We start from the raw sequence: 106,092 nt of genomic DNA on the forward strand, positions 1-106,092 counted from the left end.
GACTAGCTACTAAGGCAATAACCATAGATTGATATCTTAGATATGTGATGATTAAAACTGTTTGAGAGACATACTTTTTGGGTAATTTAATCTTTTTATTAATAAGGTCAACAGGTTATTAATAAAAGGATGGTTATTTGACAGTCTCTCTTAGACCAAAGACAATCATGGCTGCAGGCTCATAGTTTATGTACCCTTTAGAGGAGTAGGTGGTAGGAGAGGGGCTAAGAGTGACCCCTGACAGAGAACTTCTTTCTTTACTCAGAGGTCCAAAGTTTTGGGCTATCTAGACAAAAGGATCTCCACCCAGGCTTGAGTGGAACACAATGGGTTTTCCCACCTTACATTAAATTCCTTGTAAGGTTGGGTGGGGTCTGACCAAGATCAAGGAGAGTTAATGTAATCTCATTATCAGTAATATCCATCAAGAGACATTAAAATCAGGGCTTTGAAAGAAGGGCTCTGAATCTCCCCAAGATATTAGCTATTAACAATCATTTCTCTCAGATAGCTGAGATGACTATATTTGAGCAATAAATTTAAGAGACTAAATTATTATAGATTATTTTCCCTACAGGGAACATTTTTTAAAAGTTATAATGACAAAAAATCTCATTTATGTAGAAACTTTTTTATGAATCAAAATATATTTTAGGAACATTTTAAAAAAATAATTTATACTCTGTAATAAATTCTCAGGGTCAGAGAATTACAAGTTTTTATAGCTACAATGAACCAAATCATCTAGATGAGGAAAATTAATTACAGAGAAGTTAAGTGATTTGTCCAATATCATAAAGAACTAAGGTTGGGGGTGATGCAATTTAGGGGTGCTAGGAACCCCAAAATGCAAGGATATAGGGTGGGTCTGCCTTGAAAGAATTCAACCACTCAAGCTTTCTTTCAGTCCAAATAGCACATTTATTATGACACTGGTTGGGTGGGCAAGATTCTTAGTGAATCTGTGGGATTTGTGACACCAGTACAAGTAGGCCAGATTCTAAGAATCTGCACAACTTAATTGGGTGTAAGATTGATACTTTTATACAGAAAAATATGGGAAGATCTAGATGGGATTAAGGGGTGGCAAGTAGCCTGGGGTGGTCCAGAGGTAACAGAGTAAGGGGCCTGGATGGGATTAAGGAGTGTCAAGTAAGCTAATTAAGTAATCTAGGTGGGCTGGAGTGGGCCAGATGCCTTGGGTAGAGGCACCATTGATCTGGGCTAATGAAATGTATGGGAAAATTCAGTGACTAGGTTGCTTTCAAAGACATAGTCTTTTCCTTTAGGGTTTCAGGTCCCATACCCCACCATTTGGGGTAAGGGATTCACCTTCTTAGCTTCTGAAACTGCTTCCTGCTGGCAAGGGCCATAGAGCTGTCCCTGCCTCAAGGGGTTCCTGGAGAGAAGGTTGACTGGAACCAAGCATATGCTGTGTACAGAGGATGATGGGTGGACATGGGCTGGTACCCATTGTTTGCTACCAACTCTAGGTGAATGGCCCATAGTCTGGAAAACAAAAATCTGACAAGTAAGTCTGACAAGCAAGTTCAATATGTAGGGCCCAAATATAGGGAGAATTAAAAGTGATGTCAGAATGGGGAAAACAAAGAAAGCAAGAGCCCCATTAGAATCATTTACTTTTGACATACAGGTTTATCTGATCTTGTTACTTTCTCCAAAGTTTCTGCTCTAATTCCAGTTCCTTGAGGAGGATCAGATGCTATTGGGAAGTAACAACACTTCTGTAGGTAGAAGTTTTCCACACCTGGGTTCAACAGTTACATAAATGAATTTGCCAAAGACTGATTTTTATTCCAATTATATTAACAAAACACTTGGGAGGATACTTAAGTATTGACTAGACCAAATATCCAGTTTTCTGTAGGTTATCTCCCTCTAAGAAAATTGATTGCCCTGAAATTCTCTTCCCCAAACCAAACTGAAGATGTTTCTAATTTAATTTCAGTAATTTATAGCAATACCCTATTACTAAGTTCTTTAGGATATAGAAAGGAATATAATTTTAGGCTGAATAGCTCAGATCTTAAACACACACATTTTATTATCCCATCCTTAGTCTATGGATCCTCCTCTAAATCTTGGTATTTTCAAGACCCTCCAGTCCACAACTGACAAACTGATAATCTTACAATTTAACTCACAAATTTTACATGAGATGATAAAGTGAGATGCTGATTTTTCACTAAAGTTACTAGAAAATTTTTAATTGCTATAACTAATAATTTTTTTTCACCTTTCTGGATCTCTCTAAAGCATGTGAAACTATTGGCCACCCATGCCTTTTGAATATTCTCTCCTGTCTGAGTTTTTGTGACATTACCTATTTCTTGACCACCCCTCCCATACCCGTTTGATCACTCCTTCTAAGATGATTTTGCTATAGGTCAAAACCCCTAACTATAGTTGTACCCCAAGACTCTGTCCTGGGTCTTTTCTCCATATATCTCATCAGCTCCCATGGGTTCAATTATCCTGTCTATGCAAATAGTTCCCAGGCCTATATAATCCAATTCTAGTCTCTATCTTGTACTCCAATGCTATATCATCAATTGCTTGTTGAACAGTTTGAACTGGATGTCCCATTGTTGTTGCTCAGGCCTATCCAATTCTTCATGACCCCATGGACTATATCATGTCAATACTGTCCATAGGGTTTTCTTGACAAAGACACTGAGTGGTTTGCCATTTCCTTCTCCATATGAACATTCCATAGGCATCCCCAACTCAACATGTCCAAAATAGTACTTATTATTTTACATCTTCCCTTCCCTAAACCACTCCACTTCTGAACTTCTCTATTTCTGTTGAGGACACAAAGGTTCAAAATCTCAATCATTCTTGTTTCTCAATCGTATTCTCCTCAGAATCGAATCAGTTGCCAAATCTTGTTGATTTTGCCTCCACGTTTCCATATCTTTCTTGTATCTTCTCTTCATTCACAAGACTAGTTTAGGCTTTCAACATCTTTCACCTGGAATATTGCAAAATAACTTCTTAACTAATCTCCTTAGCTTAAACCTCACCTTCTTCCAATATATCTTCTAGCCAGGTGCCAAAGTGATATTCCCAAAGCACAGGTGTGTGTCACTCAATAAAATCCAGTGGTTCGCTATTACCTCCAGAATCAGTTAGCTCCTTTGCTTGGCATTTAAAACCCTTTCCAATCTGACTCCATCTTACCTTTCCAGGCCAATTATACGTTACTCCTCTTGCTCAGTCTTCAGTTTAGGCAAACTCATTTTTGCCTCACACGCAGTCTTCTATCTGCTTTCTCTGCACTTTTGTACAGGCTGTCTCTTATGATTCTCTTCATCTCCACCTCTTAGAATTCCTAATTTTATTCAAAGCTCAGCATAAGCACCATCTCCTACATAACAGTTTTCCTGATCCCCATAGATCTTAGTGCCCCCTAATTACCTTATTTTTATTTTGCATATGTTTTCTATATACGTCTTCTGTATATATTTACATATGCTAACAATTAAGGAAACTGAAGCCTAGGGAGGGTCCAAAGTATCAGAGGTAGAACTTCAACTGATATCCTTCTATCTTAAAGCCAGTACTGTGTTTGTATTCCTTGGAGAAAACAAACCTGGCTTATGAATGCCACTCATTTTGTCTATGAATGTGGTTTTGCTTGTTAAATATCTAATAATTAATATCTAACATAAATATCTAATAACTAACATCTAGTATATGTATAGCTTTTTAAGTTTTGCAAAGCACTTTACATATATTATCTCATTTTAAGCTCATAACAACCTTGTGAGGTAAGTTATATTATTTCCATACATTACCAATGGTGAAACTGAGGCTGATGAAGGTTAAGTGACTTACTCAGAGTCAGTGCAATGACTGAGAGAAATTAGCCTCAGAATCCCAAGAAACAGAACCACAAACTCAGGAATGTGCTCTGCTTCTGAAGCTTTTGAATTGTTTCTTTCTAGAGCTTTTCCTTCATGCAGTAAGGCACAGTGCAAAGAATTACAAACCTAGAGTCCAAGGTCCTGTTTTGAAGTACAGACTCTGCAGGGCTCAGCAAATTACTTGGGATAAAGTAAAATAATTAAATGTATTAATAAGTTAAACCTTATGGTTTCTTACATTGTTAGAAAAAAGAGTAACCTTTAATATGCAAAATAGCCTTCTTTTGCTACAATTATTTGTTCTGTGTATTTTGGCTTTGAGTTCGTGAGATTTTAACATAAATTCTTTAAATCTTCATCATAAAATCAGACTTTTGTAACATTGGATATTAATCATAATTTTTATTAACAGTCCATATTTCCATATTCCATCATTATTGGTTTGTTGGTTTTTAATAGAGTTTAATTAGTTAAGTTCCTAGGCCACTTACACATGTTTATCTTTTTGTTAAATTTCTTAAGATGTGGCATGGTGCAAGGTGATATTGCAATATTGCATCTCCATTAGGAATTTCTGTGATTCTATACAATTTTGTTTCTCAGTATACAAATATATTTATGAGAATTTATCATTCCCTTAATGGGAACAAGACTTCCAGGACCACTGAATTTTAAAATTCCCTAAATATTCTTGGGGTAAATAGTTCATAGCTTGATGGACATGCCCAGACCTTACAAGCTTCTCCTGGACTTTTTCTCCAAATGATATGGGTACAACCTTTATGAAAAAGTGGATTTCACCAGTAAAAATTCTCTCTCTAAACTTCAATACTCTCTTTTTTTGCCCATGGAAAACCTTTTTTCTTTATATCAATGGTTAACAACTTTTAAAAAAACTTTTCTTATTACTATTCTTCAAACCTTAAGAAGCCTGCAATGAATGGACTATAGAGGAATATAACAAGCCCTCCAGCTGTCAGGGGTCTCTAAAACTCTTGGCTTATGTAATACTAGTGGTTTAGGAGGTAAAGATGGAAGTGATACTGGAGTCATCATTGTTCTTCTTACTTTCCCTCCAAAAATTGCCTCAGGGACTTGCCAATGGACCCTCAATGAAATTCAGGCTTATTAGTCTTAGAGAATGAAAGGTTTGGAATTGCTTTTTAAAGTTTAGCTTTTAAGAATTTACAGCTAGTGAAAATATAGGATAAATCACTTGGAGAGATTCTCTAACAATGGACCAAGGTTTAGGGTTCTCTGTCCAGAGCAAGGAAGAAAGATTACTGACTAATGTTCTTCTATGTGGCTAAAACTACCAGGATGATCCTTTTGCCCACCCATACCACAAAGGTTATGAAAAAGGGTAGGAAATGCACGTGTCAGGGTTGACCATGGGTGTTTATGAGAAATAAAATGACATGAGTAAAAAATATAACTTATAGAACAGTAAATGAATGAGCTCAGAAACAGGCACCAGTCACTTCAACCGAAGGAGGGTAAGAGAAGGGAGATAAGAACAACCAATTCCTCCAAATTCCCCACAGCACATCTGCCGTTACCAACACTCCAAAAACATCATGAGCTGCTACTAAAGAGCAGGCTTTTAAACCTCCTTGGAAATCCCCATTAGGAATTTCTGTGATTCTATACAATTTTGTTTCTCAGTATATGAATATATTTATGAGAGTTCATCATTCCCTTAATGGGAACAAGACTTCCAGGACCACTGAATTTTAAAATTCCCTAAATATTCTTGGGGTAAATAGTTCATAGCCTGATGGACATGCCCAGACCTCACAAACTTCCCCTGGACTTTTTCTCCAAATGATATGGGTACAACCTTTATGAAAAAGTAGATTTCACCAGTAAAAATTCTCTCTCTAAACTTCAATACTCTCTTTTTTTTGCCCATGGAAAACCTTTTTCTTTCCTTCTCTTTGTGGCCCTAGAAGGGCAAACTACCTGTCCATTAAAAATGGTCCTAGTCTACCTCCAGCCCCAAGTGAATACTTGCAAAGCAGTAGGACCTGTATACACTGGGATCCACCTTTTCTGAAGCTGGTTTGTCACCATTTTCTCTATCCATATTTTTCTGTGTGATCATTCTATCTAGATCAAAAAGCTATTTCTTAGAGGGTTGTCCATTACTGCCTGGAGATTAGCCCTGCCTTTGAGAAGTCTACAAGTTGTTATACTTGTTTTCTAAGGATTAATTTAACTTTCACAGCAATGATCTGTCAGTTCCTTCAGTTTTTGTTTTATTTTTCTCTGCTCTTCCTTTGTGTATTGTTGCAACTGATCCTATTTCATTGCAGAATTGAATGATCCTTGAAATTCTTGATTTCCCCATACCAAAAGTCACTACAACAACTCTAACAGTAATTGAGGTATGCTGTTGAGCTATGACTTTTGCATGTTTTGTTGGAGTAATATCTTTTTTTTTAATAGAATTAAAAGCACAATAAAAAGACAGATATTAAGTCAGCAGAAATACACACACATGAATGAAAGTCGAAAGAAGCAGCAGAATTGAGGAAATGTTGGAGTGAGCCCAAAAGGATCAAAATGGTCAACAAATAATAAAACAATCAGGGAGAAAATTAATCCAATAAATGTAATAAACATTAAGTTCAGAGCACTGTGCTAAGTAATGATAGAACCAAACCAGTGCTACTTCCATGATGAGTAGGGGTTACTTACTCTGTACCATACTAAGGATGTTTCATTTCTTAAAGGTATAGTGTTGTCAAATATCAGGCCCCATTACATAATCTTCATTTTCACCACTTTTCGTCCATCCTGTTTCCTGTCCCTTTCCTAGGCACCTATCCAAAGGCCTATATCTTTTTTTTCAGTTAATTTATTTTGATTTATCAACAATCACTTCCATATGCTTTTGAGTTTAAAATTTTTCTCCCCATCCCTTCCCACCTCCCTCCCCAAGACAGCGTGCAATCTGATATAGGCTATACATATACATTCCTATTAAACATATTTTCACATTAGTGATGTTGTAAGTAAGAATTAGAACCAATAGGAGGAATCACCAGAAAGAGGAAACAAAACACAACAGAAGAAAAAAATAGCAAATAGTATGCTTCGATCTGTATTCAAACTCCATAGTTCTTTCTTCTTTATGGATAGTATTTTCCATCATGAGGCGAAGGCCGATGTCTTCACCTGCTGTCAAGTAACTCTCATGAAAAAGTCTTCAGATGCCATGATGTTGGTGGAGGAGAGTTTTTTGTTTTTTGTTTTAGTGCAAAAGCTTTCCTTCACTATTAAGATAACATCATGTAAGTAATTTCCTTAAGGAGTGAATCTGTGTCTACAAGAATATAACTTTGACTCAGAAATTGAATCCAATTGAAACTACAGTCTGAATTGAGGCAAGTAGGCTTTAGTTGCTCAAATTCTGGAATTCATTTATTCTGTACATAGGGCCAGAATGTTCCACACCCTTTCTTTTATGTTGCGATCATTTCAGAACTCACATCTTAAGATTTCATCATTACTTGGGGTTGCTAGTTTTTCAGAATAGACAAAGTGTATTATAAAAATTCTGAAACTGTGTGACAATCTAAAGTTATATGATAAAAATAATGTTTTCAATTTAAAATATAAAGAGAAAATACTCAAGAGAAAAAGGAAGTGTATATTAACCATTTAGAGATAGCATGATGTAGTAGAGAGAATACTAGACTTATAATCAGAGTTCAAGTCCTGCCAATACATTCATAGCAACATTTTTTCAAAGTAACAAAGAATTGTAAACAAACTAGATGTCTATTAACTAGGGACTAGCTAAATATATTCTGTTGTGTGAATATCATGGAATATGCTGTAAGAAAAAAGTTCATATAGATTTCTGGTTCTAGCCATGAAAAGTTGTGAAGAAACATAGCTATCTCAAATAATTCCAACAAATATCTAAAAAAAGGACCTAGAAAGACCCATAAAGGACCCATAAAGAGAAACAGTACTACAAGAAACATTCTTGAAACATCCCAAGTTAAAATGAGAGGCTGGAGCAAAATTTATTGAACTTCTAGTACTTTTTTTTTTTTTAGCATGAGTAGCAGTCATGATCTCAGACAAAGCAAAAGGAAGACTTGACTAGATTAAAGGCTTAGTGTAGTTTCAAGCTATTAAAGCTTTAATGGCTTTTTAATAGCTAACTCTAAAATGAAACGTTTTGTGCAACCTGACATGCTGATGCCATGAGTAACTCAGGTCCAGTTGAGAGTGGGGCTCAACACAATGTTTATTATAAAAGCAGCAGTAAATGCCCGAATTCAGGTTTAGGCAAGATCTCTCAGAGCTGTCTGCATTTTCAGGGGTTTGGTCATCAGACTACTGGCAAAGCCGAGTCACCACTCCCCTACCACCTTGGGTGAAGATTTGCTCCTGAGGATAGAAAGCCATAGATTGTACTTCAAGGGCATAGGATCACCCCCGTTAAGGCTAGCGGCAAGGCAGAATCATGGTTCCCCTTCGGCAGTCAGGTAGACTTTCCTTTCCCGCTAACATGTCAGCCTCAGTGACCAAACTGGCTGGTCTGCGATGGCATAGGCTGACTGACAGGCGGACAAAACCATGGGTTTTTATACAATTTTTAGAAGCGTGTAGCTGCGTGTAAAGGGAGGGGTTGAAAGTTTATCTGGGTCGCACACACAGAGAGAACTCAGGCAGTACCTTGGAGTCACCTAAGCTTATCTATATATAATGTATGCCTATGAGGGAGTAGGCTCAGCCAGTGCCTTAGGGACCAGCTAAGCTTCTTTATGTTAAACCTACGTTGTGAGAGTGTAACCAGTGGTTGTAATTATAACTATACTAAACTTATATGTTTCTTTATATTAAAAAGGAGTTGCTTTGCTAAGCATGAGGGGAGTATGTAATGTAACTTGCAGTTACGTTCACACATAATATGGGGGCTTTAGGAATTTAATTAAGTTGTGGAAACAGCTGATATGGCAACTTTCTCTGCTGTACCCATTGCTCTGCTCTCTGTTTCCATAGTCCAGGCTTTATAGATGTTTTCTTCTCATGCCAGATTGACCACTCTTTTAGTGAGAGGGGGTCATAATTTTCACACTTTAATAGCTTAAAACTGCACTAAGATTTTTGGAACACCATGTATAATGTATAAAGGTCACGTATGTAATGCAATAATACCATTAATGACTATATATACAACAAATGGTATTATATCTAAAGTGCTTGAAAAAATTAATCAAAATACAGGAAGAAACAGGCAGCAAATTGTTTAGAAGACAGAATTATCCTGCGTAGAACTGACAAATTAAACTAGGAACTGTCTTTTTAAGCAAACAGACAAACCATTAAATAATCGTATAAAAAGAGAAGAAAACAAAGTTTCTAACATAAAAATTATAAAAAAGAATTTACAACAAATAAAGAGAAAATGAAAAAAATTATTAGAAAATATTTTGCCCCGTTATATGGCAACAAAATTGAGATTTTATTCAAATGGATATTTGCAAAAAATATAAGATATCCACATTAACAGCACAATGATTATAGAACTTAAATAACTCTTTCTCAGAAAAAGATGTTGAAAAATAAAACTCAAAAAAGGAGAAAAAAAACTTTCCCAGGACCAAATGGATTTACAAATTAATTCTATCAAACATTCCATGAAAAATTAATTTATGTATTAAATAAATTATTTGTAATGAGAAAGATAAAAAGAAATCCTGTCAAACTCCTTTGAACCAAATCTGATCCTGATACCAAAGTCAGTGAGGAATAGAGCAGAGAATGAAATCTATGCTTCAGGATCTCTATTAATCATAAAAGAAAAAGTATCTAAGAAAATGTCAGCAAAAAGGGTGCAACAACATTTTTTTAAAGTTCATATACAAATATGAACTTTAGGTTCATTGAATTTAGGTTGAATTTATACCTAAAATACAGGCTTGGTTCAATATTAGGAAAATTATAAGCTAAAACAAATAGATCATGTTAATAACAAAGACAATGAAGGTATATGATTATATTAGCTACAGAAAATACTCTTGACAAAATACAACAACAAATTGATGTTAAATAGTTTAAAAGCAAAAGAATAGAAAGACCATTCCTTAATGAGGTAAATTATATCTATCTGAAACAAGAAAAAAAATTGTATTTTCCTTAATGGGGAAATAGTAGAAGTTTTACCAATAAAATTAGAGTGAAGCAAGGATACCCATTGTCACCACTATTTTTAAAATATGATTTGAGAAATAGTAGCTTAAGTAATGACAAGAAAAAGAGATCAAGAGAATAATCATGTGAAAAGAGAGAACAAAATTATCACTTTTGCAAATGATGTAATGGCTTACTTAAAGAATCTTATTCAACAAAAATTAATTGAAACAATTACTTCAGAAAATAGTTGGGTATAAAATACACCCACAAAAATCATCACCTTTTCTATAAAAGTAACAACAAAACCCAGCAAGAAGCTATTGAAAGAGAAATTCCATTCAGAATAACTATGGAATGTAAAAAATATCTGGAAGTCCACCTACCAAGGCACATATGAATTATATGGATACTACTATATAAACACTCATGTTGATGAAGTTAAATAATTGGAGAAATATCAATTATTCATAGCTGAGTCCTATAAATATAATCAAAATTATACTGGTATCCTAATTTAATTTACAGATACAGAGTTATACTATCAAAACTACTAACGGGTAATATTCCAACACACCTAGATACTTTCTACAACATTGGATAGAAGATGAGTACGTGATCAAACAAGGGATTGATAGGATAACAAGAGATGAAATAGACAATTTTAATTACATAAAATTGAAAAATGTTTGCACAAACAAAATCAGTTAGATTAGAAGTAACTAATAATCAAAGAATTATAAAGGAAAGAGTTAACTGGGGAAAATCTTTGCAGAAAATCAGTCTGATAAAATCTAATATACAAGATATGTAGAACATTGATATAAATTTAGAACAAGACTCATTCCTGTGCAGGTAAATTCATATATAATGATTAATAACAGTTCTCAAAAGAAGAAAGGCAACCAAATTTTTTAAATGCTTCAAATCACTAATAATAAGAGAAATTCAAATTAAAACTCTGAAGTTTTTCATATTGACAAAGATGACAAAAAAGGAAAATGTAACTGTTGAAAGGGATGTGGAAGAACCAGAGTCCATTCCACCTGAAGAAAGACCAGCAGAATTTCTCTGAGTTCCTAAGTCACATCAAAAGACTAGGCAGTAACTCATCAAGAAGTTTTGACATGAGTTGGAAAGTTCTGGAGTGAATTCCTTCCCTACTCTCCATAAAACTGCTGTAGGCATAGCTGCTTGGTCTGAGGAGAATTGAATAGGATGGAATGGTGCTCATACTTGGCTCTTTGGTGTTATTTACTTTACTTATATGCACCATACTGGAATGGCATAAGGGAGAAAAAGAATTTTTTTCTTACACTTTAGAATGGGGACTGAGATCTAATTGGATAATTTATACGCCAAAACCTCACACCAATAAGAAGAGTGATAGCACCCACAGGAGGACTGGAGCTTTGGGAAGAGAGAAAGCCAACTCTCTTGAGAGCTAAAGAGAGCTAGAGAGACACACCAATATTACTTTTTTTATTGGGAGGTGTCAACTGACAGTACCTGGTCTATACTACTGAGTAAGATCAGATGCTAGTCATAGCAGCTCTTAACTGTTAAATGTACGTTAAAGAAGACAGAAAAGGATTTTTCATCTCTGAAGAAAGAAACATGACACACCATATGTTAAAGATTAAATTATCTGTTTTTGTACAGAATTTGGATAAATTTGATCTTCCTCTTATATTGGGAGTTTTTTAAGGCAGAATGCTATGCTGCATACTTAAGCCCATAGCATGTACATTTCTCATAGCACCTAGAATCATACTTGTATGAATCACATTTTGTACTTTACAGTGAACATACAATAATGAGAGATGACAGCTGGAGATGAAGTAGTCTGGTGGCTGTAGAGTGCAGGTGATGGTACCATTAGGACTACTTCTAAGCTGACATTTAAAAAAAAATAGATTTTTACTGGCATCTTTTGTTTTTGTATCATCTACATTTTCCCCTATGCTTACCTCTTACCCCTCGCAGAGAGTCATCTTATAACAAAGTTGTTTGTTTGTTTTTTTTTTAAAGGAATAAGAGACAGAAATCAGCCAAATCAATGAACCCATTGACCCTGGGTTTGAATCCTTCCTCTGACATTTCCTTTAACCATGGGCAAGTCATTCAACATTTCTAAGCCTTAATTTCCTAATCTATAAAATAAAGATAATAATATCTACAGTTTCTATCTAATAGGGTTGTTCTGAAAATCGAAGGAGATCATGTATGCAAAGTGGGCAGCCTGGTAGCACAGTGGATAGAGTGCCAGGCCTGGAGTCAGGAAGACTCATCTCCCTGAGTTCAAATCTGGCCTCAGACACTTACTACCTGTATAACTGTGGGCTAGTCACTTAACCCTGTTTGCTTTAGTTTCCTCAACTATAAAATGAGCTGGAGAAAGAAATGGCAAACCACTCCTGTATCTTTGCCAAGAAAACCCTTAAATGGGGTCGTGAAGAGTCAGACACTACTGAAAAATGACTGAACAACAAATACAACAGTGCAATGTGCTTTGAAAACTTTAAGCAGACATATAAAGCCAGTTATTATAATTAAATTATAATTTTTTTTTAAGTTTCTCAAGACTAAGAATGGTAATGAAGTATTTGTGAAGAAGGAAGGGGAAACAAGCATATATTAAGTACCTACTATATGCCAAACACTTTAAAAATCACTTTATAAATGTTTTCTCATTTAATCCTCCCAGTAGCCTTATGGATAGTAGTAGTTGCTATTATTATCCCCATTTCATAGTCAAAGAAACTGAGGCAAATAGAAATTATTTGCTCAAGGTCACACTGCTAGGAAGTTTGCTGAAGCCTGGATTTGAACTTAGCTGCCTAGTAACAGTACTAGTGTCAGAGAGAAGTTCCAAAAGACATGAAATGTTCAAATACATGAAATGAACAAACATGTTGTCATTCACCTGTGTCACTAAAGTGTAATTTTCTTGGTATAATCACAGTTAAAAGTCCAGACATTTATAATTTTTTGGTGACTGTGCAGAGCCCTTAAAAACAATCCTATTTGAAGATATAATTTGAGCACTTTCCATTACACAAAATTCAATTGAAGTGTACCAGGGCTAAATCTTCATTGACAGAGTAAGATCTGATGCCCATATAGAATCGATGGTCCCAACCATTTTTCAATGATATCATTCTTGTTATATTTTACTAATAAGATATCAATCTCTCCTTAGCTGGAGAGAAATTTCAATAGGATATCTTTGGCTTTCTGGTTTTTGTAAAAGTAGATTCTTAGCTTTCAATAATTGTATGATTGTATGTAGCAAGTTTAGAAATAGCTTTGCATTCATGATGGTATAGAACCCTATACAGTCAACTAATTGATTGTCAATCATTATTGACATTGATGTGAATCAATGATTAGTCAATCATTAGTCAAACTAATGATTAATGTAATTCAGGATTGCATTGCAGGATAAAAAATAAATCCACATCAATTGTCAACATTTTTTTGTACATTACCAATAAAACCCAATAGGAAATAGAGAAATTTCATTCAACATATATAGAATGTATGAAATATTTGGGTATCTGTCTACTAAGACAAACATGGTGTGTGTGTGTGTATGCATATATAAACACATTAAATAGAGAGAGATGTATATATAATCCATGTAGATAAATATGTAGATATATCTATATAAATGCAATTACAATATACTATTTATGAAAGAGAAATAAATGCGTAAGTATTAATTGATCAAAGATAGGTTATATCACCTAGTTAGGTTATGGCATCTAGGTGCTACAGGAGATAAAGACCTGAATTCAAATCTGAACTCAGAAACTTACTAGCTCAATGACCTTGGGCAAGTCACTTAACCTCTATTTGCCCAGTCTTCACCTATAAAATATGGATGAAAATAGCACTCTGCCTCACAGGGTTATTATGAGAATTAAATGAGACAATATTTGTAAAGTGCTTAGCACAGTGTCTGGCATGTAGTAAATGCTATTTTATGTTAGACACTATTATTATTATGTCAATATAATATAAATGAAAATACTGCCTAAATTAATTCATCTATTCAGTGCCATGCCAATCACACTACCAAAATATTACTTCATAGAGCTAGAAAAATAATAAAATTCATCTGAGGAACAAAATGTCAAGAATATCCAGTGGAAAATGGGATAGAAGGAAACTTGGCAGTAACAGATATCAAAATATACTACAAAACAGTTATCATCAAAATGATATGGTACGAGTTAAAAAACAGAGAAATCAATTAGCATAATGGATTAAGCACATAATAAATAGAAGCAAGTGAACACAAAAATATAGTGTTGGTTAGAAAAAACATAGAACCCAGATACTGGGGTAAGGGCCTTCTATTTGGGTAAAGAAAGTTGCTGGGAACACTGAAAAGCTGTTTTGAAGAAACTAGGCATACAAAAATGTCTTACACTATAAACCAAGATAGTTCTAAATGGTTATATGACAAACATAAGGGTGATGTCATAAGCTATTTGTTTAAATAGTAAGAAGAAAAAAATTACCTTTTATTCCTATGGATAAGGGACAAGTTCATAACTATACAAGGGATAAAGAGGATTACAAAAGATAAATTGGATAATTTTAATTGCATGGAATTAAAAGTTTTTTTGTGCATAGGAAATCAATGCAGTTAAAATTAAATCTTAATAACAAATGGGGGAAATCTTTGTGGCCAATTCTTTGATAAGGATCTCATATCCAAGATATATGAGTAACTGATTTAAAATGGTCAAAGGACAGGCAGTTTTCAAAGGAACAAATGAAAGCTGTCAATAAACATGAAAAAAGCTCCAAATCACTAATTAAGAATGTGTAAGGTATAAGAAATTATGTTTCCGCAGATGTAGAGAAAGTGGTACTAACAACAGAATTCAGAAGTTGTCACAGGGGCAGAAGGAGCAGTATTGCTCAAGAATTATTTTTAACAATACTATCCAGAGACAGACAAAACCTGCTGACATTAGTAGTGGGGTTAGAAGTGAAGAAAGTAAAACAAAGGTTATAGCTTAGATAAGGTGTGCGTGCCTAATGAGCTTATGCATATTAACTTCTCCTTGGGGAAGAAGAGGGATGGGGAGGATTAACACAATTCTAAGTACAATGCTGTATGGAGTGGGAGGGAAGACATATTAAGGAGTAAAGTAAAGGAGGTGTTCCTGGAAGTTGTGTACCCTGGAGTACCTGACCAATGGGGAAACACGGGAGGGTCCTTGCCTTTCAGGACAGGGATCTAACTGTTTGCTCTCTGTAGGGTGTGTCTGCCTCTAGCAGCACATGGGCTTCTTGCAAGAACACATAATAAATGAGCTTACCTCATCTACCTCAAGAGTCTTTGTTTTTCCTATAGAAGCTACTCCTAAGAAATGCGAATGAAAACATCTCTAAAGGTCTACCTTACACTTACCAAATTGTCAAAAATAACCCCCCAAAATTGACAAATTTGAAGAGATTGTGAGAAAACAGACAAATTGATGTGTGGGCCTCCTATCCTGGCTTGGGGAATCAGGGGGAACAGTGCCGCTGCTGCTATCTCCACTCAGCAGCCAGAAATGTGGTGGGCCAAAATGGCACAATCACCACCTGGTGTGTTCGGGGCCCTCTTCATCTCATCAGCTACTGTATTTACTATAACTGGAAGAGACGGAGTGACCCCAACTTCAAGAACAGACTCCAAGAGTGAAGAAAGAAACAGAAGCTTGCCAAAGAGAGCTGGGAAAGTTACCTGACCTTAAAGATGCAGAAGCTCTTCAGAACTTCTTTCTTGAAGAAGTACATATTGGTGAGGAATTACTAGACCAAGGTGAATATGAAAAGGGTGTTGACCACTTGACAAATGCCATTGCTGTTTGTGGGCAGCCACAGCAGTTGCTGCAAGTTTTACAGCGGATTCTCCCATCACCAGTGTTCCAGATGCTTCTGACCAAACTGCCAACAATTATCCAGAGAATTGAGGCTGTGCAGATCTTCACCAAAGAGATGTGGAACGAGAAACATGTCAACATAATAAAATCTTAATAAAAATTTTTAAAAATAGTTCTTAGCCCAGAAGATGAGTAGCAATGGGTGTGGGGTGGGGGGAAAGCAAACATGCTCCTTATGGACTATGTATTACACTGAAGTCTACCAAAGTTGATTCTAACTTTGTGTAGGTTAGTTTGCTTGAATTTTATTTATTTATCTTAGTGACAAGTGTATTTTGATAATTTTTTCATTTTACAAACACAATATGAATTATATAAATATCACTAATTTCATTTGTTACTAAAATATGCAGTTGTAAGATACATATGACATGACACTACTACATGTTAAAAATACCCACTGCTTATTTTTGAAAAATAAAAATTAAGGCAATAAAAAGAATTCTGCACTTCATGTTAGAGAGCTAATAGGTGAATTTGGTTTATACTAGTAAATTTTGTAGTATGTTAGAAAGCTCATAACTTTTCTTTTTAATCTATCAAAGCTAACAAGCTATGAAAGTCACTGGATGTGAAATATTTCCTATTCATAAAGATAATCATGGATACATGTAGGAGACATTTTTGGTGTATAGGACAACAGCTATCAACAACCAAAAAACCCCTTGACAATTATGAGTCCTGGATATTCATCTTGCAATTCAGAGTTATTGGAAAGAGCACTGAACAAGTGCAAGAAACGTTGTTCTAGTTCTGTTCTTCCAGTAACAGCTGTAATTGATGTAGGACAGACTCTCTTATCAGAGTACCTCTGCAAAATGAGAGAATTGTATTAAGCAACCTGAGTTATTTTCGGTTCTATGATAATTTTCCTCATCGTCAAAGCCACTTAGTTATGATGTATTTTCCATACATGTTTGTTTTACCAGTCACAAATATTACATATTCCAAAATGGCTTCCTTGGCCTATTACTATTGCCCTGATGAGTTTTTCTTTTTAGTTTAAAAATCAGTTGTGAAGAAAAATTTTCTGACAGTTGGCTATCCAGAAGTAGAGTAGTGGGTTATCTCAGGATACTGTGGATTTTCCATCATTGGAGGTCGTTGAATTGGAGACTGTATGACCTTTTTGGAATTCCTTTTCAGGTATGTGTTGGATTAGATGATTTCTAAGGTGAAGTCTCTTCCAGCCCGATACTGTGTCATTTTAGAGTAAGTTTAACTTACCCCTTACTTCCTTACATTTATCTTCATGGTCTTCATTCATTTCTCCTCCTTCACACCTTCAAATCTTTGGCTTATTTACTTTCTTGAACAATAAACACCAATGTTTGACATCATAGATGAAGGCTTTTTCAGAAAGGTATTAGGCTAATCAAACTCCTTTTCTATAGGCCAACCAGTCTGAAAACTAAAGCCTAGCATCTGGTACGTATTGGGATATCCTAGATTGAACACTGTCTTAAGTCTTTCTGAACTATAGAGAGGCCCCAATAATTTTCTATGACCTGTTTATAAATTTTTTGTTTAAAAAGTTACATGTTCTCTTCAGTAGCATTGAAGTCTTGCTCTATAATCTTCTCTAGCTTTATAATCTTAAAAAACGAGAAATTTAGAATGATGATTTGGTGACTAAAAGTGGGGGAAAGGGGAGGTCATGCTTTTGTGAAGCTCCTCTAGCTCACTGATCTGAGCAGGTTAAAGAAGTGTTGTAAACAGGCTGCAGATAATTAGGGGGAGAGGGTTGCTACTGAGAGATAAGACAAGGAAATAGCAAAGTGCTAGCTTCTTTGGAAGAAATGAGGCATCATAGAAATATCGAGTGGAGCAGACCACTTAAACATTGAGTGGAAAGAGGAAAAATCTTGGAGAAATTCTAAGTTATAGAAAAATTGCCAATGTATAGTAGTGGAGTTTCTATAGCAAAAGTTCCCTGCACTGATGAAATTAGAGATCTGGACCAAAAAAAAAATGACCTTCTATTCCAAACTATCCCAATACTTCTAAGTGAAAGGAAGAAGGCAAGAATGGGATAAACTTGGATACAAGAAAGTAAAGGATTATCAACGTTTTTGTGACATCAAGGCCCAGTAAAAACAGTCATTTTTGCTTGCTATTTCTAGTCTTAAAAAAGTATATAAGTTAAATTGGGCTCCTGTTGTGAGAAATGTTTTAGTGAACTTATATGACAATATTTTCCTTGTTTTGTGTTTATTGTTCATTGAAAGAATGAAAAATTATTTTAAGCAAATTATTATTGTATTTTGGGGAGCGAGTACAAATTTAATGCTAGTTACATGTGACATCAGAAAACTAAATATATTTGGTGAAAAAAAATTGATCTTAAAGGTAGAGAATGGTGTTCTGAATTTTTTTAGATGTCTACCTGTAGGACCTGGTCCATTTTCTCTTCCTAAAGGATTTTATCTTTTATGAAACCCCAGTCTATTTTGGGTAATGTCAAAGCCTACTACATTCAAGTGAATTAAATGTGCCCCTTCCTTATCCCAAACCAACCCCCTTTAAGAAAAGAACAAATTGTGGAGAATATACATACTTGCATAAAACCTTTGGAAATGGAAAGTCACGAGCTTTTGGAGGTGATCAGGTTTCTTTGTATGGACAAATGTTTTCAGTCTGTTTCATAATTTCATACTTGGTATAAAGTATCCGGGACATTTTGGACACATGCATTTACCTGAAGGTAGCAGAGTTATTCTATCAGATATTTTTAGCAGTTACCCAAGTGGAGTATAATATTTTTTTACCATCTTCATGCCTGCTTTTGTTACATTATAAATTCAACTTGTGGACAAGGATGTTGCTCAGAATATAAAATATTATAGAAATTACAAGAATGTTGGTTTATTACATAAGCAAGCACTGTACAATACTTTCAATCTTATAAAAGATGAATTGTTTAATGTTGCTTATTCTTCAAGCTGTTAAAAAGTGAAGTATTAAAGGACTTGGAGGAAAAAAAAAATGGTGTATGGTTGGTAGAGCTATGATCTTGTTCAGCAAGCCTGGAAAACAGTTTGTAACTATGCCCCAAAAGTTACTAAACTGTGCTTAGCATTTGACCCAACTTAATATCACTACTCAAAGTGTTGGTAGAATACTCTATTGCAGCTGCTCTAACAAAGGTCAAGGAAGAATGTAAGTCAAAATTGTGACATTGGAATCCAAGGAAAAATTATGCTAGATCACTTTCCCAGCCCAAGATAAAAAATTGATCCCACAAATAAGCGACCATGTCAGAAACTGCACAACAGGGGCAAGTAGTTCCTGAATTTGGATATCAAACTTTCCCCAAAGGTGAATAATAAAGGCAGAGGCTTCATTCATGTAAGTCATTTTACAGCTCTGTTGCTCTGAACCTGCACATCATTCCAACAAGCTGTCAGACGTTGGACCTCTGTTGGGATCTGTGTACTGGAACTCTTTCCAAGGAAAGCCTGAAGTTGTGTTGCTCAGATCATAACCAAGGTCCAGAACCTACAAAACTCAGGCCAAAAGGGAAACAATCACCCCCATCCCCTAGATAATAACATTTAAGATATACTGAAAGGTCACTTCTCTTTGGTCTGAGATTCCACTGAGATCCTTGAAGAACACAGAGAAAACAGACAAAGCCCTAGATACTACAGCCCAAGACCATACAGACTCTCCAGAACTCAGGAGAGAGAAGCTTAGAATACAACATTCCAAATGATATGCATAAAACCAATAAAAATTACACAGCAAATATGATAATGCTTTCCTGAGTAGAGGCTATGTGTTAGGGCCAAGGTCTGTGAACTTCTGGAGAGAATGTATGGTCCTGATTATGGCTGTGGGTCCTGTCATTGCATTCTGGGTATTGATAATGCTATAGGGGAAATAGATCTTTAATGAAATAAAGATCTTTCAAACATTCCTTTTATTTATTTATTTTTTTAAAATTCTGAGCTTTAATACTAAAGAAGGAATATTTCCATACACACAACAGAAAACAAAAAGATGAGAGACAGAACTAAGATGATGGAGTAAAGGTAGGGACTTGCTTGAGATCTCCCCCAAACTTATCCAAATATCTTTAAATAATGACTCTAAACAAATTCTAGAGTAACAGAAACCACAAAAAGACAGAGTGAAACAATTTTTCAGCCCAACACAGTTTAGAAGTTCGGCAGGAAAGGTCTGTTGCACCAGGGTGAGAGAGCAGTGCAGTCCAGTGCAGACTGGGCCCCAGCAAGCCAGGAGCAGGCCTCAGGGCAACTGAATCAGTGGCAGCAGTGGTGGTTTCCAGACCTCTCAGCCCACAGATGCCAAAGACAACTTGTAAGGTCAGCAGGAAAGGTCTGTTGCATGGGCATGAGAGTGGAGCACAGTCCAGTGCAAGCTATGCTAGCATAGCCCCAGCCCTAGCCCCAGGAAACCAGGAGTAGCACTGGGGAGTGACTGAATCAGCAGCTGTAATCCAGCTTCTGGAGCTCTCAACTACACAGATGATAAGGGGGTCGAACAACTGGTCAGAAGGAGATTACAGGGTTCTCTTTGCTAGCACTGAGGCAGGACTCTGTTGCTTTGCTCATACTCAGATCTGGGTCACAGTTCTGGGTGGCTGTTCCAGGACAAGATGGAGAACTAGCATGCTAGAGCACCAGTGCTTGTGCCCTCAGTGGAGTGGAGACCCTTGTCAAGGGCAAAAAAGAGCATTTGTGGTCACTCACAGACCAGAGCACAGACCAGGAGAGTAGTAAACTCCTCTCTTAGATCATATCACCTTGGAAGAACTGAAGACTTAAAGGTCCCTAGGAGTATCTCTGAAAACAGCTGCACAAAACCACTGAAGCTTGGAATAATGCACCACCCTGGAAGCAGAGCCCTACTTTAACAAAGAGTTAAAAAAATTAAGTAATAGGGTGGGAATATGAGCAAATCACAGAAAAAAATCTGACCATAGAAAGTTATTATGGTGACAAGAAAGATCAAAACACACACTCAGAAGAAGATAACAAAGTCAAAGCTCTTACATTCAAAGTGTCCAAGAAAAATGTGAATTGGTCTTGGGCCATGGAAGAACTCAAAAAAATTTTGAAAATGAAGTAAGAGAGGTAGAGGAAAATTGGAAAGAGAAATGAGAGTGATGCAAGAAAATCATGAAAAACAAGTCAACAGCTTGGTAAAGGAGACACAAAAAATACAGAAGAAAATAACACTTTAAAAAAACAGAAAAGGCCAAATGGTAAAAGAGGTCCAAAAAGCCAATGAGAAGAAGAATGCCTTAAAAAGCAGAACTGGCCAAATGGAAAAAGAGATCCAAAAGCTCACTGATGAAAATAATTGCTTAAAAATTAGAATGGAGCAAATGGAAGCTAATGACTTAATGAGAAATCAAGAAGCAATAAAACAAAACCAAAAGAATGAAAAAATATAAGACAGTGTGAAATATCTCACTGGAAAACAAATGACCTGGAAAATAGATCCGGGAGAGATAACTTTAAAATTATTGGACTGCCTGAAAGGCGTGATAAAAAAAAGGGCCTAGACATCATCTTTCAAAAAATTATCAGGGAAAACTGCCCTGATAAACTACGAAATAAACATTGAAAGAATCCACCAATCCCCTCCTGAATGCGATCCCAAACTGAAAACTAGAAAATCTGATCCTTCTCTGCCCTGGAAAACTAGGAACTAGAACCTCTGCTTCCTTATGACCACGAACACTCCTCTCTGCCCTGGAAGTGGGGCCCAGAACAAGTAATTGGCCACAGGGTTGCCTATTGCCGCCCCGTCCTACTCTCAGCGCCTCCACAGGTATCCCCTGTAATCTCTTTCTAACAAGATCTCGAATTCTCTTACTAGTTCTGGGTGGTGAAAGCCCCCAATACTACTGCTGCCACCTCCTCCAAGGTCTACAGCTTGTGTCCTTGCCACGCTGTGCTTTAGGCCTGCCCTTACTTTAGTGTTGTAGATTTCTTCTGACCCCCAAAGCTGTCCTAGACTGGAAAAACATCTCACCCTGACCTTTTTTTGGTTATGCCACTCCAGAATTCTATTTGATGCATTATTTCAAAGTTGTTTAGAAGTGAATGTTTAGAGAGTTCTGCTAGAATGCTCTCTCTACTCTACTATTTTGATGCCTCCTCTCTAAATGGCAACTGGTTCAATAATTACTGAATAATTACATAGTTATATAAATAAGTTGCTCTCTACATCTCTGGGAATTTGGAGCCACTACATTATTTCCTCACAAGATTGCGGAGGGTTTTTTTAGTGATATAAACTGTGAGTGTTTTGTATGAAGTACCATTTATTGTTGTTGTTAACTGCCCGTGCCACTAATACCATTATTATGATTTCGATGACTGCTACTGCTTCTGCTGCTGCTATTACTATGCTGCTGCTGCTGCTGCTGCTGCTGCATCTACTACAACTGTTGGTACCACCACTGCCAGAAGCACGTGTACCACTTGCAGAAATCAAGTTCAAGTCAGAGTGGCTATCATAGAGATCTAGATTTTTAGTGAAGTTCATCCCTTTCAAAGACATTTTCTGGCCACTGTTGATAGTGAGAGGTTAAATGTAATGTACATGGAGCCCTAGGGCATAGTTGCTTAACATTCTAAGATCCCTGGCAAAATCTGATCCATATAATTAAATTCAAGATAGAGCAAAACAGATTGTTCTTCTGACCTATAGATTATCAGAACTAATGATATGAACTAATAACATGAACTAATGGCAGGGATTATAACATCCATCAACCTGTACACCCAAACAAAGTGTTCCATCATTAAGAAAGTATCTGTGTGTTTGTTCTGGGGATTGTTTGCAGTAAGCAGGAGTTATTCTTTCGCCTATATAAATGGAGTGCAGATGTTAGACTCTTGCAGGTGACTCATATTCATATATTCTGGAAATGTCTTTCCTTGCACAACAATGAATCTTATTAAGTTATTTCAGGCCTGAAGAATTCATCAAGCATTTTCCCCTAACAATAGTTTCTTATGAGTATATCATTTATCACCTTCCTATATATTCCCCAGGAGTACAACTATTTTAAAAATCAAGACTAGAATAATTTGGGTTAGGAAAAGAATTGTTAGCTGGATTTTTCTTAAAATTTGAGAATTCTTTTTGAGCATTTTATAGAATATGAAAATTAGAGGCAGCAGGAGCAATAAGAAAAACAACCAGCTTGGCCAAGTACGATCCCATCAACAAATGAGACTTTCAATAATACCAGGGACTTGTAGTTTTTTAGTTACATGTCCAAAAGAATTTGTCCAGGACCTGATCTCAGAGCATTCTAGTAATGCCCATTAACTGAATCACAAAACATTTCTGTTGCATCAAACAACTGAGCTACAAATAAACAAGTCTAAACAATAGAACTAATACTTTAACCGAAAAAAAAAATCAGTTGGTTGTTTGGTACCATGTAGATATAAAATATAAACTTTATTAACTTGAATACATTGGTCTTAGAGTCAGAAGACAAAAATTTTAAGTTCTCTTATCTGGCTTTCTTTGTAAACTTTTTTCTGCCTTACACCCTCCGTTTCTTTCAATTCATCAAGACCTGGCTCCCTCTTGATTACACAGCTCCCTGTCCTTCATTTCTAGTACTGGCTGCACTTTCAGTTATACTCCCTGAGTCATCTGTTGTGGTAAGGCTCAGCATTGCCACTTCCAAGCTCACCACCATCGCTCAGCATCATCTTCTCATTGAGGTTCATTCAATCTACATTTATCACCCAATTAAGATTCTGATGACTGTTGTCCACAGACCTCCAGGACACTCCTGTTTCTAATGCCTGGCTCAATATTTCCTCCCCAACACATCTATCCTCATATATACCTGTGTTTGCATTTGTGTGTGTGTGTGTGTGTGTGTATTCCCCTTCAAATACCCTAATTTCCCAACTTCTCAATTTATATTCCTTTGTAATGACCTAGTTCTCATCTATTTCAGCCACACATAGATATGGTCATACCTTTGATCACCCAAAAGTGTTCCACGTCCATGATCGTGAACTCTGAAATTCCTTGACTAATCTGTTGTCATTGTACCTCTCTTTCTGTTTTGCAACTCCAACACATGTTCTTTACCCTCACCATGACCTCTAATTCCTTTACTCCTCAGTTTTTTCCTAGGCCATACCTTGAACAGTCTACACTGTCTTCCCTTCCCCATATTGTTTCCTTGACAAACTAGTTCAACTCTCCATTGTCTTCTCTAAAGTTATTTGCCCCCTTATTCTATCACTCATTTTACCCTGTCTAACCTCTGTCTTGGATTATGGTGTTGGGGGGGAGAAGGAGGTGGAGAAGAGAGAGAAAGGTTAGAGGAAATTATTTCATAATCAGGGTGAGCAAATAGACCCACACATATGTTTGGGTATAGAAATAAATTTACTCAATAGGGGAATTGGAGGGAAAAGGAGAAAGGAGGATGAGAGAAAGGATAGATTAAGGGAGGGATTAGTTCTAGACAAAACAAATTCTCAAAATGTACAAAAATATTTATAGCTCATTTTGAGGTGATGAAGGATGGGGATCTGAGAGGTGCCTATAAATTGGAGAATAGCTGAACAAGTTACAGTATATAAATGTGACAAAATACTATTGTGCTATAAAAAATAAAATGATCAAGGGTGTAGTTTCAGAGAAACCTGGAAAGATTTATAAGGACTGATGCAGATAGAAGTGAGTAAAACCAGGAGAACAATTTATATGACAGCAATAATATATGCTCTGAAAAAATTAGAAACTCTGATCATAATGACCAACCACAATTCCAGAGGATTAATGATGAAACATGCTATCTACCTCCTGATGGGGAGAAAGAGATTCAAAGTACAGAATGAGAAAAAAAATTGGACATGGCCAATGCAGAAATTTGTTTTGCTTGACTTACATGTTTCTAACAGTAGTTTCATTTTTCTTTTGATATCAAATAGAAGGAAGGAGTTTGACTTGGAGAGAGGAAAGGCCGATTTTTTATTATTGAATAAAATATAACTTTAAAAAAGGAAATTCTCCTCCTGGCTTTACTTATTTCACCATGTCAGTTCATATTATCCAGAATTCTCTGAAATCATCTCTTTCATAAGTTATTATAGTACAATAACATTCCCTTTGTATTTCAATTCTTTTCTCTCTCCCTACTTTTAATCATCCCTTCAGGATCAAGAAGTTTGTTTGTGACTATTTTCACCCCAGTATTATCCATCCTCAACAGCTTCCCCATCCTTATCTGTGCTTATTTTACTATTGAGTTTGATGTATTGAATGTTTGCATGTATTTTTTCAACTGTCTTTATATTCATAAGAATAAATTCATTTGATACCCTGTCCTCTCACCCCTTCCTCCATGTTTATTTTTCTTCTCATAAGCCCCAATTATAAACCATAACAAGTTATTCTTCTGTCAACAACTCCTCACAATCCCCTCATCCTTGTTTGTATAAATATCTATTTGTACATACTGATTATGTGAGATAATTTTCCCTTCTCCTTGTAAAGTATTCTTCTTCCCATCTCTTTCTATTTATCTTAAGATCATAAAGACATAACAAAACCACTGCCAGGCATTGTCTAATTAAGCTACATGACCCCCTGATGATGATACAGGTCTGATGCAGAACATACATTAGCTTCTAATTAAGAATGGAAATTTTATCTTTGTTTAGAATATTATGCTCATTCACTCATGTTTCTCTTGACTCCTGTGTTTGAATTTCAAATTTTCTTTCAGCTCTGGAATGCCTGGAAATTCTATTTCAGAGGCATCAAATTAAAGGCCTTTCCCACAGCCAACAAAAGTCTCTGGTGTGACTTGAACCAGATTAATATGTAATTTGGAAAAGTTCAACAAAATAAATAAAAATATAATACAATATAATGTTTATTTGTGGTTTTCTAAGTTAATATGTTACCTTTGGGAATCTGTTTCTATTTGATTTTGACACCACTGTTCTATTTTATTAAAGGTCAACTTTCCCCCTATGGAAATTTTGTTTTACTCAGTTTTTTTAGAGTAATTTATTCTTGACTGTAAGCTCATATCTTTTACCTTCTGTAATATTGCATTCCAAGCTCTTTGTTCCTTTACACAAATGGGTATTAAGTCAGATATAATCCTGACTATGGCTCCTGAGTTCTTGAATTCTTCCTTTCTGGCAGCTTGAAGTATTTTTTCTTTGATCTGGAAGCTCTGGATTTTGGTGATAATGTTCCTGGGAGTTTTGATTACGGAGATTCTTTTAGAAGGTGACCAGTGGTTCTTTGATTTTGACTTTGCCCTCTGGTTTTCAGAGATCTGGGGAGTTTTCTTTTGAGGCTATTTGAAATACAGTGTGTAAGTTTTTTTTTTTTTGGTCATAGCCCAAAGACAAGGTAGTCTGATTATTCTTCAATTTTTTCTCCTCAATCTATTTTCCTGGTCAGTTCTTTTTTGCTATGAGATATCTTTTATTTTCTTCTATTTTTTCAGTCTTTTGCCTTTGTCAAAATTGTCCTCTATTTCTTGTCCTATGAGGTACCACCTATCTGATTGGCTAATATGACAATATGATTAATATAAAAAAGGTTAATATGACAAAAACAATTATAAATGTTAGAGGTGTGGGAAAATTGAAAACCAATGCATTTTTGGTAGAGTTGTGAATTGATCCAGTCATTCTGGTGAGCAATTTGGAGCTGTGCTCAAAGGGCTGTAAAACTGGGACCCAGCAATACCACTACTAGGTCTATATCCCAAAGAGGTCATAAAAAAGGGGAAAGGACCTACATGTACAAAAATATTTATAGCAGCTCTTTTTGTGGTGGCAAAGAACTGGAAATTGAGAGGATGCCCATCAATTGGACAATGGCTAAACAAGTTGTGGTATATGAATGTAATGGAATACTATTGTGCTGTAAGAAATGATGAGCAAGTAAATTTCAAGAAAACCTGGAAAGATTTACATGAGCTGATGCTCAGTAAAGTGAGTAAAACCAGGAGAACATTGTACACAGTAACAGCAACATTGTGCAATGATCAACTTTGATAGACTTAGCTCTTCTCAGCAATACAATGATCAAAGACAATTCCAAAAGACTCATAATGGAAAATACTATCCACATCCAGAGAAAGAACTATGGAATCTGAATGCAGATCAAAGCATACTATTTTCTTGTCTTCTACAACATGACTAATGTGAAAATACATTTAGCCTATATCACATTGCTTGCCATCTTGGAGAGCAGGAGGGAAAAAAAAGGAGGGAGAAAAAATTTGGAACTCAAAATCTTTTAAAAGTGAATGTTGAAAACTATCCTTACATGTCACTGGAAAAAATAAATTACTATTAATTGGAAAAATTAAATTAAAAATTAAAGAAAATTTTTGTCTCATGGATTCATTGGCTTTATTTGGCTTATTCAAATTTTTAGGGAGTTTGTTCTTTGGTCAAGGTTTTGTACCTTTTGTGCATTTACCTTATGTCATTTCCCTTACCAATTCTTTCTTCCACATTTCTTTTCTTTTTCCATTTTTTTTCTTCTAGCATTCTCATTTACAAAAATATTTTAGACTCTTTTTCTAACTCCTGCTTCATTTCTTCCAGGAATTTTAGTTGAATTTGTATGCAAGTTGTGTTTTTGCTTGAGAATTTGCTTGTAGATGTTCTGGAGTCATTCTCTTCTTCTGGATTTGGGCCTTTAGCATCCCTGTCAGTATAATAGTTTTGTTTTTTTTAATGATGAAATTATTATTATTTTTTTTGCTCATGATTCCACTCTTCTTATCTTTAAACTTAATGTTAGGACTGGACTCTGCCCACTTTTTAAGTAAAGGTCTGGGTTGATCTTTCTTGGAGTATGGCATATTGCATATTATGTTATTCCAGGATCTCAGGGACACCTTTAGCTACAAGTTGTCGGTGCTTCCAAAATGGTATGAACCAGGGGAAAGTATGATTGCTGCCCTCCTGGTCTGAGATCTTCAAGTTCCTGACCTGAGTTTGAATCTGATCAACAGTAAACTGCTGAAGAACTGAACCACTATTACCCAGCTTGGAAATTCTGCTAATTCAGACTGACATAATTGCAAATGTCTCTTTGTTTTGAAATTCTTACCCCGGTTATTCCTTCTGCATGCTCCAGACTGGCCTAGAAACTGCAGCTGAGACCCTGATCCTCCCTTGGGTCCCAAGCCACACTACTGATACATGCTTCTGAATGTGTTCCTCTCTTGATATACCATGTACACCCCACTACTTTCCCTGATATGTCACCATTACATACATCCTTATACATATCATCTACTCTAGACCTGTGAATTAAAACCAGATAGGGAGCAAGAAAGCTGCCAGTTGACAAATGTCCAGGAGGATAATTTCTATAAGGAAAACAGTATTGTAAAGAAAAACAACTATGAATGACTTAAGAATTCTGATCAAAACAATAACCAATTTTTTCTCCAGAGGCAATGCTACCTACCTCCTGACAGAAAAGTAATGGATTCAGGGTAGAGAATGAAATACATGTTTTTGATATGGCCAAGGGAAAAATTTGTTTTGCTTAACTATACATAATTTCACAGGGTTTTTTTCTTCTCCCAGTGCCATGGTTGTGTGTGAAAGACAAAAATTAGTATTTGTTCATTAAAAAAGTGAAAATTAATGAAGGAAAAAAGTATAAAAGAGAACAAAAATGAAGTAGAGAAAGTATAGACAAGCATGATAAGTTTCAAAGTATATATTTATTTAAGAAAGGAAATGAAAATGGAAATTAATGGTTTCACACACAATCTTTCTGTTTTATTTTGTATTTTTTTACCTTTTATTTAGTATTTTATTTTCTCCCAGTTACACATAAAAACAATTTTTAACATTTGTTTTTAAAACTTTGAGTTCCAAATTCTCTCCCTTCCTCCCTACCCCATTCCCATTCCTGCCCTGGGTTAAGAAGGCAAGCAATTTGATATAAGTTATACATCTCATATAAGTTGATATAAGTTATAGTCATGCAAAACATTTCCATAATAGTCATGTTGTGAAAGAAAACATAGACCAAAAAGCAAACAAACAAATCTCAAGAAAAATAAAAAAGCAAAAGCAAAAGTTGCTTGAATCTGTACTCAGACACCATCAGTTCTTTCTCTGGGAATGGACAGCATTTTTGATCATAAGTCCTTCAGAGTTGTCTTGGATCATTGTATTGCTAAGAATAGCTAAGTCATTCATAGCTGATCATCTTACAATACTGCTGTTACTTTGTACATGGTACATTTCAGTTCATGCAAGTCTCTCCAGGCTTTTCTGAGAGCATTTCACTCATCATTTCCCATAGCACAACAGTATTCTATCACAATCATATATCACAACTTGTTCAGCCATTCCCTAATTGCTGGACATCCCCTTAATTTCAAATTCTTTGCCATCACAAAAAGGGCAATATTTTTGTACATGTGGGTCCTTTTCCTATTTTTATGATGTCCTTGGAATACAGACCTAGAAGTAGTATTACTGGGTCAAAGTGTATACGCAGTTTTATAGCCCTTTGGGCATAGTTCCAAATTGCTCTACAGAATAGTTGAATCAATTCACAACTCCACTAATAGTGCATTAATGCCCCATTTTCCCATATCCCCTCCACCATTTGTCATTTTCCTTTTCTGTTCTATTAGCCAATATAATAAGTATGAGGTTGTACCTCATAATTGTTTTAATTTGCATTTCTCCAATCAATAGTGAATTAGCATTTTTTTTCATATGGTTATGGATAGCTTTGGTTACTTCATCTGAAAACTGTTCATACATTTTGGTCTTTATCAATCAGGGAATGGCTCTTACTATTATAAATTTGACTCTATATGTTTGAAAAATAAGGCTTTTATCAGAGAAACTTGCATCAAAATTTTTTTTCACAGTTACTATTGCTAATTGTATTTCCCTCCATCCTATTTCTCCACCCCTTGTTTATTCTATTTTCTCTTTCCTTTCACCCTCTCCCTCTTCAAAAGTGTTTTGCTTCTGACTACTCCCTCCCCCAATCTGTCCTCCCTTCTATCATTCCCCATTCTCGTATCCCCTTTTCTCTCCAACTTTCCTGTAGGGTAAGATTTCTATAGCCAATTGAGTGTACATGTTATTCCCTCTTTGAGCCAGTTCTCATGAGAGTAAGGTTTACTCACTCCCCCATTACCTCTCCTCCCTTTCCCTCTACAGTAAAAGTTTTTTCTTGCCCCTTTAATGTGAGACAATTTACCCATTCTACCTTTCCCTTTCTCCCAGTACATTCCTCTCTCACCCCTTAATTTTACTTTTTTTAGATATCATCCCTTCATAATCAACTCACATCTGTGACCTTTGTCTATTTATACTCCTTTTACCTGCTTTAATGATGAGAAAGTTCTTATGAGTTAAAAATATCATCTTCTCATGTAGGAAATATAAACAGTTTAAACTTATTAAGTCCCTTATGACTTCCCTTTCATGTTTACCATTTTATGCTTCTCTTGAATCTTGTATTTGAAAGTCAGATTTTCCATTCAGCTCTGATCTTTTCATCAGGAATGCTTGAAAGTCCTCTTTTATTGAATGCCTATTTTTTCCTCTGGAATATTATACTCAGTTTTGCTGGGGAGGTGATTCTTGGTTGTAACCCTAGCTCCTTTGCCTTGCAGAATATCACATTCCAAGCCCTCAGATCCTTTCATGTAGAAGCTGCTAAATCTTGTGTTATCCTAACTGTGGCTCCATCATACTGGAATTGTTACTTTCTGGCTGCTTGCAACATTTTCTTTTTGTCCTGGGAACTGTGAAATTTGGCTATAATATTCCTGAGAGTTTTCAGTTTGGTATCTCAGGAGGTGATCAGTGGATTCTTTCAATGTCTATTTTACTCTCTGGTTCTAGAATATTAGAGCAGTTTTCCTTGATAATTTCTTGAAAGATGATGGTTAGGCTTTTTTTTTTGATCATGGCTTTCAGGTAGTCCAATAATTTTTAAATTGTTTCTCCTGAATTTATTTTCATGTCCATTGTTTTTCAAATGAGATATTTCACATTGTCTTCTGTTTTTTTTCATTCTTTTGGTTTTGTTTTATTGTTTCTTGATTTTTCATATAATCATTAGTTTCCATTTGCTCCATTCTAATTTTTAAGGAATTATTTTCTTCAGTGAGCTTTTGTACCTCCTTTTTCATTTGGCCAATTCTACTTTTTAAGGAGTTTTTTTTCTTCAGCGAATTTTTGTGCCTCTTTTCCCATTTGGCCAATTCTGCTTTTTAAGACATTCTTTTCCTCATTGGCTTTTTGGAACTGTTTTACCATTTGGCCTCATCTGTTTTTTAAGGTGTTATTTTCTTCAGTATTTTTTGTGTCTCCTTTACCAAGCTGTTGACTCATTTTTATTTGACTCATTGACTCTGTGTGTGTGTGTGTGTGTGTGTGTGTGTGTGTGTGTGTGTACACATACATGAATGCATATATGTATGAGTCAAGGAGAAGTCTGGAGTCTATGGCTGAATATGTGTTAAAAGACTTGCTAATGGTAAATGGTAAATATGTTTAAAATAACAATACTGTTCTACTGTATGCTTTTGGGACTGATTCTATAGTCTGTGGCAGACTTGAAAAGTATTCACATAAAAACCATTATAATATTGATGAAAAACAGGCCATAACCCTAAGGCAGCTATAGAAAAATTAAGATTTTGGGGCAGCTAGGTGGCGCAGTGGATAAAGCACTGGCCCTGAAGTCAGGAGGATCTGAGTTCAAATCCAGCCTCAGACCAAACACTTGACACTTACTAGCTGTGTGACCCTGGGCAAGTCACTTAACCCCAAGTGCCTAAGCAAAAAAAAAAAAAATTAAGATTTCCTTGCCAAAAAGTAGAGAATGGATTGCTAGTCATTTTTAAGTACACATAATAAAATAGGTAATAAAACTACAGAAATACTTTTGAAAAAAGTAGACATTTCATCAATCAATATTAAATGCTAATGGCAGGTACACATTATTGTATTTGTTCAGTGCAACCAGAAATGGAGCCTGTGAATGAAATAGTTATTATTTAAGAGTGGAATCAAAAGTCCTTCTATGGACAACATCTTCATGAAGTAAGTCAGTCATTTGGGTTTTTTTAAAAGACTTCCTCAAGTCACCTGCACATTTATTTTTAAAAACCTGTGTAATTTTATTAAAAATATTGTATATTGCATTCAAATGCAGTTATAACAAACAAGTTAAGGCAGAGAATTCATCCTCAGATATTATTGGTTTAGAACAGGCAAAATATCCCATTTTTTTATAGCACACAATTTGTTTTGGTTTAAAACAACATATGTCAAAAATTTCATTTTCTATAAATGTATTTAAACCAATAAATAATATACAATGTCTGTCCACTATAGCAATAAGCTTCCATCTTAATGAGTTTTAGATCTAATGTAGCAATTCTGACATTGGAAGCACTTAAAATGAGTTGTATAATAGGACTTTCCACAGCATTAGAGAGCTTCACCTGTAAACTCTGTCAAGACTTACCAAAAGAAGTCCCTTTATTGTCTGTTATCTCGTCCAATTGGTATGGAAAATCCATCCAAATTGACAGGAAAATCCAAAAAGGATGGGGTATCATTTTAAAAGCATTAGCTAATTAAAGCTTATGATTTTTTCCTCTATAGACATTTCTTAAAAAAGCTTCATCCCAAAAGTGAGGCCTAGTTCCTAAATTGTACTAATTACTGCTATATCATGTCTAAGAAGAAGAGTCCAGGTGACAAGGTCAAGGCTTGATGTTGGTTCGATTAATTTCTTATGGAACTGCCCTACCCCCCAGATCCCTCTCCCAGATTTGAGATTATGTTGAGGAGACATTAGAGGAATTGTTGAGGAGAAAGGACCAATGATTCCTTAGCAGAAGGACCTGCTGGAAAAGCTTTGCCTGAGGGGTGAGGTATTGTGGCAGAACCAAGCTGACATTCTCTTATTCCCTTCCAGACCCCCAAGTGTTTTTATTGCACCTCACTCCCCCACCCCCAGCAGCTAGGGGCAACTAGATATTTGCTAGATTACCATACTCACCAGGTCCTTGCAATTTCTTTCCCAAAAGCTTTCAAGATATCAACTCAAAACACTACTTATTCTTCCCCCTACCTTACTTCAGGGTCTATACTTCTCTTATATTTTGAAACGCTAGGCAAAATTAAAGATGGCTAAATGTAGGGTAGGAAGAGAACTGATGAGGACCTGGAATCAATGTCTACTCCCTAAAAATTCTATTTAGGTAAATAGGAAGAAGACTACAAGCTGTTAGTGTAAGTCAATCATTTGCTGACAAGGAAGCATGAAACAAATGGCTAAGTCATGCATGCTTGGATTATGATGACAATCCAGCACCAGGTCATTGATGGCATATATTCTAGAAAAGTTATGCTTAGGGAGCCCAAGCCATATAGATTATACAAGGAAATTGCAGCAACTGTGTAGTATATCACTGTGGCTATAAAAAATTTAGTACCTATCTGACTATCTAACAAGAGATTACCTGAGGGCTAGTATCCTATATCAGAAGCTGGCCTTGGTCTGGGAATGAGTCCACAAAATCAGCTCTGGATGTCCTAGTGATGATGTCCAAGCTTGAAGCTCTTGGTGCTAAGTCTAGGTTCCCAGACTATTTCTATGCCACAGTTCCTATGCCTCATCTGATCACTTATTTATAGATCAAATTTGTGATCTTGATCTGAAAAGTTGACTCAGTGTAGTTTCTCCTTCAATATCCCAATTCCTACTCAGTCTAGTAGGGAGTGGATTGTGATCATTTCTGGAACTGTTGTGGTCAGGGTGGAGGTGGGGGTGGGGAGATGGGCTATATTGCTTCCTCCAACACCAACATTTTGGCTCAATCTCCACTATACATTGTTTTCCTGGTCCACTTCACTTTGCATTAGTTCATGCAAGTATTTTCATGTTTTTCTATGTCTATCATGTTCACAGTAATATCCCATTCCATTCCACAAACATGCCATTATTTGTTTAGCCATTGCCCAAACAATGGGCATCTGCTTTGTTTCCAACTTTTGCTACCACAAAGAGATCTTTTGTGAATATTTTGGTGTGTATGGGGACTTTTACCCAATTTTGTTCATGAAAAATTATTTTGATTTCATTATATAATTAAAACGATCTATTTTTCTTTTTTAATTGCATTCCTTATTTGTTTGAGAATTCCCCCACTCACCCATCCATAAATGGGAAAGGTATATGATCCTGTTCTAATTATTTTGTATTATATTATCTTTAACCTTCAAGTTGTGTATTTATTTTGAATTTATTGTCGAATATGATAGGAGATATTAGTCTAAGCCCAATTTCTATCAGACTCCAGTTTTCCCTGCAGTTCTTATTAAACAGGAATTTCTCACCTAGGTAATTCCTATTTTCAGGTTTTATAAAACATTTCGTTCAATTATTTCTGATTCTTCCTTTTCTAGTCTGTTCTATTTATAAAATTCTAACTGGTACCAAATAATTTTTATGATTACTGCTTTAAAATAGAGTTTGAGGTCAGAAGGGCTATTTCCCTACTTTTCTGTACCTATTCCCCATTATTCCCTTTGATAGCATAGATCTTTTGTTCCTCTGAATGAATTTTATTATTATTTGGTTGAGTTCCATAAATTATCACTTTGGTAGTTGGATTGGTATAATACCAAATTTGTAAGTTGACTTTGGTAATATGACCATTTTAATGTTGGCATGGCCCAGATATGAACACTGAATATTTTTCTAGCTAGTTAGTTTTTTCTTTATTTCTTTAAAGAATTTTTGCCATTGTATTCATATAAGTATTAAATGTATTTTAGTTGATTGACTTTCAGATGTTTTATTCATTTTGTAATTGTTTTGAATGAGAACCCTCTTTTTATTATTTTCCTGTATTTTGTTATAATTGCACAAAATGTTATTGGTTTTTGTGATTTTATTTTGTAGACTCTAAATTTACAGAAGATATTTATTAAGTAGTTAGGTGGCCCAGTGGATAGAGCAATGGGCCTGGAGTCAGGAACACCTGAGTTCAAATCTGACCTCAGACATTTAAGAGCTCTGTGTTTGTGAGCAAGTCATTCAACCTCTGACTCAGTTTCTACAAGTGTAAAATGGGGATAATAAGAGCACCTACCTCACAGTGTCATAGGATTGTAGTGGAATACTATTGTGCTATAAGAAGTGAAAAGCAGGAAGGTTTCAGAAATACCTGGGAAGACTTATATGAACTGATACAAAGTAAAGCGAGCAGAACCAGAAGAACATTGCACACAATAACAGCAATATTGTACCAATGATCAATTTGAAACACTTATCTATTCTGATCAATACAATGATCCAAGACAATTCCAAAGGACTCATGAAGAAAAATGCTATCTACATCTAGAGAGAGAACTGATGAACCCTGAGTGCAGATCAAATCATACTTTTTCACTTTATTTTTCTTGCTTTTTTTTGCAGTATGTCTAATATGGAAATATGTTTTGCATGACTTCATATGTATAATTGATATAATATTCCTCATCTCAATAGGTGGGGAAGGGGAATGAAGGACAGAGAGAATTGGGAACTAAATCAAAATTTAAAAAAAATTAATGTTAAAATAAAGTATAATTATTTTTAATCCTCTAAACATGAGATAATTTCATTGTTGTTTCTTTAGTAAGTATATTTGTTTACTTTTCTTGTGTTTCTTTTATTTGCTGTGTTATCAAGTCACATGTTCTCATTTCTGCCTTTTAAAGTTTCTTGTAGGAATACCTTAAATGCTTCTCTTTCATTGACTATCCATATCTTTATTTATGATTAGGCAAAGGCTTGTGTATAGTATACTATTTGAGGATGCAACTTGAGCTTCTTTGTTGCATTGATTTTCTTTGTTCAGTTTTGTATAATCCATCCCTAATGTCTTCAAGGATCATAGAGAAAGTCTAGTGCTGGTTTTGTTCTGTTTAGATGATTTTAGGAGAAGGAAGAAAATAGAGGGATAGGGAAATATACTGAGGAGGAAAGACAGATAAATGGGAGAGAACTCATCATCTCATGTAATTGTTCTGCATGAAGAAATGGCTAGGGTTGGGGAAAGGGTATGCCATGAACTTCACTTTCTGGTGAACCACATAAAGTAAGGTTGGACACACTCAGATACACAAATAATACATCACAGAAAGATATTCATTGCAACAAGGAACTAGGCAGAAACAGAGAAAGGGGTGAACATTTTTTAAGAGATAGGACATGTCTGATAGGTGAGAGAGTAGTCATAAGCAAAACAATGTCCAATGAGGATGGGTGGGTATTGAAATTAGAAGAAGGGATTAAAAAAGAAAAAAAAACAAAAGAATTAAAACCCCACAGTGGGGGAGGGTGGTCAATTGGAAAAGAAAAGAAACAATGGAGCAGAAATAGATCTCCTCACAAGTGTTAGGCAATTTTGTTCTTTCACCACTTTCTTTGTAAAGAGGAATACAAGTGGGAAGGGAGGAAGAAATACAAGAGAAGAGGTTGGAGGGAAATATATAACTAATGGTCTAAACATGAACCTGAATGAGATGAACCATAAAATTGAAGAGGATAGCAAAAGGGATTAGAAAGCAGAATATAACAATATATTGTTTAAATGGAAAACACTTAAAATATAAAGATGCACATAAAGTTGATAGTCTGAAATAGAATCTGTTATGCTTCAAGTAAACTCAGAAAAGCAGAAATAACTACAATGATCATAGACAAGGCAAGATGATAAGCAGGAAAACTTATGCTTAAAGGCAACATACATAAAGAATCCAAATCTATATCCATTTATGTATTAACTGAGCAGCACAACATCTAAATACTTAAAGGAAAAGTCAACGAGATTGTAGTGAGAAATAGTAAAATGATAGAGGTACTTCAATGTGCACCCTCATAGACTGTAAGTTCCAAGAAAAGTGGAACATGTCTTGGCTTTCTGTCTCCCTCAGTGTTCTTCCTGTAGTAGGTGCTTAATAAATGGATATTAAATTGAATTGACAAGATTAAATTCTTCTTTTTTGGAATCCCCAAATCCTAGAATTTGAAGGGACCTCAGAGATCACCTAGTTCAACTCTCACATCTTAGAGAAGAGGAAGGTGAAATATGAAGAGATAAAGACTTGCTCATGGTAATAATGAGAAGACAAAATAAGACATTTCTCAAATTAGAAAATGTAAGAAAGATGAATGGATAAAATGGAAATGATGAAAACTAACTCAATTTAATTTTTATTGATAAATTATGTTCTGACACATTATATAAAATCTTAATGATTTCACAGTTGAAATCCCTCACCATGTATAGCATAAAAGAATGGTTTCAAACGATGGTAAAAATGTATCCTCATACTTTGTTTTCTACTTACTAAAAGCAAGCAAAAAACAAAACAAAACAAAAAACACAGTTAAACCATGAGTTTGAATATGGATTTTGGTACTTACTTGCTTCCATGACTGTAGGTTTATCACCCCTTACTCTCTCTTGGCATCAGTAAAATAAGGGGGGTAAGCCAGGTGATCTTTTAATTTTTTCTATTCAGCTCTTAATCTTACAATCCTCTCTCCAGTTATCCATTTGAAACATGATTAATAGGCAACTCTATTAAGATGGATGATGGTCTTGGGAAAAAAAAACAACTCTACAATTTGCATTTGGAGATTTTAGTTACTGAAATAAAAATGTGCCTGATTATTCTTATCATGTCCCTCTAAAATCACTTTAACTATTTAAAAACCTGTCTGTTTTTACTGTTTAAAAAGTATTGTTTAAGATGTTATGTTGTGGGAAGATACTATTTCTATTAGAAAGATGTTTCTGTGATGAATACAGAGAAGCATGAAATGATTTCCATGAACTGGCAAAAAGTGAAGTAAGCAGAACCAGGTAAAGAACATATACAATGACTACAACAACCTGAGTGGAAAGAGCAATAACCACAGGACAATTGAAACTGAAAAGAAACAATGGAGCATGGAGAAACTTTCACATCTCAAATTTCCCCATCATGATTTCAATATATTGCAGTTGGCATAAAAATTAAATGAAAATTCTTGGGGAGTTTTGTGAATGCCACAGACAACACATGTAGACCAGCAGACAACACAGCCAATGATCAAATACTTAAGCCAAATTTTATAATAAGGTACTGTAAACACCCTATTAAAAAAAAGAAAAAAATCAGAATTCTTCTCTGGTACAAAAGGAGGGCCAAAAAGGTCTACATGGATTTTCCAGATCACAGGGGTGCCATGCCCCTAACCCCCATGATGTGGAAGGGATATAACTATATTGCAAAATTATAAAGAATAAGCTTGTCCCAAAGAAATATGAGAGGATATTACCCCCTTGTAGAGTCTAGGTCAACAAAGGTGGAATATTGCATATAATGTCAGATTTTTAAAATATATTAATTTATTTAGCTGAGTTTTTCTTTCTCTTCTTACTTTAGAAAAAAATTCTTTGTCTAAGTGATGGCTTTCTGAAAGGGGGAAAGGGAAAGATATGAAGGAAGTAGGAAATCTAGGTGATGTAAAAAAAGTTAAATAAAATCTATTTTTAAAAAGATATTTCTGTATATACTAATAATTTTGAAAAAAAATGATGAAAGAGGACAAATGCACTTGAATTAGTTTCTACAAGATAGAGCTAAAATGTTAAAAGTAGAAAGGGATAGCCTGTGCCCAAAAGAATGAACTGACAAAGAAACATATCATTTCAGATGTTGAAACATATAAATATAATTGTTCACTTTATGTTTCTGCCATGTGAAGGAGTCATCAAGCATGGAGAGAATAATGTATAAGAAAACTGGAAAGGTAAGAAGGGTTGTGAAGAGTTTTAAATGCTCAGCAGAAGCATTAATTTGATCCTGGGTGTAATGAGGAGACACTGGCAATTAGTATCCAGTTTACTTATTATTTCTCTGTCAATGTATATGACTATTTATTATTCTGATCTGAATATCAGTTCTTTCAAAATTCTTAAAAGGGTGGGCACACATAGACATGACAGCAGTGGATAATAAACCTTATTGGTTTGAATGCTGAAGCTCCTCCCCCTTTACTCAAGCTTCCCATTTGCTTTATGGCTTGGACCTATTGTTCTAGACCCCATTTGATGTTGTTTTTTCTCCTAACACAACTTATAAAACTACATTCTCTCTGTCCCTTGGATTTAGTGCCTCTTTCTATTGAGGATCATAATATAGAGATTTGTTAGGCAAAGTTGCTGAACATCTAGTGATAACATTATTAATCTCCAGTGATCACTGCAAATCATGTAGCCCCAAAGAATCTCCTCCCCCTTGGTTTAACTTTAGCACTTATGATTTTAGGCTGCAGAGTGTGATACATGGACAACACTCAAACTAAGAACACATAACAGAAAAAAAGATATTTATATTTCAACCATCTCATGAGAAAATCATCTTCATTCCTCTAACACATCAAATGAAACAATATTAATTTGAAAAGTTCATTTATTATATGTTAATATATACTTTCTGAAACAATAATGACAAAAATCTTTTCAGTACATTGACTCACCTTACAAATAAAACAAGAAAATAAGATTTCATCTGCTTTACACATAGGGTTAAATTAGTTAGTTTATCATAGCAAATGCTTGCCTTTCTTGCCATGTGTGAACATTCTGAAGAGGTCCTAGAAGATAAATCCTGCAGCTTACTAGTTCATCACTGTAAAAGGAATCTGAAAATTGTTTCAGTCTATGATGCTGACCTTTTCAAGTTAATCACTTCAAAAGTAAAACAGAATATTACTTTGTGGTCAGAAAACTCACAGATTATACTTTTACCCAAATTTTAAAAAAATACTCTTGATCAAATTTCTATTTCAATTTGTTTTAATTTATGTTTAAGGTTCAGATAAAAAGTCAAATTGAACACAGATTAAACACTAAGATGATAATTCTTTCAGTTTTCCAAGCTATTTTGGATAAAAGTTAAAATGCATACAGTGGGGCATATACTTTGAAGATGCCATTCACTGCATCAGTTTCTACAAACTAGAACCCTAAAATTATGGTAGCTAATAGAAACATTCCATTTTCATAGCAAAGTGCATTCACAATATTCCACTACTAAAAATAGCACATGAAATTATATAGTTCAAAATAACTATTTTCAAAGCAACTTTTTAGTTTAAAAAAATAGAGTTAATAAGATTCTATTATCTTTACAGCTAGAGGACTGTATTTCAGCTTTTTTTTGCTTTATTAAAATACATTACAAAATATAAAATGTGTATTTGTTTTTAATTTGGAAATTAAAAAATAGTGAAACTCCAAAATACAGGATAGTGAATTTTAACGCAAAAGCCATTATAGGTTTACTTTTGTCCCACTGAAGAATTGGAAAGAATAAAAGAAGTAGTGTCATACATTAGAAATAGCACCAGCCTTGGAATCAGGAGACCTGGGTAATCAATCTAAGTCAACTCCTCTGAGCCATAGTTTCCTCATCTGTAAAAAATAAATTGGCTGGAGCAGATGATCTCTAAGGCCTCTTTCAGATCTAATAGTGCCTGTCCATGGTTTCACATGCAATTGTAGAGATATCTTCATTATTTTCATAGCAAAGCATTCAATTTTGTAAGATTAAAGAATCTATAAACGTCTGTCCAAACTAAAATTTATTCAGGCAGATTTTAGATATCCAAAATGGGGGGAAAAGTTTAGAACTGACAATTATATTGAGAAAAGGAACTTTCCACATAGCTGATTATTGTAAACATTTGAGAACATTTTACTAAACTGTAACTTGGGTCTTAAAATGTAAAGCTCTCCCAATAAACAGAAACATAAAAAGTAACTTTTTATCTCACTGATCAATTTTTCCCTGGAGTATGAAAAAAATAAAAGCTATGTAAAAAATAAAAAATAAAGTGCCATACATTAACATTAAAGTAAGTACAGAAAAGGATTATATACACAAACAAAAAGCAAATGACAGTTTTCTGCACTGAATGTTTTTTCAAATAAAAATGCATCATACAATACTGGCTCCCATATACTCCCACATATCTGTGGTCACCCAAAACTTAATGAGTTAGAAAGAAAGACAAGAAAGATAGCACTTTTTCAGTGACATAACTCACATGTATTACAAGGGGCCTATCACAAATAATAATGATAATAAAGTAGATGCTTTCAGACTGTACAGTTTTTGTGATAAATTGACTATTTCTGTAGATTTGTAGTTTTTAAATCCCCTCTCAGAATTCAATCAGGTCTCCTAACAATTGTGACCAATCCATTGCCTGAAGATTATTTTTCTGTTTGATAAATTTGATTCAATGCCACTGACAGGCTGGACAAAATATGTCCATTCATTCTACAAATATTGATGGAGTTCCAAGTTTTAGACTCTAGTGACTGATCCTTCTTGTGTAACAGAGTAGTTGATGAATTGTGCCAATGTAGCTATGTTATAAAAACAGTTTCATTAGATTTTATGGGAGTGAAGAACCAGCAGGTTGGAGAGGAACAGGGGCATGAGGGTATTTTGGGGTGTTCTAAGAAGTGCTGCTATCAAAAGCTGAAGGAGAAAAATATTTCTTGATGAAAGCAAACTCTGCACATACAGCAGTAAAAATGTTTTGCCATCTCAAATTTCTTGATTAAAACCAGAGTAGAGCTCTTCTCCCTAGTTTTAAATACATAAACAACTTGTTGATTTAAAAATATGATGGTTTAATATTCTACAGATATAGTGTGGAAAAATTATTAGGATTTTTCCTGTAATTTTCACTGGAAAACATTCTAATATAGATGTCAAAATGGTCTGTTAGGGCAGAGTCATTTCCAGAAGGGAAGTAGTTTTTCCTTGGATTAGTGATGCTTGGAATTTGGAGGGTTGTAAATCCAGTCAATTATAATGAGTGCCATGCTTCCAATCATAAAGATGATGCCAACAACAAGGAAAATGGCAGCCTAGAGTTGAAAAAAAGGATGAAATATCATTAGAAAATATGGAAAGAATGTAAGTAACTTGAGGCTTACTCACTTAGCATAGTTTGGGTTTTATGACTTGATAAAGTGAGGTATATTGATAGGTATATTAGTCTTTATTTCAGTAAGGCAGTCTTTGCCTCATCTGCTCAGAGCTCATAGAAGTTTTGTTAAAAACTTTACTACTGAATCAGTCACACAGAATATTAGCAGGCATAAGAGATCCAGTAAAATCCTTTTGTTATTGATTACCCAAGCATTAGGATTAACAAGTAATTACACTTAACATGACAACAACATATTTACAATTTAGTACCTCTACTGAAGTCCTATCCTGGTATTCCTTCTGGCATGATGGTCACCTTGGCTATTCAAAGGCTGTGCTAGAGAAATGAAATCTCTTGCAGGACTTAAAAGTTGTAAAGTTTTCAAGTATACTTCTACTGAAGAATTTCTCATCTGTCTGAACATTGACAGGACTAGGTTCATCACCAGGTTGCCTACAGACTGATTACTCTGGGGGGTCATAGCTATCCTTAAATACTGTATACAAAATTATTGGGGGGTTGTGGTATGAAAAAATTACCCATATTGAGGAAATTTCAGGTCCTTGGAGTGTTTAAATAAGTTTATTAGAGATTGCTTACATTGACTTTTGGCCCTGTCTAAAAATTCCATGTAGATCTCCTTACTAGAGAATTTGCCTAAATATTTTAATTAATCTAATCAGTCCTGCATAATCTTATAAGTCCTACACAGAAAGAACTTCTTTTGTGGTGTATTTATATGCATGTATTCTTTCAAATGAATGTGCAAGATTACACTGATTTATTTGTTCAAATGACCAGTTTCTTGCAGAGGTTGTATTTGCTAACCAGTTGAAGAATTTCATGTTTCCAAAAGCAGAATATCCTTATAGTAAATTGTTATTAGTTTTAATTATATTTTTATGTCAAATTTTCTTCAGTATTAACATATCCTTTAATCCAATGACGTTTCCAAAATTTAATGGAAGTCAATGGGCAAATATTATTCAATATACAAATATTCAGTTTGCAAGCAATCTTTGGATTGGAGCAAATATGTTGAATAAGCGTTCTTCCTTTCATTCTGCCTAAGTATGCATGATTGCATTTGTATCTGCTCCCCAGTCAAGTCTGGTAAGTCAAGGAAATCCTTCTTCATTATCATCTTTCTTTGAAGGAGGTGATGTGTGTATTTGTGCATACGAGTTTGTGCATATTTGTGTGGGGGTGTGTGTATGTGTATGTAATATGGTATGAAATGGACTTGGTAGAGATGCTGAAGTTGCATTTTAATTATAAATGTTTCATAATAAATCAAAAAGTTATAGCCTTTGAACTGAGTTGCTAGAGGTCACCAAAAGATAAAGCAGCACTAAGGACAAGTGATGAATTTTTCTCAATTTATTGAATATTCAGTATATTATTATTACTTGAACATTGATAGAAATAGTCCTAATGTATTTTTAGTCTATGTTCAGATAAATCATATATTAAATAATCATGCTAATTCAAATTAAGTGGCATGACGCAGTAGATTCCAATACTAAGTCTTTCACTCAGTAGCTCTAGGATTTGCACATCATTTTGAACTTTCTTTGCCAATGTTTCCACAAGAGTAAAATATGAGGATTGGGGCAGATGATACTTTAGATTCCTTCCAGAAATTGGGATTTACATAAACTATTATTAGCCCAAGGTCACACAAATCAGAGTGAAGACTAGAACCTAAGTACCCTGATTCACAGATAAAAAAGAAAACTGAGGGACAAAAAGAAATAATGATGTTATCCCTTTATTAACTCTAATTGCCCAACAGCATGAAAACAGATTGCATATAACAGAGAAGAATAAGAATTGCTGGAACTCCAGGTCATATGTAGGAAGGGAATTTTGAAGCAACATGACCTATAGCACTGGAACTGTCCTGAGAAGTGTCAAGGCTCCAAGATAAGGATTTAGGAAAAGTTAGAAAGACACATTCTACTACAGCACAGGTAGAAAAGCATGCCTCAAAGATTGGCAGATACAGCTCAGGTTCAAGAAACACTACAGAATTTCTTTTTTTCTCCCCATTCAAAGACTCTTGTCCCTGACTGTGCCTCTGAATACTGTAAAGAACATGTCTTGTAAAACTTAAAAGTGCTTTGTAAATATGAGTAAGCAATAAAGTTTCCTTATGTTTACCTGACTGAAAATAAAATCCTCAGTATTGTTGACAAATGGGAATGTCTTATTCTGAACAAAATTCTTAACAGTATTAAAGGATCTATTCCTATTTCTGGGTAACCAAAACAGTTATTGCAATTCTTTGTATTTCATTTGCCAAAGACAGTGCTCTCAATGCACATTTGTACATTGATAATAGGAAAGTTTCACTGATGCTTGACACACTGCAGAGTAAATAAGGCCTGTGAGTTTTTATTTGTAAAGTTCTGGAATCATCAGTCTCTAAATTGTGTGTGTGTGTGTGTGTGTGTGTGTGTGTGTGTGTGTATGTGTAAAGGTGAAGGAAAGCACCTCACCCTAAGTTGAGATATTTTAAATGTGTATGTTTTTGATACTTTAGGGTCTTCATGTAGCATTTTTTCCCCTTAGCAATATGTATATTTTCTTTTTTATATAAGAAAGAAGTTGAAGATCAACTTTTGATTGAAGGAAATCACAAGATCTGCTGATTTCTGGTTGACTTACCCCAATCTTCTGAGGTGATCGTAAAGGTTCTTTTTTAACTAGTCGAAGGTAAAAAGCAGCTGGAAGAATGAAAATTAGCATTGTAGCAGAAGATGCACCTGAAGAAAAATCAAGGTATTTGGTAAAATTATTAATGATGTGAATGATAAGTATGCTACTCCACTACGTGTGGAAGCCAAAAACAAAATCACCCAACCCGCTGAAATGCACTGTGAGGCACTTAATTTATATGTTTTGAATGAGAGCCTTCATTGCGTAGAGAACTTGTCTTTCAAGTCAGGAAAACCTGGGTTCAAGTCCTCCTTCTCACACATACTCTCAGCCCCTTCAGGTAAACCTTCCTCCTCAGTAGTTTCCATACCAATGAAATCACAAGTTCATTCCAAAGAAGAGAAGGTTGAATGATCCCTGAGCAGACATGCAGTGACAAGTTACCCAAAAGGAGTAAATTGTCCATAAAAGCCAAGTGCTTTCCTTTCTGAAGAAATTTTTCAACTCTCAAATTGTTGGATAAATTTCCATGTCCTGCTGACAAAATTTCTGTCCTTTTACATCTTTCCTAGAAAATTTATATGGCCTCTGAGTTTGTAGTCTAAGAAGCACTGTGGCGCATGGACTGGCAACTAATGATGTCTAAGATCTAACCTCAAATGTTATCACTAAACACTTTATGTCTTTGGATTTTCCTGTACCTCAGTTTCCTTATCAGTAAAGTAAGGGGATTGGGCTAATAATGATTGCAATCATATTCTACTCTACAATACTATGGTTCTTGAAATATAATGCAATAGAAAAAAACCACAGTTTGGCCACTTGATACCTCTGTAACTACAGACAAGTCTTTGTAGATCCTGCTTTGTGAACACTGCCACAGAAATATAGAAGTAATTTTTTAGTAATCAAGAAAGTTCTGTCCCAGAATTCAACACTTTACTGATATAGAACTTCTGGGAGAGATTTCTGGGAAAGAATTGGAAGGTCTAGGCACATGGAATTGGGTGGGGCCATGTGATCTGTGGGCACCCTGAATCTCTAAGCCTGTCATGTGGAAGGAAAGGGAACAAGCATTTATCAAGCACTTACAATGTACTGGGCACTGTACTAAGTGATTTATAAATATTATTTAATTTGCTAGTTATAATAACCTAGAAGGTAAGTGCTATTATTATTATTCCCACTTGACAGTTGAGGAAATCAAAGTGAACAGAAATCAAGTGACTTGCCCAGGGTCACAGCTAGTTAAGCGTGTTCTAATCCCTGAGTTTATTTGAGTATATATAAGTATATTTGGAAAATCTCAGGAGAATGCCATTATGTATGTATAAGAACAACTTCAATGGACTTTGACACATAGATTATCCATACTATCCCTTTATCTTTAAGTGCCAATAGGATCTTGAACAGTTACAGTTTAAACATCATTCTTTGAGGAGTCTGAGGAGACTGGGTTTAACAGGCATTCTGAAGAGTCAAGGATGAAGAGGGACTGAGTAGAGCATAAGAGAGGGAATTAAAACAAACTTCCTAAGAGAACTGTTTTAATTCTTACCTTGCAATGAAACATTAATTGAAACAAAAAAAATTCTGAGAGATTTTGGTTGCTATTCTGAGAGAACAGAAAGATGGAAATGTGTTTCCAGAATTGAGAAATCAGCAATTATGTTAATGGTTAAAGGTGACTTTGACTGTGACTTCTCACAAGTGAAAATATTGTAATTAATTATAGTTTTGTTTTATAGTTTGTTACATTGTTAGTAAATTGTGTAGGCAGTGTAACATTGACTCAACCCTAGGAGATTAATGGGGGTCGATTTTATGTGTGTGTGTGTGTGTGTGTGTGTGGGTGTGGATGTGTGCACTAAACAAAGAGAGACAGAGTTAGAGTCAGACACAGACAGAAAAAGAGAGAGAAGCAAAAGCTTTGGGAAAAATGTTTCTTCAGTTCACTTAATATATTTTATAAACTGGGGTGAAGGCTACAAGCTAATAGATTATAGCAATTTATTAGGAAATGCCAAAACTTGCTTCTGATTTCCTTAAAAGCTAGATTTAAAAAAAAAGGATAGAGAAAATAAGCTAGTAGAATGTAGAGAAATGATATGTGACCTTAATGTTAAAGATCATATGATTAAAAATTTATAAGAGAAGCAGATTATATATACCTCTTATAGCATTGAGTATGAAATGTATTCTTAACCAAATAAAAGAAAGAGGCAATTACAAAAGATAAAATTTAACTTTGATTACTTGCATAGATAAAATTAATGTACCTAAGATAAGAAAGTAAGAGATCAAATGGGAAAAAATTTATAAACTTCTCTGATAAGAGTTTGGTATCTAAGATATAGAAATAATTAATAAAACATGTAAGATTAATAGCCACTGGATAAATGGTCAAAATTTATTAACAGTTCTCAAAAGAAAAGCTGCAATACAGAAGTACCAACAAATCTCAAATGCATCTTCCCCCATTATTCCAAAAATTTCAGCTTGGTGAAAAGGGGAGAAAGAATAAGCATTTATATAGTTATACTATATACTATGTGCAAAGTGCTTTACAAATATTATATCATTTAATCCTCACAATAATGTGAGGTATGTGCTATTATTATCCCTCTTTTACAGTCGAGGAAACTAAGGCAAACAGAGGTTAAGTGACTTACCCAGAATCACACGCCTATTGAGTGTCTGAGGCCAAATTTGAACTCATGTATTTCTTGACTCTAGGCCTAGTACTCTATCCACTGGGTCACCTAGCTGAAACTAGTGTTTTATCATTTTGCAGTTCTACCAACAATGTATCAGTGTGCCTATCTTTTGACAACCATTCCAAAAATAACATTGCTATTTGAGAGTGGGGTGGGGTGGGGTGGTATGTTTGTGAGTTTTCAGGGGGTGGCACAAAACTAATAGTAAGAGAAATACAACAAATAGACCATATTGATGCTAAATCCTGCTACATATGTATATTTGGAACATCCCATGTTATACTGTAAATTGTTGACTATACTTCTCTAGATATAAACTGAAAAATGAGGGGATTTGGCTAGATGACTTGAAGTCTCTCTGCATTTCTAAATCTGTAATCCTATAATCTCATGGTTTATTTAATCATTCTACCTAGAGAAGGATGAGAGTCTGAATTCGGTAATTAAAAGCATTTCTGAAACCTACCTATGAAGCCAAAAATGTATTTTAAAGTTGGCACAAGAATTACGAGGACATTATTAAGTGCAAGGAGAATTGCTGCAATCAGAAAGTGTCTTATCCAACTGAAGGGCCTTTTGGGGAATAACAGTGTGATCACTGATGTGCGGATCTGTAAAGGAAACATGAAAAAGAAACAGTATGGATTTTTAGCTTTTTCTAATTGTTTATTTTTAAATATTTTAAAACACATTAACTTTGAAAAATCTTGAAACCTTTCCCTCCTGCCTCCTGAAAAGATCTAAATGCTGTTTTGATGTCTAAAGATGTCCCATTAATTTTTTCTCTTTGAATATAGTTCAATTTTATTCAATGAGTTTCCAGAACGCATTAAGCAGTTTAACTTAATTTTTAAAAAATTTTAAAGGAAGAGGGAGAAAATATATATAACACTGAGAGGGATAAAAATCTTCAGGGGTTGATTAAGAAAGCTGCTGCCCTTACTCTTATGAGATAAGCTGCCAGCCAGGGTTCAATGCTAAGGAAGATCAGTAGCAATATTTGATTTTCATTGGATGTTACTGAAGAATTTTGTGAAAATCAAACTGAGATTTGGAAATGTTCTTACTTCCTATTGGTATGGTCATATGTGTGTGTGTGTGTGTGTGTGTGTGTGTGTGTATTTGAGAAAGATCCCTCAGAGAATTCATCATTGTTTCTTTACTCATGCAATTTTGAAATAAGTTAAAAAAAAAGTCAAGAACCGTTTCATTTGCCACAGCAGATAGTATTGTATTTTAATAACTAGATAAAGAGAGTCTACAAATGAAACCACTGAAAACTTACAGGCCCCTGAACTAGCTGTGAAAACAAAAGAATATAAAAGCTTGAAGTATCAGGCTTTTATCCTCACCCCCATCTAGAGGTAAGTAGAGACCAACTCTAACATAAAGTCCAAAGTTAAGAAATAGGCTAGAAAGATGAGCAAACAATAAAAAGAATCTAACCATTAAAAGATTCTATGGTGACAGGGAAGCTCAAAACACAAACTCAGAAGAAGACAATGATGTGAAAACATCTACAAAGCTTCAAAGAAAAATGCAGACTGAATACAAGCTAAGAAGAGTTCCTGGAAGAGCTAAAGAAAGGTTTTTTAAAAGCAAAAATAGGCCAAGATGGCAGAGGGAAAGCAGTGACTTGCTTGAGCTCTCCCCCAAACCCCTCCAAATACCTATAAAAAATGACTCTAAACAAATTCTAAAGCATCAGAACCCACACAAACACAGAGTGAAACAAATTTCCAGCCCAAGACAACCTGGATGGTTGATCAGAAAGGTATATTGCGCCGGGTGGGGTGAGGAGTGCAGTTCGGTGTGGGCGTGCAGGCTGCAGTGACCCTGGAGCAGTACTCAGAGTACTGAATCATGGGCAGCTGTGGCAGTTTCCAGACTTCTCAACCCACGAATGCCAAAGACAACTTAGAAGGTAAGTGGGAAAAGTCTGTGACTGCGGTGAGATAAGCTAGGTTTCAGCCACAAGTCCTGAGAACGGGCCATGGCTGCCTCCTGAGCTTCTGGCCCACAGACTGAGGGGGAATTGAGTGACTGATTAGAGGGGGAGTCACAGGGATCTCTTTGCCAGTGCTGAGGCAGGAATCTCTTGCTTGCCCGTGCTTGGATCTGGGTCACAGTTCTGAGGGGGGATCCTAGGGCAAGGAGGAGTGCTGGCATGGTGGAGCTTGCTGAGGCGGTAGAGAGGAAACACCTCACCCCTTATCATACCACCTTGGAAGAACTGAAAATTTACAGGTCCGTAGAAGTATCTCTGAAAACAGCTGTACAAACCCTCAAAACTTGGGACGATACATTCTCCATATTGGAAGCAGACTCTTACCTTAACAAAGAGTTTAAAACTCAAGTAATTGGCCGGGATCATGAGTAAGCAGTGCAAAAAGAGTCAGACTTTGATGACAAAGAAGATCAAAACATATAGCCAGAAGAAGACAACAAAGTCAAAGCTCCTACATCCAAAGCCTCCAAGAAAAATATGAATCAGTCCTAGGCCTTGGAAGAGCTCAAAAGCGATTTTGAGAAGCAAGTAAGAGAAGTAGAGGAAAAACTGGGAAGAGAAATGAGAGTGATGCAAGAAAATCATGAAAAACAAGTCAACAGCTTGCTAAAGGAGACCCAAAAAAATACTGAAGAAAATAATACCTTAAAAAAATAGCCTAAACCAAATGGCAAAAGAGGTCCAAATAGCCAACGAGGAGAAGAATGCCCTAAAAAGCAGAATTGGCCAAATGGAAAAGGAAGTCCAAAAGATTACTGAAGAAAATACTTCCTTAAAGATTAGAATGGAGCAATTGGAAGCTAGTGACTTTATGAGAAATCAAGACACTGTAAAACAAATCCAAAAGAATGAAAAATTACAAAACAATGTGAAATATCTCATTGGAAAAACAGCTGACCTGGAAAATAGATCCAGGAGAGGTCATTTAAAAATTATTGGACTATCTGAAAGCCATGATCAAAAAAAGAGCCTAGACATCATCTTTCAAGAAATTATCCAGGAAAACTGCCCTGATATTTTAGAACCAGAGGGCAAATAGAAATTGAAAGAATCCACTGATCACCTCCTGAAAGAGATCCCCAAAGGAAAACTCCTAGGAATATTGTAGACAAATTCCAGAGTACCCAGGTCAGGGAGAAAATATTACAAGCAGCCAGAAAGAAACAATTCAAGTATTGTGGAAACACAATCAGGATAACACAAGATTAAGCAGCTTCTACATTAAGGGACCACAGGGCATGGAATATAATATTCCAGAGGGCAAGGGAGATAGGATTACAACCAAGAATCACCTACCCATCCCCTTCAGGGGAAAAATGGTCATTCAGTGAAATAGAGGACTTTCAAGCATTCTTGATGAAAAGACCAAAGCTGAATAGAAAATTTGACTTTCCAATACAAGACTCAAGTGGAACATGAAGAGGAAAATAGGAAAGAGACTTATTAAGGTTGAACTGTTTACATTCCTGCATGGAAAGATGATATTTGTAACTCATGAGACCTTTGTCAGTATTAGGGTAGTTGGAGGGGAAAAATTATATGTATGTATATAGATAGATAGATAGATAGATAGATAGATAGATAGATAGATAGATAGATAAAGGGCATAGGGTGAGTTGAAGATGAAAGGGTCATATCTGGAGAATAAAATTAAGGGGTGAGAGAGGATTATACTAGGAGAAGGAGAAAGGGAGAGTTAGAATGGGGTAAATTATCTCACAAAAAAATAGAAAAGAAAAGACTCTTACAGTGGAGGGGAAATGGGGAAAGTGAGAGGGAATGAGTGAATCTTATAGGATTTGACTTAAGGAGGGAATAACATACACACTCAAGTGGGTATGGAAATCTGTCTTACCCTACAGGAAAATAGGGGGGGAAGGGGACAAGAGAGTAGGGGGATGATAGAGAGGAGGGCAGATTGAGAAAGGGGGTAATCAGAAGCAAATACTTCTGAGGAGGGACAGGGTCAAAAGAAAGGATAGAATAAATGGGGGGGCAGGATAGAATTAAGGGAAATAGTTTTTCACAGCATGTCTACTATGGAAATGTTTGGCATAACTGCACACATATAACCTATATTGAGTTGCTTGCCTTTTCAATGACGGTGGGTGGGGAGGGAGGAAGGGAGAAAATTTGGAACCCAAAGTTTTAAAAACACATGTTTAAAAAAATATTTTCACATGCAACTGGGAAATAAGAAATACAGGAAATGGGGTACAGAAATCTATCCTGCCCTACAGGAAAAGAGAAGGGGAAGGGGATAAGAGAAGGAGGGAAGAGATAGAAGGGAAGGCAGACTAGGGGAAGGGCTATTCAGAATGCATCCCATCTTGGGGTGGGGGAAGGGGCGAGATGGGGTGAAAATTTGGAACTCAAAATCTTGTGGAAGTAAATGTTGAAAACTAAAAATAAATAAATTTATTAATAAAAAAAAGCAAAAATAAAAGATTTTCAAAATCAAATAAGAGCAATAGAGAAAAGTTGGGGAAAGATATGAAAACAATGCCAGAAAATTATGAAAAGAGAAGTAACAGCTTAGTAAATGAGACACAAAAATACTAAAGAAAATAGTTCCATAAAATCAGAATTAGCCAAATGGTAAAAGGATACACAAAACCTCAACAAAGAAAGTAAGTCCTTAAAAATTACAATTGGTCCAATGGAAGCTAACAACTCCATGAGACATAAAGAAACAATAGAACAAAACCTGAAGTGAAAAAATAGAAGAAAATATGAAATATCTCATCAGAAAAACAACTAACCTGGGAAATAGATCAAGGAGGGAAAATCTGGCAATTATTAGACTACCTGAAATCCATGAGAAAAAAATGATCATATCTGATTATTTGGAACCCAAAGTTTTAAAAACACCTGTTTAAAAAAAATCATATCTGATTATTATATTTCAAGAAATTATAAAAAGCTGCCAGGTAAAGTAGAAAATAGTATGGTAGAAACTAGGTAAAGACCAACATCTTACACCATATTTCAAAATAAAATCAAAATGGGTACACAATTTAGATATAAAAGCTGATACTATGAGCAAACTGGGAGAGCAGGAAATAGTTTACTGGTAAGATTTATGGAGAATGGAAGAATTTATGACCAAACAAGAGATAGAGAATATTATGAAATGCAAAATGGATAATTTTAGGGGCAGCTAAGTGGTGTAGTGGATAGAGCATGAGCCCTGGAGTTCAGAGGACCTGAGTTCAAATCTGACATCAGACACTTACTAGCTGTGTGCCTCTGGGCAAATAACTTAACCCCAATTGCCTAAAAAAAAAAATGGATAATTTTGATTACATTAAATTGAAAAGTTTTTGCACAAAGGCAATGCAACCAAGATTAGGAGGGAAGCAGAAACTGGGAAAGAATTTTTGCACTCAGTGTCTCTGATAAAGGCCTCATTTCTAAAATATACAGAGAGCTGAGTCAAATTTATAACAAAGTCAAATTTATAACCCAATTGATAAATGATCAAAGGATATGAACAGGCAGTTCTCAGATGAAGAAATTAAAGCCGTCTATAGTCATATGAAAAAATACTCTAAATCACTATTGATTAGAGAAATGCAAATCAAAATGACTCTGAGGTACCATATCACACCTATCAGATTGGCTAACATGATACAACAGGAAAATTATAAATGTTGAACAAGGTGTGGGAAAATTGGAACACTAATGCATTGTTGGTGGAGTTGTGAACTGATCCAACCATTTTGGAGAACAATTTGGAACTGTGCCCAAAGGGCTATAAAAATGTGCATACCCTTTAACCCAGCAATACCACTTCTAGGGCTATATCCCAAAGAGATCATAAAAATGGGAAAGGGACCCACATGTACAAAAATATTTATAGTAGCTCTTTCTGTGGTGGCAAAGAATTGGAAATTGGGGGGATGCCCATCAATTGGGGAATGATTGAACAAGTTGTAGTATATGAATGTAATGGAATACTATTGTGTTATAAGAAATGATGAGCAGGTAGATTTCAAGAAATCCTGGAAAGACTTACATGAACCGATGCTGAGTGAAGTGAGCAGAACCAGAGAACATTGACACAGTAACAGCCACAATGTGAGATGACTAATTTTGATAGACTCATCTCTTCTTAGCAATGCAAAGATTCAAGACAACTCCAAAGGACTCATGATGGAAAATCTATCATGATGGATTTTCATGTCATCCACATCCCGAAAAAGAACTATGGAGTCTGAATGCAGATCAAAGCATATTATTTGCTTTCTCTCTTTTCTTTTTACTTTTTTTTTGTTCATTTCTTCTTTCTCGTGGTTTCTCCCATTGGTTCTACTTCTTTACAACATGACTAATGTGAAAGTAGGTTCAATATGAGTGTATGTGTACAGCCTGTATCAAATTGCACAATGTCTTGGAGTGGAGGGAGAGGAGAAATAGGGAGAAAATTTGGAACTCAAAATCTTATGAAAGTGAATGTTGAAAACTAAAAATAAATATATAATTTTTAAAAAAGAAATTAGAGAAGAAAAGTGCCCTGATATCTTCAGAGCAGAGGGCAAAAGAGAAATTGAAAGAATCCTCCAATTATCTCCAGCTAGTACCAATATAGATAGGTGGCTATTTTAGAAAGCTGCCTGGGGCACTGAGAAATCAAATACTTGTTCAGGGCTATTCAATCAGTATGAGTCAGAGGCAGATATCCTGACTCCAAGTCTCACTTTTTATTTACTATATAGACTCCTTAAACAGTAGCTGTCAAAATTGCTAGCATTTGCTGATGCAGAACAACGATGATATGGGCTAGAAAAATGTAGGCAGATAACTCAACAGTTCTTAAATATTTCAAAAAAATCTAAATAAAAAAAATCAATCCCCAAGGTTTTTTTCCTTACCACATTCTCCTCATTACAATTTATTAAAAGTGTCTAAGTTTATCTCTGAAAGATTGTTTGAGACCAAAATTGTTGGAAACAATGTAAAATCATTACTAAGTTCCAGTTTACTATACCTTTGCTTGCAAGTCTAAACTTACATACCTTAGAAAACAAAGAATTTAGATCAAGGTAAGGGAAATTTGTGGTCTAATAGTGATAAAATAATGTTCATATTCTACACAATTATTATTACTTTCAAGAAGTTTAGTAGCATTTATTAAAGGAGTAATCAGTTTAAAGAAAATACTGTTATTTCCCTGCTTCTTCCGAAGATATATCAACTAGACCTAATGGAGGATGATAAAAGCTGTGAATGGCATGGCTAGTTAAAGTGCCCCTTTTCTATGAAGGAGAATATAAGACCTAACAAGGAAACTGACTGTGAAGAAATCAGTCTAGTTTTAGCTCTGTTATTGACTCTAGACACTCAGCCAAAGAGAAATACAGCAATTAAGTCAGAAGGGAGAAGACTTAGAAACTGTAGTGTCATGAAAGAACACCAAATCTAAAGTCAGAGGACCTGGTTTCATATGTCTAAAGATCCCTTATAGTTCTAAATCCTACGATCTGATATCTTCTCCAAGGTCTAAGGCTCCTTGGTCAAAAGCCTTTGATATGCACATGCTCCTACATGTTTCTTATCAAGTCAACACACATTTATTAAGAAGGTACTATGTGTCAGGCACTATTTTAAGTGCTGGAGATACAAAGAAAGGCAAAAAAGAGTACTTTCTCTCAAGTAGATCAGTATAATGAGGGAGACAACATACAAACAACTATGTATAAATAAGATATATACAGGATAAATTGAAGATGATATTAGAGAAAAGGCACTGTCATAAGGGAGGATGCCAATGTCACTATATTATAGAGTACTGGAGGGCAGTAAGGTAAAAGAAGACTGGAAATATAGGAAAGAAACAGGTTATGAAGGACTTATTTATATTTGTTTCTGATGGTAACAGGAAGAAGCTAGAATTCATTTAATTAAATAGATGATATGGTCAGATTTGTGCTTTAGGAAGATCAATTTGATATCTGAGTGGAAGAGAGATTAAGTGAGGAGAGCATTACCAGGAGGTTACTGTAATGGTCCTGGCATGAAGTAAGAAGGGATTGCACCAGGATATTGGCAGTATCAGAGTAGAGAATGGGGCATATACAAGAGATATTACAAAGGACTTGGCAACCCATGCCACGATGGGGGAAGGGTGCAGTGAGAGAAAATGAAGAGTTGACGGAGACATCTAGGGTTCCATTCTAAGAAGATAGGTGTACCCTGGACAGTAGTAGCAAAGCTAATCAGAGAGAAGAGTTGGGGAGAGGAGGGAGTAATAATGAATTCAGTTTTAGACATCATGAGTTTCAGATGTCTATGAGACACCTAGCTTGAGAGGTCCAAAAGGCAGTTGAAAATGTGAGACTGGACAGGAGAGAAGTTAGGGTTAGATCTAATATAGACATAGATCTGAAATCTATAGATGTGAGAATTATCTACAGAGAGATGATAATTGAATCTAGAATTAGTTCTGGGTCCACTGCTGAACAGACCAGCTAGTCTATAGAAGGAAGGAGAAGGAGGAGGAGGAGGAGAAAGAGAACAAAAAGGAGCCAAAGAAAATTTACTGGCCTTCCTGAACTACTGATGAGTCAGATGGATAGATCTGGAGAAAGTTTGGACAAAAATTCAGGAGACCTGGCTTCTAGTTCTAACTCTGCCACTAATTTGCTCTTTGACTTTGGGAAAGTCAATTAACTTCTCTGAGCCTCCATTTCTGGAAAATAAGAATGCCCAATAGTTGTACTATTTACCTTATAAGATTGTTGTAATAATCAAATGAAAATGTATATAAAAAATACCATGGTCATAAAGTCTCCTACCACACTAGAAGTCACCACCACAATTATATTACCTTTTCAGAGTGCTAGTCATATGTTCAGCACTATACAGAATGTTCTGTGCAGCATGACATTAATTATTGAATTTCTTGGTTTCCCTTTCCTCTGAGATAAATGAGGAAATCCAGACTTTTTTGAAAGGCATTAATTTTACAAGAATTTTATGTACCCTTCATTCATTTTATCTGTGTCCTCACCAGAAGGGAGTAATACAGTATTTGTTAAGGAAAGTAAATCTGCCAATTCCAAGGTGAAGATAGGACTCATTTGGGAGGGGATATTTTGTTAAGGGCTGTTAACTAAATGGTAACATGTCTAAAGAAACAAATAATGATTTACTATAACTCTTTGCTCTTGAAATTTGATTCTAATGTCTATTTGGCTTCATAGGAAACTGACTTCTTATCCAAAACTGAGGGGTAGCCCTGAAGAAAGCTTTTTGGATGCCGTTGCCAATACTGCCAAAGGGTAACAATGAAACCTTTATATTATTTGAAGATATGTGATCACAACTTTACTTTTCTTCTACCGTTTGAATCTCTGGTTGCCATTTCATTAATTCAGTGGATAGCTGTCCAGAATATATTTTCTGAATTCAAGATAAAAATCTATTATGATTGTTTCTTCACATGAAATATGTTCATTACACTTAATTAGTGTCAAATAAGACTTTTATAGGCACTAGGAAAAATGCTAAATTCAGAAGTAAAATCATCCTTGCTTATGGATTTCTTAAATTCACACCATTATTAAATATATATCAAATCCGGTAAATTTTCAGTTATGTTTCTTCTTCCAAAGCTCTTTTTACTTACTGGGAACAAGACAATAGGCACTGTAAACATGACTGCCACAAGGACTGCTAGACGAACCAGGAGAATTGGGGTGTCAAATGTATACACCTTGGTATAAGCATGAAGTAATTCATCTTCAACTTCTCCTACAGGAGGAACAAAGGCAGTCAGTACAATAAAATTAGCACTAGGTAAATAGGATAACATCTCATTGTGCATTGAAAGAAATTATCTTATATTTAATAGGAGGTCCTAGATATCAGTTGTAAGTAAAACCATCCCTATAGTGGGAGAGTTGGGGACTAAATGAGACAATGAGAGTGAGCAAAAGGAGTCAAGGCCTAGCCCCTCTCATTAGAGGCTGATTACCCATGAGTAAACCTGTTCTAATCATAAGCCTGGGTCCAGAGCAGAGGAGTCCTTGGGTGGGAAATGGAATGGTAACTATGGTGACCCAGCAACAGTTTCTCAAAGTTAGAGCAAAGAACCGGTAAAAAAGTAAATATCTGTCAGTTGGGGAATGGCTAAGCAAATTATAATACATGAATGTAATGAAATATTGCTATACTTTTAGAAATGAAGAATATGGAGAAGCATGGGAAAACTGATATGAACAAAGTAAAGTATGCAGAACAAGGAAAATAATACACACAACTACAATATATAAATGGAAGGAACAATAACAAAATTCATAAATTGACTTCTATGTAATTATTAATGATTAAGTTTAGCCCTGAAAAAGAAAGGAAATAATGCACCTGCATCCCTTCTTTATAGAGATAAGAAAGACTGTGGGTATAAAACACTGCATTCACTCTAAGATTTGGTTAATGTGTTGATTAGTTTTTCTGAACTGCTTTGCTTTTCTTTTGTCTCCTTTTAACATTCTTTGATACAACGGATAACTCTCTGGGTAGGGGAGGAGAAAGGATATATTTGGAAATGAAAATGATATAAAAACAAAAGATAATAAAACATTTTAAAGGATAAAAAAACTGTTTGTTTTACATTTGAGTAAAAATGACAGTGACTCCAAGAGGTTACTTTCGAAACAAGAAGATATTTAATGTGTGATAGAATTGCATACATTGCATACCATAAAAAAATTAAAGAAAATGAGACAAAAAAGAAAAAAGCTATAGCAACCAATAGCAAAAGTACTTTCTGTATTCTATGATATGGTTCACATCGACAATTAGTTCATATCTAACACTGTCCTGAGAGAATGACTAATGGATAAAGAAAAACAAAAACATAAGGAAAACTCTCCCTTGGTGCCACCTCACTCAGAGGCTGAACTTGACGTGAACAGTTTGATTTACCAAATCAATGGAAATGATATGTAACACCAGATTCAACAGCCCCTTCCAGAAAGACTATGAATACAGTTATAATTTTTTTAGGGTTAATGGAATCTTGTGGAGTTCAAATGTAACTATGATATGAAAAGAGTCTATGAGAAGACTGGAAGTTTAACTGTCATTCAGGAGGGACTTTTTAAAAATTTATTTATTTATTTATTTTTAGTTTTAAACATTCACTTCCATAAGCTTTTGAGTTTTAAACTTTCTCCCCCTCCTTTCCTGCCTCCCTCCCCAAGACGGCATGCCATCTGATACAGGCTCTACATATACATTCTTATTAAACATATTTTCACACTAGTCATGTTGTAAAGAATAATTAGAACCAATAGGAGGAACCACAAGAAAGAAGAAACAAAACAGAAGGAAAAAAAAAAGAACAAATAGTATGCTTCGTTCTGCATTCAAACTCCATAGTCCTTTCTCTGGATTGAGACTTTTGGAGATAGATCTTTGCATTGCTGAGAAGAGCTAAGTCTATCAAAGTTAGTCATCATACAAAGTGGCTGTTGCTTTGAACAGCCTGGTTCTGCTCACTTCACTCCACATCAGTCCATACAAGTCTTTCCAGGTTTTTCTGAAATCCGCCTGCTCATCATTTCTTATAGCACAATAGTATCCCATTACATTCATATACCACAACTTGTTCAGCCATTCTCCAATTGATGGACATCTCCTCAATTTCCAATTCTTTGTCACCACAGAAAGAGCTGCTATAAATATTTTTGTACATGTGAGTCCTTTTCCCATTGTTATGATCTCTTTGGGATACAGCCCTAGAAGTGGTATGCACATTTTTTATAGCCCTTTGGGCATAATTCCAAATTCCTCTCCAAAATGGTTGCATCAGTTCACACCTCCACCAACAATGCATTAGTGTTCCAATTTTCCCACACCTTCTCCAACATTTATCATTTTCCTGTTTTGTCATGTTAGCCAATCTGATAGGTGTGATGTGGTACCTCAGAGTTGTTTTGATTTGCATTTCTCTAATCAATAGTGATTTAGAGCATTTTTTCATATGAATATAGATAACTTTAATTTCTTCATCTGAAAATTGCCAGTTCATATCATTTGACCGTTTATCAATTGGGGAATGACTTGTATTCTTATAAATTTGACTTAGTTCTCTATATGTTTTAGAAATGAGGCCCTTATCAGAGACACTCATTGTAAAAATTCTTTCCCAGTTTTCTGCCTCCCTCCTAATCTTGGTTGCATTGGCTTTGTCTGTGCAAAAACTTGTCAATGTAATGTAATCAAAATTATCCATTTTGCATTTCATAATGTTCTCTATCTCTTGTTTGGTCACATATTCTCCTGTTCTTCCTAGATCTGATAGGCGAACTATTCCTTGCTTCCCCAGTTTGCTTATAGTATCAGCCTTCATATCTAAATCATGTACCCATTTAGACTTTATTTTGGTATATGGTATAAGATTTTGTTCTATGCCTAGTTTCTTCCATAATCTTTTCTAGTTTTCCCAGCAGTTTTTGTCAAATAATGAGTTCTTATCCCGGAAGCTAGGGTCTTTGGGTTTATCAAACAGTAGATTACTATAGTCATTGACTCTTGTGTCTTGTGTACCTAACCTATTCCACTGATCCATCACTCTATTTCTTAGCCAGTACCAAGTAGTTTTGATGATTGTTGTTTTATAATACAATTTAAGATCTGGTATGGCTAGGCCACCTTCTCTAGCATTTCTTTTTATTAATTCCCTTGATATTCTGGATCTTTTGTTCTTCCAGATGAATTTTATTATTTTTTCTAGCTCTATAAAATATTTTTGGCAGTTTGATTAGTATTGCACTGATTAAGTAAATTAATTTAGGTAGAATTGTCATTTTTATTATATTAGCTCAGCCTACCCGTGAGCAACTGATGTTTTTCCAATTATTTAGATCTGACTTTATTTGTGTGACAAGTGTTTTGCGGTTGTATTCATATAGTTCCTGGGTTTGTTTCAGCAGGTACACTCAAATATTTTATAATATCTACAATAACTTTAAATGGAATTTCTCTTTCTATCTCTTGCTGTTGGGTTTTGTTGGTAATATATAGAAATGCTGATGATTTATGTCTGTCTATTTTATGTCCTACAACTTTGCTAAAGTTGTTCATTATTTCAAGTAGTTTTTTACTTGGTTCTCTAGGATTCTCTAAGTATATCATCATATCATCTGCAAGGAGTGATAGCTTTGTTTCTTCTTTGCTTACTCTAATACCTTCAATTTTTTTTCTCTTATTGCTAAAGCTAACATTTCTAGTACTATATTGAACGACAGTGGACATCCTTGTTTCACCTGATGTTATTGGAAATGCTTCTAGCTTATCCTCATTACATATAATGCATGCTGAAGATTTTGGGTAGATGCTACTTATCATTTTAAGGAAAACTCCATTTTCCTATGTTCTCTAGTGTTTTTAATAGGAATAGGTATTATATTTTGTCAAAAGCTTTTTCTGCATCTATTGAGATAATCATGTGGTTTCTGTTAGTTTTGTTGTTGATATGATCAATTATGCTAATATTGAACCAGCCCTGCATTCCTGGTATAAATCCTACCTGGTCATAGTTTATTATTCTCATGATAAGTTGCTGTAATCTTTTTGCTAATTTTTTTTAAAATTTTTGCATCTATGTTCATTAGGGAAATTGGTTTATAATTTTCTTTCTGTTTTGACTCTTCCCAGTTTAGGTATCAGCACCATATTGGTATCATAAAAATAATTTGGTAAGACTCCTTCTTCACCTATTTCCCCAAATAGTTTATATAATATTGGAATTAATTGTTCTTTAGATGTTTGATAGAATTCACTTATAAATCCATCTGGCCCTGGAGATTTTTTCCTAGAGAATTCATTGATGGCTTATTCAATTTCTTTTCCTGAGATGGGGTTATTTAAGTATTTTACTTCCTCATCTGTTAATCTGGGCAATCTATATTTTTGTAAATATTCATCCATTTCACTAAGATTGTCGAATTTATTGGCATACAGTTAGGCAAAATAGTTCCTAATTATTGTTTTAATTTCTTCTTCATTGGTAGTGAATTCATTTTTTTCATTTTTGATACTGGTAATTTGGTCTTCTTCCTTTTTTTAAAATTAAATTAACCAAATTATCTATTTTATTGGTTTCTTCATGAAACCAGCTTTTAGTTTTATTTATTAGTTTAATAGTTTTCTTAATTTCAATTTTATTAATCTCTCCTTTGGTTTTCAGTATTTCTAATTTGGTATTTAATTGGGGATTTTTAATTTGTTCTTTTTCTAGTTTTTTTCTTTTAATTGCATGCCCAATTCACTGATCTCCTCTTTCTCTATTTTATTCATGTAAGCATTTAGAGATATAAAACTTCCCCTAAGCACTGCTTTCACTGCATCTCATAAGTTTTGGTGTGTTGTCTCATCATTGTCATTCTCTTGGATGAAGTTATTGATTGTTTCTATGATTTGTTGTTTGACCCATTCATTCTTCAGGATTAGATTATTTAGTTTACAATTAATTTTTAGTCTATCTTTCCATGAACCTTTATTACATATATTTTTTATTGCATCATGATCTGAAAAGGATGCATTTAGTATTTCTGCCTTTCTGCATTGGATTGTGAGATTTTTATGTCCTAGTGTGTGATCAATTTTTGTGTAAGCACCATGTGCCACTGAGAAAAAAGTATATTCCTTTCTATCCCCATTCAGTTTTCTCCAGACCTACCATATCTAACTTTTCTAAAATTCTACTCACCTCCTTAACTTCTTTCTTATTTATTTTGTGGTTAGATTTATTTAGTTCAGAGAGGGGGAGGTTGAGGTTCCCCATCAGCATAGTTTTGCTGTCTATTTCTTTCTGTAACTCCCTTAACTTCTCCTCTAAGAATCTGGATGGGTGGTGCAGTAGATAGAGCATTGGCCCTGGAGTCAGGAGGACCTGAGTTCAAATCCGGCCTCAGAAACATAACACTTATTAGCTGTGTGACTCTGGGCAAGTCACTTAACCCCAATTGCCTCATCAAAAAAAAACAAAGAATCTGGACACTATACCTCTTGGTGCATATGTTTAGTAATGATGTTACTTCATTGTCTATGGTGCCTTTTAATAGGATATAGTTTCCTTCATTATCTCTTTTAATAAGATCTATTTTTCCTTTTGCTTTGTCTCAGATCAGGATGGCTATCCCTGCTTTTTTTTTCATTTACTTCAGCTGAAGCATAATATATTCTACTCCAGCCTTTTACCTTTACCTGTGTGTATCCCTCTGTTTCAAATGTGTTTCTTGTAAACAACATATTGTAGGATTATGGTTTTTAATCCATTCTGCTATCTGCTTCCATTTTATAGGGAAGTTCATCCCATTCACATTCACATTTATGATTGCTATTTGTGTCTTTCTCTCTGTCCTATTCTCTCCCCCATTTATGCTTTTCTTTCTCTTTTTCTCCATTTCTGCCCTCACTAGAGTTTTGCTTTTGACCACCACCTCCCTCAATCTGCCCTCCCTTTTATCATCCTCTCCCTTTTCTTTCCCTTTTCCCTTACTACTTCTTCCCTCCCTTCTATTCCCCTTTCCCTTTTCTTTCCCCTTTCCCCTCCTACTGCCTATATGGCAAGTTAAATTTCTGTACCTTACTGAGTATGTTATTTCCTCCTTGAGCCAAATTCAATGAGAGTAAAGTTCAAACAATGCTCATCTTCCTCAGGAGGGACTTAGAAGCAATGTGTCTTGAGCTCATTGATGAGATAAAGGACAAATAAGGAGATTTCTGGCTAAGATAATGGTTTATTAAGACCTAAAAGAGTTCAGCTCTCCTACAAATATCTCAGTAAACTCTAACCATTCATTATAAAGAATAATGATAATGAAAGCCAAAGAAAAATGGCTATAAACTACTCCATCTTGTCTAGGACTCCACAAGAAGATTATCAGAAAACTTTGGAGACTGAGTGGGGATCAACAAGGCAGAAGGTACGGTATGTAAGTAGCCTATATTCACAACAAAAGATAGAGCCAGATTACCTCCTAGCATAGGGCCCAGGAAGCTCCTGTTCAAGTCATAGGAAAAGAAATGGCCAGACCAAAACTGAAGAAATACAAGATCTGGACATCTATACCAAAGCCACAGGAGAAAGGACAAGGCTGGAACAGTGCCCAAGAATGCAGGGCATAGCAAAATGCCCATGAAGCCCACATCTGAGTCACATCTGGAGCACAAAATACAGACAATCATAAGAAGAACCATAGCAGGAGATAGGACCAGACCAGAAAGGAGGCAGGCAGGCCCAAACCAGCACCCAAGAAGCCCATGTACAATCCAGAACCTTCAGGTGACCCATATTTGAACTATAGCATGAGGGAGAGCCAAACCAGTGCCCAGGCAGCCCAACTCCTAGGCAGCACATGCCCAAGCCACAATAGAAGAAAGAACGCTGGGCGTACAATGGAGGAAAGGCACTTGGAGTACAGCAAGAAGCCTGCTACCAGCACAATTTACAATATCTGATTTGTACTAATAAGGGTCAGAAAAAGGGATAAAAGTCAACAATTGGTCTGAGACTGTATAAGTAGGCAACAGGGTTTATTGAGGCCAAGACAAGCCAAGAGAAGACTGATACAAATCTCAGGCACTCCTATAAAGGGAAGACCTAGTTTTAGTCACCACATCTAGTTGGTTGTTGTCCTTCATGTTAAAAGAGGAACAAAATGATGTCACTATGTTGGGATTAACTGTGGCTGATCAAACCAATAAGACCTCAGAAGGTTCTACTACATGTCAGAAACAAATGTGAACATTTGGAGTGAAAATGTCTCTAAATTTTCACATCTCACTTTTTTGTGAGCTACTGTACTTCTGCTTTATTCGTAGAACACAGTGTCTTCTTTGATGTGGGCACACCACGCTGGATGGTCTTGTGCCAGTGTCTTCCATGTCTCACAATCTGTTCCAGAGTTCTTCAGAGAGTGTCCTTGTAGTGCTTCCTCTAACCTTCTTGTGAGCGCTTGTCTTGTGTGAGCGCTTGTCTTGTGTGTTTGGCACTCAAACAATGTAGCCAGCCCATTGGAGTTGCTCTCCCTGCAGGAGGGTTTGAATGCTTGGCAGTTCAACTTGAGAAAGGACCTCAGTATCCATTACCTTATCCTGCCAGGTGATCTTCAGAAATCTTCCTAAGACAATTCAATGGAAGCGATTCAGTTTCCTGGTATACTGTCCAGGTTTCAAATGCATACAACAATGAAGTCAGCACAATGGCTCTGAAGAACTTCAGTTTGGTAGGCAGCCTAATACATCTCTTCTCTCACACTCTCCTTAGGAGCCTTCCAAACATTGAGCTAGCTCTGGCAATGTGTGCATCAACCTCATTATCTATGCATACATCCCTGGAAAATATGCTGCCAATTAAAAATTTCTCCATGTGCTGTAATCAATGGTTCTGTGTATAAATGGTGTGGTGTTGGTTGGTAGAGAACCTCTTTTTTTATTTTTTGGGTGTTGTCAGGCAAAAATTAGGGAAAAGGGCAGAGAATCAATCCATATTCTGTTATATCTCCACCTCAGAGGTTGCCTTGAATGCACAAACATCTGTGAACAAAAAGTCACATACCAACTCTTCCTCCACTTGGCTTGTAGCTTTTCAAGTTAAACAACTAACTGCCAGTGCGGTAGCTAATCTTGATGCCTTTTTTGTCCCATTGAAGGCATCTGACAACATCGCTTGAAAACATCATGCTAAAAAGCACAGAAGCAAGCACACAACCATGCCTCACTCTATTGCTGACTGGAAAATTTTGAGCACATTGTCCATTATCCAGAACCCATGCAAGCATGCCATCATGAAATTGGAGCACAATACTGATGAACTTCTTCAGGTGACCAAATTTTGCCATCATCTTCCACAAGTCCTCACAATTTACAGTATCAAGAAGGCCTTGGTCAGATCTACAAATATTACACAGACCTCTGTTCTGGGATTTCTCCTGGAGTTGTCAGGCAGCAAACACCATATTGACTGTTCCTTAGCCCTTTCTGAAGCTACACTGACTCTCAGGTAGATGACCATCTTCCAGGTGAAGGATCACCCTATTAAGGAGGACTCTGGCAAGAATCTTGCTGACAATGATTAAGACACCCCCCGACCCCTCATAATCACAGGACAACTTATTTCCTTTTCTTTATAGAAATGAACAATGGAGGTATCCTTGAATTCCTTGGGGACAGCTTCTTCTTGTCATATAACCTGGAAGATTTCAGTCAAATTTTGTACAAGCAGTGGACCCTCTGCCTTGTAAATCTCAGCAGAAATAGTATCAGCACCAGGTTCATTGCCACATGATAGGAGCCTAGTGGCATCCAAAACCTCTTCTTCAGCTGGAAGTTTGGCTAGAGAGGGATTGACTTCAACCTGAGGTATTATGGTCAATGGCTTCAGCACTGATTAATGAAGGTCTATTGAGAATGCTTTGGGAGTATTTAGCTCATCTCTCCAGGATTATGTCTTTATCACTAATCAATGATACCACCAGCACTGAATTGAGATGCACCATAGGTCTTCGGCTCATAAATAGCTTTCAGGGCATCACAAAAGCACTTTTGACTATTACTATCAGCTCAAAACTGAATTTCATCTGCCTTCTTGCAGAGCCAAGAATCCTCAATCTCTCTAAGCTTCATTTGCACTTTACTTTTGATGAAGTTCAACACTGTCTTAGAGACAGATGAACTATCCTACTGGTAAATCCTGCAGAGTTCTTGTTTTTGTTTACCAGTTTCTGAATTTCCCCATTATTTTCATCAAGCCAATCTTGATGTTTGCTAGTGTTCTGGCCCAAATGAATAAATGCAGTGCTATATATCAAATCTGAAAGCTGCCCACTCATTTTCTACTCCACTGTTGCCAAATGTCTGATGGCTCAGCTTTCCCTCCAAGTTAGCAACAAACTGTTCATTCACAGGAAGCTCTGTTGACATTATGTCTTCTGGTAGTTGTCTTGCCTTGGGGCTGCCACTTTTGTTGAATGCAAATGTTTTGCTTGGAGAAGATAAGTCTGTGATTAGTCTAGCACATATATTGCCTTCATCATTCTCACATCCTGTCTCTCCTTACAACGTCTATTAAATGCTAATGTTTGCTGTGAGGGTATATCCATGAAGCTTTATTGCATTTCAGTAAACAGAAAACAGTTTTGGTGATGAAAAGGTTGTGAGACACACAAGTCTTCAATAGTAAGTGACCATTGCTGTTGCTGGTTTTGATTCCATTCCTCCCAAGGACTCTTTGCCATGTCAGATAGTCTGTGCCTTCTCTGGTCTTAAAGTCACTCAGAACTACAAACTTGTCTTCTTTCAACATATTGGTGATGAGAGTCTCCAAGTCTTCATAAAATTTTTCTTTGACCTCATCAGGGTTCATCATGGTGGAAGCATACACACTGATGATGGTGGCATGATTCTTTCCTGCAAGTGACCATCCCATTGTCCTGGGCCTGTAGTTCAGTCCTTTATGGAGGTATGCAAGCTTATTAATTGGATTAGTTTTTATTCTGAAAACTACACCAGCTTCATGGTGCTCCCTTTCACTGCAGCCACTCCACAAAAATATACATCCAGCTCCAACTTCAGTACACTGGCCTTCATTTGCCAGCCTTGTTTCACTCAGGACTTCTATCTGGATGTAATATGTGCTGAGTTCTCTTGCAACAAGAGCTCTTCATTTTTTGAGTTTACTGGATTTCATGTTGTCCATAAGCTTGCACATATTCCATTTACCACTGGTGAGTGGAATCATTTTCACAAAAGTTTTCCTACATTTTTTTGTGTTTTGACTGCAGGATGGGATACCCACCTGCTGCAGTAAGCAGGCCAGAGTTGGGTGAAGTAGACAATTTTAGGGCCCCTTTTCTAACCCCTTCCTCATGCCAGGAGGTGAGCGGTACAGTTCTTTAAAAAGTCTGCTTAGATACTCAGGAGGTTGTTGAATCCCATTTCAGCTCAATGAGAAGATGACCTTATGCCCTGAGCCTCCTGTGTGTAGGCTTGTGACTACAGCTCCCACTGTATTCCTACCTGCTGCTTCATCACTTGCTTGTCTCCACAGGACTTTGAGGTAGGTAAAAATGGTAAAAAAATGGTATGGATGATGTCTTTTGATGCATGTATAAATTGGATTTAAATGAGGCAAAGTTGGCAAAGTCACTAGCTTCACTTTTTCTTCCAGAGTGATCAGAGTCTAGTGGCAAGACAAAAATCAAGGTAACTGGCAATGGTTCAGGATGCAGTGGGGCAGCTAGGGGGTGCGGTAGATAGAGCACTAGCCATGGAGTCAGGAGGGCCTGAGTTCAAATCTGGCCTCAGACACTTGACACTTACTAGCTATGTGCCCCTGCGTAAGTCATTTAATCACAATTGCTTCGCAAAAAAGAAAAAAAAAGATGAGGTGGATAAGCTTGGCATCTTCATCATCTAACCAAGTTCTCCACAGTTCCTGTTTCTACTGCCTTCATAGCCGATTCGAACAAATTGTTCTCATCTGCCCATTCAACCAGGGAAGTCTTCACATGCTTGGGGGAGACACCCCCCCCAACTCACCAAAGGGTTTGAGGCCATTGATTACCTTCAACCTGGATAAGCTTGTCTGCTGAAACAGTTTACTGCTGCACATGCTCCTTGGAGCCACAAATGAGAGTTGTGTAGGAGGTAAATACCAAAGGTGGAAAGTTATTCTGAAAAAGGCTTGGCAGCCCTCACATCAGGTAATAGTCTTCCCTGAACACCCATACACCCCACATCTAAGTAGCAGCACGTCCAAGTAGTAGTAGGGACAACAACATATGACTCTCAAGAACATGGAAGAAAATAGTCTCATCTAAACAAAAAGTTCTAATCCGGGAAATGAGGCTGCAGATATGAGTAAATTTTTAAAAGTGCCAAACACCAAGAAGAAATATGATGGATTAAAAGAAGTACAAGGAATAAGTACAGAAAAAGAGAGTAACATGACCAAGGAGAGTCTCAGAGAAAAGAGTGACCTAGACATAAACACTACAAGAGAACCTGAAAAAACTGTAATGTTAAATGGAAACTAGGAAGAGAAAAATCAGGACACTGAATTGCTGAGAACAGAAGGTCATCAACCTTGCCCAAATGTTAGACTTCATGAAAATTAGAATGGGCCAAATAGAAAGCAACCTCCATGAGATACCCAACAAGAAGAAATAGAAAGAGGAATTCCATTTAAGATAATTATAAAGAGTATAAAATACTTAGGAGTCTACCTGCCAACATATACATAGGAACTATATATACAATAATTACAAAATACTTTTCACACACAAAGACAGATATAAACAATTGGAGAAACATCAATTGCTCATGAAAAGGTATATATAGTAATATAATATAATAATAACAATATAATATATAATAATAACAATAACAATATAATAATAAAAAGACAATTCTACCTAAATAAATTTATTTTATTTATTTAATAACTTACCAATAAAACTAACAGAGACTTATTTTATGAAGCTAGACAAAATAATAACCAAATTCATCTGGAAGAATGAAAGGTCAAGAATATCTAGGGAGTTAATGAAGAAAAATGTGAAGGAAGGTGGTCTAGCAGTACAAGATCTCAAGCTAAATGGTAATCATCAACAGAATTTGGTACTGGCTAAGAAAAAGAATGGTTCGTTAGTGGAACAGAGTAGGTACATAATATACAGAAGTGAATGATCATAGTAATCTAGTATTTGATAAACTCAATGATCCAAGCTTTGGGGCAAGAACTCACTACTCAACAAAAACTGGCAAGCAGCCTGGCAGAAACAGGGCATTGACCAACATCGCACAGCACATACAAAGGTAAGGTCAAAATGGGTACGTGATTTAGACATAAAGGATGATATCATAAGCAAATTTTAAAAAATCATCTGTGAAATCTCTGGATAAGGGGAGAGTTTGTGACCAGACAAGAAATAAAGAGGATCACAGGAATTAAAATGGAAAGTAAAAAGGGTTTGCACAAACAAAACCAAAATTAGAAGGAAAGAAGGAAACTAGGGAAAACATTTTCCATCAAATTTCTTTGACAAAGGGCTCATTTCAAATTAATAAGGGCCATTCTCCAATTCATAAATGACTAAAGGCTATAAAGGTAGTTTTCAGAAGAAGAAATCAGAACTATTAATATCATGTGAAAAAATGTTCTAAATTAATAATAATTAGGGAAATGCAAATTAAAACAATTCTGAGGTACCACCTCATACTCATCAGATTGGTTAATATGACAGAGAAGGAAAATGGCAATATGACAGAAAAGGAAAATGACAAATGTTGGTGAGGAGGAAAAGTAGGTAAATTGATGCATGGTTGGTGGGGCTGTGCACTGGTCCAACATTCTGGAGAACAATTTGGAATCATGCTTAAAGGGTTATAAAACTGTTCATGCCTTTTGACTCAGTGATACTACAAGGACTGTTTCTCAAAGAGATCAAAGAAAAATACTCATAACAAAAATATTTATAGCAGCTCTTTTTGTGATGGCAAAGAATTGGAAGTTGAGATATCCATCAATGTGGCTGAACAAGTTGTGGTATACGATTGTGATGAAATATTATTGTGCTATAAGAAATTATAAGCAGGATGGTTTCAGAAAAACCTGGGAAGACTTATATGAACTGATTCAAAATGAAGTGAGCAGAACCAGAAGAAGCAACAGCAATATTGTAACAATAACCAACTATGAAAGACTGAGCTACTCTGATCAATACAATATTTTATTTTACTGGCAAGAGTAAAATAAATCATAAGATTATATTAAAAAACTAAATCCATGAGATAACAAGAAATATTTTTAAAAATTCAAAAAATTGAAGAAATCAAAACAGAAGAAAATTCAAAATATATACTTTAAAAAACAACTGACCTGGAAAAAAAGTTGAGTACTCTCTAAAAATTAGAGCCCTCTCCGAAAATACACTTGGATGCCATATTTAAATAAATAATAAATTAAATCTTCCCATACCAATTGGAACCAGAGGGCAAAGGGAAAACAGAAAACAATAGCCATTTCTGAAAGAAACACCAAAATGAAAACTACCAGAAATGTCAATGGAAAAATGCTGCCTCCATCCAAAAAGAAAATGTTCAAGTACCAAAAAACACTCAGGACCAAACAAGATGTGTAAGCTATCACTTTAAGGAAAAGAACAACTTGGGAAATGATATTTCAAAAGACAAAAGATAAAAGCTTGCAACCAAAAGTAACAACCTATATATAATCCTATGAGGAAAATGGACACAATAGAAGAGAAGACTTACAACCATTCCTATTCCTCTTTCTTCATCTTCTTTTCTTTTAATACAGAAGGTCTTAGGGCCAAAGAGTACAAGAGGACAGAGGGGAGGGAAACACAGAATTAACAATCATAGCTGTGAACATGAATGGAATGAATTTATCCAAAAATTGGAAATGGAAGGCAGAATGAATTAAAAAGCAAAATCCAACAATCTGTTGTTCACATGAAATACACTTGAAATATATTTACACAGAGTTTAACATAAAGAGCTGAAGCATATGATTCAGCTAATTTTTTTAAAGGGAAGAAGTAGCAATCATGATTTCAGATAAGGTATCTGTAAAAACACTTGATTAAAAAAGATAAATGAGAAAATGATATTATACTTAAAGGTATTATAGATAATGAATCTATGTGAATATTTAACATATATTCACTGAACAGCAAAACATCTAAATATTTAAAGAAAGAAATATAAAATTTCATGGAGATAGCAATCAATAGTAATATACACATATATGTATATAGTAAAAACTATAATACAGGGAATGTCAATGTACCCCTTTCAGAGCTGGACACAAATAAGGTTAAAAAAGAAAGAAGATAAGGACCTGAATAGAATTTTACAAATAATCTATGTCCTCTTTGAGAACAAAGGACAAACAACAATAAAAATGGAAAATAATGTATTAATTTAATATTGAATTATTTGGCTTATTCAATGCCATGTCAATTACTTACTATTCAATATTTAATAAATTCTGTTTGGGGGATTCGGAGCTAGTTTATTAATAAGAAGAAGACTCATTTCTATTAATTTGTGAGGAAATATCAGAACCCTTGATTGCCTTAGAGCCTAGAAGAGCAAAGTAATTAGTCATGAAGTAGACTAAGGGATGGAGGTTAAGGTGATTGATTAGTACACACAGTTGATACTCAAATAGTATATAGATACGACAATAAAATTGAACTACGCATGTCTCAAGTATGTGTTCATGTTTATATTTAACGTTAGCTAGTTCTATAATTTTCATGTAGATCACTGACTCTTTGATAAACATTATCCATGTATGGTTTTAATGAGATAATTCTATTGCGTTTTGATCTCACAGAAAGCTATTATGTCTGTACTGCATGTCAGGCACCATAAATCATAGTCCTCTGGTTCATATTTTTTGAAAAGTGCCTCATAGGAACTGAATAGATGGCTATAGTCTAATTTGTATTAGCCATGAGTCTGTAATTGTAATTGTAGGAGATTCATTGTTAACCTTGGATGTTCCTTGGGTCTCCTGAAGTGAAGAAACTATTAGCTATGCTATCTACAGTCATTAGAAGTGAAACCCACATGAAATCCACCCTTTGGCATAAAGAACTGATATAAAAAATGTGTTATATTAGTAAGGAGTAAGTTATTAGGTTAAAACAATACTCCATTTAAATTTGCATACAAGACTATTTGAAAGTTTGTTCTTATTATCCAATCTCTTTCTGATATTTTTGGGGAAACAAGCATAAAAATAATATGGTATTATATTCAATATCATCAAAGCTTAGATTGGAGTAAATAAGTAGCCGTGGGGGGGAAAAACACCGATTATCTTTTATAGAAGGAAATAATCTAATTTGGGAGCGGGGATTTTACAAAATGTGCCTCTGAACCTGTTAGCTAGACTCTTTTCGTGTCACTTTCTTAAGTTAAGTAGCAGTTATTGAAATGGAATAGTAAATGAACAAATGCCAGCTTATGTTCACTAACAGGACGTGCTTCTTATCTAGAATCACTAAAACAATTCTATAGACTCAGGCTACCGATTGATTTAACAAGGCTTTTAAAAAGAATGTAGCTTTGACTTACCATAGAAGCTAAGGTAACCAAACAGAGCAGCAAGCAGATACATAATCAGCATTCCTGTAATGGAGATGTTTGACACAGTCTGCATTTTCTTTCGAGACCGACTGAAAAGGGAGAGAACAAACTGAACTTTTAGTTTTACAAAACTCTTGAGGAATTTGTGAAGGCAGTTGCTGTTCAACCTCTTGTCTAGTTACTCAATTTATAGTTGATTTATAATGCAAATTTAAATTCGATTTCTAAGAGAGCTATGAAGAACTTGTTTCAAATACTATTCCTGGCCTACTTGCTTATACTGAATAATATTTTATTGAAGGTGAATAAAAACCTGACTACTAAATAACTAACATAAAGATCAAAGTAGTTTCAAGCCTAAGGAAACATATTAATTTTATTTTGAAATGAACTTATTCACTATATTGGAAAACTTTACTATCAGAACCAACCACTTCACCCAATAAGACTCCTAGTTCCTTAGAGACAGTTCTTAGATATCCATGGATGCTGTCCAATATGTTATTATCAAACTATGTCATCATTATGAAAATGGAGAGATTGTCATTGATATTTTGTTAGAAGTTCCAGAATTTATGAAGAAATGTAACTTTTGAGAATGAGCATTACAGTGCTAATTTTAACATGCTGAAGTTCCAAATATAATACCCACATGGTAATGTCCACTCTATTTTTAAGAAGTAAAGCTGCTCTAGTCATGATTTCATTCTTTTAGGTAATACCTAGAACTAGTAATGGGCAACTAGATGGCACAGTAGATACAGTGCTGGGCTTGGAGTCAGGAAGACTCATCTTCCTGAGTCCAAATCTGGCTTTAGACACTAGCTGTATGACCCTGGGCAAGTCAGTTTGCCTCAATTTGCTCATCTATAAAAATGAGCTGGAAAAGGAAATGGCAAATTACTCCAGTATCTTTGCCAAGAAAACCCCAAATGGGGTCATAAAAAGTTGGCTATGACTGAAAAAAAAATGACTGAACAGCGAAAGAACTAGTAACTAGCCATTGTTTTTTTTTTTAATTTGGAGGAAAAACAGTGGAGGTAAAGGGATGTGGTGCTTATGAAAAGGACAGTCACACTACAGGTGAAGTCAAGCCAGGAGAAGTTATAACCCTTTCCCCAGAGAATCCTCAGCAGAGGACATCAATCCATCAGCAATTGATACAGGGAGAAAGTGTGTCTCTCCTGAATGTTGACACCCTGGGACAAAGGATCATTTGCTTCCTACTAATTACAGATTTTGTGACACTTCCCATGTTCTCTAGCACATCCTCCCTAGTGTCCAGTATATGAGGAGGGGATTCTAGTCTTCAATGGTGAAAGAGCTCATGAACCAGTTTGTAGAGATGGAGAATCCCATCTAGTGACCACATTTTATAGATGAGGAAAATTAAGTCCAAAAGAGAGCAAGATGGTTAACCATTTCCAAAGGGGAAATGCTGAATTAAAAATCTTTAGTACTGATCATCAGTGAAGTTATTGTCTATCATTTATGCAATGAATGCTCTGAGCTGTGAATATGTCCAGGCATGTTCCCATGTGACATTATAAGATATGGTCTGTGGAAAATTCTAAAATTATGTTTCCACAGAGGGTACATGGGAACAAGATGAGCACATTTTAAAATCAAATTATAAAGCTAAAACAATGGCAACCTTACTCTTTAAGCTCACTGTAGATTGGAAGTACCTCAGGGTGGCATACAAAAGCAAATGCAAGGATGGGGATTGCATAGGCAGTCTGAAAAATAAGAATAAAAACCTTTGGTTAGCCTTTTACCATAAATAGCACTACTGTGCCACCTAGGCTTAAGTCACAGAAACTTAATGTGTCATGTTAATATGATGGTTGGAGACAGTTTAGGGATTCTCGCTTACCCGTGAGTTAAATGCAAAGTATTTTGGTTGACATTTGTCCATACTCTGTGCTTCATATTCCACATCCCTCCTGTGAAGGGAATCTTTGGCCTGCTTCTCATGTAGATCTGCAACATTTCCATTAGTATAATCCATCATGAAATTCACTTCAGTAGTCTGAGATTTATTGGGTAACATCTTGAGGTGCATCAGAAATGTATTGTTGTATGTCATATTTCCAACACTGTGATCCAGGACAGGTAGAGGACAAGGAATTTGGAATTTCTTATAGATTACCTAATTTGGAATGTAAGGGGTGGAGAGAAATACAATGAAAAAAATGAGACCAAAATTTGTGAAAGATGATAGTGGTATGTGTTATTTTTAAAAAAAAAGCTACTGTTGTGATTGCTAGTTCAAGGATAAATATACAATTTTTCAGGTTTCCATCATCCTTATTAATACCTTGTATTCTCTATCCTCATTGAAACAACTGCAGCGTTTTGGGTCTACTACTGACAGCCACAGTCAGTGTACAAGACATTTTTGTTCACTAAAGCCACCTCCAGTCTACTTTACCTGCTCAGAATTACATGCTGCAGTATTATATACTACAATGCTTAGCACTAACGATATTGTCACTATCCTTCAAAAAAATTAATGTGAAGTGAAAAAAAGTTGTCTGAGGAATTGAAAATGAATGAAATAGAAGTGAAGGGTTGAGGTAAACCTAATGGCCCCTTTGCATCTTCTCTTCTTGGAGAAATGAGAGGGTAGAAGGAAAGGAGAAGAGGAGAGAGGAAGGGGGAAGAAGGAAGAGGAGACAGAGTGGGAAAGGGAGAGGAAGGAGAAGAGAAAAGGGAAAAAGAGAGAAAAGGGAGAGGAGGAGGGGAAAGAAAAGAAGTGAGAGGGAGTAGAAAAGGAAAGGGAGAACTTTGAGGTTTTTGTTTTTTTTTTTCCCTAGGCAATGGGGTTAAGTGATTTGCCCTGAGTCACACAACTAGTGAGTGTTATGTGTCCAAGGCCAGATTTGAACTCAGGTCCTCCTGACTCCAGGGCTGGTGCTGTATCCACTATGCCACCTAGCTGCCCCAAACTTTGAGGTTTTTAAAGCATTTCATATGCACTATTTCATTTGATTGTATTCTATTCCATCATCAATGGTGTTAGGGTTATAGGGGTTGATATGGTGCATACCAACTTCTCGTTTGAGGTTGCTAATTGCTTTCCCCCTGAAAGGGAAGGATCTGAAGAAGGGAAGAATCCCTGATTGACTCTGATCCCTGACTGTTTCTTCTGCCTTACCAAAAGTCTCTCTAATATACCTGCATTATGTCATTCAGCAATTGTACTGGTGTTCTACTTCATCTGTTTTCAAATTGTGAGATTTTTTTCCCTCATCATTCAAATTGTGATGAAAAGAAAAAATGGTTAGTTGTGAGACCCATTTAATGATACATAAATAATCTAAGTATTAGAAATTCATATTGCATTGAGCCATAGAGAATATGTCAAGAAATCACTTACTACACTGACAAAAAATACCATGCAGGTAAGAGAAAATCCACTGGTGTAACCAAGGTAACCTACAAAAAAGGAGAAAAATGATTTAGTCAATAATCATTGCCAAGGTACATCCTACATAATCAAACTAGGAGAAGCAATATGCAAGTTTCCGTTGGGAAATAAATTTACCTAAATTTTTAAGAAGAGAAAGTGGAAGAATAATCCCAACAGACACAAATATAACGAGGTAGTTGCCATTGAGGTACCATTCTCTAAAAGAGAAAAAGAAGAAAGGTATACTAGCAGCTAAAAAGGTCAAATAGGCTGATTTAGTTGAAGTCATTGAGAGAACATAAGAACATACCCAGTATTCTCTTCAAGTCCCATGAATGTCCTGATTACTTCAGGTAGTTCATATTTAATAATAAAGAGGTAGCTTGACATTGCTAAAATGAGGGGGAAATGGTCAACATAGTGTCATTAGGTTTCAGCGATGAACAGTGGATAACATTAAAAGCATATGCTAAGTCAAAAAAGGTAATGGTATCAAGCACATATTTTCTTCTTCTATGCCACAATTAAAGCCCTACTCCAAAGCTTTATTATGACGTATGATATGACCCTGGGTTTGTTAAGGTTATGATAGGAGAATGTAAGTTCTAATAGTTCTTACCAAGTTGGAAGAACTTTAAGGTCAGGGACAGTCATAGACTATGTTTCAGTCATATGATGACCACTTTGGTAAGTCTGGAAAGGATTAGCACTAAAAAACTGGCCACTTCCTAGTAGTGACAATTTAAGCCATGGCAACTCATGAAGAACCATCTACTAAGGCAAGGAGGAGTTGTAATTTATATTTGTAGAGGGGATACTCTCCCTAGTGAAATCAGAGATATTTTTAAAGTACTGAGCAGAGCCATAACCAGCGCAGCATGGAAGGAGCTTTGTCCTAGGGGACTGATATGGGGGAGGGGCATGTTTCCACATTTCTTCCCTATTTCACACCTTTCTTCATGGTCCTCTAGAGCAGAAGTACCAAACATGTGGCCCAAACCAGATTAAAATAAAATTGAGAAATATTCAACAAAATAAATAAAAATGCTGTCAAATATAAACAATATTAGTATCTTCTCTAAAAACAGAGGGAGTACCCACCCTGTGAAACTGGCAAACTGACCCCTCCTAGGACTGTTTAGTTGTTCCCCTTGCCATTGAGCCACTGTGACTCTTTCCAAACCTAGACAATCCCAAAGTGACTTTGCTCCAGATACAGATTTGATTATTTATGAAATATATTTCAATATAATATTCTAGTATTAATGATTAACACACCATTCCAAAGTAAGACATGAAAAAATAAATGTTCTAAACAACTGCTTCCAAATACATTATAAAGAAGACATTCAGTAATCTCTAAGTCATTTTCTTTTCTTATGCTAGTAACCAACATATAACATTGTATCACATCATAGATACGTAGATATATACATATAGGTAGACAGAGAGACAGAGATGCATAGATAAATAATATATAGAAAACACTAAACATCTATGAATTTATATATGGATGATGCATAGTGCCCAAAAAAAGATTAGTGATATTCTGTTGCGATTGGTATAAGATGTTTGGGTATGAACTTGGCATTTGAATTGTCTTCCAATTTTGAATCTCTGATTTTTCATATGGCAAATGGAAATCTCTATACATACCTCATGTGTTTGTGTAAGTTAACACATTAACAAATTAACACATTAACACATAGACCAATTGTTAATTCCATTTTTCAGCATTAATAATTACTGGACAGTAAGCAATAGCTGGGATTGGCACACGGTTCATTGGATGCAATTGTTAGGGTCATATACCCAATTATTTTAGCTATTGCAACAAATAAACTGAGTTAAGTATGAAACTATGCCATTAAATTCTTAGTAATTAGCTATTTTTAAAACTTTTGAAAAAGAACCAAATTTAAACTAGTCAGTTTAATTCAGTCATATAGATTTAGTGCAAATACAAGCAAGACAAATGAAATGTTTGTTTTCTTGATCCCAAATAGTATCCAATACTTAGTATCAGTATAACACATATATGAAAGAAAATAAACTTTCTCCATCTGAATATTGTTTACTCAATATTTTTTGTTTCCCAAAAAATTATTAGAATTAATAGGTAATTTCTTAAAAATTACTAAATAAGAGGAGCAGGAAGAGCTAAGGTTCCTCAAAACAAACAAAAACCCCCAAACCTGTTTTCCTCCTCCTCTCCTAAGATGTATTGAGATGAACTAATGGATAATAATGTCCTAATTAGAGCCCCTGTGTTCCTCAGGGAGTTTGCTACAGCTGAAAGTGGAGACTTGAGGAAAGCTGGAGACACAATGCTTCAGAGTATGTCTTCTACAAGGGTAAGGGAAGTTGTAGAAATTAAATCTGTATTTGGACCTTGTGCTCAGGTATCCAGAGGCACAGTATCTTAAAGCAAAATACCTCCAGGCACTTTTCACATAAGTTCGTTTTTCAAAGACTCTCTTCCTAGTGCTATGACTTGACCTCAGAGGTCTAAATCCAGAAATATAACACCTAATCCTCAGCTATGCCTAAAATTTTCAGTTATGAATTATGTTTAATGCTAAGCTTTCTTCAGATATAGAGGGATATATTATATATTTGCAATAAAGTGAAAAATGATAATGTGCATTTGTTTTAGTTTTAAAATAGAAGTCAATCCAAAGCTAGGATTTGAAACCAATCAATGTTTAAGCCTTATTTTAAATTCCATTATTGTTTTTCATGGTATTTTATCTGTACATATTGTTAAGTATAAGGGGAAGAGAGAGATAGAGAGTGAGAGAGGGATAGACAGAGAGTGAGAGAGAGAGACAGACACAAAGACAGAGAGAAAAAAGGAAGAAAAAGAATAGAGACAGAGAAGGAAAAGAAAATAGGGAAGGGGAAGGAAGGGAGAGAGAGAGAGGTAAGGAGGAAAGAAAGGTCTGGAGAGCAAAGAGTGAAGGCAAGAGGCAGGGAGGACACAAATTTTATTTAAGAAACATAAAATTACTGAAAGACAGGAACAGTTATCTTTCCATTTATAAAATATAGATCAAAATAATTCTGCTGTGCTGGTCAACTGAATGTAAATTTTCTCATGTATTATACATTTTGTCATTTGCCTTACCTCCAATGTTTTGCAATGTAATGGAAACAAAAGCTCCAATTTTCCCAGGCCATCCAAATGCTTTTTCCCCTAATTTCTCATAAATTAATGAGCCTGTATTAAAAAAAAGAAAAAAAGAGAGAGGGGAAGGAAGGAAGGAAGAGAGGGAGGGAGGGAGGATGGAAAGAAGACTCATTGAAATATTCATTTTAATCATTTAAAACATTTCTATAGAGAGTCATCATGGCACAGTGGATAGAGAGCTGACTTCAGTGTCAGGAAGACCAAGGCCTATTTCCTGCTTCTGACAAATATTGCATAAGTCATTTAGTAACTTCTCAGTGCCATAGGCAAATCTCTAAGACTGTATCTTGCAGAGAAGGTGCTGTTTTGCTTTGGTAGAGGAGATTGATCATTAAGAATATACCAGGAGGCAGCTAAGTGGCACAGTGAATAGAGCTCTGGCCTTGGAGTCAGGAGTTCAAATCCAGCCTCAGACACTTAACATTTACTAGCTGTGTGACCCTAGACAAGTCACTTAACCCCGATTGCCTCACCAAGGAAAAAAAAAGTATATACCAACAAAAGCATAGGTCTGGTCTCATTCCCAAAATGTTTTTTCATAGTGCAACTTCATTTTATTTCATGTACAAAGAATTTAAAGAAAACTCAAGCACATTTATATCATAGGACCACAGAATCACAGATGTTAAAGGAATGTAGTTCATCCAGTCCAACTCCCTTATTTTAGGGATTAAAAAAACTGACGACCAAAGAAAATAAATGTTTTACCAAATGCTATACAGAAAATAAAGTAGTCTAGCAGCAGCAGTAGCAGGTAGCATTTAAATTGTGCTTTAAGGTTTACTAAGTGCTTTACAAATATTGTTTCATTTTATCCTTGCAACAACCCTGGGAAGTAGGTATTATTATTATCTCCATTTTACAGATGAATAAACTGAGGCTAAGTAAGGGTAGTCAAGTGGCTTGTGCAGGGTCCCACAGCCAAAAAGTGTATGAGTCAAATTTGAGCTCAGGTCTTCCTGATTCCAAATCCAGCACTCTGTCTACTGTGCCACCTTGCTGTAAGAGTAGAGAGTTAAATCTGAGTCTTCTGACTCCAAATCCAGTCCTCTTTCCACTGTACTATAGTGCCTCTCTTCACATCAGACACAAAAAGAAAACAAGAAATTTCAGTAAAAAACAACAACAATAATTAATAACCTACAGATACAGATAACAGTTCAAAACCAATCTTAACTAGACATACTGGAGCCATCTTGGGGTGGGGGGAGGGGCGAAATGGGATGAAAATTTGGAATTCAAAATCTTCTGGAAGTAATGTTGAAAACAAAAAAATAAATAAAAATTATCATAAAAAAAGACATACTGGAAAAAAAATTTAAATTCAAAATCTTTATGTGTGTCAGATTTTAAAATCCAAAATCTTTATATATGTCATCTGCCACTAACCCCCTCCATGTCATTTGGAGCTTACATAGGTCCATTGATTTGCCCAAGAAACTTAAAAAGTTGGTAATTGTCATTGAGAATAAAACACGATAAGAAATTAAAGGAAATTAGCATTGGGGATCAAAAATTCTTTCAACAGAAAGTCAAAGCATAAGGCCATGTATTATGTGGAATACAAATTTGATATTAAGGATAACATACCTCCCTCTTTGGCTGTCTTCAGTAAAAGGTGAACTGAATAGAGAGATAATATTGCTACAGCAAGCAGCATGATTCTAAGAAGATAATAAAGGATAGGAAAAGAGCAATAAGCAAGGTATAATCAGTCTAAACTTTATATCATAAACCCAAAGTCCATAGCATACATTGGGGAATTAAAGTAAGAGAATAAAGCTCACTACTAATATGCTGAATTTTATAATTAAAAAATGAACAAAGGGTAAAATTTTGTGTTGGCATATTGAATATCTGAGTAAAATGGCTATCCCTATTCAATTGCTAGATCAAGTTCAGCCTCAAAGGTGGAAATATAATGGTACTGGCAATAATGTGTGAGGTTCATTTGACTACCTTTTTTTTTTTCTTTTTTAGTTCTTAGCAAAAGCTTTCTAACTGTGAATTCAGCATTCACTGCCATTCAAGAAAAACTAATGTGGATGAAGATGCACTGCCTAAAAGACCATGGAGACAAAAGTTGGGGCAATACCTAAAGGAGGAGTAAAAGTAAGGGTATATTAGTGAATGTTTAACAATAGGCTCCCCTGGGGGGCAGAGGAATGTACATGCAACACACTTTAAGATTAAACTACCTTATTAACTTTTTCTCCATCACTTTTTAAAGTCTTAGACAATCAAAGAATTAATAAATGGGTTATTTTTGTGTGTATAGGCATGGTCATTGTTTGGTAGGAACTTCACATGAATCACAGCAAAATTAATGTCACATTTATATGTTTAAGGCTTAGAAAGTCTTACCAATAGCAACTGTGATCTCTTAATAAATTACAGCAATCTTGTGAGGTAGATAGTTGTAAGTATTATCATACCCATTTCACAGATAAGGAAATGGAGGCTTTAGGAGTAAATTTTCATGGATAGTCCGGGTATTTTCTCTCTTTTTATAACTAACCATGGGACAATTAACTAAGACCCAAGCAACAAATATCAAAGCTAGGATTTGAACCTAGGTTTTCTGATTTCAAATCCAGTACTGTTTTCGCTGCCTCTCTGGTAAGAGAATTCAGAACAACTTTAATATTACCAAGGCAGCCTGTGTAGGCTAAAATAGATCCCCTCCATTTATCCCTTCCTCATCTCCTCAGCTGCTTAGACCTTATGTGCAAGACGAGTGACCAGAGGAAGTACCATCCTTCCATTCTTTCCTCTCACCTCTTATTTGGTGGTCTGGAAGAACAGGATGGCTCCTTATATAATTTAGATGACCCGCAAACCACCAACTACAATCTTTCTGGCAAGGTAGACAACCATCACATTTTCTCATATTTTTCTGTCACTGAAGTTCCTCAGCGCCTTGCCATTAATCATGGAGTTCTGTCCTCCAGACCCCTGGTCAATGGCATCTAACCTGTCAATTCATTCTAAGGACCTTTGGATCTTGTGTTCCATTCTGTAGAGACATCTTCAGGACTCTGGGGCCATCCTATTTGCCCTGTACATGAACTCTCATACTTATGTCTTGTTTCCTTTTGTATTTATATCGCCCGTGATTGGAACATATGCCTAATAAATGCTTTTTATTTGTTCATTCAACAAACACTTAAATATTTACATTTTGTTTTTACATAACCTTTATTTCTAAATATATTCCTCTCTTATTCCCTATCCAGAGAGTCAACCCTATAATGAGGAATAAAAAATAAAGAAAAATTAGTCCAGTAAAACTAATGCATCAACTGCAACATCCTGCAACCATAAACTCTGAAAAGAAGGGAGGAAGCGTATTTTCTCATCTTTTATTTCCAAACAAGTTTCAACATTAATTATAACAAATCTGCTATGATCAAGGTACCATGTTGGGTTATAAGGATTCAAAGACAAGGTCCCTGACCATACGTTCTACTGGTTTTACTTTTGCATCATTAGACTACTTCAATTATTGAAGAGTTGGTAAAAGTGCTATAGTTTCTTGATACCTTGCAAATGCATATCTTTTATCCAAAGATCATTTCAATTGAATAATTGAAAAATATAATACATGTATTGGACACTTACATAAAAAGTATTATCCCAGTGTTGGCCATGGCATATGACAGCCCTAAGATTCCACTCCCCATAATGGCATTACTGAGGTTAAATGATGACATTCCAAAAGATGTGGTTCCAGGATGCTTGAAAAAAGAGTGAGCATTCTAATCAAACACTTGCAGAAGGCAGCCCCATTTTGATTACTGGCATTCTCATTATTTTCCCCACAATATCTTTGCTGATACAAAGTCTGAGGACTGACCAAGGTAAAATTGCTAGGAATAAATGTGATTTTTGGTGGAATGCTATTTTATTTCAGTAGGCTCTAAATAAATTTTTATATATACATATGTCTTTTGCTCTAATGAAGGGTAATATAGAATCGTAAGTATGATTTCAATACAATACGAAAAGAAAGAAAACATTTCATATGATATCATGAAGGAGAAAAACTAGAGACTTAAGTATGATTTCAGTTTATGTTTGGGTTGCAGTAACTTTTTTTCTTTACAAAACAACTGACATCACAAATGAATTATACAGACATATGGTGAACAGAAAAAAAAACAAGCCTTTAACCTAATGAAGACCTGAATAAACAAAGAATATGCTGATGAAAGCCTTGGAAAATTTCAGTCATATTGTTTTTCCCACAGAGATTCAGACAGACCTGACATCCTTGATTCCTGTTTTTATGTGCTTAAAAGCATGAATTAACTTACATGTTCTTCATCATAGTCTACCAACTTCTTTTTGCTTAGAAGTCCATTTGTCAGAAACTTCTGGCTTTCATCATCATCATTAGCAAATTGACTAAACCCAAACAAGAAACAAAGAGGAAAATAACAAAACAGCATTATCAACAAATACTTGGGAAGTATACTTATTTTACAGGCAATCTAAATAAAATGGGGTAAGAGGTAATGAAAAGAACAATTGATATTAAAGGAATGCCATCTCATTTGGAAAGTTCAGAATACATTTAGAACCTTTATTATTTAATTATCATTAGCCCCAGACTGAGTAAGTGCTGTTTTTAATATTGTACACCTTATTACTACATACTTGACCCTTAGCACACTTGATAAAGTCTCTTCATGTAACTTTCAGTATAGAGAATTAGTAATTTCACATCATACACGTATGACAAACTCTATCTTATATCCAAACTCTTCTTTAAATCCAGAGTGAGTCTTTTCCTAAGTATATCACTCCTACCCCATGAGAGCAACAGTAGTACCTTCTGGGAGATAAGCCAATACTTTTCCTAGTGTAACTGCAAACATGATTGTATTATCTCTTTTAATTGGCCGTTTTCGCTGCCTCTACTCATCCCTCTTAACTGTTTTCATCCCAGACAACAGAATTCTTAGTTGCAGCTCTGATTATATATTTCATCGACCTTAGTTTATCACCTTTCCTCACAGAGACAAATACTTCTGTGAGATATCACCTTCCTCCAGTTTCCTCTGCCTTCTTGAGCCAAATTTTAATGGTTAGGTTTTAATTAATATATATTTTCGAGTATAACAGAAAGATTGCAGGAAGGATAGTGAACAGACTTGGGTTCAAATTTCAGCTCTGATCTTGGCTGTGTGATCATAGGCAAGTCACTTAACTTCCCTAGGTTTGTTTCCTTTTCATAGCAACCCTTTGAATTAGGTAGGGCAAGTGTTACAGCCCCCAAAAAACTGAGACCCATCTGAAGACATTATGCGAATTTACCAATTTTATGTAGCTTGTAAGTAACAGAGCTGGGACTTGAATTCAAATGTACTGTCTCCGAGTCTAGAGCTTTATTCTGATTTTGTGCTATATAGTTGACAATGTTCTTTTTCCTAAGTAATTTTAAAATCTTTTATTAAGTATTTAAATATGTGATTAAATAAAATAATTTGATTAAGCAAGTAAACAATGTTTCATCACTATCCTATGTTGATGCCTCATTGTGATATCTAGGCTTTTGAAGGCTATTTCAGTATAGTGCCATCTCTGGCAGTCCCATCAGGGTAAGAAGGCCTCAGAATTGGTGCTGGCAAGGTGGTCTAAGGACCAGCCTGCCTTCTGATTACAGTAGCTCATCAACTATTGAATAAGGTCTGGAAGTGTTTTGATCTGTGTTAGTGGAGAAAACACACCTATGCAATCACAGATTTTTAAAATCTGAAGGCATAGTTCCTCTAGTATGCATAAAGGTCTAGCAAGAGTGAGACCACCAAAATCTATGTCCCTGTAGTCCAGGCAGGTAATGGAGACTAATGTTCCAAATGAACCCCTGGCTTCCAATCTCGATAAGCATCACTCTCTAGTTTTCATGCAGCCCCTAATTATTGTCAATGACATACCTTTTAATAGGGACCTTTACTGAATTTACCATCTCTATATAGCTGTCTGGGACACTTTCTCCGCTACTGCTTTTGTCATCAAGTTGGATGTTGGTTTTCTGCAGTTCCACAGAATCCATTTGAATTGTCAGCATTTCCTAGTCTCTACAGCAGCTTCTTCAGTGCAAACAACGGGCTGTACCTTGAGTCTGAGGTTCTCCCAACATATACTGACTTTCTGAACACTGTTCTGCAAATGGAACACAAAGTAACTCTAAGTTTCCTTAGATTCAGAAAATGAACATGAATTGCTGTTTGTTTATCACAATGATTTATAAAAGAAAAGAAGCTTCTGCATATTGGAAAGGTTCAAGTACAAATGAAGACATACATTTGTCATTTCACTTGTATATATGGTATTCTACACATACACACAGACACACACAGACACACACACACCCATGCTCCCTAAAGGTTACAACTCACAGCTGAAGACTATGATCTAATAGACCTGTAGCTAGGTAAGTGTTAAAAGATGGGGAAGAAGAGGAATGCTTAAGTGCAACCCTAGCACTTTATTACTTCACCATTTTGACTTTATAATTTAAAGAAAAGCAAGGAAAAAGTAGAATTTGTTTTTATAAAAGTTTTATGATTTACTATTTTGTTAGATTTTTTTCTCACTACCCATGCTGGGGATAAATTAAGAAAGCCACTCTCTCAGTTCACTAAATGGTACTCTTTTTGTTGAAAGAGCTTAAGTAGCCTTCCAAAATGCTTACTTTTTAACACATTCTAGAATCAAAAAAGCAACAGGATCTTTGAATCAGCAATCTAAAGCTTGAAGAGAACTCAAAGTCCATCTAGACTAATGATGTCAAAGGCAAATAGAAATGGATCCCTGCAGCTGCATATTGAGTTAGAAAACCACAAAATAACATTATCTATGTTGTATTATATTCCTATTTATTTTGTTAAACATTTCCCAATTATATTTTAATCTAGATTGGGCCATACTCTGGAGTTTTGCACTGCTTGCTTCTGACCAATTACTGAGGTCCACAGGATCTTAGAGTTGGAAAATGATCCTCATCAAATACTAAAAGTTAGAAGAGCAAAGATCATTTAGTATGACTTCTTCATTTTATAGATGAGAAAACTGAGGTTTAAAAAAGTGAAGTAAATGGCTGAGGTTAACAGCTAGTTAGTGTCAGAGCTGGGACTAGAATTCAGGCCTATTTATCCATTGATATTTACAGTTTAGCAAAGTTTATGGAGTGATGTTAAATATGTTAAATATGAAACAACTGTGGTATGGTATCCAACCATAGAAAGTTATGGGAATAGAGAAGACTGAGGTTCATCTTCAGAGGAGGATATTGAGGCAAAGAAACCCTCTTCTACCCCAAAGAGTACTGTTAAATGGTCACCTGCCCAAAAAGAATTTATAGAAGAACTTAAAAAAGACTTTAAAAATCAAATGAGAGAGATTGAGGAAAAACTAAAAGAAAAAAAAGAACAATCCGAGAAAAGAAGATTATGAAAAGAAAGTCAACCAATTAGAAAAGGAGATCCAGAATCTTGTAAACTATTTAAAAAATAGGTAAAGGAATCCTACCATATTCTTTCTATGACACAAATATGGTCTTTCTCCCTAAACAAAGGAGAATCAAAATAGAGAATGAAAACTATAGACTGATTTCCCTAATAATTATTGATGCAAAAGTTTTAAGTAAAGTGCTAGCAAGGAGATTATAACAATGTATCACAAAGATCACATACTATGCCCAGGGTAGATTTATACCAGGAATTTAGGGGTAGTTCAGTATTAGGAAAACTATAAGCATGGTAAGTTTTTCTTGGAAAGTTCATTTATGGCTTATTCAATTTCTTTTCCCAACATAACATGTAATTTAAGTATTCTATTTCCTGTTCTGTTCATCAGAGCAATTTATATTTTTGTAAATATCTATTGCATTTAGATTATCTGTTTTATTGGTTATGGTTGGACAAAATAACTCTTAATAATTGTTTTTATTTTCTCTTCCTTTCTCTTCCTTCTCTTTCTTTCTTGTTAATTCACCTTTTTATTTCTTGATATCAGTATTTTGGTTTTCTTCTTTCTTTTTAAAAAAAGAGCCAATGTTTTATCTATTTTAGAGTGAGTTTTTTTAAAAAAATAGCTCCTATTTTTATTTATTAGTCCAATGGTTTTTACCTTCAATTTTGTCAAACTTTTCTTTGATTTTCAAGGCTTTTTATTTTTATGTTTAATTGGGAATTTTGAATTTGTTCTTTTTCTATTTTTTAGGTGCATGATCAATTGACTAATCTGCTCTTTCTTTTGATAATGAAAGAGTTTAGAGATATAAATTTTCCCCTAAGTACTGCTTTGGCTATATCCCACACATTTTGATAAGTTTTTCTCATAATTATTATTATGTTCTTTAATCTACTTATTTTTTAGGATTAGATTGTTTCCAACTGATTTTTAATGTATGCTTCAAAGGCCCTTTATTAAATGTATCATTTCTTGCATTATGACCAGAAAAAGATGAATTTAATGTTTCTTCTATTCTGCATTTGCTTGTGAGTTTTTAAAGCCCTAATAAATGATGCATTTTTGTGATGGTGCTACACACCACTTAGAATAGGTATATTCCTTTCCATTCCTATTAAATATTCTCCAGAGAGCTATCATATCTAACTTTCTCAAAATTCTATTCATCTCCTTACCTTCTTTCTTTTTTATCTGATGTTTAGATTTATCTAGTTCTGAGAGGGGTAAATCAAGGTCCCCCAGTAGTATAGTTTTATGGTCTATTTTGTCCTGTAACTCATTTAACTTTTAAGAAGAAGCCAGAAAGTGAAAAACAGGGGAATAAAAATAAAAAGATGTTAAAATTACCAAAGATTTCAAAAGGAAGAAAAATCAGTTGATGACCTTGAACACAAGCAGATAGGGAAAAAATAACATAAGAGGGGAATATGACTTCCAAATCAGCTAAACACAGCAAGATATCTATGATTAAATATTGCAAAACAAAGGAAAATGATCAACACTTGATAAGGCAGAGGACTCGGTGGATTACCAAGCAAATATGGAACCATAGCATGATGTTCCTAAATGAATTAAGGGAGAAATAAGAATTATGAAAGTGGTATTTATGGCTTGCATAGCAGAAATAATTGGCAGAATAGCAAAACTTGAATCCATGGTATCAAATCTCACCAAAGAAACAAAAGAATTACTGATTGGGAATGTGTCTACACTGAAGCAAAGGACAACCCAGAAGAAGAGAAGCAAAAAGATACAATACTTAAAGAAAACATGACCTCTATACAAACAAAACATATTGACCATGAAGGTAAGATGCATAGAGACAATTTAAGGACCAAAGGTATTCAAAAGAATATGACAAATAAAAAAACCTAAATACCATAATACAAGAAATAATATAAGAAAATGGTTAGAATTTTTGAACACAGAAAACAAAGTGCCAATCAAAAGAATCTATGGATCACCTCCAACAAAATCTATATTACAAATTCTAAGACACATAGTGGTTAAATTTGACAATTGTAATAACAAACAACAAATCCTGCAAGTGACCAGGAAGAAGGAAATGATTCTAGTATCTTTGCCAAGAAAAAACTCAAATGGGATCACAAAGAGTCAGACACGACTGAACAACAACAACAAACCTTAGAAATCAAATTTCCATTCATTGTTTTATTTAGATAAATGGGTTTATCTGTTATTCACTATTTGTGGTGGTCTTTTGTGTAAACAGAGTTTGGTGGGAATGGGCTAAGTTGGCAAATGTAAACTAAGGACTACTCTCCCCTTCTTAAGAGTAGGCAATGAAATATCTCTCTTGAACTCCTAAAACATATCCCTAGATGAGATATATTTTAGGGATAACAGATTATAAATCTAGCCCAATACCCCTTTTGGGCATAGAAGAAATCTCCCAATCTTGGCAGTCTTGTATTCTGTCTGCCTCACCTTCTCAACTAGGTTGCTGACAGGGCCCTCCTCCTACTTTCAATAGAGGTGGGCCAGACCTCAGATTATATCTGTCCAGGCCATCTATGAGCTATGAATCTATATTTTATAACATATAATATATATGTGTGTATGTAACTTTTTAGTGCTTTTTTTTTTCATTTTTCCTCTTTCTGACATTGCTGAGTTCCCTACATTTTCAACTCTTGTATCATTTTGTGTGCTGAGTGTTGGAAAGAAAGAGCAAGATGGGATAATGGTTCTTGGATGCCTCTCAGGTTGCCATTTTCCCAGTTCAGCATTTTTTCAAACTTGTTAAAGTTCAGAAATGTATAGCAGTAACATGGTATAACTAGTCAAATTTTTGTCTGATATGTAGAATATAATCATAGTATTGAAAGAGTACTTAGAAATTCTCTGGTCCAATACCCTTATTTTAAAGGGGAAATAAACCCAGGGAAGTAAAATAATTTGTCCACATTCAAACTCAAATTGTCACCCAGTGCTCCTTCTACAGCATTACTATTGCCTGCTCCAGTTCCTGCGTCATCATTTACTAATAAAATACATTTACTATATATTGTTTCATAGATTGTTGATGTTGATCTCCATAATTAACTAATTATACAATATATATTAGTCCCCAAAGGCTTAAAAATTGAAACTATACAATTTACCATGAATATCAATTAACTTCTTTTTATTGAAAGTATCAGGGATTGCTTTTTATAAATCACTATTTTTAATACCAATCCAAGCATTGCATTTACTTGATGCGAAAAACTGAAGAAATTAGATGTTTTCCATCACTTGTTTAGTGTTTACATCATTTGTCAAAAGTTAAATGTTGTTCATATTCTAATACTGGGGAATAAAAGTAAGGTTCTTAAGAAAACACCTCAAGAAAACTGATTTTTCTTCCTTTTGAAATCTTTGGTAATTTTAACATCTTTTTATTTTTATTCCCCTGTTTTTCACTTTCTGGCTTCTTCTTAAAAGTTAAATGAGTTACAGGTCAAAATAGACCATAGGTAGGTGGTGCAGTTGATAGAGCACCCGCCCTGAAGTCATGAGGACCTGAATTCAAGACACTTGATAGAAGCTGGTGTAACTGATGTTTAAACTAAGTGTACACCAGTAAACTGATTTGGGAATTTTATTTTGTTTTTTTTTTTTAAAGATCTGACTCAAGTTTGACAAAGGGAGGTGTTGGAGTGGAGTAGTGATAGTGATTGGCTCATTCAGTTTACTCCCACATGTCTTTAAATCATTGCCTAGCTGCACAAAGGTTCATAGAAGTAAACTCTTTTACAAGTGTATGTCATTCCAAACAACTAAGAAAAGAGGAGAAGATTGGATGGTTGGCTGATCTCAGACCAGACACTTGACACTTACTAGTTTTGTGACCCTTGGACGAGTCACTTAACCTCAATCGCGTTAACAAAAAAACAAACAAAAAAAGAAAACACTGTATTTGAAGTTTAATTGTGAGCACTAGAAAAAAAAAACCCACAAAAGTCATCATAAATAATAATCTCAAAAGAATTCTCACAAGAGCCTTTTCTATTTAGGCTTAAAAAATAGATAAACACCATCAGTTACTTGTATTAAATTGAACTACCAAAATGTGATTGGTTTTGCTATTTCCTAGATATTTTATTGAAACTAATACCAATTATTTTGTAAGTTGACACAGAAAATTGTGATAAGGTCCACAGAAAAGCTTTTTCTCTTACCGAATTTATCCTATAAAAATCATGCATCTTAATATGTAATTAATTCCTTTCCATCAAAATCTGATATCACATTTAGGTTTTATCCATTCCATTTGTATTACAGAAGAGCAGATTCATTGAGAACAGTCTAATTCAGAAGGCAATTGAAGGCACTCAACTTTTTCTTCACACTGATCACAGAGTAGTCTGACCTCTTGGTGCATAATGTAATCACTAACTTGAGATGAATTAACATATTAGGACCTATTGAACCCTTATTATTCTGAATGGTTTCTCTCTTTAACTAAAATGAGTTTTCAAGTTAATGGAAAGCCTCAAAGTACAAAATGCATCCTTCTTTAAAACTATTTCTTCTAACACATTATTTTAATTGTAACATTTACAAGGATTAACCAGAAGCTACATAGAGCTACACATCTTATTACTTGATCACTTCCAAAGCTTTAATCTTTCCTGTTGCCTAGTACATTCATTTTGTCCAAACCACCAAATTATTATCTTAAAAAGCACAGAGCAACAGAGATTTGGATCACTAAATATTAAACATAGTATTTAGTGTTTTCAGAAGGAGGAAAAATGCTTAAATTATTTTCTTTAAGCAGTTAATTTTAGAAATGAGAAAGATAATAATATTAAGAAAGTAAACCCAAATTTAGTAAGAACATTCATATTGAAAAAAAAATTATCTTTACCTCCAAGCCAACCATCCAATCCTCCCCTCTTTTCTTAGTTGTTTGGAATGGCATACACCTGCAAAAGAGTTTACTTATATGAACCTTTGTGCAGCTAGGCAATGATTTAGAGACATGTGGGAGTAAACCAAATGAGCCAATCACTAACACTACTCCACCCCAACACCTCCCTTTGTCAAACTTGCGTCAGCTCTTTAAAAAAAAAACAAAATAAAATTCCCAAATCAGTTTACTGGTGTACACTTAGTTTAAACATCAGTTACACCAGCTTCTATTTGCTTTCTGAATTTGGCATTAATACAAGTACACTATAGCTGAAACTTTTCTATAGCTTACTGTCATTCCATATCAAAATAATATAGACTAGCTCCCAAATAGAACCTCAAAACGGTTACTGTAAAAGAGTTTTCATACAGGAATAAACAGAACAAATTATGTTTTGGAAGTCAGGTAAGAAGAACCACCACAAAAATTACAAAAGCAGATCATTTCCTACATTCATTCCTTTAATTCAAATAAAGAGTAAATATTTTAATTTGCCTAGAAAGTTTTTTTTTAGTATTGACAAGAAAAACAAAGCAAGTTTTAAGCAGAATGATACCAGAAATAGTACAAAATTCCACAACATGGAATGTGTTCAACAATAAGGAGTTACAAGATTTAAAATTCAGTTCCATCTTTATCTGCTGCCACCATTCAAGTGATATAATAAGGTAATGCCCCAAAGAAGCAAGAATGTCATAGTAAATTAAAATATCGCTGCTACTTAAGGAAAAAAAATAACTTTTCACCTACTTTAGAGTTTTCTCATTTGTTCCTTATAAATGTTAATAATTTATGTTTGTGTATTACTTTAAGCTTTACGTATCACTTTCTTCACAACAGTTTCATATATATTATCATCTCCATTTTACAGATGAAGAAATTAAGGCTCATCAAGTTGAAATGACTTGCCTATGTAGTGAGATCACAAAAAATAAATGTTTGAGAGAACAGTCCAATCCAAGTATCCTAACCCCGGATTCTCCACTACATCAAAATACACAGTTCTCAATGCAGAGTTGAAAAATGTACACCCAGGTTCATGAAATGATGAAGAGTTGGTTTAGTATGCTTAACTTAAACCTCCCTATAAATTGGTATTCCAAAAGTGAAACAAGAAAGGTAGATTAAAAAACTAAATTCGCAATTGTTTTCTTTGCCTTTTAAATAATAATAATAATACATGCTTGGGTAACCAGTCAGCAGCAATACTTTATGATAACAGTTTTGTCAATTCTCTATTGATAATTGTATAGAAAAACAATAGAACATTGTCCTTAAAGTAAGAAATGTTTTTCTCATGAAAGAGTAACATTAAGTGGTGTAGAATAATCTTTTTTTTTTCTTTTTTAAAATGAGCCTTTTGGAGCTAATTTGGAATTCATTTTGTACTTCCACACATTGGATACATTTTGCTTATCTTTTCATTAACATGTTCTTTATTTTTCTCACTCCTTTGAATTTTTTTTGTCTAGTGAAAATAACTGTCGTTTATAAGGAAAAGAGAATTATAAAAGCCCTATTGCCTCTGATACACTGTAGTTTCAAAGAAGTAAAAGTCATATTTATTTTGAAAGGATGATTTCCATTATTAAAGTTGTCTCAAATAGCTCTAACAGCACAACAAAGGACGTTTTCCCCTTATTTTGAAAGTTAATAGCAACAATATCACCCCCAAAGGATTTGAGGAACAAATGAAATAATATATGTTAAACATGTTGCAAACTTTAAAGTACTATGTAAATGTCATCTATTATTATTATTTTAAGCAAATGAATGCCTTTGTTTTTATAAAACTCAGCACAGCTTCTATGAGAAAAGAATACAGCTGTAATCTAACTTCATTTGAACTTCTCCAGCCTTTCCATACTTTGAAGTACCAAAGTCTACTTCAAAACTACAATGACTTGTGATTTCATCATTTGTTAATCTTGTCCTTAGATGGGAGAAATATACTCCATTACTGGACCCATACTGTAAACCTTCTAGTTTGGGAGTATCTGTCAGGGCTTGAATTCGAACTTTTTGTAATTTTTAGCATTCATGGTCAAAAAAATTTACTAAACTATAACTCAGCTTTGAGCTGGCTATACCACTACAAGGTCTATATTTCAAAGAGAGCAAAGAAAATAGAAAAGGACCCACATGCACACAAATATTTATGTTTTCATGGTAACCCCAAACTGGAAACCAAGTGAATATCTACCTACTAGAGAATGGCCAAATAAATTGTAGTATATGAATGTGATGGAATATTATTTTGTCCTCAGAAATGATGAAATGGACAGTTTCAAAAGAAACTGGGAAAACCTCTATAAATCAATAACAAATGAAGTGCATATAACTAGGAGAACAATTTATGTGACAATAATTTTGAAATACTTTAGAAATTTGATCAATGCAATGCTAAACCATAAGTATAGAGAACTGGAGATAAAACAAGTCAATCACCTCCTGCCAGAGAGGTGTAATGTAAAATGTGACATATATTTTTGGACATGATTGATGTGGGAATTGTTTTGCTTAACTATACATGTTTATGGTGAGAGGTTTTTGGTGTTATTCAATTGGGAAGGGGCAATAGAAGGGAGAGCTAATAAATACTTGCAAAGATGAAATAATTTGTGGTTTCCTCCACAGCATGACAAAGCATTAGAGATGGTCTTTAATGGAGGAGGCATGAATGAATGCACAGCAGGAATAAAAATTGATCAGGCTATTTGTATGTTCTCATTTGAATGTTCTAATTCTATTTTTTGGTTTAAAGCTTCTGACAATTCCATTAATCATACTTAATGCTAGCAATCTTCAAATGCCCTAAAAAACACTCTAGCTTTAAGAAAAAGATCACAGTAATTTAGCATTTTGGATATGAAGTCCACGTGAGATGATTTCCTTATATAACCATCAAGTGGTGCTGGCAAACAGCAGGTCAAATGTTCAATCACCCCAGAACCTAGAATTCTAATTGGACATGCCTGGGGAACTTGGTCCCTACCCCCTTCATATTAACATAGCTTCCTTAGGAACTCATTTCTCTATTGTGGTATGGCTTTCCTTTCACTCATCTCATTTATTGTCTTCTAGAGGTCAAGAAAAAAAAAATGACTGTTTGCCTCCCCTCTGTCACTCACCTCTGTCCTTTTCAGTTCATATTTAACAGGAGTGGCTCCTAGGGGTTGTTCTCTTTCTCTTTCATAAAATCTCTTCTCTGTTAAATGTGTGGCTCAAATCCCCAGCCAATTTGTATTAGCAAAATCCAAATTGGCTTTACAAAAATTCAATAATTCTGATCTCTTTTCTCCCAGATTTGCCCCCCACCCCTTTCCTAATCTTCCTGAAAGCATTCAAGTAAACAGAATTGCTATCAATAGCTTTCTGGTATTAATACAATTTTAAACACATAAGTAGAGAAACCCAAAATATTGCTTGAATAGTTCTAATACCAATCACTAAACTTTCCGCGAAGAAGGGCTTCCCTCTTCCTCCCTCCCCCCCCACATCCTCTCTTAAGATAAGTGAAAACAAGAAGTAGATTAAAATATCAGACTGGTGGATCTCTCTTCCAGAAAAACATCAGGTGGGATGAAGGTGGAGGAGGGAGGAGCCAAAGATAATCTCACCAACAGGCATTAGCAGACTTTGGACTCCCTCTCCCTCTCCCTCTCCCTCTCCCTCTCCCTCTCTCTCTCTCTCTCTCTCTCTCTCTCTCTCTCTCTCTCTGTCCCTGTCTGTCTGTCTGTCTGTCGCCTAGCACTTAGAGGTCCTCCTTCCCCTGCTACAAGTAGCACTAGTCCTATTCTGGAAGGAACCCTGTTGTTAGGGTTCCTAAAAACCAAAACAAGCATGAACCAGAAGGACATGTGGCAAAAGTTCCCACTCTCTTTCTAGCTGTTAGACCTCTAATTCTTGATGGTTTTTGGAAAGAGTGAGGGGGCAAGGGCACTAGAATCTTTTTATGCTCCTATATCCTGTGGTCTTGACCCTTTCTCACCACCCCCTTTGCAATTAATAGCACGGCAAAGTATATATTATAATTCAATGGTTGCACTGAATGCCACTGGTACAGATGGCAACTCATTTATGCTCTATCATCCTGTGTCATTCTTGACTAAGTCTTTTAAAGGATTTGTTGACATCAGGACTGTCTTATTATTTCAGTTGCAATCCTCTTTGACATCTTTTGAGAGGTCAAAAACCTCAAAGAGACTGTGTGACCATAATAGGGGCAAAACAATGAACTCAGTAGAGACACCATGCCTAAAGGTGAGTAGGCCAAATGAAAATGGTGATTTGACATGTTGAAAATATATTTATAGCTCTACAGCATCAAAGCATTTTTATTTCCTGACTATATATGTTTTTGTATACATAATCATTATGTAGGCTCACTTTTTCTACTTATCATCTAGGAATCATTCAAATAAATATAGTAATTAAACACATGAGAGATGATGAAGTAATCATGTGAGAGTACGTAGAGAAAGAAGAAAAGGGGTTCCTGGATAGGGCCTGGAGGGTTAAGATAGTTAACAGTAATAAGCATGGAGATGCAGCAAGGGAGGCAGTGTGTGCAGTCACAAAGGTAAAAGAGCCAACATGGAGCAATGGAGGGAACATTCAATTTGGAGTCAGAGAACCTCAGTTCCAGTGCCACCCCTAATATTGACTCCTTGTGTGTGTGGCTTTCAGTTAAGTACTAAACCTCCTTGGGCCCCACTTTCCTTGTATGTAAAATTAGGAGGCTGGACGCAGTGGTTTCTGACTCACTCTGGATTTATGAACCCAGGACTACGAATTCAAGAGGACATGGTGGACAAAAGTGTCATGTAGAAGAGAGGTCAAAAGAATAAAGACTGAGAAAAAGTCTTCAGATTTGGCAATTAAGAGACTATTGAAGGATGTGCTATTTATTCCTGCTGCTATATCTCTTGCCCCATCTACTTCTGCGGCTGTCGCCATGATGCCAGGTAACCATGCATGGGAAGGGTGCTGGCTTTGTATGTTCGTAGAGGTAATGGCAGCAAGTGAGGCTGGCACAGGGCTTCCAAGCTCGGGGCTAAGCCAGGGAATGGCCAGGTAGCACTGATAGAGGCATTGACAAGGAGACTCACAGTGCAGTGTTGGGTTTTTGTTGTGTTGGGTTTTTTTGTTTGTTGGTTGGTTTGTTTACAAGCAAAATCTACTATGGAAATGGAAGAAGAAAATAAATCAGTATGAGTAAAGACTAAGGCCAGATTCAACTTCTTATCATTGTTCAGCATTTCATGAAGATGAGGAATGTAATTATGGAGAAAAAGGGAGAGGGAGAGAAATATTTCTGTAGGTGTTTATAAAACTGATTTTGAGACTAAACTGTGGGATAACTGGCTTTTCAATAACTGCAAAAGGTTAAATCACTTCAATTTCCCCCCTTCCCTGGGACCTGTTTGCTTGCTGGTAGGTACTACACCCCCCTACACACCCACCCACCCACACACACTTACATATTCACACTCACGCATACACACCCACATACACACTCTCACACACAAACACTGTCCTGAAAAGCTTAGTGCAGTTTAAAGCTTTAATATATATATGTACATTTAATAAATATACATATATACATATTTTTCTATTTTCATTAAGTTATTTCTTTTTGCTGATTTTTGTTTCATATAAAAAAAACCTAATTCTTCTTTGCCTGGAACTCCTGCCTTATGACCCCAAAGTCTTGATTAATAGTTGCTTCAGTCATCTAGACTGGATTTCAGCCAAACTTCACTTTTCTCCCTGGATGTTCCAATTCTGAAACTATAATCAAATCAACTCTGTCATTGCTCCTGGAAAGGATACATCAAATATTGTGCCCATGTGATTATAATTATCATTCCTTTAACTTTCTGAACCAAAATATCCCTCCAAGGTCACCATTCTCCTATGTATTTTGTCTCTGTCTGTTCGAATCTAAGAGTCTTAAGTGCAGAGTACCTGTCTTTGCTTTTGTATTTGCATCTCCAAGGCTTGGTATATAGTAAGTACTTAACAAATTATTTTTTATTCATTCATTTATGTGTAATAAATTATAACATATTTGTGATGCATATACACATATATATTTGCAGGCAAGGGAGAGTTCAAATGGAGTACACCAGTGAGTAGCTTGTTATTCACAGGATTTAAATAGGATGGAAGCCTTCAAGTCTGGATAATCTCTGAATAAAATAGTGAGGATTTTATACTGCCTTGGAGACTGTCAGTTCTGAAAGAATTTTTATGGTTATGGCTTTATTTTTTTTTTTATCAATTCACTCTAAGGCTAAAATTGGGTCTTTCACTGTTGTAACTAGAAAAGTACTCTAAACCAAAGACTTCTTGGGCATATCTCTCATCTCCACATGACAGGCAGGGTGGAGCTCTGTGCGAGAATATCATGCCCTTTAACCCCATAGTAGGAAAAAAAAGATGTGGTATGGAAACAATCTCTTCCTCCCCTTACCCACTGGAAGAAGGAAGTAGGAACAATTGTCTGGCCAAATCTCTCAGTATTCATCCCCTTTTGAACTCTCTGCAGCCATGGACACTGTAGATCACTTTCTTTTCTTTGATATTTTCTTCTCTCTAGGTTTTTGTGACAATGCTCCCTCCTAATTCTCCTCTCACATATCTGACTACATCTACTTAGTCTTCTTTATTTGTCTGATAAATGTGGGTTTCCCCCAGGGGCACGTCAGTAAATGTTTAACAACTGACTCTTTGGGGGAAAATGTGCAATTTTAAGTTGAATATGCATCATTACCATTTCTTCCATCACTTTAAGTTTAGCATGTCAATAAGCAATAAAGCAAACCCTAACTTATAGCCAAATTTCCAAGGATCACATTGAAAATTAAATAATCAGTAAGCCAGTTCAAATTGGCTTCCAACACACCCTTGGTTTCCCTCAAGACTTTGTCCTGAGCCCTCTTCTCTCCTCCCTCTATTCTGTTTCATTTAGTGATCTTATCAACTCCCTTGGATTCAGTTATCATCTCTAAGCAGATCTCAGACCTATTTGTCCAGCCTTAACCTGTCTCCAGATATCAAGTCTCAAATCTTCCACCTTTTATTAAATATCTCAAACTGGTTGTCCCATAGATATCTTAAACTCAACATGTCCAGAAAATTGAACATATTCTCTTTCCAACAAAACCCTTCTCTCTTCTTCCCTATTACTGTCAAGGATACCACCACCCTCCCAGACACCCAGGTTCTTAATCTAGATGTCACCCTCAACTCTACACTATCTGATTCCCCATATCAAATCATCTGACAAGTCTCATTTCTATCTTTGGAATGTTTCTCATATATGCTCCTTTCTCTCCTCTGAAACTGCAATCATCACCTCACATCTGGACTATTGCAATAGCTTGTTTAGGCTTCCTGCCTCAAGTCTCTTCACTCAAGTCCTGAGCAATAAAATGAATCTTCCTCAAAGCACAGGTCAGTAGTCAATAAACATTTATTAAGTGCCTACTATGCGGCAGGCACTGTGCTAAGAGCTGGGAATACAAATACAAAAAAGAAATTTGGTCCCCACCCTGAAGGAGCATACAATCTAACAGCAAAGACAACACAAAAAAGAAAGCTGAAAATGTTGGGGAGGGACAGAGTCATAGTAGAGAGGACAAAGAAGTACAAGATGAGTGTAGCTGGATGAAAAAAGAGGTGTCTGAGGAGATGTCTTGACCCCTTTCCTTAAATGGAGAAGTTTATGGTCCCACCCTCCAAGCAGAGGTGCAAAGGGTTTTGATGAGGTATGAGCTGTTACTCATACCTTTAGTCTTATTAGGCTGCTAGAATCTTGAAAGATGATGAGATTTCCCAATGATGAGTATACTGAGGGCATGGTAGAGAAATCAAAGAAATCTGAATTGAATGCAAATAGTCTGGGTAGTCTCAGGTCTGACCAAGTTACCCTCTTTATTCAATCAGCTCCAGTTGATTATCCTATCACCACCAGGATCAAACATAAAATCCTCTATTTGGCTTTTAAAGTCCTTCATAACCTGGCCTCTTCTTACCTTTCCAGTGTTCTTACATCTTACTCACCCCCATTCCCCACCCCACATACTCTTCAATCCAATGGCACCATCTTCTTTGCTGTTCTTCATACATGACATTCCACTTCCTGACTCTGAGCATTATCCCTGGCTGTGTGCCATGCCTGGAACTCTCTTTCTCCTCATCTCTACCTCCTGACCTTCCTGGCTTCGTTCAAGTCTTAGCTAAAGTCCCACCTTCTGGAAAAAGCCTTCTCTAGTCCCCCTTAATTATAGTACCTCCTCCCGGAGATTTTCTCTTGTTTATCCTGGGGGTATCTTGTTTATACATAGTTGTTTGCATGTTGTCTCTCCCATTAGATTGTGAGCTCCTTAAAAGCAAGGACTTTTTTTTTCTGGCTTGGCATTTAATAAATGCTTGTTAAGTGACAAACTTTGTCTCACAACAATACCATGCTGGTAGTATGAGAGTGAGGGAGAGGGAGGAGACCATAGGCAGGAGATACAGAAAACCCTCAAAGTAAATGATGAAAATTTTGGACAGTGAAAAAGAAATTTTGCATTCTCAGGGAAAAGTATGATGACATTTCTATTCAAATAGCCTTCATCATAAAACTGGAATGAAGTGAGACCTTACTTTATATTGGTTCACTTTTCCAGATGAAGTGTGCCTCCGCAATGGCACTGTACTGTGGGTCACACTCACCTTTGAGAATTTTCAAGCCTGATTTATTCAGGATATAAAATGCAGTGAGGTAATTGTTCTTCAAAGTAGGCAAGTGATCAAGGAATTCTGAGAAAACAGAAAATAGTCTTCCAGAATGATATTGATTTTTAAAATGGAGTGAAGTTTCTAAGCCTAGAGAAAGAAAAGAGTAAACAGATGATGCAAGATCAGGTCCTAAAGTAAGTAGTTATAGATCATGTTCCTTCATTATACCTTTTGAATATTGATATTTATCTAGATGAACACCTTTTAACTATGGCACAAGATAATAATTGGTTCCATGACCATGGAGACCAACAGCATATGTGGCTACTGCAGGAGTCTCCATTACTCCCACAAATGGTCCTGCCATAATTATTTGCTCTCACTTGCTGGGATTCTTGCACACTGCTGTACCTGCAGGAATAGAGCTCAAAATCATAGTCACCTGAAACTAGCTAGGTACACAATCTGAGTTTCATTCAATGTGTGGATGAGACAGGGTATCTGTCATGGAGACTATTGGCATCAGTACCTCCCATTATCCCCCTCCTCCACCTATGTCTGAGATCATAAGAGCAACTCGTTTGAGAACTTGTAATGTCCAAAAGACATTTTACTATTGAGGAAGAAGAATTTTAAGCTTCAACACCCAGTGAAATGAGACTCATAGGAAAAATGTATTAATCATTTCAACATATTTTTCTAACTCTTCAGCTCCTAGAAATATGAACATAAATATATATATAAAGATAAGTGTATATAAATAATATGTACTTATATATTATTACATTTATTACATTACATATTTTAAATAATCATATCAATTATGTAATCTTCTGATAACTAGATTTTGTAGGTTCATTTTTTTTAATGTTTTCTATTCACTGGATAAAAGGAAAAGAAAAAAATGTATTTTTTGGGGGGGAGGCTAGGCAGTGGGGTTAAGTTATTTGCCCAGGGTCACACAGCTAGTAAATGTTATGTGTCTGAGGCTTGATTTGAATCCAGGACCTGTGCTGTAACCACTGCACCACCTAGCTGCGCCCCAAAAATGTATTTTTTATCAACTAAATTGTTTTTACTGTTTCAAATTTAGTTTTTGTTTATATGTTATATATAAGCAAAATTGGAAATGATTGACAGTTTTTAAAAAATTAAAAATTCATATTTATTTGTACTTCAAATTCAAAGCAGCAAATTTTTATACCAATATTTTAGAAGTAGCATTAAAGTTGACTACATTACTTCATATTTATAATTCCATGTGTGTGGAGAGATTTCATAGATGAGTATATTTAAAATTCAGAGGAAGTATGTATGACTTAGTTTGTCTTTTGGATTATGCAACAAAAAATTCATTTCTTTGATGTTTTGATTAAATGTATCACAGCCAAAATGTCTTCTTCAGTAGATGATTCTAAAGCAGGGAGATGTAGCAATGCTAACTCTGGGAATCTGACTTATCTGTGAAAATGAGAATTCGGATAAGTATCTTCCGAGAATATATGGGTTGTATACATAGAATTAAATAATGCATATTACTTTTTCCTAAGACTGTTGGGAGGGAGGGGCTTGCATCTGCAAAGATGAAATAAACACTTTAGATAGGGAAGGAGGAAGAGACAGACACAGTGACAGACAGAGAGAAAAAAACAAAAACAGAGACAAAATCATTGATAATTTCAGAGAGAGTAGCTTCAGGTGAATTATAAGGTCAGAAGCCAGGTAACACAAGTTAAGAAGTAAGAGGAGTGGAATTTGAATTATATAGACAGCTAGATGACATGTTGGAAAGAGCACTGGGTCTGGAGTCATGAAGACCTGAATTTAAATGTGGCCTCAAACACTTACTAGCTGTGGGAAAAGTATTTAACTTGTCTGCCTCAGTTGCCTCAATTATAAAACGGGGATGATAATAATAGCACTTGCTTTGCAGGGTTGTTGTGAAGATCAAATGAGATAGTATTTGTAAAGTGCCTAGCATGGAGTAGGCCATTAATAAATGCTTGTTTTCTTCTGCCTAAAGGCAGAATTTTTTTAAAAAAAATTCTGGATAAGTGCCCTATAGGCAGTAGGAAGGGAACGGGGAAAGAAAAGGGACAGGGCTGATAGAAGGGAGGGAATATTTAGGGAGGCGGTGGTCAAAAGCAAAACTCTAGTGAGGAGGGAAATGGAGAAAAGGAGAAAGAAAAGCATAAACAGGGGAGGGGAGAATAGGATGGAGAGAAAGACATAGATAGTAATCATAACTGTGAATGTTAATGGGATGAACTTTCCCATAAAATGGAAGTGGATAGAAGAATGGATTAAAAATAATAATTGTATTAAAAACAATAATCCTGCAATATGTTGTTTACAAGAAACACATTTGATTTTTATATTTTTTCTTTATTATTTATTTATTTTAGCTTTCAACATTCACTTCCACAAGATTTTGAGTACCAAATTTTATCCCCATCTCATCCCTCCCCCAACCCCAAGACAGCATGCATTCTGCCCTTCCCCTAATGTGCCCTCCCTTCTATCAAAACCCCCTCTTTTATTTTATCCCCTTCCCCTTCTATTTTCCATAAGGCAGGATGGATTCTATGCCCCATTGCCTTCTGTAAAAACATGTAAAAACAATTTTTAACATTTGTTTTTAAAGCTTTGGGTTCCAAATTCTCTCCCTTCCTCTCTCCCCACCCACCCTCATTGAGATGGCAAGCAATTCAATACAGATTATACATGTGTACTCATGCAAAACACTTCCATAGTAGTCATGTGAAAAACTAACTATATTTCCTTTTATCCTATCCTGCCTCCCCTGTTTATTCAATTCTCTCTTTTGACCCTGTCCATCCTCAGAAGTGTTTGCTTCTGATTACCCCTCCCCCAATCTGCACCCCCCCTTCTATCATCCCTCCCTCTCTTATCCCCTTTGCACCTATTTTCTTGAAGGGTAAGATAGATTTCCATAACCAATTGAGTGTGTATGTTATTCCCTCCTTAAACCAAATCCGATGAGAATAAGATTGATTCATTCCCTCTTAAATTCCCCTCCATGATAAAAGCTTTTTCCTTGTCTGTTTTATGTGAGATAATTTACCCAATTCTACCTATCCCTTTCTCCCTCTCCCAGTATAATCCTCTCACCCCTTGATTTTCTTTTCTGCCTTCAAACTGTGAGGATGATTCCCTTTCCACTGACCACCACAACCTCCAACATGCCAGCACTCCTCCTTGCCCCAGGACCGCTTCCTAGACCTGTGACCCAGATCCAAGCAGAGGCAAAGCAAGAGAATTCTGCCTCAGCACCGGCAAAGAGTTCCCTGCAATCCTCCTCTGATCAGATGCTTGATCCCTTCTCTGTCTGTGGGCCAAGACCTCCAGAAACAGCTGCCACCCTGGAGCTGTGCTGGGACTGGGGCCAGACTGAGCTCCTCTCTTACCAAGGTCTGACAGACCTTTCCTACTGACCTTCTAAGTTGTCTTTGGCATTTATGGGTTGAGAAGTCTGGAAACCACCATAGCTGCCCATGATTCAGTCCCCTGAGGCCTGCTCCGTGTTCACTGAGGCCTGATCTTTGCCTGAACACCCATGCTGAAATTGCATTCCTCTCCTGGCCTGGCAAAACAGACCTTTTCAATCAACCATCCAGGTTGTCTCGGGCTGGAAATGTGTTTCACTCTGTCTTTTTGTGGGTTCTGCTGCCCTAGAATTTGTTTAGAGCCTTTTTTACAGGTATTTGGAAGGGTTTGGGGGAGATTTCAAGCCAGTCACTGCTTTTACTCCTCCATCTTGGCTCTGCCCCCCCCCTTTTTAAAGAAACACATTTGAAACAGAGAGATACACACAGGGTAAAGTTGAAAGGCTGGAGTAGAATATATTATGCTTCAGTTGAAGTTAAAAAAAAAAAAAGCAGGGTTAGCAATCCTGATCTCAGAAAAAGCAAAAGAAAATAGATCTAATTTAAAAAGATAAGGAAGGAAACTATACCCTGATGAAAGGTAGCATAGTCAATGAAGTAATAGAATTACTAAACATATATACAGAAAGTGGTATAGTGTCCAAATTCCTGTAAGAAAACTTAAGGGAGTTACAGGAAGAAATAGACAGCAAAACAATACTAGTGGAGGACCTCAACCTCCCCCTGTCAGAACTAGATAAATCAAAGAAGTTAAGGAGGTAAATAGAATTTTCAAAAAGTTAGATATGGTAGACCTCTGGAGAAAATTGAATGTGGATAGAAAGAAATATACTTTTTTCTCAGAGGTACATGGCACCTACACAAAAATTGAGCATGTACTAGGGCATAAAAACCTCACAATCGAACGCAGACAGGTAAAAATATTGAATGCATCCTTTTCGGATCATGATGCAATAAAAATTATATATAATAAAGGGTCATAGAAAGATAGACTAAAAATTAATTGGAAACTAAATAATCTAATCCTAAAGAATGAGTGGGTCAAACAACAAATCATAGAAACAAACAATAACTTCATCCAAGAGAATGACAATAACAAGAAAATAGACCAAAACTTATGGGATGCAGCAAAAGTAGTTTTTAGGGGAAGTCTTATATCTCTAAATGCTTACATGAATTAAACAGAGAAAGAGGAGATCACTGAATTGGGCATGCAACTAAAAAAGTTAGAAAAGGAACAAATTAAAAATCCCTGATCAAATACCAAAGTAGAAATACTGAAAACCAAAGGAGAGATTAATAAAATTGAAATTAAGAAAACTATTGAACTAATAAATAAAATTAAGAACTGGTTTTATGAAAAAAACAATAAAATAGACAAACCTTTGGTTAATTTGATTTAAAAAAAAGAAGAAAATCAAATTACCATATCAAAAATGAAAAAGGTGAATTCACCACCAATGAAAAGGAAATTAAAACAAAAAAAGAACTATTTTATCCAACTGTATGCCAATAAATTTGACAATCTTACTGAAATAGATGAATATTTACAAAAATATAAATTGGCCAAATTAACAGAAGAGGAAGTAAAACAAATAACCCCATTTCAGAAAAAAAAAAATTGAACATGCCATCAATGAACTCCCTAAGAAAATCTCCAGGGCCAGATGGATTTACAAGTAAATTCTATCAAACATTTAAAGAACAATTAATTCCAATACTATATAGACTATTTGGGAAAATAGGTGGGTGGGGGAGGTGGAGCCAAGATGGCAGAGTAAAAGCAGTGAATTGCTTGAGCTCTCCCCCAAACCCCTCCAATTACCTGTAAAAAAATGGCTCTAAACAAAATCTAAAGCAGCAGAACCCACAAAAAGACAGAATGAAACTAATTTTCAGCCCAAGATAGCCTGGATGGTTGATCGGGAAGGGCCAGGCTGGGAGAGGAATGCAGTTTGGCATGGGTGTGCAGGTCTCAGCAAACCTGGAGTAGGCCTCAGAGGACTGAATGGTGGGCAGCTGTGGCAGTTTCCAGACTTCTCAATCCATGAACGCCAAAGACAACTTAGAAGGTCAGTAGGAAGAGTCTGTGTCTGTGGTGAGAGAGAAACGCAGGGTCTCAGCCCCAGTCCCCGAGCATGGCCCTAGGGCAGTGGCTGCCTCCAGAGCTTCTGGTCCAGAGACTGAGGGGGGATTAAGTGTCTGATCAGAGGGGGATTGCAGGGATCTCTCTGCTGGTGCAGGATTTTCTTCCTTTGCCCATGCTTGGATCTGGGTCACAGTTCTGGGCGGTGGTCCTGGGGCAAGAAGGAGCACTGGTGTTGTGGAGCTTGTAGTGGTTGTGGAGAGAGAATCCTCCTCATAGTTCCA

At 35.6% G+C, this 106,092-nt stretch overlaps 1 protein-coding gene across 1 annotated transcript; it reads right to left on the bottom strand.

Moving 5' to 3' along the window:
- Positions 1 to 39,513: 39,513 nt before the first annotated feature.
- On the bottom strand, positions 39,514 to 91,593 carry SLC38A4 (solute carrier family 38 member 4). Its single transcript, XM_027858924.1, has 16 exons — positions 91,538 to 91,593; positions 85,122 to 85,350; positions 83,499 to 83,589; positions 82,804 to 82,919; positions 80,773 to 80,846; positions 79,120 to 79,212; positions 76,303 to 76,384; positions 76,128 to 76,210; positions 75,960 to 76,018; positions 74,454 to 74,729; positions 74,237 to 74,316; positions 72,566 to 72,666; positions 57,069 to 57,193; positions 47,897 to 48,041; positions 44,723 to 44,820; positions 39,514 to 41,987 (listed from the first exon to the last, which is right to left on the bottom strand). Exons 2-16 carry the CDS (start codon positions 85,253 to 85,255, stop codon positions 41,886 to 41,888), a joined length of 1,659 nt encoding a protein of 552 aa, XP_027714725.1. The 5' UTR covers positions 85,256 to 85,350; positions 91,538 to 91,593; the 3' UTR covers positions 39,514 to 41,885.
- Between the last annotated feature and the right edge of the window lie 14,499 nt (positions 91,594 to 106,092).

Source organism: Vombatus ursinus, unplaced genomic scaffold (genome assembly GCF_900497805.2).
Source record: "Vombatus ursinus unplaced genomic scaffold, bare-nosed wombat genome assembly UNPS02013950.1, whole genome shotgun sequence".
Taxonomy (NCBI): Eukaryota; Metazoa; Chordata; class Mammalia; order Diprotodontia; family Vombatidae; genus Vombatus; species Vombatus ursinus.

Bases quoted from the DNA above. Each gene is read 5' to 3' on its own strand.
- SLC38A4 (XM_027858924.1), bottom strand. From the start codon at position 85,255: ATGCTGACAATTCAAATGGATTCTGTGGAACTGCAGAAAACCAACATC. The intron at 83,590-85,121 runs GTATGTCATTGA...GTTTGGGTTTAG, and splicing joins GTAAAGGTCCCTATTAAAAG to TCAATTTGCTAATGATGATG. The intron at 76,385-79,119 runs GTAAGGCAAATG...CCCTCATTTTAG, and splicing joins TACATTGCAAAACATTGGAG to CAATGTCAAGCTACCTCTTT.